The sequence below is a fragment of the Bufo gargarizans genome, chromosome 7, assembly GCF_014858855.1.
Source record: "Bufo gargarizans isolate SCDJY-AF-19 chromosome 7, ASM1485885v1, whole genome shotgun sequence".
Lineage (NCBI taxonomy): Eukaryota > Metazoa > Chordata > Amphibia > Anura > Bufonidae > Bufo > Bufo gargarizans.
Window position 1 is genome coordinate 52,274,623 of NC_058086.1, and position 121,896 is coordinate 52,396,518.

Genomic DNA, 121,896 nt, shown 5'->3' on the forward strand with positions numbered 1-121,896 from the left:
CTGGAGCGTTATAAGAGGAGCGGCTGATATCAGTCACATGTGATGTAATGTCTCTGGAGGTTATATCAGCACTGGAGCGTTATAAGAGGAGCGGCTGATATCAGTCACATGTGATGTAATGTCTGGAGGTTATATCAGCGCTGGAGCGTTATAAGAGGAGCGGCTGATATCAGTCACATATGATGTAATGTCTGGAGGTTATATCAGCGCTGGAGCGTTATAAGAGGAGCGGCTGATATCAGTCACATGATGTAATGTCTCTGGAGGTTATATCAGCGCTGGAGCGTTATAAGAGGAGCGGCTGATATCAGTCACATATGATGTAATGTCTGGAGGTTATATCAGCGCTGGAGCGTTATAAGAGGAGCGGCTGATATCAGTCACATGTGATGTAATGTCTCTGGAGGTTATATCAGCGCTGGAGCATTATAGGAGGAGCGGATGATATCAGTCACATGTGATGTAATGTCTCTGGAGGTTATATCAGCACTGGAGCGTTATAAGAGGAGCGGCTGATATCAGTCACACATAGAAGGCTCTTATCACTGGAGATGTAATCATGGGGGGCCGGGAGGTGTCTACACTTCCTCCCATCGATGGACAATACTTTCAGCCTGACATGGCTGATAACAGAGAACAATAAATGAAATCCACTTGCAATTGACCACCAGTGATTTTCGCATTAACTAATTCATTACCCTGGACCACAGGGATAGTCTCATTGACCCTTTCACTACCCTAGACCACCAGAGATGTGCAAATTAACTTATTTTTTATCCTAGACAACAGGGGTGTTCTCTTTAACTCGTTCACTACCCTAGACCACCAGGTAAGTTCTCATCAGCACTTTCACTATCCAAGATCACAGAGATTTTCTCATTAACTCATTCACTACTTTAGACCACCAGGGATGTCCACGTTATCTTGTCTTCTACACTAAACCACAAGATCTTCTCACTAACCCCTTTACTACCCTACAGCACTACAGATGTCTGTATTAATGCCGTTACTACCCTAGACCACCAGGGAATGTTCTTATTCATTTCTTCACTCTCCAGACCACCAGATTAACTCCTTCACTTTAATAGACCACCAGGGAGGTCTACATTAACCTCTTTACTACCCTACACCACCAGATGTTCTCATTAACTCTTTCTTTATCTAACACCGGGTATTTCTGGATGAAATCGTCCACCAACAGAGACCTTAGGGATTTTCTCATTAACCCATTAACTACTCCAGACCACCAGGGGTGACTGCATTATCTCCTTCACTACCTTAACCAGGCATATCCACATTAACTCCTTCACTATCCTAGACCACTAGGGATTTCCACATTAACTCCTTCACTACCCTAAACTACCAGGGATGTCCAAATTAACCAATTTTCTATCCTAGATCACAGGGATGTTCTTAATAATTTCTTGACTACTGTACACTATCAAAGATGTCTGCATTAACGCCTTTACTACCCCAGACCACCAGGGCTGTATTCGCTCCCCCAGACCACCAGGGCTGTATTCGCTACCCCAGGCCACCAGGGCTGTATTCGCTACCCCAGACCACCAGGGCTGTATTCGCTACACCAGGCCACCAGGGCTGTATTCGCTCCCCCAGACCACCAGGGCTGTATTCGCTACCGCAGGCCACCAGGGCTGTATTCGCTCCCCCAGACCACCAGGGCTGTATTCGCTACCCCAGGCCACCAGGGCTGTATTCGCTACCCCAGGCCACCAGGGCTGTATTCGCTACCCCAGGCCACCAGGGCTGTATTCGCTACCCCAGGCCACCAGGGCTGTATTCGCTACCCGAGGCCACCAGGGCTGTATTCGCTACCCCAGGCCACCAGGGCTGTATTCGCTACCCCAGGCCACCAGGGCTGTATTCGCTACCCGGGGCCACCAGGGCTGTATTCGCTACCCCGGGCCACCAGGGCTGTATTCGCTACCCCAGACCACCAGGGCTGTATTCGCTACCCCAGGCCACCAGGGCTGTATTCGCTACCCCAGGCCACCAGGGCTGTATTCGCTCCCCCAGACCACCAGGGCTGTATTCGCTACCCCAGGCCACCAGGGATTTTTGCATTAACTCCTTCACTACCCTAGACCACCATGGGTGTTCACATTAACTCCTTCACTACCCTAGACCACTCGGATTTCTAAATAACTCTTTTAGCACCCTACACCACCAGGGAGGACCATATTAACTCCTTCTCTACCCTGGACCTCTAGGGATGGTCCCATTAGCCCCTCCCCCCCCCCCCCCATAAAGCAGTAATGGCGTTCCGGTGTTTAGGGCTCATACGTATTCTTTTGTCTGTGTCAGTTCTGTAGTTTTTTTTGCGGCCCGTATGTGGAACCATTCATTTCATAGGGACCAAGAAAAAAAACGGAAATTACTTTGTCTGCATTCTGTATCTGTATGTCCACAAGTCTGTTCCGTAAAAAATAGAACATGTCCTATTCTTGTCCGCCTTGTGTACAAGGACAGGCATTGTTACAATGGATCCGGGGAAAAAACACGGACGTCACCCGTTTTTGTTTTGCGGATCCATGTTTTGTGGACTGCAAAAAAGATGCGGTCGTGTGGATGAGCCCCGATTAGGCGTCTCGTACACATGAAGTGCTCCCACCTGGTCATCTACAGAGGGGTATGAGGGGCAGCGCCAGCTGCAGAAGGGTTTAAAGTGGTACAGACAACAGGTGACATTAAACAGGGCATAGGTGAGATGATCTGCAGACATAAGACAACTGACAAATGTTCTGCTGTGGGGGTGGGGGGTGGAGGGCTTTAATTAATCATTCAGTGAGATGCTCTGCAAGACAAAGAAGGTGAGATGTTCTGTAGCAGGTGGAGGAGGAAGATGAGCTGTACTGCAGGTGGAAGAGGTTGAGATGCTCTGCAAGAAGACAAGGGTGAGATGTTCTGCAGCAGGTGGAGGAGCCTGAGATGCTCTCTGACAGGAGGACTAGAGTGAGATACCCGGAAAGTAAGAGGAGAGGGAGTGATGCTCTGCAAAAGAGGGAGGGGCAGCAGGAGGGGCGTGGCCAGACATCAGCAGGATATAAGGCAGCTCCCGCGGCTTCTCTTCCCGCCTGCTGCACCGACCGAGCGCCCTGAGACCAGCACTGTAAGTGTTAACACTGGGGGGCCCGGCACTGGGGGCCACAGCACAGGGGATGGAGCATGCTGGGGAGGGTTGGCGCCCTTGAACTTGAACCACGTGACTGTGACCTTCTCGCGGCCGGTCCCCCCCGGTCGCAGTCTGCGCCTTATTTGCACCTGTCCTGGCGCAGAGTAAAGTGGGGAGGGGAATAATGTCCACACCAGGCGCTGCTGTCCGGGCCCATCCCCCCGTGTACCGCACAGCGGAGGAGACCAGATTTGTGGCTTCCTCTTTCATAACCTACAGCCCCATATATGGAGGAGGAGGGGGGTCTATAGGGGGAGCACGTGACCCCACCCGTATGTACTAATGCGGTCCTGTATCCTGTGTGCCCCCTCACCCCCCTATACATGGTGGGGTCCTGTACCCTGTGTGCCCCCTCACCCCCCTATACATGGTGGGGTCCTGTACCCTGTGTGCCCCCCATACTCATCTGTCTCCTATGGGGGTCCTGTGTGCTCACCCCTTATACCTAGTACAGGCCTGTCTCTTATGGGATCCTGTATGTGCCCCCTCACCCCTATACATGGTGCAGTCATCTGTCTCCCATGGGGGTCCTGTATTCTGTATGTGCCCCCTCACCCCCTATACATGGTAGCCCTGTCTCCTATGGGGTCCTGTATACTGTGCCCCCTATACATGGCGCAGTCACCTGTCTCCTATGGGGGTCCTGTATACTGTGTGCCTCCCTATACATGGTGCAGTCATCTGTCTCCTATGGGGGTCCTGTATTCTGTATATGCCCCCTCACCCCCCTATACATGGTACAGTCCTGTCTCCTATGGGGGTCCTGTATACTGTGTGCCCCCCCCCCCTCACCCCCTATACATGGTACAGTCCTGTATACTGTATGTGCCCCCTATACATGGTACAGTCCTGTCTCCTATGGGGGTCCTGTATACTGTGTGCCCCCCTACACATGGCGCAGTCATCTGTCTCCTATAAGGGTCCTGTATTCTGTGTGCCCCCCTATACATGGTACAGTCCTGTCTCTTATGGGGGTCCTGTATTGTGTGTGCCCCGTATACATGGCGCAGTCACCTGTCTCCTATGGGGGTCTTGTATACTGTGTGCCCCCCCCCCCCCCTATACATGGCGCAGTCATCTGTCTCCTATGGGGTCCTGTATACTTTGTATCTTGGTTCTATATGTTTTGGCGCTGCGGCTCCCTGTATGTAGCTGTTGGAGCATGCTGGGGGTTGTAGTGCCGGGGGCCTCCAGTAACTTTTGGGCACTTCTAACCAGGAAGACTCTGCAGCCGGATATCTGTCGCTTCCAGAGCAGTGGGGGGTGGGTCGCCTGCAGCCGGGGTCATTGTCAAAGTCCTCACGCCCTGATAAATAATAGATAACAGTATCTGATCACATCATCGGGGTGAATTTATGTGGGATGCTCCTGCAGTCGGGCTGTAATCTGCCTAAATTAGGGGCCCCCTCTGGACAGCAGGGGCCCGGCCGCTCCATCCAGCGAGGATGCTCGAGTATCTGCTCTGGATTTGGTGCTGATGACACTGGATTTGGCAGGAGACGAGGATTGTGGAATTTCTGGCAGCAGCCGGGTCATCGGAGCGTTACAGTGTATCAGGTTATCGCTGGCCGGAGTGTAGACAAGTGTTACATTGTATCTGGTTGTGTACTGGCTGCTGTCGGCCTTGTTACATTGTACCGGTTGTATATTGTCACCTATAGACCGCGGCTCGGGCTGTACGTAGTGTCCGCCTCAGTCATGTGTCCCATTGTATGTAGGATTATGTCTGGCATCAGATCGACTGTTCTTAGCCGTTACGTTGTATCGGGATGTGTGCGGGGCTGTTGCGCTGTGTCTGCGGGGCTGTTGCGCTGTGTCGGGGTGTCTGCGGGGCTGTTGCGCTGTGTCGGGGTGTCTGCGGGGCTGTTGCGCTGTGTCGGGGTGTCTGCGGGGCTGTTGCGCTGTGTCGGGGTGTCTGCGGGGCTGTTGCGCTGTGTCGGGGTGTCTGCGGGGCTGTTGCGCTGTGTCGGGGTGTCTGTTGCGCTGTGTCGGGGTGTCTGTTGCGCTGTGTCGGGGTGTCTTGCGGGCTGTGTCGGGGTGTCTGCGGGGCTGTGTCGGGGTGTCTGCGGGGCTGTGTCGGGGTGTCTGCGGGCTGTGTCGGGGTGTCTGCGGGCTGTGTCGGGGTGTCCTGCGGGGCTGTGTCGGGGTGTCTGCGGGGCTGTGTCGGGGTGTCTGCGGGGCTGTGTCGGGGTGTCTGCGGGGCTGTGTCGGGGTGTCTGCGGGGCTGTGTCGGGGTGTCTGCGGGGCTGTGTCGGGGTGTCTGCGGGCTGTGTCGGGGTGTCTGCGGGGCTGTGTCGGGGTGTCTGCGGGGCTGTGTCGGGGTGTCTGCGGGGCTGTGTCGGGGTGTCTGCGGGGCTGTGTCGGGGTGTCTGCGGGGCTGTGTCGGGGTGTCTGCGGGGCTGTGTCGGGGTGTCTGCGGGGCTGTGTCGGGGTGTCTGCGGGGCTGTGTCGGGGGGTCTGCGGGGCTGTGTCGGGGTGTCTGCGGGGCTGTGTCGGGGTGTCTGCGGGGCTGTGTCGGGGTGTCTGCGGGGCTTGTGTCGGGGTGTCTGCGGGGCTGTGTCGGGGTGTCTGCGGGGCTGTGTCGGGGTGTCTGCGGGGCTGTGTCGGGGTGTCTGCGGGGCTGTGTCGGGGTGTCTGCGGGGCTGTGTCGGGGTGTCTGCGGGGCTGTGTCGGGGTGTCTGCGGGGCTGTGTCGGATTAGATCTAGTATCGGTATCTCCTGCCTCTCTCTCCTGGATTATTTCCTTCTAGTAAACTTTGATTATTTGTAATTGAATCTGGAGCCGGTAACGCTGTGATTCTTGCGCAGGAGGATTATGGGTTTACGCTTTGCCTCAGACGCTGCATTCCTCACGGTATTTTCAGTTTTCGTTGTGCTTGGTGGCTCCTTTCACAGATTACTGTTTGCTTTTGGGGGGGGGGGGGGGGGGATTACATTTGTCGCTCTATAGATTTCTGTTTTAGAGGCTTGTTCCATCCATTAGTTCTGTTTGCACCTCATAGGTGGCATAATACATTGCCTTACATCTGCTTGCTGTCAGGGAATGGGAACACTTGTGGTTTACACTGTAGGGCTCATTCACATGCTGCTTATTTGATACTAGCGCAGGAGATCTTGTGACTTTTAACTTGGTAATACTGATGCAACCTGCAAGGTGTGCACAAGGCCTGAGATTCCGTCCGGACACGGTCCTGCTGACGCAGCTGCAGGGCTCCGAGGACGGTTCTGACTACGGACCTTTTACCTGTGTCCATCAGATGCCTCCTACATGGCTGGGTGACTCCCATACACTTGACTGGAGAGGTGTAATTCACTGCCAGCAATCGGATCTTGAATGTGATAAGGAAGTGAAGCGCACGTTATTAGAAAGTTGCAGAACGTGTCCTGCAAGGAGGATGTGGCCGCATTTACATCCAAGGGGAAACTCCCTTTAAATTCTATCCCATGGTGCTCGTTGGGGTCAATGAGTTTGGTGACTTCACGGAGATTCCTCTGTGCTGCAGTGACCCCCCCCCCCCCCCCCCCCCGCACACTATAGGTCAGGGTCTTTCTTTACATGTTGCCCTTTGGAATCCAGAAAACTACTTGATGCTTGGATGTATAGAGGTGGAAGACGTGAACCTTGACCGAAAGTTAATGAATGACTTCAAGTGCGGCATAAGATGTGTGAGCGGCAGAAACCGCAAACGCTGCCGCTTCCCATCTGCCATCTTGACCTTGGTGGCCTCGGTCTCTGTGGCCCCCACCACTTGTAAAACGCATGGTCTTCTGGAGGGGTCTGCGCCGTGACGCTCGCTGTGCCTTTCCCAGGGGCTGTAAACCTGGGGGCTAAGAGGGGTCCTGGGAAAGTGAGGGCTGACTGTAATCTGGGTACAGACTGGGGGAAGGGAGTCGGTGGGGACCACGTGTGACATCTGTGAGACGCACTGAAGACGTGAGGCTGAGCGCGTATCTGGAGATGTGTGTACGTGAAGGGGGCGCACATGTATACACAAACCATAAACCACTTGCTCTCAGCAGAAACATAAGGAATGAAGGACCATATCCGCACGTTCCAGAACGGCACCGGAGACCCCTGGGTGGTCTGTAATCGCCTCTTTCTTAAAGCGCTGTGCCTTTAAATGCCCCCTGAGACCTGAGCTCTTATGTTGTGGGGATTATTACAGTCTTAGTTATTGTGTTACATTGTTGCAGGGTCTGCGCTGCTTCCTGTGTTTGGCTAACCCACCCATCTAGGGGGGCATTCACACGACCGTAAGTGTTCTGTGGTCCACAAATTGCGGATCTACAAAACACTGATACCGGCCGTGTGCGTTCTGCATTTTGCGGACCGCACATGGCCGGCGCTATATAGATGGTGCCTGTTCTTGTCTGCAACTGCAGACAAGAATAGGACATGCTCCATATTTTTTGCAGGGCCGCACAACATGACAACGGATGCCGACAGCACACCGTGTGCTGTCTGCGTCTTTTGAAATGATTGCGGAACGGATGCGGATCCATTTGTACGGTTGTATGATGCGGTCACGGCGCTCCACATTGTACCTTGGCCCCTTCAGTGCTGGACTGAGAGATCAGGAGACATTAGGGGTCCCTGCTGATTACAGAGCTATTACCCCCCCCCCCCCCAATTCCCCAATCTCCGTAGGTCCATACACTAATCACAAGAGACATCATTTACTTAGTTGCAGCTTTGGCTGTAACTGGAGTATAAGATATGATATAAGATGATCAGCACAAAATAACAAATTATTTGGGTCTTTTTAGGTTCTGAAATGAATCATGTGACCCGGCTGACGCCACCTGCAGGGGGTCACACGCTTGAGTAAAACCTTTGGGTCTCCCTTGGATATGTCCTGGCTGCTCGGATACAATGTATCGCTCCATGCCGGAGGTCTCCAGGGAGGTGCAGCGCTGTATGGCTGAGGTAGAGCCCCCCTTTAAGTCTTGTAACTCCAGGTTCCAATCATTGAGGGCTGCGGCGGTTTCCTCGTGTTCTCGCTGTCGCATGTTCCTTGTCAGTTTATTAAAGTCGCAGCATCTAATTCTGTGCTGATGGAATGAACGGGAATTAATGACGGATGCTTTTCTTATTATTTTTTTAGACTAAATCATCATGTCTGCCGGAAACGCCAAGATTGGTAAACTCGCTCCTGACTTCACCGCGAAGGCCGTGATGCCCGATGGACAGTTCAAGGACCTGAAGCTCTCTGACTATAGAGGTGTGTGGCTCATGAAGTGTTAATGCGGAGGTTTGTGGAGTCGTAGGACCCCCCCGGCCATACATTTGATATAGCAGAGCGTTTTCCCAGCAACTCTCTCCCGGACCCCCATTACACGTGCAGGCTGAACATACATATCTCAATGGGGAGCGGGATCAGACATGATGTGATCGCTCTGCCTGATCCTCATCTTCCCTGATGTCTACAACTGGGGAGGGTTGGTAGTCGCCATATACATTAGACGGCTTTGAGGTCTGTTCACACAAAGCAGCCAGACTGCAGGTTATTGGCACAGACCTTCATCTCAATGAGCTGCAGTGTGAACAGGCGCTAAATCCATCACTTCTCGCCCCCAGTAATGGACCCAGTCTCTGTTATCTGGCGGTACGCAGCACCCATGAAGATCGCTGGCCATCAGGATAGTGCTGTGAGCCATGGCTTCTATCAGGGACGCCTCGCTCCATTATTTACCTGTGAATGGGGGCTGTAGAGCCGGATGGCAAGAGCTGATCTGTCGGCCCATTGTGTCGCCTTCCACCTGCAGGGAAGTACGTCGTCTTCTTCTTCTACCCCTTGGACTTCACCTTTGTTTGCCCCACGGAGATCATCGCCTTCAGTGACCGCGTGGAGGAGTTCAAGAAACTAAACTGTGAGGTCATCGCGGCGTCCGTGGACTCTCACTTCTGCCACTTGGCCTGGTAGGTCCCTTGCTGCAGCGTCAGGTGCTAGAGTCCAGGATTTAGCAATGTCTGAGGCGCTGGAGACATCGGAGCGCAGTAGAGTCTCCACCTTCACCAAGATCTCTGCTTTCTGTCAGTAAATGATCCTTGCCTAGTTTTGGTTACAATGTGTCGGTGCAGGTACAGGCTATCCTGTCTGCACTGTACGACGCTTGGCTGTGTGAGCAGGGCTAGGTCAGGATGGGCTTCCACCCACTGAATAGAAACTACGCTTTCATTCACTGACTGCAGGCAAAGACCGCTACATGTCCGTGGTGGAATATTCAGGGTTTGAGCAGGGGGCTTGAATTTGTTCTTGCTGCAGGTTTGCTTTGCGCTGGATCAGCTCTGCTATGTCCGATTACTGTGTCGTGGATTCCACTCTTAACCCTTCTATGTCTCTGCTCTCAGGACCAGCAGTCCACGGAAAGATGGTGGCTTGGGCTCCATGAACATCCCCCTGGTGGCCGACACTCTGCGCAAAATCTCTACAGACTACGGTGTCCTGAAGGAGGACGAGGGGATCGCCTTCAGGTGAGGTGACCGTCATTTAGTGGGCAGCGATTGTACACAATGGCGGCAGGAGGAGTGTGGCCCCAGGGGATAAGGGGCCCTAGTGTGGTAAATCTTTCACTCGTAAAAAGGGTTAATTTAAAGGGCCCCAGAACAAAGTGTGAGCTCTGTTTCCTATTGCTCCCTCCCTGCTCTGCCGCTTGCTGACGTCTCCATGTTTCCTTGGTTCAGAGGCCTCTTCATCGTGGACGACAAAGGGATCCTGCGTCAGATCACCATTAACGACCTGCCCGTCGGCCGCTCTGTGGACGAGACCCTGCGGCTGGTACAGGCCTTCCAGCACACGGACAAGTATGGTGAAGGTGAGTGGTCTGTGCAGGGGACCGGACGGGTTTCACTTCAGTTTGAGGTTCCATGTACCTCATGCCGGAATGGTTTGGTTAATTTTAAGCCCACTGTTCTTGAGGGGTTTTATTCCAGAACTCGCCATGCTTTACGCTTCTGTTGCTCCCCTTGTCTCTTGGGGTTGTTTGGGTCCGTACAATGATATGGACTGAGTGATGCCGTCCCTCAGAATAAGGGGGTGCAGTCATTGTATCTTCCAATTCCCAGTTGATCAGCTCTTACAAGATCTCGGCTTCTTGACTCGCAGTGTGAGCGGAGCTGTTACAATGTGTCAGCGCTTTTACTTTTGGTACAGACAGTGGTCTCATTGGTTCAATTGCAGACCTCAGAAGCAACACTACCGTGCCGCCACCTGCGCACACTGCAGAATATGTGCGGTTTTCCCACATAGATTCCATGATGAGAACCACAGGGTAGTGCAGTACCAGCAAAGTGTTGGGTGACACAAATCCCGTGTACCTGCCGCGTGGACTTCAATCTGCGGCCTGTAGATTCTGCAGCAGCTCTTTTCCTGGTCCCGGGTGTTGGACAGTCTGAAGGGTAACAACTGCTGATCTAAACTGGAGAGGTGCTAGTAACGCTGCCCCCACCAGACATGCACTGGGGGGGTCAATGGCTGCTGAGCCCCTTGTGAAAAGAACTATATGAACACAACTAATGGCCTTTCAGTTCTTCACTATTTATGATGCTTGCTGTCAGTGAACAAGAACAACATTCAGAGGTCGAAACCTGGACAGAGTCCTGCTCTCACAGCTGAGGGTTTGTTACAGTTGCATCCAGTATGTACAATGCTCTGTGATCTGAACGCAGCAGTTACTTTGCTACAATGTATCACTCTGGAATCCAGGCTGTTTACCTCACACATTGTCTAGACTGGATAAAAGTGTAACAAACCCTCAGCTGAGAGCTGAACTGGACCTGTACAGGTTTACTGCCTCTCGGTGTAAACGGTCAGTCACTCGCAGTAACCAGAGCTCTTGAAAATGTCGACCATTTGAAACCCTCAGGAGACTCTAAGGTTCTTCACACGGAATGTCTCGGTGTTAAACAAGTTCTAGTTGGAGCAAAAAATAAATGTAACTTTACCCTTTTTTTTACCCTACGTTTTGCGTAAGTGGGCGGGACTTGTACAACCCGAGCAGTTTAAAGTAGGACCGGTTTCGGATTCTAGGGCCGGCCGGCGCCTCTCATACATTTGGTGTATTCTGCCTATGAAATTTTGTCACACTTCGTTTGGTGGTAAAAGGTGAATTGTGTTATGGATTCTGTTACCACGGACCATAACGCAATTCTGACGGAATGCCTTTAGAGGAATTCCGTTATTCATTCCGACATGATAGAAGTCTGGGCTGCAAAAAAAATCAGTTTTGCAGCCCATAGACTTCTATCATGACTGAAATCCTCTAAAGGCATTCCGTCAGAATTGCGTTATGGTCCGTGGTAACAGAATCCATTCACCTTCTACCACCAAACGAAGTGTGAGGCTATTTCTCTCTAGCGGTGTTAGAATCCGGCAGGCAGTTTCGCTGTAGGAACTACGTGCCAGATCTGGCAAACTGTATACAAACCGATGCCCTTGTTTTCCGGATCAGTCTCATCCGGTATAAATTTTTCCAAAGATCATAAGTGAAAATAGCTCCTCCTATATCGCAGTGCATGAGCAGCCTGGAACAATCGGATCCGGCGATGCAGGAAGTTCCACAAACCTTGGTACCAGATCCGGCATTAATAAATCTCTATGGAAATTAGTGCCGGATCCGGCAAGTGCGGTATTGTTCCAGGATTTTGGCTGGGAAAAAATGCTGCGTTATTTTCTCTGGTCAAATACCGTAAAAGGGACAGAACTGAAGAGATCCTGATGCATACTGAACGGATTGCTTTGTATTCAGAATGCATTAGGACAAAACTGATGTGTGGTTTTTTTGTTTTTTTTTTTGTTTTTTTCCGGTATTGAGACCCTTTACTGGATTTCAATACCAGAAAAGGATAACACTGGTGTGAATGGGCCCTTATCCAGCCTGAGCACAATAAGTCTACAGAAATGTCCTGATACAGTGTAACAAAGTATCAGTCTAGAATCCAGCTAAGACAACTGCAACAAACCCTCAGCTGTAAAATGTATTAGGTCCGTGCAGGTTTTCAGCCTTTGCAAATGGGATTGTAGGATAACTGACAGCAAGCAGAGGAAGTGAATCACAGCCTGTTAGACAGTTTCTTAACGTTCTGATTGAGCTGTGTAATTCCTGTGCCCTGTCCTCTTGTCTCTTGCAGTCTGCCCGGCGGGATGGAAGCCCGGAAGTGACACCATCAAACCCGACGTCCAGAAGAGCAAGGAGTATTTCTCCAAGCAGAAGTAGGGGCCGGACCCGCTGCGTCGTAGTCGTCTCTGTATAGAAGGTTTAATGTATTTAAGGAGCATTTTCTAATGTAGAACATGGCGCCCGCCGCGGCGTCGCAGTCCTGGTGGCTGACGCTTTTTGTAAAGACCAATTAAAGTTCTTTCAGGAATGACCTGGTGTCTGCGCTCATTAGTGACGTCACGTGACCGGCCTCGTGGGGCTTTCACTATGGCCGCCATCGTTTCCTTCCAATCTGAGATTGAGAAAAGCAATCTCCGAACAGTGCAGCCAAAAATGAGTTCCCCTGTGACGATTGCATGTCCTGCCGCCGGGGACACGGCCAGCGTGAGCACATGGCAGCCCTAGGTCTAACATGTTACAGTATAGTGCAAAGAGGATTTCTACATTGTCCCCATCTCTTCCCCCCCCCCCCCCCCCCCAATTTAGGGCCTGGAGTCTGAAGCCGCTCCTCCCATTTGGTTAAGGGTCTATTCACGCATCTGAAGTGTATTGCGAATCCGCAGTACCCCCATAGAAATGCTTATTGTCCGCAATTGCCGACAAGAATAGGACATGCTTTATTTTTTATTTTTTTTACGGAGCTGCAGACTGAGATCTGCGGCGAGCTCCGTAAATGTGGATAGCGCACTGTGTGCTGTCTGCATCTATTCCGTCCCCATATAGAATAAATGGGTGCGCACAATTGCGGACGTGTGAATGGAGCCTAAGGCCTCGTGCACATGACTGTTGTGTCTTGCAGAACCACAAAACGTGGCTGGTGTCTGTCTGCGTTCTGCAATTTGCGGACCAGCACGGACAGCCATTGAGATAACTGCCTGTTGTCCGCAAAGCGGACAAGAAAAGAACCTTATGGGGCAAGGATGTGGACAGCGCATGGAGTGTTGTCCGCATCTTTTGCAGCCCCATTGAAGTGAATGGGTCTGTAGCCAAGCCGCAAAAACTGTGGCTCGGATGTGGACCAGAGCAACAGCCGTGTGAATGAGGCCTAAGTGTTACTCTTGGCCAGGGATCAGCACTCCAGCTGTTCTAAAACTACAACTCCCAGAATCTTCCTTTTTTTAATTCTTTGGGTGTTTCAAGAACAGCTGAGTAGGTGTGCATGCTGGGAGTTGTAGTTTCACAGCAGCTGGAGTGCTGAGGAGTGCTTATGCCTGCTCCAGTCACAGCCAAAGCTGCATTTATAATTCTACAGGATGGTATTTTGGCCTTTGCTCCCAAACAGCTCAGAATTCACAGCTAGAACAATTACCCGTCAAAAGGTGTAATTAATGAGGGAATCGGAATTCACGGCTTATCCCTCATAAAACATAACATTTATGATGATCTACATTGATATAAACAACCAGTTTATCGCGGTCCACCGTCTTGTAGGTAGGGTGAAGATGATGTATATCCCGGGCACTGTCCCTACAACCGTGCACCCTGCCTATGACGGAATAGCTGCACCGCTGGGGTGATCCTGTATCAGGAACCCCCTAATTTGGTATGGTCCTCTTGTGGAGATGACCTGTCGCTCACATACATAAAACAATAAACAAAAATGTGCAATTGTGAGAAGTCGAAAGTGACCGCACGGTGTATACAAAGAAAACCGCATCTCAAGCTACAGTGATAAAACCGCACAGTCCGAGCCGTCCGTAGTTATGAGGGTTGCTGGGAAGATGATGGGGATAGAATTTATTCAGATACAAAATTCCCCTAATATATGGTCCCAACGTGTTTTGCCCTGTTCAGTGTAGGGCTCCTCCAGGGACCATAAAGCTGTACACCGCAATCCGTGTCACCAACACAGGCCTAGTGGATGGCTACTTTCCCCTGAATATCAAAACTTTGACAATATAAGCTGAAGACATTTCTAGATGAAGTTCATAGTGTAAGTGGTTCAATGGCTGATTACATAGAAAGGGCAAACTGATGCAGGTTACGGCTGCTGTCACACCGGCGTTTCTGGGTCCGCGTGTGCGATCCGGTCAGGGCTCAGTCGCCCAAAATGGATCAGTTCAGCCCTAATGCATCCTGAATGGAAAAGGATCCGCTCAGAATGCGTCAGTTTGGCTCCGCTCTGGAGGCCGCCTGCAGTGTTTTGTGTCCGCCTGACAATATGGTGCGATTGAAACCGGATCTGTCCCCCATTGACTTTCAATGTAAGTCGGAACAGACTTTTACTTGAAAGAATAATGCAAATGGGTCCGTTCTGACCGGACACAAGCGTTTGCATTATCTGTGCGGGTCTGTCTGTGCCGATACAAGATGGATCCGCACCAAACGCACGTGTGAAAGTGGCCTACGGCTAGGTCTACACGACATTTGTCGCGCAACAATTTTTGTAATGGCAGTCTATGGTGTCGCAACGTAACAGTCACAGAAAATCCATTTGAGATGTTGCAGTGCGACACCATAGACTGCCATTATAAAAATGTTGCCGTGTAGACCTGGCCTTAATACAGGACTAGAACGCTGCTCCCGAAGGTATAGAATATATATATGCACGTTGTGACTGTAAGACGATTAACACTGATTAGATCACGTTTGTCACATAAATCTCCTCCAAATGAAGGAATCGAAGCCAATCATCCGCTAAAGACGTGAAGGCGAGTGCTGGATGTAAGGGATGATGCACACAAGTATCGTGGGGTGTTGCCTCAGATACAGCCCCGTATTGGCAGATATACGCTGTAAATAGACGCATGCTGTAATACCAGGCAGATATATTACTGCGCAACATTGAGCGATCAAATACGTGGTCGATATGCTGTGTAATGATGGCCGGTGCCGCACTGTCAGCGATATACAATGCTATGTCTAACGCAGTTAGGTAAAAGATGATACTCATGTCGGCCAAACATGGCAGATTGCTTGCGTGCTGCCAGAGATGAGTCCATGTTATAAAAGCGGGAGACTTTGCAGCGGAAGTCCCTCATGAGGACGCCAGAGTCGTGGTTCTACCCGCACGCAGGATAGACTGGAGGGCGGGTCTAATTAGTGCCAATGCACAAACCAAAATCACATGACCCGCTATTGAGTGGGCCAAGTGCCGCCAGACTTCCTGATCTGGTGACCACGTTTCAGATCACATGACTGGAGAGTTGGCGTCATATAGGATATAAGATATCCAGCTCAAATCATATTATTGGAGGGCGAATCGGAGGAGAGTAAAATCAGCCTGAACAACCTTTATATATTAGAAACATAGAATGTGTCGGCAGATAAGAACCATTTGGCCCATCTAGTCTGCCCAATATACTAAGTACTATGGATAGCCCCTGGCCCTATCTTACATGAAGGATGGCCTTATGCCTATCCCATGCATGCTTAAACTCCTCCACTGTATTTGCAGCTACCACTTCTGCAGGAAGGCTATTCCATGCATCCACTACTCTCTCAGTAAAGTAATACTTCCTGATATTACTGTTAACCCTTTGCCCCTCTAATGTAAAACGATGTCCTCTTGTAGCAGTTTTTCTTCTTTTAAATATTCTCTCCTCTTTTACCTTGTTGATTCCCTTTATGTATTTAGCAGTTTCTCTCATCTCCCCTCTGTCTCGTCTTTCTTCCAAGCTATACATGTTAAGGTCCTTTAATCTTTCCTGGTAAGTTTTATCCTGCAATCCATGTACCAGTTTAGTAGCTCTTCTCTCTCCAGAGTATCAATGTCCTTCTGGAGATATGGTCTCCAGTACTGCGCACAATACTCCAGATGAGGTCTCACTAGTGCTCTGTAGAGCGGCATGAGTGCCCCCTCTGTCTACTGGTAATGCCTCTCCCTATACACCCCAGCATTCTGCTAGCATTTCCTGCTGCTCTATGACATGGTCTGCCTACCTTTAAGTCTTCTGAAATAATGATCCCTAAATCCCTTTCCTCAGATACTGAGGTTAGGACTGTATCACTGGTTGTATATTCTGCTCTTGGGTTTTTACGCCCCGGGTTCATTATCTCGCACTTATCCGCATTACATTTTAGTTGCCAGACTTCTGACCGTTCCTCTAGTTTTCCTATTGATATTATCACATCCATAACGGAAGGTAAAGCGCTCTAATTGTTCGGTTATTTGAAGATGGTGGAAGTTTACAAGAAGTGGAGTTTTTATATTTTAGCCGGACATTAATATTAGTTTCAATATAAAAAGAAAGAGAATAAATCGTCTGGTTCATCACAGGAAGCATGAAAAACCCGTATTCTCATAGAGGCCAGAAGCGGTGACCGTATTAAGGGTAGAGGTCCATTTAGCCACCTATCAGCGTCGCCCCCTCTAATAGATTGTCTGAAGGGCTCAATCTCATGTCTGGATAATGGCTTGTCGCGTTTATTCCGGATATCTCCTATATGTTCCAAAATCCTTTTCTTGAATATTCTGCTAGTTTTGCCTACGTATTTTGGTCCACAGTCGCACTGGGACAGATAGACACCAGCACCCGTGTGGCAGAAGAGCGGCCCCGGAGATCTTTGTTTGCTGTCCGCGCAGGTATCGCCCGCATGGATATATTGGCATTGGCTTTACCTTTACCGCATTTAAATGTAACAAGTTTTCTATCGGTGAACCAAGAACCTTTTGGAGGGGGTTTGAAGGCGACCCTGTAGTATTGTATCCCCTATACTCCGTCCAAGTCTAAAGGTGATCGCCGGGAACTGCCTCGAGATCTGGATCCGTTTTTACAGGGATCAATACCGGCCATGAATTTCCCGGATTTGATGGGATGTCGTATTAAAAGTCGCTATTATTCGAACCACCTCAGCTTGCTTCTTCTTGTCTTTGGGTTGGAGTTGTCAGCCTCTGTCTAGGACGTTAGCGTTTCCGCACGCCTCGCAGCGACACGAGTCCGGACACCCGCTTTGTTTGAATCGGTGGAATCCTTATCATCAGAGCAGTTTCTCTGAATTCTGAGAAACTGCCCTTTCGGGTTTGGGTGAAAACTCTCCCATCTTAGTAGGATGTTCGTCTACGTTTTTTTACGGTATAGGGTGGTTTCGATACAGTTGTCCTCGCCCCTTTGAATCCGTGTGTCAAGAAAATTGATAGAGTCAAAAGTAAGAAATAAAGCTATATGGTTCCATTTAACGCCTCCATAGACAATGTGAATTCTTCCTCCGTTCCGGACCACAATAGCAGAATATCGTCCCTAAACCTTGACCATAACGGAATGTATTTGGTCCAGTGGGTCATAGACTCGGAGAACACGACGGTGTCTTCCCACCAGCAGATTTGCATAAGTGGGCGCGGATGGGCACCCATCGCGGTGCCCCTGAGCTGGTGGTAAAAACAACCGTCAAATACAAAGTATGAGATGTAAAAGTTGGATCACAAAATGATTGTGTTTAATCAATTGGATGGATCTAGTAGAAGAAATACTTCACCGCTGCCAGGCCTTGGCCATGGGGAAGTGTAGAGTGCCTCCTCTACATCAGTTGAGGCTAGCCATGTGTTGGGTTCAATGGTTATATCCTCCAGCTGCTTCAGTAAGTCAGTGGTGTCTCGGCGGTAGGACGGTAGAGTCGGCACACTGGGTTAGGCTCCCTGTACCCGATACTATCGGTCGGCCCTTGAGGGGGTCAGTCGCTGTATGAATCTTGGGAAGACCGTAAAAAGGGCAGCACAAAATCAGACTCCTTACGGTCAATGAGTCTCCCCTCAAGGGCCTCCCGTAGTATCTGGGTCCGTTCTTGTAAATATGTCAGATTTAAGTAATCCATAACTTTTTGAATCCGATAATAATGATAAACACTTTTTTTTATATTGTTGAAGATTTAAAGGAAACCTGTCACTGGGATTTTGTGTATAGAGCTGAGGACATGGGCTGCTAGATCACCGCTAGCACATCCGCAATACCCAGTCCCCATGGCTCTGTGTGCTTTTATTGTGTAAAAAAACCCGATTTGCTCCATATGCAAATGAACCTGAGATGAGTCCAGCACCGCATCCTCAGAAGCTCCTCCCCAACGTCAGAAAGCCAGAGCGCCGTAATCTCGCGATGCACGAGCTAGCGCATGCGCAGTTCCTCCCCTGAGGGTAATGCCAGCACAGGGAAGGAACACTATGAGGACACTGCGCATGCGCTAGCTCACACATCGTGAGATTACGGCGCTCTGGCTTTCTGACATCTAGATCTCAAGTTTCCGACTTCAGGAACAAATCAATATTATCCTCCCCCAATGTTTTGGGGGCATTTTGTTGCTTTTGTTCCTGAGATTAGTGAATGGGCCCCGTCCCCCTGGGCGTTCACTCTCATCCAGTAAGGGTACATTCACACGACCGTATTATTTTTTCCGCATTTCGCGTAATAGAAGCGGACCCATTCATTCCTATGGGTGAATAAAATGTGCGGACAACATTCAGTATGTCGTCCGCATCCGCGTGTCCGCATTTCTATTCCGCAAAAATATGAAGCATGTCCTACTTTTGGCCGTACAAATTGGCCCACAGCACCAGTCAAGTCAATGAATCCGTATTTTTGAAGACCATAATTCATTTTTTTCCCTTCCTTCTGTTTTTTGTGGACCGTAAAAAACGGAACACATACTTGAAGTCATTTGTCTGCAAAATACAGACACACGGTTCTGTTATTTACAGACCGCAAATCGGAAAGGATTACACACGGTCGTGTGAATGTACCCTAATTGTACCAGATCTTCAAAGCCAAGATCACTGGGTTCAAGTCCTAGTTCCTCACATCTCCTTATATCTGAGGACCTAAAAACGCGTTGGGGCCATATATGAAGAGAATTTGTATCTGAATAAATGATATCCCCATCATCTTACCAACAACCCTCATAACTACGGACGGACGACTCGGACGGTGCGGTTATATCATTGTAGCTTGAGTTGCGGTTTTCTTTGTATACACCGTGCGGTCACTTTTGGCTTCTCACAATTGCACGTTCTTGTTTATTGTTTACGTATGTTAGCGACAGGTCATCTCCACAAGAGGACCATCCCGAATTAGGGCCTTTCTAGGGTAATTAAGAGGTTCCTGATACGGGATGACCCCATCGGGGCAGCTATCCTGGCGTAGGCAGGGTGCACGGTTGTAGGGACAGTGCCCGAGATATATATCATCATCACCCTACCTACAAGACAGTGGACAGCACCATAATGGACCGCGATAAACTGGATGTTACTTTTGGGTTGTTTATATCAATGTAGATCATAATAAAGGTTCTGTTTTATGAGGGATAATCTGTGAAATCCCAAACAGCTCAATCCTCTGATAACGGCACCTACAGGCCCGGGGCCGAACAGGGATGCAACCGGAAACCAGCTCTGGATGTAATTATCGGTGTAAGGGCTGAATGTAGCATGGTTACCAGCGAGAGAACCTCCATACTTTACACTGCAGGCTGTAGTCACAGAACTGGACAAGGAAAACTAGAAATAAGGTGTATATTATAAAATGACGACATCTCTCTCAACATTTCTATATAAAAAAAATATCACAAAACGAACCGTAAATTTAGGAATCAGTTCACACTGACAAACATCACTGTGTATGGCCCTTTAAATGAGCACAGTCCTGAGTATGTCGGAGTACATTCAGTGCCCTCCCTCAAAAAAAAAAATCAACATCTGATGAAGACAAATTGTTCTCTAAATTCAAGAAACAGTTAAAAAAATAAAATACAATAAAATCTGAGCAGAGCAGCACAGAGTACTTCAGCCTCCCCTTGTACTGCGGCTTGTGTACAAGTCTTTGGGCTGTAGCATCATGGCGCAGGTGCACAGAACGGCGCTACAATCGTCATCCATGTTCTTTCGCGATTTTCAGAGACTTTAAATTCATAATTGTGATAAGATGGCAGCCCCGCCCCCGCGCAGCAAGATGGCAGCCCGGCCCCTGAGCAGCCGCTGAAATGTTACAAGATAAAAGAAAAAACTCTCCCAGTCGAGCATTTTTCGATGACTCCTCCGGTCCTGATTATTTTGGCCAGTGACCCCCAACATTCATTCAGAGGTCACTGAAATTGAGCTCCGGGGCGCTGTCTGAAAGGTCGTCCAGGTCATGGTTGTGCTGGCTCCTCCCATCGCCGCTTGCGCTGGACTTTTCTCTGGACCCTGCAGGAGTAAAAAATAAATAAAAATGTGTCGACACGCAGGACATCACTGCCAGTGGAAGACACTAATACTGTGCCACCACTAGGGGGAGCTCTACATCCAGCTCCAATGGACCCGTCGTCTTGGTGCTCCCCCTAGTGGGGGTCAGTCCTCTATTGAAGATCTCCTCTTCATGGCTGTAAATGGAAACCGAGAACTCGTCCTGCGCCCAGAGGGGGGAGTTTGTTACAATGTGCCAGTGTATCCTGAGGGGAAGATTGCTTTCTGGCAGTGATCATTGGGGGGGTCAGATACCTCTGGAGACCTCCGCAGCAGCAGCAGCGCTAAGGCTGTACGACGACGAGTCCTCGGAGCTGATGTCGGCCAGACTGATCCACGAGCGCGCGTCCTCCGCGGAGGAAGAGGAGGCCGAGCGGCTGAGCTCCTGTCTGCGCCCAGATCGTCTATGGGCTGTGGAGAGTCAAGAGAGGTATAGCGGTTATACTATACAGGAAGTGACATCACCGCCCTCCAGATATATTATACAGGAGGTGACATCACCGCTATCAGTGATATTATACAGGAGGTGACATCACCGCTATCAGTGATATTATACAGGAGGTGACATCACCGCTATCAGTGATATTATACAGGAGGTGACATCACCGCTCTCCAGATATCAGTTATATACAGGAGGTGACATCACCGCTCTCCAGATATCAGTTATATACAGGAGGTGACATCACCGCTCTCCAGATATCAGTTATATACAGGAGGTGACATCACCGCTCTCCAGATATCAGTTATATACAGGAGGTGACATCACCGCTCTCCAGGATATCGGTTATATAATACAGGAGGTGACATCACCGATCTCCGGACACATGACACGCACCGGGCCGCTCGCTCCGCGCTCTGGGGGCAGACACTTCCCCCTCCAGGATCCGCACGTTCTCTTTCAGGTCTCCAATCGCTGATCTGCGGAGGATTCTCAATAAACGATCACAGAATATAGTAATTGACAGAAAACGATCACAATTTCCATGGGGGGGGGGGGTCACCTGTGCGGACCCCTCATCCGATAACCTGGAAGGTCCGGCACCAGGTTATCAGAGGAGGTTATAGTTAGGGGGACACTATATGGCGGTACAGCTCAGAAGAACGCGGAGCCCGGCGTGTCGGACACATACGGTACCTGATCTGCAGCAGATCTCGCTGCATTCCCTGCCCGTCTGCCCGCACCCGATCCAGCTCCTGGGTCTGCGCCTGGTGGCTGCTGCGTATCCTCTCCAGCTCCTGGGGAGATCGTAGACGTCACACGAGCGGCAGTGATCAGCGGTGCAGCCGGCACCGGATCCTGCCCCTCTCCCACCTACCGTGGCGTTTTTCTCTTGCGCCCGCTTCAGTTCCTGCCCACCTGAGATTTGCCGCAGTAAGTCGTCCTCTTGGCGGCCTATAGGAGAGAGGCAATCATGGTGACGGAGGGGTTCCAGGACATGACCCCCTCCCCAGCAGGAGACACTCACGGAGCCGCTGGTGCATGTAGTCGGTGTCTCGCCGCAGACTCTCGTACTCTTTCCATATTAACCGCTTCCTGCAAGTGACAGAAATATATAAGACACCCTGCGGAGCTGAACTCTCACTACTGCTCTGTGTCATCGGCCGTCTTCTCCAGAGCTGCATTCATAATTCTGTTACTTGGACCAGTCAGAAGCGCAAGCTGAATTGTGCGACATTAACACGGATGGCGGCGAGTCGCCTTTATACTCACGTTTCGTTCACCTCCTGTAAGATGCTGGCGGCAGAGCGCAGCGAGGGGCTGGCGGAATCTCTCACTCTGTCCTCCAGGTGGCGCAGTTCGACGGACAGTTCCTGCCGCAGTCCTTCCATCTTCCTCTCCAGCAGAGACTCTGACGCGTCCAGTCCACGCGAGGCGCCGAGCCGCCGCACCTCATCTGTGCAACATGTGAAACATTACTGGCACCCGCCCCCTGGGGTGCGAACGCACGACCCCCACATCACGCCCCTGCCGGGGTCCAGGCTAATACGGGAACGGGGACCTCGGATTTCTATGGCGGGAAGGTCGTTACCGATCAGATTATCCGGTGATTATAAGCTTATTACCTTCCAGGCTCTGAATGCGCTGGACGTGAAGGTCGCGGTCCCGCTCCAGGCGTCCGATGGCGTGATGCAAGGAGGTTATCATCTGGCGGTAAAGGGGAGACGGGGGATCAGGGGAATGAAAAACAAGGGCCCCCCGGGGTCATCAATGTGGGGCGGGGGGGGGGGGGGGGGGTCCTACCCCCAGGACACCCACTCCAGCAGCTTACAATGGCGCCGCGTGCGAGCCGATGACATCATACCTTGGCCTGTGACAGCAGCTGACTGCTCAGGTTCACCATGTCTTCAGAGGACACCAGCGCGGCGGGCGGCGGGCGCGGTGAGGCGGGTTTAACGGCCGCTGTGTCGACATACAGCGCTCGCCTGACAGGAGGCAAATCAAAGCAGAAATCTGAAAAAATAAATAAATAAATCACCATCATAATATACGGACCATCCGCGTGTCGGAAAACAGCTCTTACAGACTCAGAGTTCTTCAATATCTCTGCTTGCTGTCAAGGAATAGGGACAATGTAATTACTGGAGTCCAGGACAGGAGAGAGATCAGGGAGAAAGGTCCACACTGATACACAGGAACGAACCCTCAGCTACCAGACGTAAAATAAGGAAGTTCTGACTTACTGACAGCAAGCAGAGATCTAAGAAGAAATCAAAGATGTATTAGAGCGTTGCAGAACTTTTCTGCTGTACCCTCCAGGGAGCTGCGATCTTACCTTTGGCGAGGTCTCCCCGGGTGTTCAGCCGCTCCTGCAAAGAACAGAGCGTCAGGCGGGCACAAAACACCAACCGCAATGGGGGCCCCGGGCCCCTGGACGTTACTGCTCTCTGTACATGGCCGACATCAGAATGAAAACATCCTTCTCACAGCGGAGGGTTTGTTACAGTGCAGACAGGAGGCTCTGCACAGAGTTTGTTACAATGTATCAGTCTGAATACAGCTGTAACAAACCCTCAGCTGTGAGAAGTGGTTCTCAGCATATGCAGACTCAGGAATGTTCCCATCCACTGACAGCAAGCAGAGGAACATTAGGCTATTAGGAAGACCCAGAGCTTCCATTACACAAGGCTCTGTCGCAGACTGGCATCCAGGGGCCCGTAGCTCGGGGGCCACATATTGCTCACCTTGATCTTCGCAATGCTGTCGTCGGCCGCCGTGAGGACCTGCTCCAGCTTAGAGTCCCAGTTCATGGCGGCGGCAGATCCTGGAGAACGTACAGATCTATGAGGAGCTGAGGGGTCGTTACAGTGTACCCGGTCCAGATAATCAGAGCACTAGCTGCACTGATACAGTGTAACAAAGCTTCAGCTGGGGTACAGACCACACATAGAGCGGGACCCCGGCTCCTCTCACCTCCGCTGATCATTCAAACCGTCTCCCGGGCACCAGCAGCGTCCAGCGCTCGGTAACGGCAGATGCCGCGGAGGAGGCCGGGATGTGTAGTTCTCTTTGCTTAGTGTGGACTACAGCGCCGGCAGATAGAGACTACAAGTCCCAAGGATCACCGCGCCGTAATGTTTGTACACGTCATCAGCCCCGCCCCCGTACTACAAGTCCCAGGAGGCGCCGCGGCTAGAGGTGACTGTGGCGGTGTCATGGGATCACACGTGCAGATCCTGGAGAAGCTGCGGGGGGCGCTACAGCCGCAGGGGTTCGAGGTGCACCCTTTCCAGGTAACCGGCCCGCTGTGACCCCCGGAACTGATGATGGAGGAGGCTCAGTGAGGAAGAGAGCCCATAGAGCAGGCTGCGGACAAACTACTACTCCCAGGGTGTTCTGACAGGGTGTGTAGTCCTGCAGCATCGGGAGAGTCACCTGGTGGATATGACTGACCCAACAAGATGTTCAGTGTGTAAGAGCCTGAAGGTGGCAAAGTGAGTAAGAGTCTGGGCAGCCTGGATGACAGCTGGAGGCTAATCAGGGCCAGACTGTGGTGCAGTGAGTAAGAGGCTCGGTACAGGGAGCCATCAGCAATTCGGTGGAGATACCAGGGGACTCAGTGGGTTAGAGACCACAGAAGGCGGAGGATCAGTGGGTAAGAGACCACAGGAGGTGGAGGATCAGTGGCTAAGAGACCACAGGAGGCGGAGGATCCGTGGGTAAGAGACCCCATGAGGTGGAGGATCAGTGGCTAAGAGACCACAGGAGGTGGAGGATCAGTGGCTAAGAGACCACAGGAGGCGGAGGATCAGTGGCTAAGAGACCACAGGAGGCGGAGGATCAGTGGCTAAGAGACCACAGGAGGCGGAGGATCAGTGGCTAAGAGACCACAGGAGGCGGAGGATCAGTGGCTAAGAGACCACAGGAGGCGGAGGATCAGTGGCTAAGAGACCACAGGAGGCGGAGGATCAGTGGCTAAGAGACCACAGGAGGCGGAGGATCAGTGGCTAAGAGACCACAGGAGGCGGAGGATCAGTGGCTAAGAGACCACAGGAGGTGAAGGATCAGTGGCTAAGAGACCACAGGAGGTGAAGGATCAGTGGCTAAGAGACCACAGGAGGTGTATAGATGTTGTGAAGGCTGGGACATATATACATGTTTTAAGAGACTGTAGAACAAGCATAACATAAGAGGCTCAGTAATTAAGAGACTTGTAAGCATATATGACAGGTGGATGCAAAGAAGGAATGCACATTCAAAAAGACAAAGGATGAGGCTTAGTAGGTAAGAGACAAACAAAGGTATACGGCTGTTGTGGAGGGCCAGTGGGTAAGAGATTGTAGAGCAAGCATGACGTAAGTTGAGGCTGGAAAGCATTTATCAAAAAGGAATATATTTATGGTATGGTGGCTCACTCCGCATACAGTTGTGGAAATGGGTGCTACTAAGTCTATTTATGACTCACCCAGTCATAGGTAGAATAATATATAGAAAAGTGTAGAAAGACTGAGCACTCGCCAGCTAGACCAATTGGAGAACAAACGAATATGTAGCAAAATATTTTATTTAATATTTAAATAAAGCCCTGAATCTAAAAATGTAGCGGAATCAATAATATAATATACAATAAAAAATTTGATGTTCACATATAATGAATACACCTGTAGTAAAAAATGCGGTTATATATATATAGCTTAAACAATAATAAAAAACATGTTAGGGCAATTGTTCACAGTGCATATGTAGAAAATTGGAATAAATATTTGGTAGACTGCTGATCAGTTCGGGGAATATGCCAAATATAATGTCCAGATCGGGATATTGTAATAAATATGCGATCAGTCACTGGTTAATACAATAGATGCGCCAGATATGGTATCCAATAGTTGTCAGTAATCGAAGAAAAATTGATGTCCCTGTGATAGTTCACTTCTTATATAATACTTTGATGCAATGTAGCTAGGTGGACATGTGTTTAAAAGGGTATAATACACCTGTTAAATGCCGTCTAGTGTGAGCGTAGCCGTGGCGTCCCACGAGGCTCACTAAGTTAGATTCGGCGGTACCTTAGACCAGACTAAGGTACCGCCGAATCTAACTTAGTGAGCCTCGTGGGACGCCCCGGCTACGCTCACACTAGACGGCATTTAACAGGTGTATTATACCCTTTTAAACACATGTCCACCTAGCTACATTGCATCAAAGTATTATATAAGAAGTGAACTATCACAGGGACATCAATTTTTCTTCGATTACTGACAACTATTGGATACCATATCTGGCGCATCTATTGTATTAACCAGTGACTGATCGCATATTTATTACAATATCCCGATCTGGACATTATATTTGGCATATTCCCCGAACTGATCAGCAGTCTACCAAATATTTATTCCAATTTTCTACATATGCACTGTGAACAATTGCCCTAACATGTTTTTTATTATTGTTTAAGCTATATATATATAACCGCATTTTTTACTACAGGTGTATTCATTATATGTGAACATCAAATTTTTTATTGTATATTATATTATTGATTCCGCTACATTTTTAGATTCAGGGCTTTATTTAAATATTAAATAAAATATTTTGCTACATATTCGTTTGTTCTCCAATTGGTCTAGCTGGCGAGTGCTCAGTCTTTCTACACTTTTCTGGAAAGCATTTATTACAGAAGGAATAGACATAAATGATTGAGGATGTGGCTCAGTGGGTAAGAGACCGAGGATGGTGTATGTCTGAGGTTGATACTCAGTGGGTAAGAGACCTCAGAACGCGTATGGCTGTTTTGGTGGATCAGTGAGTAAATGTCTGAGAAAGGTATATGTCAGAGGTGGAGGGTCAGTGAGTAAGAGAACAAATTATAAGCCTGAGGTCTGGGCTCAGTGGAAAAGACCATTTAGAACAAGCATGATATCAGATGCTCAGAAGTTAAGAGACTGGAAAGCAGTTGACAGGTGGATGCACATGAGGGTGTGGCTTATTGGGTAAGAGACTGCAGAGCACTCTGTACTGAGCCATTATAATACAGCTGACCCCACATTCTGGATTTGCACGTCACCCCCTCCCCTATGTTTCGGCTGCAGGTTGGTTGGTACAATGGCGTCCTGGAGCCCGTCTTCCATCTCTCTTACCCTCCTGACACGCTGGCGTTTGTCGTGCTGAGCGCTCCCGCCATGTTTGAGAAGTCCTTTAAGCCTTTCCTTGCTCAGCAAAAGCTGAAGAGTCTCCAGGACCCGATCGACCAGTGCGTGTCACACTATATGGCGCTGGCACAGGAGGTGAGGGGGGCAGGGCTTGGGGGTGGAGAGTTAGGCATGTGCGGAGCCTGGAGGAAGAAGTTGAGCTTGGAGGTAGACAGTTCTGCATGGGTGGGGTCTGGAAGAAGGGGTTGGGCTTGAGGTAGACCGTTCTGCATGGGCGGGTTCTGGAGAAAGGGGTTGGGCTTGGAGGTAGACAGTTGGGCATGAGTGGGGTTTGGAAAAAGGGTTTGGGCTTCAGGTAGACAGTTCTGCAGGGGCGGGTTCTGGAAGAAGAGGTTGGAGGTAGACAGTTGGTCATAGGCGGGGTCTGGAGGAAGGAGTTGGGCTTGGAGGTAGACAGTTCTGCATGGGCAGGGTCTGGAAGAAGGGGTTGACCTTGAGGTAGACCGTTCTGCATGGGCAGGTTCTGGAAGGGGTTGGGCTTGGAGGTAGACAGTTGGTCATGGGCGGGGTCTGGAGGTACAGTTCCACATGGGCGAGGTCTGGAGGAAGGAGTTGAGCTTGGAGGTAGACAGTTCTGCATGGGCGGGGTCTGGAGGAAGAAGTTGAGCTTGGAGGTAGACAGTTCTGCATGGGCGGGGTCTGGAAGAAGGGGTTGGGCTTGAGGTAGACCGTTCTGCATGGGCGGGGTCTGGAAGAAGGGGTTGGGCTTGAGGTAGACCGTTCTGCATGGGCAGGTTCTGAAGGGGTTGGGCTTGGAGATAGACAGTTGGTCATGGGCGGGGTCTGGAGGAAGGGGTTGGGTTTGGAGGTACAGTTCCACATGGGCGAGGTCTGGAGGAAGGAGTTGAGCTTGGAGGTAGACAGTTCTGCATGGGCGGGGTCTGGAAGAAGGGGTTGGGCTTGAGGTAGACCGTTCTGCAGGGGCGGGTTCTGGAAGAAGGGGTTGGAGGTAGACAGTTGGTCATAGGCGGGGTCTGGAGGAAGGAGTTCGGCTTGAGGCAGACAGTTCTGCATGGGCAGGGTCTGAAAGAAGGGGTTGGGCTTGAGGTAGACCGTTCTGCATGGGCGGGGTCTGGAGGAAGGGGTTGGGCTTGAGGTAGACCGTTCTGCATGGGTGGGGTCTGGAGGAAGGGGTTGGGTTTGGAGGTAGACAGTTGGTCATGGGTGGGGTCTGGAGGAAGGGGTTGGGTTTGGAGGTACAGTTCCACATGGGCGGGGTCTGGAAGAAGGGATTGGGCTTGGAGGTAGACAGCTGTGCATGGGTGTATCCTGAATAGGTGGGCGGGCCAGTCTGACAGTGACATCACATGGGACAGCGATCTGATTGGTCTCTGGTTTCTTCCGCAGAGATTTTCCTCGCACAGGATTGACGTCATCTACGACTACGAGCTTCATCCCAATCGGCGGCCAAAGGCTCTGATGCAGACGGCGGCGCACGTGTCCGGAGCGGCGTACTACTACCAGAGGAAAGACGTGGAGAGCGATCCCTGGGGGAAGAAGGTGAGTGCAACACTGGCTGCCAGGAGGAGGCGATGAGGGATCAGCACCAGGCGTGACAGTACAGGGGGCCCCGGGAATTATTAAAGGGGCACTCCACAGGCACGTGGGGGAGGGGCCCCTGCTTGGTGGACTGCATCGTCATATACAGTGTGACTGTTATTACTCAGCTGCTGCAGAACCTCTTTAAATAGGAGGGAAGGGATCACATCAGTCACAGGGAATGGTGGTGGAGGTTCTGCAGCAGCTGAGGGATGAGTTATAAGCTGTGCTGCCCCAGCTGCTGCAGAACCTCTTGGACATGGGAAGTTTATGTCAGGATGGGGGAGGGTCTGCGGTGATGAAGGGGACCCCTGGGTGAGTCTCAGCCGTCTTGTGCAGGTTTATCGGATTACTCCCCCCATCCTCCTCCTGAAGATTAGTGGAGAGGCCGGGGGCAGAGTCCACGGGTTAGAGTTTCTGCTTCTTCATCTGTCAGGGGACTGTGCGTGCCTGGATTCTGTTCATCCTGAGCCACCTGATTCAGGAATAGAATGCTAGAACTACAGTGGATACTGATACCTATAAAAAGCAAAGGAAGGAAAAAAAGGGGAGATCTAAAAACATCCACGGTCATTCAGCTGGGTGACAACTCCTATAGGGGACTGTGTAGCAGTTGTCGCCCACATTGGGGTAACGTTCAGACCTAGTGAATCGCCCCTCTCCCCTTCTTTTCATCCAGTCCTGCAGTTCCTCACCATGGCCACCGGGTGGCAGTATAGTACCAGCACCTATTCCTAATGCTGCTTTCCTGTGTCTCTTGCTCCTGCAGAAGATGTTCGGGGTCTGCATTCACCCGCGCTTCGGGGGCTGGTTCGCCATCCGCGCGGTGCTGGTGTTTGCCGATGTCCAGGCCCCGGGGTTGGAGCAGACCCGGCCCATAGACTGTGTGCCCAGCAGGGAGGACAGGATCAGCCTCCTGGAGAACTTCAACTGTAACTGGAGGGACGGGAGGTACCGGGACGTGCTGCCGGCAGAGGAGAAGTATTCGGCGGAGCAGACTCTGTACTTTGCTACTCCACCTGCAGAGAGACTGAAGCTGCTGGAACTCTGGGGTCAGATACACCCCATCCCCCCCTGCTGAGACTGTGACGGCTCCTCTGCTCTGTATCATCACGAGTTGTCTCTGCTGGAGATTCCGCTGGTCACTGATCTAAGAGGGACCGTCCCCGTCACTTCTGTGCTCCACAAATAATAAGCGCAATTTTTTGTAGCGCACTGAAATTTTTTTTTTTAAATGGCGCCCCCAGGAACATGCGCTGTATTTTACACCCCCCCCCCCCTCTCCTGACATCTTCCCCTCTGTTATAGAAATAACTTCCCTCTGTTATTCCTCCTGGAAATGTATGACTAATTTACCAAATGGGGGTAGGGGTAGGGGTCCCCTGCACAGTCCAATCAGTGCTGACCATGTAGGGTGCACTCCTCATAACATCCGGGTCTCAGATTTCCAGAAGGAATAACAGAGGGATATCACAATAATGAGATACTGTATGCACTTCTGGGATTCCATATTTAAGTGATTTCTGATTTTAAGTTATTTTGTGATTTATTTATTATCTGGAGATTTTATTAAACAATGGAAACTTTTATTTTCATAATGTAGATCCTAACAAAATCTAACCCTGATGTGCAGTTTATAACGTATGCATGGCCCGGGGCCTTACAGAGGTGAATAATAGGGGAGGATGGAAGGATGTGGCCCCTTTAAGGAATTTTCATGTAAATAAATGTAGTTACTTTGTAGATACTTTTTGCTTTACTGTTTACAAACAGGTGTTTTCTCCATTCACATCCAGAGCTGCTTTCAAAATTCTGCAGATAGCAATGAATGGTTTAGCTCCACTCAGAAAAGCTTTAACTATGGCAAACTCATCTGATCTCCCACAAGCCACTGCTCTCTTAACAAGAAGCCAGCAGAACTGTGAATGCAGCTTTGGATGTGACTAGAGTAGATCTCATGGGTTTTATGTGCAGCTACATGACTCTATATGAGACGACTTGCAATCGGCAATTAGATGGATCGGCCGGACGGATGCTACCACCGTATCTGGGACGGCGCAAAAAATAATAATATAAAGACAGGAAAATGGGGAAAATAAAACTTTATTCCTCAATTAATAAAATGAACAAGAAAACTATTTCCGTACAATTCTCACCACGGTTGTATTCGCCGGACAAGCGGGAAACTTCCTGCTCCTTCTGTTCAACAATGGCGCGGTATGGCGGTGACTCCAGCCGGGTCCTGTAGGGCAATACCCTGTGCGATGGCGTCTATCCGGTGAGGCAGGGCCACGCCCCCACCAGACTTGTTACCCTGAGTGCAGACGAGGGGTTAGTAATCTACAACAAGTGCGGCGTCTACGGAAACGACCATGTAATGGTGAACACACCCCGACTGATAACGCAATTTACAATATTTCCGGATTGATTGTCTTAATTGGAGATTTCGCGGGCAAGGCGCTGGATGGGACGTTTTTTAGGAATGTGGCGCCTCTCCAGGTCCGTAATTTTATTGGGGGAGGAAGGGGGGGGCGCCCCCCAGGTTTTAGCATCTCCGGCACCAATCTCAACATAAATAATAATGTCACCGTGCTCTGGCGTTTTTGATGGCGGCGGCGTCATTTGCAGACCGGAGGGCAGCTGACAGACCAGCGCAGACACCGAGGGGGCGCGCCGCGGCGTGGAGGGATCTTCAGTAGTGTCTGGATCGTGTTTGTATCACATAGTATCCGCAAAAGCCCCCCTTCCCCAAAAGTGCATCTGAGCGAAGGCACGGAGGGTGCGCCGCTCTGCCGGCCCCCCTAGTAGCTGTACAGGGAGAGCGGGGTGTCCTCCATCATGTCATCCTGCAAAGGAAAGAGAGAATTCAGCAACAGCTGGTCAGCTCTGCTTGTTGTCAGTGAATAGAAACAATTCCTGATCTAATCCTCACACATCTGAGGTGTAGTTACAATGTATCAGTACAGGGCACAGCGCGCAGGACCCTATACAGTGTGACAACCTGCAGCTGTGCGAGCGGGACGAGGCCAGCAATTCCACTCACTGACAGCAAGCAGAGGTCTGGGAAAAGGTGAATAACTGAAACATAAATTATTATTAGAAAGCTATAGAGACCCGCAAAACTGTGTGGGGGACCCCTACAGATATCATATACTATGAACCCACCACATCAAATCGGAGAATTAAATAATTGCCTCAATGCTCCCTGAGGGTCAGCCAGCAGTGGCGGGAGCGCCTAGGATCGGTCCTAACCTTTTTGCGGTTTTCACTTTTTTTTTTTGCCAACTGGAAACTGTCAACAAGCTGCTGTTGTTGGATCTGTTATTTTTGTTTTTCCATTTAGCACTTTGAGTGTCCCAGGTGTGCAAACAAAAATATAAGATCCATCAACAGCAGCCTACTTGTTGATGGTTTCCAGTCAGATTGGTTTACTGTTGCATGCTGGGACAGTAATGGAGGAGGCCGCGCGCTGTTCTCAGTGTCTCACCATTGGCAGATCCTGCAGGCGTCTGAACTCGGTGCGGCTGTTCCTTTTCTTGTATCGATGGAAACCAACTACAACCACCACCATGACCACCATGATGGTGAAGACGGAGACGATCATCACAAACAGGGGGTTGGAGCTGTTCCCGGAGGGATAACCAGTCAGATCTGCAACAGAAGGGAACATGGCATCAGATCACAGGATCCGTCAACAGTCCCTCGACCGCGGTCACATATACAATATCCATAAAGGAGAAACAGCAGTCGATACATTAGTAGTAATTCTGCAGCTTCAGAGCTGAAATCTTCCAGCATTTCTGCTGGTTCAGGGTCTCTAAAAAGCACCTGGCCACATGCTTGCTGACCGTTTCCAATGCATTCTTCCTCTTTTGAACCCCAGGCTGAACTTTTATCTGCACTGATACATTGTAACAACCCCTTGATATTCCGCTCATACCTTTCTCGTCCCCCACTTCCAGCACTGACGGCTCCCTCTGCACCTCCGCCCGGGATGTGTGCGGCGCGGTGGCGCGCTGTGTGGCTGGGCTGCGCCGTTCTTGGGAGGTCACTGTGGTGCTGACAAAGAGGCTGATGGTGATGGCGGACATCGAGGTGGAGTGGACAGACATGGAGGTCGTCGTGTACGGAGTGGAGTCATCGCTGGGCTGCGTCTCGGCTGCTGCGGAGGCCCTGAGGGTGGCGAGGAGCGAGGGCGTCTGTGTCCCGGTGTCTGCAGGGGAGGAACCAACGTGTAACGGGCTGGTACCTGCACTACTGACTGTCTCCCCTACAGTGGGAGCCTCTCCATGAAATGTCACCCACCTGCTGTCACGTTGTGGGCTGGCGGCTCGGTGACGTCTGCACTGGTGGTCCTGTTGCTGGCGGTCACAGGGGGGGGCCCGGTGGGGTCAGACGCCATCTCATCACTAGCTCTGGTGCCGTCTCCCGATGCGGCGGTAACGCTGCTTCCTGCGCCATCAGATTCCGGCACGCTGGCGGTGGATGAGGGCGGAGCGGACGGGCGCTCGGTATCTGTGATGAGGTCATTACCTGGCGGCTCGGACGTTGTGTCTGGGGGTCCCGAGACACTCACAGGGGGGGGGCTGGCAGCGGGCGGGTGGCTTGTTTCCTCCTGGGCGTCTCCTGGAAGAAAATACAACAGATGACAGGAGGAGGGATAGAGGGACAGGCTGTCTATTGTCCCCCGTTATCAGCGGTTCCAGGGCAGACACTGATGGGCGGGGGTCTGACACATGATCCGCGGCTACTCCATTTAAAGGGGCTGCGCGGTGTCAGGATCCTGATGACCTCTCCTGTTCCTCCACCCCCCCCCCCCATGAAAAGAGGATTATGAGCGGGGGTCTGCAGGAAAGCTCCATGACGCTCAGCTCCGGGGTCACACACACTGCGCCATTCATAAGAGCAGCCGGGTAAACACAGCAATATCCTGCCCCCGACCACAAGACACTGCAGCCGTTCAGCTCTGCCCCGTGCCATGGAGGGCGCCGTGCCAGCCACAACACCACCCCCTTAAGAGAGCGCGGGGCTCACAAGGAGAAGGAGACCAGGAAATAACCAAACACCAGAAACCCCCCATCTCTAAGGAGCAGGGCCCCCAGCAGCACAGAGGATTTCAGGAGAGGAGTGTGCTGATCCTGCGGAGGTCACAGTCTGAGAGTTACATAGTGGAAGAAGCAGGGTCCTCCCAGCAGCACAGAGGGTTTCAGGAGAGGAGTGTGCTGATCTCGTGGCGGTCAGAGGTTTAGAGTTACATAGTGGAGGGGGCAGGGTCCCAGCAGCACAGAGGATTTCAGGAGAGGAGTGTGCTGATCCTGTGGAGGTCACAGTCGGAGAGTTACATAGTAGAAGAACCAGGGTCCTCCCAGCAGCACAGAGGATTTCAGGAGAGGAGTGTGGTGATCTTGTGGAGGTCAGAGGATTAGAGTTACATAGTGGAGGGAGCAGGGTCCCAGCAGCACAGAGGATTTCAGGACAGGAGTGTACTGCACTCCTGTAGCAGAGTGGAGGTGGTGCAGGGATCCAGTGCAAGCCCCATACAGGGCAGCGCTGGGGTTCTAGGTTTGAATTCGACCAAGGACAGAATCTGCAAGGAATTTGTATGCTGTCCCCGTGGGTTTCCTCCAGCACTCCACAGGCGGACTGATCGGGAACTTGGATTGTGAGCTCTTGGGGACAGTGTCAGTAAAGTGCTGTTCAATATGTCAGCGCTACACAAGTGCATCAATAAATGTATCGCGGCCTCTGAAGCTCGGAGGTGCCAGGAAGTCTCTGCGGCGCAGATTTTCACACGTTATACAATTTACACCTCAGCCGTCCTGTGATTGAGGGGAGGAATCTCCGGAGAGATGAGTCAGATTCCAGGAGCGGCTCCAGACCCTATTAGGAAGCACTCGGCTCCGGCACTGACGCAGGCGGGGAAGATGGGGTAAACATTTGCTCAGAGACCAGACAGATGATGAGAGTCATAGTATAAACCCCCATAAACGTTCTAGACCTAGAGCGTTATAAGAAGAGCGGCTGATATCAGTCACATGTGATGGAGGTTATATCAGCGCTGGAGCATTATAAAAGGAGCGGCTGATATCAGTCACATATGATGTAATGTCTCTGGAGGTTATATCAGCGCTGGAGCGTTATAAGAGGAGCGGCTGATATCAGTCACATGTGACGTAATGTCTCTGGAGGTTATATCAGCACTGGAGCGTTATAAGAGGAGCGGCTGATATCAGTCACATATGATGTAATGTCTCTGGAGGTTATATCAGCGCTGGAGCGTTATAAGAGGAGCGGCTGATATCAGTCACATGTGACGTAATGTCTCTGGAGGTTATATCAGCACTGGAGCGTTATAAGAGGAGCGGCTGATATCAGTCACATATGATGTAATGTCTCTGGAGGTTATATCAGCGCTGGAGCGTTATAAGAGGAGCGGCTGATATCAGTCACATGTGACGTAATGTCTCTGGAGGTTATATCAGCACTGGAGCGTTATAAGAGGAGCGGCTGATATCAGTCACATATGATGCAATGTCTGGAGGTTATATCAGCGCTGGAGCGTTATAAGAGGAGCGGCTGATATTGGTTTATCACACGGCAGTATTCCCCTCCCCATCACTGGATGGTTAGTTTTCGTTTTGTACAGTTTGGGGGTCATTCAGGGAGAACGGGGCTGGAGATCAGGCAGAGCAAAAGGTGGAAAAAAAAAGAACTGGCCCTTTAAACGGGTTTATTTTGGATGAAATTTCAGGGAATTACATACATGACGCTTTGTGGTGACCTGGATTTCACACGAATCCCTTGTGCCATGACCCAGTTTTGGAGGCGCGTCGTGGACTGGTGGGAGAAATCGCACCTCCGCAGACTGTGATGTCAACGCCACCGGCCACAGGGAACGAGAGGAACCGCCACCCGATAGAGAATGTATCAGAAACCGGGGAATCGCCGTATCCAGAGTGTACCACGGCACAGCAGACAGTATCACACAGGATAGGATTAGATACACAGCTCAGCAGACAGTATCACACAGGATAGGATTAGATACACAGCTCAGCAGACAGTATCACACAGGACAGGATTAGATACACAGCTCAGCAGACAGTATCACACAGGATAGGATTAGATACACAGCTCAGCAGACAGTATCACACATGATAGGATTAGACACATAGCTCAGCAGACGGTATCACACAGGATAGGATTAGATACACAGCTCAGCAGGCAGTATCACACAGGATTAGATACACAGCTCAGCAGGCAGTATCACACAGGATTAGATACACAGCTCAGAAGACTGTATCACACAGGATAGGATTAGATACACAGCTCAGCAGACAGTATCACGCAGGATAGGATTAGATACACGGCTCAGCAGACAGTATCACACAGGATAGGATTAGATACACGGCTCAGCAGACTGTATCACACAGGATAGGATTAGATACACAGCTTAGCAGATAGTATCACACAGGATAGGATTAGATACACAGCTTAGCAGATAGTATCACACAGGATAGGATTAGATACACAGCTTAGCAGATAGTATCACACAGGATAGGATTAGATACACAGCTTAGCAGACAGTATCACACAGGATAGGATTAGATACACAGCTCGGCAGACTGTATCACACAGGATAGGATTAGATACACGGCTCAGCAGACAGTATCACACAGGATAGGATTAGATACACAGCTCAGCAGGCAGTATCACATAGGATTAGATACACAGGTCAGCAGACAGTATCACACAGGATAGGATTAGATACACAGCTCAGCAGGCAGTATCACACAGGATAGGATTAGATACACAGCTCAGCAGACAGTATCACACAGGACAGGATTAGATACACAGCTTAGCAGACAGTATCACACAGGATAGGATTAGATACACAGCTTAGCAGATAGTATCACACAGGATAGGATTAGATACATAGCTCAGCAGACAGTATCACACAGGATAGGATTAGATACACAGCTCAGCGGACTGTATCACACATCTACAGGGGAGAGGTAAGTGCCCACCTTGCTGCTGACACCTTTCCCCTCGCGATCTCGGAAGAGTCTGTTTTCTTGCAGCTTTAGCAGGGAGTTGTGAACTGTCGCTCCGGGCACCTGGATCTGTCATGGGGGGGGGGGGGGGGAGACGCTGCTTCGCAGGAACTCGCAGATTTCACGCCCGGCAGGCGATTATCCGGCAGGTCGGGGCTTGGAGCAGCAGAAAGCTATGTGTGAGATGTCTCTGGGAAAGCTGGGTGACACCCCCCCCCCCCCCCCCAGTATATAAATAGGAGCCCTATAATCCCTCATCTGATGGTCCAGAAACCCAGTGCAGCCGCTGCAGAACTACAAGTCCCAGAACAGCCATAGTAGTATTAGAGTGCAAAATACTGAGACTTGTAGTTCTACGCCTGATGGAGCTCCTCCCCCTTTTCAAGGCTCCTCCCAGTTCCTCATGTGCTGACTTTCTGCTCAGCTTGTGGTTATACACAGCAGCCAAAGCAGGAAGAGCTGCAGTTTAAAGTATAGGGGGCAGATCAGCAGCCTGAGCCTCTGGTCAGAGCCCCGCAGTCTGCAGAAGACAATGCAGTGTGATGATGATGATCGGCTTCTGTCTCTGGTGATACACTTCAGCCGATCCCTCAGGAGCAGCGCTCACACTGCAGGTTCACACACGCCGGACGCTTCTCTGCGCCCACTAATCTCTGCCGCATTAACCCTCTCATTACTGACAACGTGCACAGAGCAGCCGCCTCGCCGCGTGTCCCTCCCGTTACATCATCCGCCTGAACGACGGCTGCGCGACCGTCTCTGACTCCTATCTGTCTCTGGGAAAGCTAAGTGACAACCAATACTCCCAGCAGCCGCTGTGCGTGCGCAGTGAGCAGTCGATGCGCAGCGGCCATATTGGTGGTCGCCCCGGAGACATCACCCACTTTATGGGGTAAATGTTTTCCTAAAATAAAAAGTTTCCAAAATATGGGCAGGAAGATGTAGGGTTAATGGGACGTGCACTCCCCTGACAACTGCCTGGAGGTGGACTGCCCCTTTAAGTGCAGCCTTCTTTATTCTCCGGCCGCGGTGGGCGGAGCCGGCGGTTTCTATTCCTAAACTTCAGAACTTTGGCGCAGTGTGGCACGCTCGTGTCTGCCCCTCCCCCCAGAGGAGGACTCGCCGGTGGGGGTCATTCTCTGTAAGCTGCATATGAAGAGGTTAATCCTATGTTACCCAGTGTCATCCACCCCGGTGATAACGGGAGCCCTCCGATGTGACAGGCGGGCGTTACCGTGAACCCCCCCAGTACACAGCTGAGATACGGCATACCCCCCCAGTACACAGCTGAGATACGGCGTACCCCCCCAGTACACAGCTGAGATACGGCGAACCCCCCCAGTACACAGCTGAGATACGGCGAACCCCCCCAGTACACAGCTGAGTTACGGCGAACGCCCCCCCCCCCCCAGTACACAGCTGAGATACGGCGAACCCCCCCCCCCCCCCCAGTACACAGCTGAGATATGGCGAACCCCCCCCAGTACACAGCTGAGATACGGAGAACCCCCCCCCCCCCAGTACACAGCTGAGATACGGCGAACCCCCTCAGTACACAGCTGAGATACGGCGAACCCCCTCAGTACACAGCTGAGATACGGCGAACCCCCTCAGTACACAGCTGAGATACGGCGAACCCCCTCAGTACACAGCTGAGATACGGCGAACCCCCTCAGTACACAGCTGAGATACGGCAAACCCCCTCAGTACACAGCTGAGATACGGCAAACCCCCTCAGTACACAGCTGAGATACGGCAAACCCCCTCAGTACACAGCTGAGATACGGCAAACCCCCTCAGTACACAGCTGAGATACGGCAAACCCCCTCAGTACACAGCTGAGATACGGCAAACCCCCTCAGTACACAGCTGAGATACGGCAAACCCCCTCAGTACACAGCTGAGATACGGCAAACCCCCTCAGTACACAGCTGAGATACGGCAAACCCCCTCAGTACACAGCTGAGATACGGCAAACCCCCTCAGTACACAGCTGAGATACGGCAAACCCCCTCAGTACACAGCTGAGATACGGCAAACCCCCTCAGTACACAGCTGAGATACGGCAAACCCCTCAGTACACAGCTGAGATACGGCAAACCCCCTCAGTACACAGCTGAGATACGGCAAACCCCCTCAGTACACAGCTGAGATACGGCAAACCCCCTCAGTACACAGCTGAGATACGGCAAACCCCCTCAGTACACACAGCTGAGATACGGCAAACCCCCTCAGTACACAGCTGAGATACGGCAAACCCCCTCAGTACACAGCTGAGATACGGCAAACCCCCTCAGTACACAGCTGAGATACGGCAAACCCCCTCAGTACACAGCTGAGATACGGCAAACCCCCTCAGTACACAGCTGAGATACGGCAAACCCCCTCAGTACACAGCTGAGATACGGCAAACCCCCTCAGTACACAGCTGAGATACGGCAAACCCCCTCAGTACACAGCTGAGATACGGCAAACCCCCTCAGTACACAGCTGAGATACGGCAAACCCCCTCAGTACACAGCTGAGATACGGCAAACCCCCTCAGTACACAGCTGAGATACGGCAAACCCCTCAGTACACAGCTGAGATACGGCAAACCCCCTCAGTACACAGCTGAGATACGGCAAACCCCCTCAGTACACAGCTGAGATACGGCAAACCCCCTCAGTACACAGCTGAGATACGGCAAACCCCCTCAGTACACAGCTGAGATACGGCAAACCCCCTCAGTACACAGCTGAGATACGGCAAACCCCCTCAGTACACAGCTGAGATACGGCAAACCCCCTCAGTACACAGCTGAGATACGGCAAACCCCCTCAGTACAAGGGCAAACCCACTCAGTACACAGCTGAGATTACGGCAACCCCCTCAGTACACAGCTGAGATACGCAAACCCCTCAGTACACAGCTGAGATACGGCAAACCCCCTCAGTACACAGCTGAGATACGGCAACCCCCTCAGTACACAGCTGAGATACGGCAAACCCCCTCAGTACACAGCTGAGATACGGCAAACCCCCTCAGTACACAGCTGAGATACGGCAAACCCCCTCAGTACACAGCTGAGATACGGCAAACCCCCTCAGTACACAGCTGAGATACGGCACAACCCCCTCAGTACACAGCTGAGATTACGGCAAACCCCCTCAGTACACAGCTGAGATACGGCAACCCCCTCAGTACACAGCTGAGATACGGCAAACCCCCTCAGTACACAGCTGAGATACGGCGAAACCCCCTCAGTACACAGCTGAGATACAGGCAAACCCCCTCAGTACACAGCTGAGATACGGCAAACCCCCTCAGTACACAGCTGAGATACGGCAAACCCCCTCAGTACACAGCTGAGATACAGCGAACCCCCTCAGTACACAGCTGAGATACGACGAACCCCCTCAGTATACAGCTGAGATACAGTGAACCCCCCAGTACACAGCTGAGATACAGTGAACCCCCCAGTACACAGCTGAGAAACAGCAAACCCCCTCAGTACACAGCTGAGATACAGCGAACCCCCAGTACACAGCTGAGATATGGCGAACCCCCTCAGTACACAGCTGAGATACGGTGAACCCCCCGAGCTGTCACCCAATTAACCCCTTGTATGCTGCATGCACAGAATAATGGGGGTGTTGTCAACACCCGATTAACCCTTTGTATCCCAGTTACATGCAAACCCATCCCCTACAATTAACCCCATACACTCCAATCGTGTGCAGAGCGGTGACTGACACTTAACCCTTTGTGTCCTAAGTGTAACCCCTTGTATCCCAGAGAGAGGCACTTACCTGGAGTCAGAGCCCCTGAGAGCAGGCACAGGAGCCCCAGTAGCAGGGCGCTCACCCACCGTCCTCCTCCCATCCCAGCAGACAAGTCTCGGAGTTGCCACGTGTGAACGAAGCCAAGGTCCTAACTCGAGCGTGCGGAGTCCAAGAGTGTTCTGTGACGTCACGGAATCCCCCCTCTACTATGACGTCACTACACGGGGAGCAGTTTGTACTTCAGTCATGTGATACCGGAGGATCAGAAACCCCCAGGTCCTGCTGCTGCCTCCTCCTGACCTGAGAAGCCGAGTGTGACGTCACGATGAAGCAGGACCCCCGCATGTGACGTCACGGCCGCTCTCTCCGCTCAGACACTATTGTTTCTTTATCGGCGGCCAACAAAAGACTGCACTCTACGGCCACGCCCACTGCGCGCTGATAGGGCGAGACGCGACGTCCGCCCCGCCCTCTGCTTCAACCGGCCTTGTGATTGGTGGATTTATTCTAGGGGTTTAGAGGAAATTTAGGAATGTCCCAGCGGAGGGATCCCCTGAGCGCGGAGCCCCGACCCCCTGAGCGTGGAGCCCCGACCCCCTGAGCGCGGAGCCCTGACCCCCTGAGCGCGGAGCCCCATCCCCTGAGCGCGGAGCCCCGACCCCCTGAGCGCGGAGCCCCGACCCCCTGAGCGCGGAGCCCCGACCCCCTGTGCACGGAGCCGCGGAGCCCTGACCCCCTGTGTGCAGAGCCCCGACCCCCTGTGCACGGAGCCCCGACCACGACCTCCTGAGTGCGGAGCCCCGACCCCGACCCCGACCCCCTGAGTGCGGAGCCCGGACCCCCTGTGCACGGAGCCGCGGAGCCCTGACCCCCTGTGTGCAGAGCCCCGACCCCCTGTGCACGGAGCCCCGACCACGACCTCCTGAGTGCGGAGCCCCGACCCCCTGAGTGCGGAGCCCCGACCCCCTGTGTGCGGAGCCCCGACCCCCTGAGTGTGGAGCCCTGACCCCCTGAGTGCAGAGCCCTGACCCCCTGAGCGCGGAGCCCCGACCCCTGTGAGCGCAGAGCCCCGACCCCCGTGAGCGCGGAGCCCCGACCCCCTGTGCACGGAGCCCCGACCCCCTGTGCACAGAGCCCCGACCCCCTGTGCACGGAGCTGCGGAGCCCCGACCCCCTGTGCGCGGAGCTCCGACCCCAACCCCCTGAGTGCGGAGCCCCGACCCTGACCCCCTGAGCGCGGAGCCCCGACCCCCCGAGTGCGGAGCCCCGACCCCCCGAGCGCGGAGCCCCGACCCCCCGAGCGCGGAGCCCCGACCCCCTGCCTGCGAAGCCCCGACCCCCTGAGTGCGGAACCCCGACCCCCTGAGTGCGGAACCCCGACCCCCTGAGTGCGGAGCCCCGACCCCCTGAGTGCGGAACCCCGACCCCCTGAGTGCGGAACCCCGACCCCCTGAGTGCGGAACCCCGACCCCCTGAGTGCGGAGCCCCGACCCCCTGAGTGCGGAGCCCCGACCCCCTGAGTGCGGAGCCCCGACCCCCTGAGTGCAGAGCCCCGACCCCCGAGTGCGGAGCCCCGATCCCCTGCCTGTGGAGCCCGATCCCGACCCCCTGAGCGCGGAGCCCCGACCCCCTGAGCGTGGAGCCCCGACCCCCTGTGCATGGAGCTGCGGAGCCCCGACCCCCTGAGTGAGGAGCCCCGACCCCCTGTGCGCGGAGCCCCGACCCCCTGAGTGCGGAGCCCCGACCCCCTGAGCGCGGAGCCCCGACCCCCTGAGCGCGGAGCCCCGACCCCCTGAGCGCGGAGCCCCGACCCCCTGAGCGCGGAGCCCCGACCCCCTGAGCGCGGAGCCCCGACCCCCTGAGCGCAGAGCCCCGACCCCCTGAGTGCGGAGCCCCGATTCCCTGCCTGTGGAGCCCGATCCCCTGAGTGCAGAGCCCCGACCCCCTGAGTGTGGAGCCCGATCCCCTGAGTGCGGAGCCCAGACCCCCTGAGTGCGGAGCCCCGATCCCCTGCCTGTGGAGCCCGATCCCCTGAGTGCAGAGCCCCGACCCCCTGAGTGTGGAGCCCGATCCCCTGAGTGCGGAGCCCCTTAAGGACTCGGCCATTTTTTGCAAATCTGACCAGTGTCACTTTATGTGGTGATAACTTTACAACGCTTTGACTTATCCAGGCCATTCTGAGAGTATGGTCCATTAACCAGTTCAGGACCAGATCACTGTGTTTTAACATGCTGATTTCCCAGAGGCGGCCATATTCACCCCGGTCACAGGAGGTATACGGGCCTGAAGCCTCACCACAGAGCTGATCGTGGAGTTACCCGGCGACCACATGGTTACCGGGACAGCGATGTCATGGCCACCGCCTGATCTGTATACATGAACGATGCATGCACAAACCATGGAGACGGCAGAAGGCCCCCCCCCCTCATAATGTCGGCCATAGCGTCCCCAATCCGAGCGTCCTCACTGTCCAAAGCGCCGCTCTGTGTCCTCGCTATCCGGGGGAGCGTTGCTCTGTGTCCTCGCTATCCAGGGGCGCAGCGCTCTGTGTCGTCGCTGTCCGGGGGCGCAGCGCTCTGTGTCGTCGCTGTCCAGGGGAGCGGCGCTCTGTGTCCTCGCTGTCCGGGGGGGCGGCGCTCTGTGTCCTCGCTGTCCAGGGGAGCGGCGCTCTGTGTCCTCGCTGTCCGGGGGGCGGCGCTCTGTGTCCTCGCTGTCCGGGGGGGGCGTCGCTCTGTGTCCTCGCCTTCCGGGGGTGCGACGCTCTATGTCCTCGCAGTTCAGGGATGCGACGCTCTGTGTCCTCGCTGTCCGGGGGGGGGCGGCGCTCTGTGTCCTCGCAGTTCGGGGATGCGACACTCTGTGTCCTCGCAGTCCGGGAGTGCAACGCTCTATGTCCTCACAGTCTGGGGGTGCGATGCTCTGTGTCCTTGCTGTCCGGGGGAGTGGCATGCTGTGTCCTCGCTGTCCGGAGAATATATAGTTATAATGGTCCAGGCTGATATATAATAAATTCGGCTCCACTGCCTTGTCTCACAGCGCCACCTGCTGGTCACTGGTAGAATCGGATTCTGTCACCAGGATGTCACTTACTGAGCTGATAACATCACATCAGTCTCCATGATTTATATTACAATCTACTAGTGTCACTGCCGCGTCTTGTAATCTAGTATATAAAGCAAGAGTTTGTGTGTTTGTGTATATGTAAGTCAGCTAAAGGAATTCGCACTGTCACGATATTCGGCACACAGGTACATCAGGTGTCCGGGAAGGTTGTAGACTGGGTTCCAGCTCTCTAGGATGTACCGTTCCTGAGATAGTCCCCAAAAATGCATTAGCCAATAGAAGCTTGGTCACATGACCCTTATCAGCCAATAGAAGCTTGGTCACATGACCCTTATCAGCCAATAGAAGCTTGGTCACATGACCCTTATCAGCCAATAGAAGCTCGCAGGTCCTCCAGCCTCCACATACAGTTTTACTCCAGGTTTCCATAACAACCCAGTCATTTATCTTCACTGCTGTAGGAGAGCTTTAACCAAAATCTGTCACCAGGATAATCGCTATTGCAGTAAAGCCCTGGCCTAATAGCACTTAGTGCCTTATTTCCAGATCTGCCTTTCTTCCAGCAATGGATGTTTTTATCCTCTGAGATTCCAGTTTATGTGAAATGCAGATGAGCCAGTAAGGTGCCCAGACACGCCCCCTGCCACAATGTGTCCACCCCCAAAAGACTTAAAACCCCGCCCCCAGGTCCTGCTCCCCCGATCTAGTTAGACCACGCCACATTGAAAAAATTAAGGTAAAAATCCACTTCTGTCGGCTGCAGGGGTGGGAGGGACGGTGACTTTCTCCCTGCAGCTCACACTCACTCAGGCTCCATTCAGACGTCCATAGTGCATCGCGGATCCGCAATACACGCAGCCGGCACCCCCATAGAACTGCCTATTCTTGTCCACAATTGCGAACAAGAATCGGACATGCTCTATTTTTTCCGAAGCTGAATACCGGAAGATCGGGGCCGCACTCCAGAAATGCAGATGCGAACAGCACACTGTGTGCTGTCCACATCTCTTTCGGCCCCATAGAGAATGAATGGTTCTGCACCCGTTCCACATAATTGCGGAACGGATGCGGACCCATTCTACGGATGTGTGAATGGCCCCTTAGGCCCCTTTCACACAGGTGAGTATTCCGCGCGGGTGCGATGCGTGAGTTGAACACATTGCACCCGCACTGAATCCAGACCCATTTATTTCTATGGGGCTGTGCACACGAGCGGTGATTTTCACGCATCACTTGTGCGTTGCGTGAAAATCGCAGCATGTTCTATATTCAGCGTTTTTCACGTAGCGCAGGCCCCATAGAAATGAATGGGGTTGCGTAAAAATCGCAAGCATCCGCAAGCAAGTGCGGATGCGGTGCGATTTTCACGCATGGTTTCTAGGTAACAGTCTATTCACTGTATTATTTTTCCTTATAACATGGTTATAAGGGAAAATAATAGCATTCTGACTACAGTATGCTTAGTATAATAGTGCTGGAGGGGTTAAAAAATAAATAAAAAATTAACTCACCTTCTCCTCTTGATCGCGTAGTTCCCGGTGTGATTGGAGCATGTGATCTGATGTCACTACAGGTCCTTTAGCCCACAGCTCATCATTAAAGAAGTAAAGAAGAGACCGGGAACTACGCGATCAAGAGGAGAAGGTGAGTTAATTTTTTATTTATTTTTTAACCATGTTATAAGGGAAAATAATACAATCTTCAGAACATCAATCCCAAGCCCGAACTTCTGTGAAGAAGTTCGGATCTGGGTACGAAACATGCGCTATTTTTCTCACGCGAGTGCAAAACGCATATACCATCGGATTGGAGAAAACTCTGATAGGGACTCCTGACTTTACATTGAAAGGGATCTCACAAGCGGAACCCCAAACGCAAGTGTGAAAGTAGCCTAAGGAGTAGAGGGGGCATGGCCTAACCAGATATGGGCGTGGCTTAGCGGGACCTAGAAATAGATTTTTTACTTCATTTTTTCAATCTCAGTCAGCTGAGTGGGAGGGGGCATGGTCTAACCGGATCGGGGGTGTGTCCTTTTGAACAGCTCACTCTAAGGGTCTATTCACACGTCCGTAAAATGGGTCCGCATCTGTTCCACAATTATGCGGAACAGGTGCGGACCCATTCATTCTCTATGAAGCCGGCAGAGATGCGGACAGCCCACAGTGCAGCTCCGGAAAAAAATAGAGCATGTCCTATTCTTGTTCGCAATTGTGGACAAGAATAGGCAGTTCTATGGGGGTGCCGGCTGCGTGTATTGCGGATCCGCAATGCACTATGGACGTCTGAATGGAGCCTAAGTGAGTGTGAGCTGCACGGAGAAAGTCGCCGTCCCTCCCACCCCTGCAGCCGACAGAAGTGGATTTTTACCTTAATTTTTTCAATCCCTGTCATTGAGGAGAGGGAGGGGCGTGGTCTAACTAGATTGGGGCGTGGCTTAGCAGGACCTGGGAGTGGGGTTTTAAGTCTTTTGAGGGTGAACACATTGTGGCAGGGGACGTGTCTGGGCACCTTACTGGCTCATTTGCATATCAAATAAACTGGATTTTTAGAGGATAAAAACATCTATTGCTGGAAATAAGGAACTAAGTGCTATTAGGCCAGGGCTTTACTGCAATAGCGATTATCCTGGTGACAGATTTTGGTTAAAGCTCTCCTACAGCAATGAAGATAAATGGCTGGGTTGTTATGGAAACCTGGAGTAAAACTGTATGTGGAGGCTGGAGGACCTGAGAGCTTCATCGGCTGATAAGGGTCATGTGACCAAGCTTCTATTGGCTGATAAGGGTCATGTGACCAAGCTTCTATTGGCTGATAAGGGTCATGTGACCAAGCTTCTATTGGCTGATAAGGGTCATGTGACCAAGCTTCTATTGGCTGATAAGGGTCATGTGACCAAGCTTCTATTGGCTAATGCATTTTTGGAGGAATATCTCGGGAACGGTACATCCTAGAGAGCTGGGACCTGGTCTAAAACCTTCCCGGACACCTGATGTACCTGTGTGCCGAATATTGTGACTGTAAATGCGACGGTGCTGATTCCTTTAGCTTTATATACTAGATTACAAGACGCGGCAGTGACACTAGTAGATTGTAATATAAATCATGGAGACTGATGTGGTGACCGCTCAGTAATGACATCCTAGGACGCACCCTGCTGATTAACACCTTTCAACATATAGAAGAAATAAATATTTTCTAAAAGTATGCAAATTAGGGCTTAAGTGCACCAGGGGTGGGGCTTAGCAGCTCTGTGCACCCTGGACAACCCCCCTCCAAATGTTTTTTTTATTCTAAAAAAGTGGAAGAACATAAGGAACGATGTGGATCTGGAATCGCCGAGAAGGTCACCGACACCGCTCGGAGAGCATCACCGCGTCCTGTGGCGTCACACCAACAAGATAAAAGGGTTAAAAACAAACATCGCCGTGTCCCGAAGTCCAAAACCTTACGGCCAGTGATGGCCAGTTCGTATTGTTCGCTGGATGAAGGCCCCCAGTGGCTGTTCTCGGAACTGCCTGCTCCCGCTGACCGCACTTGTTTTCAGACCGCTCGCGCACAGGTAAGGGCTTACCTGTGCCTTGCCGGACTTGTGAAAAAAGATGGCAGCCCGCGGGCGAACAATGCGAACTGGCCATCACTGCTTACGGCTACATTCACATTAGCGTTAAAGCAATCCGGCAGAAATACTGGGGTGTGACCGGTTCTCACCGAATCCCATCATAGTCTATTGCTTTAACACACACAGTGTGGCTCAGTGACGAAGTGAGGGCTTCGGACGGCGACCTGGGAACGAATCGCCGTTATAAGATCTGTAATAACTACGAACAGAAAGAGTCTGAACGTCAAGTGTGACGAAGCATCAGCTCAACAACAGCAACAGAGGAAATACCAAGAACGTCCACCAGAGGTCAGCACAACCTCACAGAGCAGTGACCGCTCACCTCCAGCTGTTCTGAAACTACAACTCCCAGAGTGCACCATTCACTTCTGCGGGATGTACAAGAACAGCCAAGCATGTTTGCATGCTGGGAGTTGTAGTTTGACAGCAGCTGGAGTGCCAAAGGTTGCTGAACTCTGTCATAGAGGAACCGCCAAGGTCAGGATACTGCTCAAAGGATGTATCTAATCCTATCCTGTGTGATACTGTCTGCTGAGCTGTGTATCTAATCCTGTCCTGTGTGATACTGTCTGCAAAGCTGTGTATCTAATCCTCTCCTGTGTGATACTGTCTGCTGAGCTGTGTATCTAATCCTCTCCTGTGTGATACTGTCTGCTGAGCTGTGTATCTAATCCTATCCTGTGTGATTTTGACTGCTGAGCTGTGTATCTAATCCTGTACTGTGTGATACTGTCTGCTGAACTGTGTATCTAATCCTATCCTGTGTGATACTGTCTGCTGAGCTGTATATCTAATCCTATCCTGTGTGATACTGACTGCTGAGCTGTGTCTCTAATCCTATCCTGTGTGATACCGTCTGCTGAGCTGTGTATCTAATCCTGTCCTGTGTGATACTGTCTGCTGAGCTGTGTATCTAATCCTATCCTGTGTGATACCGCCTGCTGAGCTGTGTATCTAATCCTATCCTGTGTGATACCGTCTGCTGAGCTATGTGTCTAATCCTGTCCTGTGTGATACCGTCTGCTGAGCTATGTATCTAATCCTATCCTGTGTGATACCGTCTGCTGAGCTGTGTATCTAATCCTATCCTGTGTGATACTGTCTGCTGAGCTGTGTATCTAATCCTATCCTGTGTGATACTGTCTGCTGAGCTGTGTATCTAATCCTATCCTGTGTGATACTGTCTGCTGAGCTGTGTATCTAATCCTATCCTGTGTGATACTGTCTGCTGAGCTGTGTATCTAATCCTATCCTGTGTGATACTGTCTGCTGAGCTGTGTATCTAATCCTATCCTGTGTGATACTGTCTGCTGAGCTGTGTATCTAATCCTGTCCTGTGTGATACTGTCTGCTGAGCTGTGTATCTAATCCTATCCTGTGTGATACAGTCTGCTGAGCTGTGTATCTAATCCTATCCTGTGTGATACAGTCTGCTGAGCTGTGTATCTAATCCTATGCTGTGTGATACTGTCTTCTGAGCTGTGTATCTAATCCTATCCCGTGTGATACTGTCTGCTGAGCCTATCACATGTCTCAGAGACCTGCACAGTACTACTGGCCGCATCATGTAAACCCTGCACGGTACTACTGCCCCCATCATGTAACATTAAATTGGCAGTGTTACAGGTGGCGCCATCTACCGGTTCACTTTCGGTCAAGCAGACTGGACACAGAGCGCCATCTGCCGGCAGCTTCTGGAATCCTTGCGGGGGAGGGGTCGGCCTGTAGCCAAGTATCTTAGTAACTACTACCTCTGTCCACAAGCCTGTATTTATCGGTTGCTTCTAATTTGTCAGGCAATCTGTCAATCATATCTACAACTCAGGTATTGGTGAGATGTTTCTCGTTAAGTCCCACCCTCTTAGTTTGACGGACCAATCCCAAGAGAGAATCATTATGTCCACAAAACTATTTACCAACTTTGAGCTGCGACATGTAACCTCCATTCTCCTATTGGTTGGCCATTAACAAACCCGCCCCAAAACTTCTCGTTTCCCATTCGATAACGCGTCTGTCACTCAGTAGATTGTAGCCAATAGAAAGATGGCTACTGTGAAGCAGACGGGCTCTGAGAAGGTCAGCATTTGTGATTGGGTCAGAGGTTGTGCTGTCAGTCACGCTGTGGCGAGTGGGGATTGGCTAGTGGACGTGAGATGGGCGGGGTACACGAAAGCGTCCAGCCCCCCCTGTTGGAGCTTCGTTGGGTCGCGGCGGATTCTCAGCTGAGAGATCGGGACTGGTGGACATGGCGGCCGGCGGAGAACACTGAGGGCTGTCCCTGCGCCCGTGTGATCTTCACAGCGGGGGCCCCACGTACGGTGAGTGCAATGTCCGCTCCTGCCAGCTGGGGCGGTGTGATCCACCCCCTTCAGAATGTACCTCAGAGGGGCCACAGCCCGGAGCCAGCCCTGCTCTGCCGCCAGCTCAGTGTACGGCCCTGTAGGTGATAATACACAGTGCTACATACCGGGGCCGTGTCTATAGGTGACTATATACAGTGTACCCTGTGTGTACGGCCCTATAGGTGACTATATACAGTGTAATGTACCGGTGCAGGCTCTATGGGTGACTATATACAGTGTACCCTGTGTGTACGGCCATATAGGTGACTATATACAGTGTAATGTACCGGTGCAGGCTCTATGGGTGACTATATACAGTGTACCCTGTGTGTACGGCCCTATAGGTGACTATATACAGTGTAATGTACCGGTGCAGGCTCTATGGGTGACTATATACAGTGTACCCTGTGTGTACGGCCCTATAGGTGACTATATACAGTGTAATGTACCGGTGCAGGCTCTATGGTTGACTATATACAGTGTACCCAGTGTGTACGGCCCTATAGGTGACTATATACAGTGTAATGTACCGGTGCAGGCTCTATGGGTGACTATATACAGTGTACCCTGTGTGTACGGCCCTATAGGTGACTATATACAGTGTAATGTACCGGTGCAGGCTCTATGGGTGACTATATACAGTGTACCCTGTGTGTACGGCCCTATAGGTGACTATATACAGTGTAATGTACCGGTGCAGGCTCTATGGGTGACTATATACAGTGTACCCTGTGTGTACGGCCCTATAGGTGACTATATACAGTGTAATGTACCGGTGCAGGCTCTATGGGTGACTATATACAGTGTACCCTGTGTGTACGGCCCTATAGGTGACTATATACAGTGTAATGTACCGGTGCAGGCTCTATGGGTGACTATATACAGTGTACCCTGTGTGTACGGCCCTATAGGTGACTATATACAGTGTAATGTACCGGTGCAGGCTCTATGGGTGACTATATACAGTGTACCCTGTGTGTACGGCCATATAGGTGACTATATACAGTGTAATGTACCGGTGCAGGCTCTATGGGTGACTATATACAGTGTACCCTGTGTGTACGGCCCTATAGGTGATTATACACAGTGCTATATACCGGTGCAGGGTCCATAGGTGATTATATACAGTGTACCGTGTACGGCCCTATAGGTGACTATATACAGTGTAATATACCGGTGCAGGCTCCATGGGTGACTATATACAGTGTACCCTGTGTGTACGGCCCTATAGGTGACTATATACAGTGTAATGTACCGGTGCAGGCTCCATGGGTGACTATATACAGTGTACCCTGTGTGTACGGCCCTATAGGTGATTATACACAGTGTTATATACCGGGGCCGGCTCTATGGGTGACTATATACAGTGCTATATACCGTGCAGGGGCCATAGGTGACTATATACAGTGTACACTGTGTGTACGACCCTATAGGTGATAATACAGTGCTATATACCGTATGTGGTCTATAGGTGGCTATATACAGTGTAATATACTGGGGCAGGCTCTATGGGTGATTATATACAGTGTACCCCGTGTACGGCCCTATAGGTGATTACATACAGTGGTATATACCGGGGCAGGCTCTATAGCTGACTATATACAGTGTTATATACCGGTGCAGGCTCTATGGGTGATTATATACAGTGTACCCTGTGTGTACGGTCCTATAGGTGATAATACACAGTGTTATATACCGGGGCCGGCTCTATGGGTGACTATATACAGTGTTATATACCGGTGCAGGGTCCACAGGTGATCATATACAGTGCTATATACCGGTGCAGGGGCCATAGGTGACTATATACGGTGTAATATACCGGGGCCATGTCTACAGGTGACTATATGCAGTGTAATATACTGGGGCCGTGTCTATAGGTGCCTATATACAGTGTACCCTGTGTGTACGGCCTTATAGGTGATTACATACTGTGTTATATACCGGGCAGGGCCCATAGGTGACTATATACAGTGTAATATACCGGGGCAGGCTCTATGGGTGATTATATACAGCGTAATATACTGATACAGGGTCCATAGGTGACTATATACGGTGTAATATGCCGATACAGGGTCCATGGGTGACTATATACAGTGTTATATACCGTGCAGGGTCCATAGGTAATTATATACAGTGTTATATACTGTGCAGGGTCCATGGGTGACTATATACGGTGTTATATACCGTGCAGGGGCCATAGGTGATTATATACAGTGTTATATACTGTGCAGGGTCCATGGGTGACTATATACGGTGTTATATACCGTGCAGGGGCCATAGGTGATTATATACAGTGTTATATACCGGTGCAGGGGCCATAGGTGACTATATACAGTGTTATATACCGTGCGGGGTCCATAGGTGACTATATACAGTGTTATATACCGTGCGGGGTCCATAGGTGACTATATACAGTGTAATATACCGGTGCAGGGGCCATAGGTGATTATATGCAGTGTTATATACCGTGCAGGGTCCATAGGTGACTATATACAGTGTTATATATCGCTGCAGGGTCCATAGGTGATTATATACAGTGTTATATATCGCTGCAGGGTCCATAGGTGATTATATACAGTGTTATATATCGCTGCAGGGTCCATAGGTGATTATATACAGTGTTATATACCGGTGCAGGGTCCATAGGTGATTATATACAGTGTTATATACCGGTGCAGGGTCCATAGGTGATTATATACAGTGTTATATGCCGTGCAGGGTCCATAGGTGATTATATACAGTGTTATATGCCGTGCAGGGTCCATAGGTGATTATATACAGTGTTATATACCGTGCAGGGTCCATAGGTGACTATATACAGTGTTATATACCGTGCAGGGTCCATAGGTGACTATATACAGTGTTATATACCGGTGCAGGGGCCATAGGTGACTATATACAGTGTTATATACCGGTGCAGGGGCCATAGGTGACTATATACAGTGTTGCTGTCTCTTTGCTCGTGATCTTCCCGCCAGTCACTGACCGTTACCTGGAGAGCAGTAATTTGGGCCCGATCCTCCTGTCACCAGCACAGCAGAGCCGACCGCCGGCACAGACGTAACAATCGTTCTCAAATACATTAGATCCAGTTATTTAATGTTCCTTAGGCCTCATGCACACGACCGTTGTTTGGGTCCGCATCCGAGCTGCCGTTTTGGCGGCTCGGATGCGGACCCACTCATTTCAATGGAGCCACAAAAGATGCGGACAGCACTCCGTGTGCTGTCCGCATCCATGGCTCAGTTCCGCGGCCCCGCGATTTGCGGACAAGAATAGGCACTTATATTGCCGCCTTCCGTTCCGCAAATTGCGGAAGGCAACACGAGCGCCTTCCGTTTTTTGCGGATCCGCAGTTTGCAGACTGCAAAAAACGGCACAGTCGTGTGCATGAGGCCTTATACAAGGGTTTGTGAAGAGAGCGCACAGCCGGACGATGGGAGTATTCCTGCGGTGAGATCCCAGCAGGAGGTGTTGGTATATCCTGGTGCTATCACTTACTGTGGAGGGGAACACCCGCATGTAGAGCCCTGCAGCTACTATGTGATTTAAGACCTCTGCTTACTGTCAGTGACTGGGAACCTTCTTCTTGACATCCAGAGACTGAAAACCATCAGCAGCACAAAACCTTGTTACAGTGTGTCAGTGCGGTGCCTGGGGTTTTTATCTCGCAGAGGACGCATTGTAACAAACTCTCAGCTGTGAGAAGTATTGAGACAGGGTGGGTTTTATCCTTTGGGTTTAAATAGGAATCATCTTAGTCACTGACAGCAAGCAAGGATCTTGAAAATGATCAGGAATTGAAACGCAAAGTCTGCCAGAAAGCTGCAGAACGTCTCACTATACAGTCAGAACGAGTTCAGGTCCGGCCCTTTAATTACCGAGGTCGTCCTCTCCGCCTCGGCGGCGTACATTGCAAACACTGCGCCCTATGATCCCTCGCACTGATAATCGTGCTGCTTCGTGTAAAGTGACCTATTGTACCGGCTCTGCTGCGTGCGGGCCGCCGCCCCTTTAATCGACGCGATCTGAATAACTGCGCAGTGAGAGCGGGCGCCATACGCCGCTAGTGGCGTCTCCCTGATTTTTGTTGCTGCCTCCAGGGGAACTCGCCTGACAGGTAGGCATCGATGGTTTGGCATGTCCGATAAACCGCTGCTTGTCGTGGTGTACGTAGATCTGGCGTTACGTATTCAGTTATGTTGACTACATTGGGGGTCCCCAGCAGTATGCCACCCTCCTGCGTCTGAAGGACTATAACTCTAAGCATGCCCAGCGGGACCCCAGCAGCCGCACCCCTTGTCTGTACAAACTGGGTTCATATCTCCTAAAGGTTAATGAATGCGGCTGCAGGGGCGCATCGGTCACGGGATGGCGGCGGAGCGCGCTGGCTGCCATCACTCCCATCATCTGTCCCCTGAGGTCGCTACTTGGATGAGACTCTCTTTATGAAGTGATTCGGAGTTGATTAGTTTTCCTGTTTGGCAGCTGGGAAAGCGCTTTTCTTGTGAAACCCCCCTCATCCGTAGATGCGCCGCCGCCTCCATTGAGCTTGTATTATGCTCCAGTCACATCCAAAGCTGCAGTCACTATTCTAGATGGTTTCATCTACTAAAAGCTTTTTGTATAATGAAAAGTTCTGCAACTCTCTCAGGGCTCGTGCATACCGCCGGAGTTTGTCCGCATCCGATCTACGTCTTTTGCGGATTGGAGGCGGACACTTTCATCTCAATGGGGTGGCAAAAAATGCAGTCAGCACACCGTGTGTTGTCCGTATCCGCAAGTCCATTCTGCGGCTCCGAAAAAATAGAACGTCCTCCTGTTCTTGTCCGTTTTGTGGACGAGTAAAGGACATTTCTGCAGAAGAAACAAACGCAGCGGCAGGCTCTCAGCCGGGATCCGTGTTTTGTGGATTCGTGACTTGCAGACTGTAAAAACGGATACAGTCATGTGCAGGATCCCTTAATCTTTGTTTCATATCTTGTCAACATCTCTGCTTTCTGGCAGTGAATTTCAACATTTTTGTTTACATCCAGAGGCTTAAAACTGGTCGTGACCTAAACAGCTGAGGGACAACGCTCTGAGATACACGGACATCAAGTGGAGAGAGGGTCAGCTGCACACTGTAACAAACCCTCAGCTGCGAGCAGTATTTTCAGCCTCTGAATATAAACAAGAGGGACAGCAAGCAGAGATCTTGAAGATGGTAATGAATTGACATGCCAGGCGTAGAATGTAAAGTTCTGCAATTTGCTAATCTAAAAAAATTAGTATTTACATAAAGCGGTGACAGAAACGTCTCCGCGGCTGTGATGTTACTGGCGCCGTTCTTGCTTCGGTTTAGTCGCCGCTCCACTAATAATTTGCACTCTTTTCAGCCATGTTTTTTTTCCATTTCTTTTTTCAGTGCTTCGTAAAACGCCGGACGACCCGACCCCTAAAATGTGTGCGTCGCCTCTTCAGCCAAACTGAACTCGGGAAGCAATGGATCGGAATAAACGGAATTCCATCGCCGGATTCCCGCCGCGGTTGGACCGTATTGAGGACCCTGTTTCGGGGGAGGGCGGGATTGGTCAGCTGGGCAGAGTCTGCTCCTCCTCCTATAACGCGCTCATCAGCGCCTTCTCCAGGCTGACGCGGCTCGATGACTTCACCTGCGAGAAGATCGGATCCGGCTTCTTCTCTGATGTTTTTAAGGTAATTTTTTTTTTTTCATTTTAATAATCAGGTTTGGTTTTTCTTTGCGTTGACTTGGGTCTCAGTTCTTCATTTTTGCTTGCTGTCAGTGAATCAGAACCTTCTTGCATATACCCTGAGGCTAAAAACCCATCCGGATCTTAGGCTTGTTTCACACTTGCTTCTGCTGACTCGGGCGGGAACAGCCTGCCAAATCCAACATCGTCCGGCCCCATTAACGATAATGGGGTCCGGCGGTCATCCAGCCACGGTCCGGCAAACATGCCAAGAAACGGCTGGACAAGTACCATTGTGCGCAGCGGTTCTTCTCTGGCCGATTCCTGGTATTCTGCCGGCAGCGTGAAACAGGCCTTACATGGGATTGTTTGTGGCGGTCACCTCCATCCGTTTAAAAACTTTGTTTACTATATCTCCTCCGTATCGTGCTAAAATGTATGGTCTCCACTGAGGCCTTGAAAATCTTGCAGCAAATATCGCGAGATTTGCTTCGTCTTGCGTCTCGGATGTTGCACTTCGGTTATACAATATCAATTATGTACATTACTGTTTCAAAATCTCATTAATGAAGAATTCAGCTTCGGATTTTGAAGCAGTAATTTATGCGCAAAACCGAAGTGTAACGTCATAGATGCGAGATTTTCAAGGCCTCTGCGGAGCCCATACGTTTTTGCACGCTACGGTGAAGATGGAGCAATCCGAACACTAAATGTAATAAGCTCCCCGTGCTCTAGGGCAGTGGTGGCGAATCTAAGGCACGTGTTCCAAAGGGGGCACTCGGAGACCCCTCTGTGGGCACGCGGCTCTGGGTGGGCCTTGCGTAGTGTCGCCACCTGTGCGCTATTACTAATGAGCGCTCATAAGTGCAGCCTTTGCCCCTCTTCTGCGCCTCCATCTGCTCACGCCGCGGGGAACGCTCACTGCTCCCTGGATGCACCGGACAGGACCTGCGCTCCAGCGGGATGACGTTTCACAGCATTGACTTGAAGCAGCAGGACCTGCAAATCATCATCCCGCTGGAGCGCAGGTCCTGTCCGGTGCATCCAGGGAGCAGCGATCGCTCACCGCAGCGTGAGCAGATGGAGGAGGTGAGGTTTGCACTATAAGAGTAGGCAAGGGGGCATTATTAATACTGTGGCCTCTAATGGGGGTATTATAGACAACCAGGGCTCCTTTAAAGGCAATGCTGTTTAGCTGGATTCGCTAACTGTTACTGTGTTGTAATGGAGCTGTGTTGCAGTGTAAAGCAAAAGGAGTCATAACAACATCGACCCCTCTGATATAGAGGGGGACGGATTTTAGACCACGTCATATGTCAAAAGACAATGTAGTTGAGCGGACGTCGCTCCCATCATGCACTGTAGCAGACTGCTGATTGCAGCTCTGGATGTGACTGGAGCATATGTGATGTAACAGGATCGGGTGAAGTAATTGCTGGTATAATAGCATGTTCTTCGCTGCGGTTCCGTGTGATATCATCTCCCCGCTGTGTGCACCATGACCCGTCATAAAGGAGCCGCAGTTCGTGTCATATAGTGTTGTACCGAGGGGAGAGCGCTGCACGTGTCCAGGCTGCAGTTGTCCGTTTGGGCGTCTGCTCTGGACTTCGTTCTGCTCGGTAATACATTGGTTTTGTCTGAACGCGGCAGGACACGGGATTTTCAGCCATTCGTCTCTTCTTTGATCTTATTTTAAGTCCAAGGCTGATCATTAACCCTAAGTTCACACCTGAGCGTTTTACAGCGCGTTCAAACGCGCTGTAAAACGCTCAACACATGAAAACCAATGCTTCCCTATGGGAATGGTTCTCACCTGGGCGTTTTACAGCGCGTACGATCGCATAATCAAGTCCGACGCATAATCAAGTACTTGAGCTTCTTTGGGGCGTTTTGACGCGCGTTTGTGGCCATAGGACACTGCAGTCAATGACACAAACGCGCGTCAAACGCGCGTTTACTATTACAAAAAACGTGCATAAAACGCGCGTAACGCGTTTGAGAAACGCTCAGGTGTGAAAGCAGGGTAAAGGTCGTCTTTCATTCCCGGGCTGCAACGTGTAATTACCGCGCCCGTCCTGCCGCGGCCTGTCGGGCGGGTTCCATCTTGTCTGTGTGACGAGATGAAACGCTCAGTGAACTGGAAGAGGACTACAAGTCTCAGCGTGGCTTCCACGGTGTGTGTGTACGTACCGAGATCTAACCCTATCATCGGTTTTTCATTTATTTACATTGGTTTTTGCTCCCCATTTTGTCTGGCTGTTCTCAATAAAGCTTGTCACATTCAAACATTCTGCCAGTGCAGGGACCAATCAGGACAGACAGAGCACCTGCTCCCCCTCCGGTGTGGACTAGACTTTGCACATGGCGTCCACTGGCAGCCGTGTTGTGCCGCTAGACGGAGCGGTGAATCCGGTTGGGACGTCTCCGAGGCACTGCGGTAGCTTAGTATTACACCCGGCTCTGTGGCCGCCGCTGCTCATCATCCCACCCGGCTCTGTGGCCGCCGCTGCTCATCATCCCACCCGGCTCTGTGGCCGCCGCTGCTCATCATCCCACCCCGCTCTGTGGCCGCCGCTGCTCATCTCCCCCCCCCCCCCCCCCCCCCCCCCGGAAACATCAGCTTTCTGGATTATCTCCTACTGTATCTAGAACACCCGCTCTGCATTATAACATCCTGCTGTATCCAGAACCTGACCCCCGTGTTCTTATTTTTGATTGCACCCATGAGCGGCAGCAGCGCCCCCTCCTCATGTGCTCTTCTTGTCACATTCAAACATTCTGCCAGTGCAGGGACCAATCAGGACACTGTTCAGACAGAGCACCTGCTCCCCCTCCGGTGTGGACTAGACTTTGCACATGGCGTCCACTGGCAGCCATGTTGTGCCGCTAGATGGAACGGTGAATCCGTTTGGGACGTCTTCGGGGCACTGCGGTAGCTTAGTATTACACCCGGCTCTGTGGCCGCCGCTGCTCATCCTGCCCGGTTCTGTGGTGGCCGCCGCTGCTCATCTTACCCCGCGCTCTGTGGCCGCCGCTGCTCATCTTACCCGCGCTCTGTGGCAGCCGCTGCTCATCTTACCCCGCGCTCTGTGGCCGCCGCTGCTCATCTTACCCCGCGCTCTGTGGCCGCCGCTGCTCATCTTACCCCGCGCTCTGTGGCCGCCGCTGCTCATCTTACCCCGCGCTCTGTGGCCGCCGCTGCTCATCTTACCCCGCGCTCTGTGGCCGCCGCTGCTCATCTTACCCCGCGCTCTGTGGCCGCCGCTGCTCATCTTACCCCGCGCTCTGTGGCCGCCGCTGCTCATCTTACCCCGCGCTCTGTGGCCGCCGCTGCTCATCTTACCCCGCGCTCTGTGGCCGCCGCTGCTCATCTTACCCCGCGCTCTGTGGCCGCCGCTGCTCATCTTACCCCGCGCTCTGTGGCCGCCGCTGCTCATCTTACCCCGCGCTCTGTGGCCGCCGCTGCTCATCTTACCCCGCGCTCTGTGGCCGCCGCTGCTCATCTTACCCCGCGCTCTGTGGCCGCCGCTGCTCATCTTACCCCGCGCTCTGTGGCCGCCGCTGCTCATCTTACCCCGCGCTCTGTGGCCGCCGCTGCTCATCTTACCCCGCGCTCTGTGGCCGCCGCTGCTCATCTTACCCCGCGCTCTGTGGCCGCCGCTGCTCATCTTACCCCGCGCTCTGTGGCCGCCGCTGCTCATCTTACCCCGCGCTCTGTGGCCGCCGCTGCTCATCTTACCCCGCGCTCTGTGGCCGCCGCTGCTCATCTTACCCCGCGCTCTGTGGCCGCCGCTGCTCATCTTACCCCGCGCTCTGTGGCCGCCGCTGCTCATCTTACCCCGCGCTCTGTGGCCGCCGCTGCTCATCTTACCCCGCGCTCTGTGGCCGCCGCTGCTCATCCTACCCCGCGCTCTGTGGCCGCCGCTGCTCATCTTACCCCGCGCTCTGTGGCCGCCGCTGCTCATCCCACCCCGCGCTCTGTGGCCGCCGCTGCTCATCCCACCCCGCGCTCTGTGGACATTTTAGTTTTTTTTCTGTTCCTGTACAAAGTCCCGGCAGAGAGATCATTGATGTGTTTGTTGTTTACAGCTCTGATCATGAGAGAAATCACATGAAGTCGGCCCCCCCCCCCCCCGGAAACATCAGCTCTCTGGATTATCTCCTACTGTATCTAGAACACCCGCTCTGCATTATAACATCCTGTATACAGAACGACCCCCGTGTTCTTATTTTTGGTTGCACCCATGAGCGGCAGCAGCACCCCCTCCTCGTGTGCTCTTCTTGTATTTGGTTGCACCCATGAGCGGCAGCAGCGCCCCCTCCTCGTGTGCTCTTCTTGTATTTGGTTGCAGCCATGAGTGGCAGCAGCGCCCCCTCCTCGTGTGCTCTTCTTGTATTTGGTTGCAGCCATGAGTGGCAGCAGCCCCCCCTCCTCGTGTGCTCTTCTTGTATTTGGTTGCAGCCATGAGCGGCAGCAGCCCCCCCTCCTCGTGTGCTCTTCTTGTATTTGGTTGCAGCCATGAGCGGCAGCAGCCCCCCCTCCTCGTGTGCTCTTCTTGTATTTGGTTGCAGCCATGAGCGGCAGCAGCCCCCCTCCTCGTGTGCTCTTCTTGTATTTGGTTGCACCCATGAGCGGCAGCAGCGCCCCCTCCTCGTGTGCTCTTCTTGTATTTGGTTGCAGCCATGAGCGGCAGCAGCCCCCCTCCTCGTGTGCTCTTCTTGTATTTGGTTGCACCCATGAGCGGCAGCAGCGCCCCCTCCTCGTGTGCTCTTCTTGTATTTGGTTGCAGCCATGAGCGGCAGCAGCCCCCCTCCTCATGTGCTCTTCTTGTATTTGGTTGCACCCATGAGCGGCAGCAGCGCCCCCTCCTCATGTGCTCTTCCTATTTTTGGTAGCACCCATGAGCGGCAGCAGCGCCCCCTCCTCATGTGCTCTCCTTGTATTTGGTTGCACCCATGAGCGGCAGCAGGGCCCCCTCCTCATGTGCTCTCCTTGTATTTGGTTGCACCCATGAGCGGCAGCAGCGCCCCCTCCCCATGTGCTCTTCCTATTTTTGGTTGCAGCCATGAGCGGCAGAAGCGCCCCCTCCTCATGTGCTCTCCTTGTGTTTGGTTGCACCCATGAGCGGCAGCAGCGCCCCCTCCTCATGTGCTCTTCTTGTATTTGGTTGCACCCATGAGCGGCAGCAGCGCCCCCTCCTCATATGCTCTTCTTATTTTCCAGGTTCGTCACCGAACGTCCGACCAAGTCATGGCGCTGAAGATGAACACGCTCAGCAGTAACCGGGCCAACATGCTGAAGGAAGTCCAGCTGATGAACCGCCTGTCACACCCCAATATACTGAGGTATGAGCAGCCAGGCCTATACTCCAGTCACCACTAAAGCTGCACGGAATCCTTCAGATACCCCCTAATCACTGTGGTTCTGTGTTGCGCTGTGCTGGGGCAGATTTTGCATGAATTGGTCTTCTGGGAGTGAACTCTACTCCTACTATGCAGCGCAGCATGCTCGGTATGCGATAACGCGCTGATCCACATTGCCAGATGCAGGGGTTTGTCACCGGCTCTTCTGATGTAGAACTCGTGAGATCACTGCTACATATGATTGAGGGTAGGATCCTGGGATCTACAGATCTATGAGCATCTGGCACCAAAGCCGTGTATCCCAGGTTTAGATCTGCGCACAAGCCACAGAACCGAAGTTCGGTGCTAGACCCGTGGGTTTGAAAATGTAGAGGTCCTATGGCAGTCAGTAAATGGAGAAGTTCTAGACTTGACTGTTGTTCTGTGAGAGATGAGATTCTAGATTAGACTACTGGTCTCCATGTGTGGAGAGGTTCTAGACTGCTGGATGGGATATGGAGAGGTTTTCTAGACCGGGCTGCCGGGCCGTATAAGGAGAGGTTCTAGACCGGGCTGCCGGGCCGTATAAGGAGAGGTTCTAGACCGGGCTGCCGGGCCGTATAAGGAGAGGTTCTAGACCGGGCTGCCGGGCCGTATAAGGAGAGGTTCTAGACCGGGCTGCCGGGCCGTATAAGGAGAGGTTCTAGACCGGGCTGCCGGGCCGTATAAGGAGAGGTTCTAGACCGGGCTGCCGGGCCGTATAAGGAGAGGTTCTAGACCGGGCTGCCGGGCCGTATAAGGAGAGGTTCTAGACCGGGCCGTATAAGGAGAGGTTCTAGACCGGGCTGCCGGGCCGTATAAGGAGAGGTTCTAGACCGGGCCGTATAAGGAGAGGTTCTAGACCGGGCCGTATAAGGAGAGGTTCTAGACCGGGCCGTATAAGGAGAGGTTCTAGACCGCGCTGCCGGGCTGTGCTCTTGGGGTGGCTGGATCTTAGAATCTCGTGTCGACTCAGTGCAAGCAAACAAAAGGCGCAAAACAATTTAGCAACTGTAGCGGGGCGAGCCGCGGCCGCAGGTAAGGCTTTGGGTGTGAGCCACCTCTTAACCCCTTCCAACCCTGCAGGGCTCAGGGCGGACTGTTGTTGCTGGCGTCCTGCCCTTGGCTTGGCCGCGGAAGTTTTTGGCAGCTTTCAGCCATTTCTATTTTTGCTGTGAGATCTCCTCGTATCCGCTGAGTCTCCGGCGTGTGTTGCTGTTACGCCGCGCCGCTCTTTATGAGGTATTTTTAGCAAGTAAAAGGTTTGCCAAGTGAGCTCATGCTCCAGAGATTGGCCGGGGGGCTGCGGGGTGTGCCCAAAAATGTTCATTAAAGTTGAACATTTTTTCCAGGTTCACCCAGAATCATCGAGAGAAATATGAATGGTTCCTGACCGTGCGGAACGTTGTCAGATTTGAGGTTACCAGAGGAGTTGGCTGACAACTGATATGGCTGCCATTCTAGCTTTCTCAAGGTTGTCACCCAGCTTTCCCAGAATCCTGAGTCTGCCTCTTCTGATACGTTCCTGCTTCCCGTGCCACTCCAGCTGACACCCCTGATGAAGCAGCTGTGGCGGGGTTTGTCGGGGGATCTGGGGGTGCTGTTGATTGCATCCCGTATGCCCCGATCGTTGAGGGGGGGGGGGTCAGAGCTCAACTTGACCCTCTGACATGGAGCGGTTTGCGGAGCGTAACGTTAGAATGTCAGCCCTTTTAATGGTTGGCCGCTCTCCAGGCGACGCGCTGCGGAGGATCCGGTTACTGTTCAGTGTGTTTGACTTTTACAGGAGATGAAGGTTTGATTTCCCTGAGATCCTGATGATACGGATGATGGGCTTCCTCCTATTAACCCCCATATGTATAATTTCTTAACTCTTCATTTCCTGGTGGCTTGCTTACAGTTGCTCGTTCTCCTTATGTCATATTTAAAGGGCCGGTGTCCATATAAAACTTCCTCATATCCTTTGTTTTAACTCTTCACCATTTTTTAAGATCTCTGCTTGTCGTTACTGAGTGGGAACATCCAGAGATTTCTTGCAGCTGGCCATGGTTTCACAGCTGAGGGTTTGTTGCAGTGCATCACAATAGGCGATATGAATGTTTCTGTTCACTGACGGCAAGTAGGAAATGTTATTTGTGCTATTGATGCATCCATTCCTGCCAGAAAACAGACGGCACAGGTAAGTGTATGGGTCCAAACTGGATACATTGTAACAATGAATGTTTCAGCAAGCAGAGATCTTACTAATGGGAGGAAATTAAACATAAAGTCTATTAGAAAGTTGTAGAACTTATTATTGTTCGTGATTGAGCTTTATTGACATGAGATTGGACGCCGGCCCTTTAAGACGGGCTCCATGGGGCCGTATTTTCACTGTTTTGTCTGTTTTTGACGATCGCATTGGGAAGCAGACGATACGCTGTGGTCTGCTGTAAACTCGTCTTTTTATCTCTCCCTGCAGGTTTATGGGGGTCTGCGTCCACCAGGGGCAGTTACACGCTCTGACGGAGGTAAGACCCGGGGGCTTCATGTCTGTCTAATGTGGGAAAATAAAATGTCACAGTAATTTCCAGATGTCAGTCGTTTAGAGAAACTGCAGTCGCTTGTGAAATATCCTGCGGGTGCGCTAAGCAGCACTCCTGCTGTTAACCCCTTCATAACTATCAGTGAAACTTGCATTGTACGGTCAGCCGCTGTCCCGTGTCCCTGCGCTAGGGTGTCATCTTGTCCCCGCAACAGTACCCAAGTCTCAGTGTCCCCTTGACTGACGATGGGGTATCCAGGATGGTTAGTGACACAATCGCATTACACAACTCGTCATTACAGGTCCATCCGGCCACAGACCGCATGTGCTCCATCCCTGCCTGCCCTGCGGAGCTTACAATCCGTTTTCCTCTGTTGCGTAGAAGTGTGACTCTGAAGACACCACAAGGTGCAGAGCAGCACAGGAGCTGGGACAGCTGGGTGACAACCCTCCGAATTACATTTATCAGGGTTGTCAGGTGTCTTAGACCTCTGCTACATGCGCACGACAAGTAAAAATGGCGTTTAATGGCGGCCACATGGGCATTTTTAGCACCAATGAAAGTCTATAGGGCTATTCACATGGCCACTGACTATGGGCCGTCAAAATATAGTTTTCATGGCCAGACGGACCCTGTTTATAACGTCCGCTTAGACCAGTGCGCCCTTGTAACGGCCATTAAAACGGGTACACTAGAACAATATGGCCTTTTAGGGGTAAAAAAAAAACACTTACCTAATCCACTTGCACGTGCATCGGCAGTCCCTCCTCCCTAGATTTAAAAGGACCTGCGCTCAGCGTGATGACGTCATCACACACACACATATGCTGGGAGCGCGTGGTGACGTCATCACGCTGAGTGCAGGTCCTTTTCTAAGAGGATAGGACCGACTGCGTGTGTAAGTGGATATGAGGTGAGTACTATGGGGAACATTATTACTGCTGGGGCCACTTATTACAAATTTCAAGAAAAATGGCGGCACTGGTTCAGAAAAACACAAGGTTTGGGTGCACGTCCCAAGGGGAATAGGCTTCTTACCCCAATGAACAAATCCAGAAAACGAGCGGCACTCCAATGGATAAAAGTAAGTGAACCTTTTATTCACCCAGGTGGTGCAACGTTTCGGCTCTAAACTTGAGCCTTTTTCAAGCTCGAAAAAGGCTCAAGTTTAGAGCCGAAACGTTGCACCACCTGGGTGAATAAAAGGTTCACTTTTATCCATTGGAGTGCCGCTCGTTTTTCCGGATTTATATATTAAATTCATTTGTTTTTCATGGTAATTTTTAACCGCCATTAAAAACGGATAGAAAATGGACAGAAATGGTTAAAAAAAAATGCCATTGTGTCTGTTTTTAACGGACCTTTTTTCCATGTTTATGTAGCCTTACTGCAGAACTAGAGTCTGGATTCTGGGAAAGTTGGGTGACTGCCCTTAGATGAGCTCTGCCGGTGCCCAGTGCCTCGACTGTCAGGACCCTCCTCCTGTGTCTGTGATCCCCTTGAATTGCCGGGAGTTATTCCGCCTGTCTGGCTATGAGGGGATGCGGCAGCGCAGGGTGGTGTTGTCTGCCGCGCCGGTAACATTCCTCTGCCGGATGATTGATTTTAAGGGCGAGCCCCCTCCTCCCCGGGTCATTTAGATGGGGTCAGGTGGCTGCTCTGTAAAGTATTAATTTGTAAGACAAGACTCCATCTCAAGAACAAAGGATCCTGCGCTGTTATCGGGTAATGGTATCCGGCCGCCGTCACCGCAACATTTTTACAGTCCACCATCTTTGTATTCAGTTTTTATTTTATTTATTTTTTTGAGGAACATTAGTGCGGGGAGCGATCTGCACGATATGCGGGGATGCAGTGTGTGTATTCCAACCGCTGGAGACATCAGCAGAGGGTATAAAGTCCGATACCTGACCCATCTGGTGTATGGCGGCCCATTTTCAGGCAGTGCCCCATGGGAAGAAATATGCCAATTGGCTCATGTCAGCCCAACCTGAGACCTCCTCTTGGAAGAGTAACTGGTTTGCGCTAATTTGCAAGCTGTAAGAGAACACGTATCCAGGGGCGGCCGTACTGGCAGCGGACACGTGCTGGTGGGCTGGAGTGTTCAGGCCTCTACAGTTTCGGTCGCCTCAAACGGCATAGAGCCCGCCTCTAAAGAAAACAGAGCGTGCGGTGAGCGGTGGCGGCTCGGTCCTGTACAAGCCCGCATTGTTCACGCTCGGTGTAGTTTTCATATACACAGGCGCCGGTCGCTGCCAAATCAAACAGGCTGATCTCATAAAAATTCCAGTGTTGTGATTCCGGAAGCCTGGAGATGAGATGTGTGTTTTATGCTGAGGTGGAGCGTGCGACGGTGACATCACTCATCGGCCCCCACAGCGTTCTGAGACTGTCAGGCCCCATCAGCCTCAATGTGTATTGTACGATTTCCAGGGCCCGCTGCTATATGTACTAATCGCACCCGACCGCCGGAGCGAGCTGGAACTAGCGAATTAACTCTATGCTGATATCAGGACAGCGGTGATGTCACCTCCTGTATAATATAACTGATATCCGGAGAGCGGTGATGTCACCTCCATTTCATGTTGGACTGGTTAGGCTATATCTGCGGCCATGCTCATTGTCTCTGGGACATGTTACTACTTCACGGACAGTGATGTCATACCATGACTAAGGACCAGACTTTCTGAAACATGTCGTCCACTATTGTACCTGAATAGAGAAGATGTTTTATGGAAGAGCTGGAGAAGTGGATGGTTTTTCTGGAATCCTGTTTCCGGTTCTGGATTGTCTCTGCACTCGGGTTTTCTGTTTGAGGACTGATAGGCCGAGGTCAGCTTTACCGTCGGTGTAGTAATGTCTGGAGCATCTGACACAGACGTCGTCCCCTTTTATGTGGAATCGGGGGTTTTCTTTGGCAGCGCAGTCTGTTTTCTAAATGTCTGGCCCTGGACCTCCAGACGTGGCCACCTGCCTCAGAGCAGCAATCATCACCAAGGTCTTCTGCACATGTGTGATAACAGCAGATGGGGGCGTGCACAGCTGATGTAAGAATCGGAGCAGCCGCCACCGCGCACAGCTGGGGTCGGAAGCGGAGCAGCCGCCACCGCGCACAGCTGGGGTCGGAAGCGGAGCAGCCGCCACCGCGCACAGCTGGGGTCGGAAGCGGAGCAGCCGCCACCGCGCACAGCTGGGGTCGGAAGCGGAGCAGCCGCCACCGCGCACAGCTGGGGTCGGAAGCGGAGCAGCCGCCACCGCGCACAGCTGGGGTCGGGAGCGGAGCAGCCGCCACCGCGCACAGCTGGGGTCGGGAGCGGAGCAGCCGCCACCGCGCACAGCTGGGGTCGGGAGCGGAGCAGCCGCCACCGCGCACAGCTGGGGTCGGGAGCGGAGCAGCCGCCACCGCGCACAGCTTGGGTCGGGAGCGGAGCAGCCGCCACCGCGCACAGCTGGGGTCGGGAGCGGAGCAGCCGCCACCGCGCACAGCTGGGGTCGGGAGCGGAGCAGCCGCCACCGCGCACAGCTGGGGTCGGGAGCGGAGCAGCCGCCACCGCGCACAGCTGGGGTCGGGGGAAGGGGCCTGAGTCACCGATACCGTATGTATCTGATATTTTTGACGGGGAGGAGGCGGACTGGTTCCGTATACAGTTTACCATCATTGTTAAATATGTCTTGCATCAAGTTCCTACAGGTGACACTCTGTTACTCCAAGGAGTTGCAGAAGTCCTGACGCCCTGGGTTTTGGGGTTTATTGCAATCATCGGCACCAGCTCAGGGCCCTGTGACCCCCGGTTTTAGTTGCTCTGAGGCCAGACACTGTGTTTCGCCCTCTTAACTTCTCCTTCTTCTCTTGCAGTATATTAATAGCGGGAACCTGGAGCAGCTCCTGGACAGTAACCAGCACCTGTCCTGGGCCGTCCGGGTGAAGCTGGCGCAGGACATCGCTCTGGGTCTGGCATATCTGCACTCCAAGGGGATCTTCCATCGAGACCTCACATCCAAGGTAAGCTCCATACAGTCCTCATCCTGTGCAGAGCAGGTACCTGGGGCCACAGTGGTGGCTGCAGAGGTAACAGTGGCTCCTGGGCCCCGGCCCCTGAGGCGGCAAAAGAAAATCCTGTCTGTGCATACAGAGTCACCAGTGTTACACATGGCAGGTGGGGGCCCTGCTACAGGTTTTACATGGGGGGCTCTAGAGCTTTGGAGAGACTCCTCTGAGGCTGGTGGACATCGAGGTCACATGTTTGTTGTGCATTAATACCTCTCCATTTTCAAGATCTCTGCTTGCTGTTAGTGACTGGAACATTTTAAAATGAAAGGCTAAAACCTTTACACCTGAAGCTTCTCACAGCTGGGGGTTTGGTACAATGTATCACATGTAAACCATACTTGGCAGGTATGAGCTGTTTTAGGGTTCTCTTCTGCTCCTTGACGTGCTGCAGGGACACTTACTCCGGAGTCTGTGATTTACGTTTATTCCTGCGGTCTGTCGGATGCAATAACGCCCCGTTTCAAGCAGATTCTGTGCCCGGGTCCGGACTCCATATTTATATAATGACAAATTGTGCCATTGCCTTAAATACTTTGTACTTCTATTCTTCACTATTTCACGGACCTCTGCTTGCTGTTAGTGAATGGGAACATTCATAGGCCATAAACCCATCCTGACCTAGTTCTGCTCACGTAGCTTAGGGTTTGTTACAGTGTATCAGTGGGGGTACGAGCCATCAGCTTGAAGTCCAGGACAGGAGGGAGATTTGTGCTGATGTTTCGTTCAGAGAATTGTCTACACTGATACATTGTAACAAACCCTCATCTGTAATCAGGACTAGGTCTGGATGGCTTTTTTTGTTTCTGAACAACCTCTGGTGTTCCAGCTGTTGAAATTACAACTCCCAGCATGCACACTTGGCCGAACTCAGAACTGAATGGAGCATGCTGGGATTTGTAGTTTCACAGGAGCTGGAGCGCCAAAGGTTGCTGTCATCTTTCATAGAAGAATGTACTAGTTCAGTGACAGCAAGCAGTGATTGTTTCTGTACTTCAACATTGTCACCAAGTCCATTAGAAATTGCAGAGTTTCCATCTCTCCCTTTATATTCCTCATGGAGCAGGAAGCATCGGGAGTCGCACACTGGTCGTATACACGTGTAGGGGGAGGGGCGCCGAAGGATAAATGGTGAGTTCCCTTTTATTGTCAGGCATCCGATAAAACGAACGGTTTCACAAGGAAGGGGGGGGGGCAGGGAGGTAACCGGGGGGAGGCCGGAGATTATATATGTGAAGTGTGAGATTCCTTTAAAAGGGAGTTGTCCACAGCACCCCCCTAGGAAGTGACATCACCGCTCTCTGGATATCAGTTATATACAGGAGGTGACATCACCGCTCCCTGGATATCAGTTATATTACACGAGGTGACATCACCGCTCCCTGGATATCAGTTATATTACACAGGAGGTGACATCACCGCTCTCCAGATATCAGTTATATTACACAGGAGGTGACATCACCGCTCTCCAGATATCAGTTATATTACACAGGAGGTGACATCACCGCTCTCCAGATATCAGTTATATTACACAGGAGGTGACATCACCGCTCTCCAGATATCAGTTATATTATACAGGAGGTGACATCACCGCTCCCTGGATATCAGTTATATACAGGAGGTGACATCACCGCTCTCTGGATATCAGTTATATTACACAGGAGGTGACATCACCGCTCTCCAGATATCGGTTATATTATACAGGAGGTGACATCACCGCTCTCCAGATATCGGTTATATTATACAGGAGGTGACATCACCGCTCTCCAGATATCGGTTATATTATACAGGAGGTGACATCACCGCTCTCCAGATATCAGTTATTTGATACATCAGAGAATTCTTCAGTGCTGTGTTTTTCTCTGGAGATTCCCAGTGCAAGATTTTCTGGTGAATTCCTGTTTGAGTGTTTACTGCACTGGGATCCGTGGAGGTCGGGTTTATACAGAACACATTTTCTTCTTTCTTGGCAAATATTCAGCCTTAGTTCCTTCTTTTTTTTTTTTTTTTTTTTTTTACTGTTTTTTCCTGAGAAGCACAAACTTCCTCATCGCTGACCACTAACTGTGCACAAGTCACGTTCCCCATCAGACGATGTGATAAATATAACTGGAGCTTTCTTCAGCTATATATAATGTGTACACAGTGACTGCACCAGCAGAATAGTGAGTGCAGCTCTGGAGTATAATACAGGATGTAACTCAGGATCAGTACAGGATAAGTAATGTATGTGCACAGTGACTCCACCAGCAGAATAGTGAGTGCAGCTCTGGAGTATAATACAGGATGTAACGCAGGATCAGTACAGGACAAGTAATGTATGTACATTGATTATCTTTTTCTCTGATTGGATGCCGCCATTTTGTTCTGATGTGGGGGCAGATGGCGCCACCCAGTGGTCAGATTTTTTGCCACTAGTTGCCTTCATTCAAGCACAGACCTTGGAAGGTGTAGAGATTGCCACTTTAAATTTGTATTCGTGAATCAGGTAGCTCTGGATAGACAAAAAGTTTGTCCACATAGAATCATTAACAGTGCTGCGTATGTGGCCAATGTAACCCATTGAGAATCTCTCTCATAGATCTGTTTTACTAATAGAGCGCTCCAAACCCCCCCCCCCCCCCCTGCCCTTCACACAGCCACATAATAGTTACATGATGAAATTTAGACTCCCTTCTACTGCCACTAGGGTGAGCTCTCTGCACAGGTTCCTATGGCCCCCTTTTAAAGCTGTCTAGCGCTCCAGAGCTCCCCCTAGTGGTTCTTACACTCATTGTGATCTGCCATAAACGGTGTCAGCAGGACTAGGATTGTATAGTTTTCAGCTCAAAGTAAATAATGACTGGTTCTGTTCAGTGACAGCAAGCTGTGGTCTTGTAACACACAGTATATTAATTTGCATAAGTCAGAAAACCCGGATGTGCCCCCCCTCCCACCCCGACATGGCAGTGCCGTATCCCCGGGGGCGCCTCGTTCAGGGCAGATCCCTGGTTTTGCAGCCTCAGCTTCTTCTCGGGAACTGTGCGCAGGGAATTAGCCGCGGTTAAGCTGAGGGCCTCTCATTAACCCCTTAGTGGTCAGTCGGTGGGATCACACCCGTGCAGCTCGTGACCCTCTCCTTCTTCTCTTACAGAACTGTCTCATCAAGAGCGACGAGGGCGGATATTCGGCCGTGGTGGCAGATTTTGGGCTAGCAGAGAAAATTCCAGATTACAGGTAAATACCCCGGATGGAGCTGCGATTACTGTAATCAGACGGTCCTGCGTGGCCTGCAGATTACAGCGTGCCCCGCTCACATGATTCTGTGTCACGGCAGGAGGGGCGCTCCACGCTTCAGCCACTCGCTTGCTTCACATATGATACTCCAAATGCACCCAGAGCTGCTTTCACAATTCTGTTGGTTTCTTCTTACCCACAGTTACTCTGGCAGATGAACTACAGGCTGCTACTAACAGAATTGTGAATGCAGCTCTGGACACGTTTGGAGTATAGGATGTGATGTAGCTGCCAGGAAAAGATCTAAACCAGTTACCACCAATGGAGCAAATCCCCATCATCCTCTGTCGCCCTGTGATTAGAGCTGTAATCTCCAGTGGTCGTCTTGTACAGTCGGATCATCAGCGGTTAACGCTTTGTCTCTGGTCGGATTTCTGGAACGCTCAGGGCGGCCTGAAGCCTCATAAAGTGCAGTGCTGGGGAGCTGGCACAGACCACAGCCGGCGTACATGACCACAAAAGCTCCAGACGTGGCGGCCGGAGCTCATACCTGGCGGATCAGTAATGTCTGCTCCACAGGACAGCAATAAACCCACAAAGCAGGAGGAGGCGGCGGCGGTGTAACGAGACCTGTCCTGAAACTGGAGATCTCCCCTCCCCCCCTCCCCCAACTCACTGAACTGCACCGATGTCAGGAGCACGATCGCAGGCCCGAGGTGCAACGCTTCAGCTTTAAGATGTCACAGCCTTAGGCTACTTTCACACTATCTACTTAGCTGTTTTCCAGTATTGAGATCCGTCATACGGTCTCAATACCGGAGAAAAAACGCTTCCGTTTTGTCCCCATTCACTCTCAATGGGACAAAATGTAACTGAACAGAATGGAATTCTCCAAAATGCATTCCGTTCCGTTCTCATACCGGAGAAGCAGCGTGCTGTGGTTTTCTTTCCGTCCTTGGATGCAGAGAAAGACACAATAAAAAATGGATCCGTCCCCCATTGACTTTCAGTGGAGTTCATGACTGATCCGTCTTGGCGATGTTAAAGATATTACAACCGGATCCGTTCATAACGGATGCAGACGGTTGTATCATCAGTAACGGAAGCGTTTTTGCTGAGCCCTGCCGGATCCGGCAAAAACGCTAGTGTGAAAGTAACCTAAGGCCTCTTTCACACTGGCGTGTGCGGCCCGCAGTACAAGAGCACAGGCCATGGGGCAGCCGCAGCGGATCGCAGACCCATGCGGCCATTCCACAAAAAGATAGGACATGTTCTATTTTTTTGCGGAACGGAAGTATGGGACGAAACCCCACGGAAGCACTCTGTAGTGCTTCCGTAGGGTTCCGTTCCGCATCTCCGGATATGCGGACCCATTCATGTGAATGGGTCCGCATCCATGATGCGGAATCCCCACGGAACGCCACCTGTGTATTGTCGATCTGCAAATGCGGTCCATAATACGGCAGCTACCCGCACACGCCAGTGTGAAAGAGGCCTAAGTCTTCACAAGGCTGTGCAGCATTTCTACTACTCCACTCACGGCCAGAGCTGACGTCACAGTTCTATCAGTTGGCTGCACTCTGCTGTCACATATAGGATCAACTCTGCTTGATGGTTATGGTAAAGCAGCAGAATTAAGGATGTAGGTTTGGATGTGACTGGAGTATAAAAATTGGTGGAACTTCCTAAAAAGCCATCATCCTTGAAAGATGCATTTATAATAATGATGGAGCTGATAACAGGGGGCAATAGACTGTATTCTCCTGTCCTACAGTCATCCTCTCCCCTGACATGGCTGATAACAGGGGGCAATAGACTGTATTCTCCTGTTGTAGAAACGGAGAGAACTGTAGAGTGCAGGAGACGTTTTCTTTTTAATGCAGCATTATAAGTTTTATTTGACAGATTGTGGTCTGCAGGAAGCTGCGGTTAATTAAGCAACTGAACTGGAGATATCCGGAGTTTACAGTAAACGTTAGTCCGCAGGAGACACGAGGTCCGGCCTCAACATGGAGACCAGAGACTGGAGGCTCTGTCCTTTACATATACATTACTTATCCTGTACTGATCCTGAGTTACATCGTGTATTATACTCCAGAGCTGCACTCGCTATTCTGCTGGAGGGGGTCACTGTATGTACATGGTCAGTCCTGCAGACTAGTGAGTGCAGCTCTGGAGTATAATACAGGATGTAACTCAGGATCAGTACAGGATAAGTAATGTATGCACACAGTGACTGCACCAGCAGAATAGTGAGTGCAGCTCTGGAGTATAATACAGGATGTAACTCAGGATCAGTACAGGATAAGTAATGTATGTACACAGTGACTGCACCAGCAGAATAGTGAGTGCAGCTCTGGAGTGACTGTTTTTCCTCATGAGTCATTCACTGTTGATTTGTTTTATTCCGTATTCTCTTTGCAGCGTGGGTAGTGAGCAGCTTTCAGTTGTGGGGTCTCCGTATTGGATGGCTCCGGAGGTTTTGCGGTATGAACCTTACAATGAGACGGTAAGTGTGTCCTGTCCGCTGATATCTGCTGTACAGTAAATCACTTTCTGATCATTACCATCACAGCTGATGGTTTGTTACAATGTACCAGTCATGTGGTATTAGCTGCAGCCTCTCTGCAGGCCACTAACTGTTACCATCAGCCGTGTCAAGACATCTAGTTTTCTTTTTACAACAGTTCTGTTCACTGACATGAAGCAGCTATGTGGAAAATGATAAATCTGAACACAAAGTTTATTAGAAAGTAAAAAAAAAAAAACCTTCATTTTGTGATGATGAATCTTCTGTCCTCATGGCGCCGGGGGCGAGGCTGTCCCCTACCTCTCACCTACATGAAAGGTGCGACTAGTGGAAACGTAGCGGTCGCCACGGTAACCAGCATTGATCAGAAATGTCAATATTCCTCCGCACATTGCCCGAGAAATACGTGGAATTCCTCTGGGGTATAATCAGCCCTCGCCCTGCGCTGGACGCGCTGTCACTGGTGGTAGAAGATTAACCAGCCTCTAATCTCGTACACAGGGAGCGACTCCACTGTGCAAACATCGCCCGCTGCTTGCCCCACCACATCCGCCCGCTCATCAAAGGGTTACACACAGGTTGTCCTATGATGGGGGCAGTTAATTAGATGAAATTACACCGCACACCCTCCCTGTCCACGAATTACGGAAGGTCTGAAAAATATTGCGTGGAGGCCGCGGACTGAACCATTATTAAAGGGGAAACGGAAAATGACAATCTGTGTATAATGAAACGTTTAATGCATGTTGTGTTCTCTGCATGCTGTCAGTGAATAGAAACCTCCAGATAATGGTCATTGTAATGAATCCGCCATGTGTGAACAGGGGGTTATGAAGACCCCATGTCTGAATGGAGTCTCCCCGTTCATGTCCAGCTTAGCACAGCTGCAGTGATACATTGTAACGACCATACAGCTGTGTCATATCCTCTACATGAAGCTGTGCATCTCTGTGAGGCATGAGGTAGCCAGCGTCTCCTCCTATATGTGCATTTAATAGAAGTCAGTAGAGCCGCGGCTTGAAACGTACCGCGGTTTGTGCTTCCTCCAGGCTGACGTCTTCTCCTATGGGATCATCCTGTGCGAGATCATCGCCCGGATACAGGCGGACCCGGATTACCTGCCCCGCACAGAGGTAAGTGGGCGTCTGTCATATCCCCAGTACACGGTTCAGCTCTTGAACCCCCACACCCTAAATTCTCCGGTAATGGACTTGTGGGTCGGCGCCGCGCTGCCAGCCTCGTCTTTAGTTTGTGACTAATGTTTTTCCAGCCACCCAGTAAACGTAATGAGGGAAAGGTGCATAATCGTTATCCTTGTATCCATGGCAACAAAATACTGATCAATATACGATCACCCAAAAATACCTGCATCGGGCGGAACGTGACATTAAAGGGACGGCCTCACTTTGTAAATCTATGTACAAGAGTGCCACCTACTGGCCACAAGTGGAAGTACAAGACAAAAGAATTGAACGTGGCCTGTCTTCGTCCACATGGACAGTGAGGGGAGTTCTGCTCCGAGGGTCCCTATAGTGCAGTGCTGGTGCCAGTGGGTTCTGATTTGGACCCAGTTAGGGTTTGTTCGTGCTGCATGATCACATGACAAGGTGACCCGTCCTGTTTCTTTCTTGTGTCTAGAACTTCGGCTTGGACTATGATAGTTTCCAGCACATGGTCGGTGACTGCCCCCCGGACTTCCTCCAGCTGACGTTCAACTGCTGCAATGTGAGTACCCCCAGGTAACGGGAGCCCCCGACAGACCCCCAGTGCGTGGCGCTGCCATTGTGCTGAGACCTGGCCCCTATAATGACAATGAGCCCCAAGTAAGCCAACTAGTCTGCTCTGTCATCCAGCCTCTGACCACTAGAGACGGGGTCAGTAAATCTTCCCGTGGAGTCTGAAAACTGCAACGTTGTTTCAAATCCGTAAAAGCTGAAAGACAATGTAGTGACATCAATGGGGGGGGGGGGGGGGAGACCTGCAACAGAACCGCAGTGAATAGAGCAAGCAGGTGCCCTGAGATCACATTCACTGCAGCTTGATATCTGGCATCTTACTGGGGAGGTGACATGAGGCGCCGCTGATCCCTACCTCCAGGGTGTGATTTATCAGTAATGCGCTTATCTGACTCTTCGGCAGATGGACCCAAAGCTCCGTCCTTCCTTCGTCAACATCGTGAAGCAGCTGGAAGAAATCTTACAACGCTTGCGAAAAGAAGAGGCTGAAAACGAGCGGCTGCAGAACAAGCCCGAGATTAATGAGACCAAGCTCCTTACAAAGGGTGAGTCCGGCCGCGCGCTGAGGGTCTTCTAACGCCAGCGCTAGTGCCAAGGTGTCGCTCCGGAGTCCAGGGTGTTTAGATCCTGTCACCAGTGTCCGGTGACCGCGCTTGGGATTCGGACCTCGCCTGCTCTCCAATCGGGCCCCGCACTGCAGATAGGAGTGGCTCCCGCGCAGATCTGACACCAGCCAGGACGAGCCGACTCCATCTTACAGAATGTGTTTTCTTTCTTTGCTGATTGAAATCTTATGAATCGTATAATTTGAGATTTTTTATTTTAATTTTTTTTTTGTTCTCTCAGTTTCCAGCGAGAAAAGTCAAGGGGTCAAACGTCTCATTACAATCCCGCAAGATGACAAAATCCCACAGAAGTCGCCGCGCCCCCGACGGAACATCACGCTTTCCCGGAGCCAGTCAGATGTTTTTGCCCGGAAACCTGTGCGCAAGATAAATGTTCAGGACCCTTTTTATACCCCCAGCAAGGGGATGATCCGTAAGGTTAACCCTTTCAATGCCAGGGAGGACTTAAAAGGAGGGAAGATTAAATTCTTCGATATGCCCAGCAAGTCGGTCATCTCCCATGTCTTTGACTTGCACTCCCTCGAGCTGCAGGGGAGTCAGGCGGCGGGGCTGCTGCGGCAGCCTTTCACCCAGGACTCTGTGGACTATTGCTACGTACCCAGGAGACGCTGCAGTTCTCTGCCTGTCTCTCCCGAGCTCATGAAAAGAGACTGCTCCCCCGCTGCGGCCCTCTCCTCCACCATGGGCAGGTGTGACTCTGTGCAGCTCAGCAGCGAGGTGAGGGCGAGGCTCCTCTGTAATATCAAATACGGAGTATCTGAAATCCCACTCTATAAACTAAGGTCCCCGGGCCCCGACTGCACGCAGACTGAGGACATGGAATGTATGGATGGGTCTGTGGTCGTGGAAGGAAGCCACAACCAGGACGAGTGCTGCAACAGGAAGCCCGCGCAGTGTACGCAGCCCCCCTGCCTCCCCGAGGATGAGCGCTCACTGGGCTTCAGCTCCGAGGCCATGGAAATAGAGGACGAACTGAACGACAACCAGCGGAGCTGCGACCTGCCCTTACTGCCAGTGGACGGGACAGAGAGCAGGGACGGCCTGTGCGACTCTGTGTCCAGCTGCCGCATCCGCCGGGGCGTAGTGAAGATGTGACGTTGTAGGGTTTACATGACCTCAGGTCGTAGGATGGGATTGATGGAATCTCCTCCCGTAGATTCCACTAGAACTGCTCCGTCCCTGGGATCCGCGCCATTCTATAGAGGGCTTATGTCCCTGGCCCAGGCCATGTCTGCCGCGGTTATGAAGGTGGGGGGGGGGCGCAGGGGGCGGTGCTGTAACCCACGGCAACCAAAAATAAAAAACAACAGAACCATTGACAATGCAAAAAAGGGGATGTTTGGCGTTGGTATGGCGCCTTACACGGCTGTTCTTACCTCACGTGACCTGGAGTAACCCAGTATTAACCCCTTGCCAGCTAAGTCTGGGATGGCGACGTTGCTATAGGTGACAGCACGCTTGGGGGTTAATTATCATCTGGGATCATGTTGCGATAGGTGACGGCACACTCGGGGTTAATAATTAGTCTGGGATAACATTGCTATAGGTGACAGCACACTCAGGGTTAATAATTTAGTCTGGGATGCCCGACCCTGTTCAGCGCTCTGATGCGACGCCCGCCCGGTGTCTGTCCCTGCGACCAGCAGCAGCGTAAGTTACCTGCAAGTGTGAATTTAACTTTAAGATGTTTCCTGAGTTTTTTTCCTTTTTTTTTCTGGGCCGCCCCTCCCCCATCTGTCTGGCTGTTCAGTGTCCACTGGTCGGCCGCAGAAATTTTCTCTGATGTCTCCTGCGGCCGGATCCTAGAGGGGCCGCTACATATGGCGATTGTCACTTTTAAGAGTTATATTTTTTTTTTTTCTGTCTAGCATTTGAGTTGAATATTTTGTATTTTAGAGAAGCAGAAATATATGGGGGACTGGGAGAAAAAATACTGCAACCCCCATTATCCATCTGCACTGTCAGGTACAAGTGAAAAATGCGTTTAAGATGTGACTGGTAGGAGAGCCATCGCTGTGACCCCCGTCCACTGTAATGCTGAATACTGTAGAAATAAGCTGCCCCCTGGTGGTGGAGTGGGCTTCGCACTCCTCTTACTCTGTTGTCATGTTCCATCAGGTTCGGGGAGACCTTTCTATTCCTTGCAGTACCAGTGCTCACCACTGGGGGCGCTGCAGCCAGCTGATATCTACACTAGGCAGTGGGTCTGAAATGTCAGGGGTATTCTGGTTATTTAGACTTGGACCTCATTCCCTGTAGATGCTCCTTACAATAATTGGAGTGACATGTCCGGCATTCGTACGCCCTCTCCATTCATTTCTGTGGGAGTTCTGAAGATAGCAGGGTGTGTGGTCACATAGCAACATGCTATCCTATTGGGGCTGCAGACTATTGCCCCTGCATCCCAACACCCCACCATATTGCTGCCGGCACAGGACCTGGACTGTGCAACACTCATCAGGTGAGCGGCGACTCGCACTTTCGTCTGTGGTGCGGATTTTAAATTCCCAGCCTTTTAGTTCTTGCTACAAGGCCAAAGGTGCAAGCTGTGCTGGTTTTACACCATGACTTCTGCACGGACTGGTCCGTCGTGGGGTGCTGCCCATAGACATACAGACGTGGACAAAATTGTTGGTACCCTTTGGTCAATGAAAGAAAAAGTCACAATGGTCACAGAAATAACTTTAATCTGACAAAAGTAATAATAAATTAAAATTCTATAAATGTTAACCAATGAAAGTCAGACATTGTTTTTCAACCATGCTTCAACAGAATTATGTAAAAAAATAAACTCATGAAACAGGCATGGACAAAAATGATGGTACCCCTAACTTAATATTTTGTTGCGCAACCTTTTGAGGCAATCACTGCAATCAAACGCTTCCTGTAACTGTCAATGAGACATCTGCACCTCTCAGCAGGTATTTTGGCCCACTCCTCATGAGCAAACTGCTCCAGTTGTGTCCGGTTTGAAGGGTGCCTTTTCCAGACTGCATGTTTCAGCTCCTTCCAAAGATGCTCAATAGGATTGAGGTCAGGGCTCATAGAAGGCCACTTTAGAATAGTCCAATTTTTTCCTCTTAGCCATTCTTGGGTGTTTTTAGCGGTGTGTTTTGGGTCATTGTCCTGTTGCAAGACCCATGACCTGCGACTGAGACCAAGCTTTCTGACACTGGCTAGTACATTTCTCTCTAGAATTCCTTGATAGTCTTGAGATTTCATTGTACCCTGCACAGATTCAAGACACCCTGTGCCAGACGCAGCAAAGCAGCCCCAGAACATAACAGAGCCTCCTCCATGTTTCACAGTAGGGACAGTGTTCTTTTCTTGATATGCTTCATTTTTTCGTCTGTGAACATACAGCTGATGTGCCTTGGCAAAAACTTCGATTTTTGTCTCATCTGTCCACAGGACATTCTCCCAGAAGCTTTGTGGCTTGTCAACATGTAGTTTGGCATATTCCAGTCTTGCTTTTTTATGATTCGTTTTCAACAATGGTGTCCTCCTTGGTCGTCTCCCATGTAGTCCACTTTGGCTCAAACAACGACGGATGGTGCGATCTGACACTGATGTTCCTTGAGCATGAAGTTCACCTTGAATCTCTTTAGAAGTCTTTCTAGGCTCTTTTGTTACCATTCGGATTATCCGTCTCTTAGATTTGTCATCAATTTTCCTCCTGCGGCCACGTCCAGGGAGGTTGGCTACAGTCCCATGGATCTTAAACTTATGAATAATATGTGCAACTGTACTCACAGGAACATCTAGTTGCTTGGAGATGGTCTTATAGCCTTTACCTTTAACATGCTTGTCTATAATTTTCTTTCTGATCTCTTGAGACAGCTCTTTCCTTTGCTTCCTCTGGTCCATGTCGAGTGTGGTACACACCATATCACCAAACAACACAGTGATTACCTGGAGCCATATATATAGGCCCAATGGCTGATTACAAGGTTGTAGACACCTGTGATGCTAATTAGTGGACACACCTTGAATTAACATGTCCCTTTGGTCACATTATGTTCTGTGTTTTCTAGGGGTACCATCATTTTTGTCCATGCCTGTTTCATGAGTTTATTTTTTTACATAATTCTGTTGAAGCATGGTTGAAAAACAATGTCTGACTTTCATTGGTTAACATTTATAGAATTTTAATTTATTATTACTTTTGTCAGATTAAAGTTATTTCTGTGACCATTGTGACTTTTTCTTTCATTGACCAAAGGGTACCAACAATTTTGTCCACGTCTGTATATATTTTCTATGTTTCCTTTGGTTCCTGGGGAAATGAGTTGGAGACGGGCAGTTTATAAAGGGAGCAAAGTGTTATCCAACTGGGCAATACAGCGCAGCCGCACGGGGCCCCCATGCGCTCACTGCGTGTGGGGGCGAGAACTCTGCTCCTGTGACCGGACTTATTATAATCTATGATTTATAACGCTGTCTGTCTCTGCCCGACCTCCACTGTGATGATTTGTACTGAACTTATTACAGATGAGGTCGGACAGGGACACACAGCGTTATAATAGGTCCGGTCCCAGGAGCCGAGACTTTCCAACCCTGAATCTGTAGAATAAATGATGGCCACGTCCTTGGACCAATCACTGCACGAGTCTTAACTTGGCGCCGCTGATCTGTATCGACTGCAGCGTAGCTCTCAGTTAGAAGATCCAATCCCTGCAGTCGCCTCTCCCCCTCTCATAGATTATAATGGATGATTCTACCACTGATTATTTACAAATCCGTTAATCCTATCGCCAACCGAGAAAGAGGCGAAAATAAAATGTTTTTACGAGATTTCTGTACTTTTTTTTTTTTACAATTGTATTACTTGTAAAACACTGATCAAATTAAGACCCTGCAGCTGGGACTACAACTCCCAGCATGACCTGGCAGCCTTGGGTCCCTGCTATGGACTGGTTCTGGCTATCATATAAGCTGCACAATCAGATTCTGCTGTCAATAAAGTTCTATGCAATCGTCCTATTTCCTGCTCCGGTTTTTGTTCCTATTTATAAAGTTGTTTTATTGAAGTCTTACGTTTGCGCTGATGACACTGCCGCCGCCCTCCGGCTGTCAATACGATGTCTATAATGAGGAACCAAAGAGGAAATGAAATTCGTCCAATCGCACTTTATTTTTTGTAGCTTTAATTTTCTCATTTACCTCTTGCAGCCGAGCGCCGCCATTTACAGTCTGCTGAGCTGGAGGACCGCACTGTAGCTTTAAATGGATCGGAATGCAAAGTTCTGATAGACTTTGGCAGGAATGTGTGTAGCGGCTACGGGTTGGCATAGGTTTGTGCCATAATTTGTCATGGACTATAAATCCGTCGGCCTGCGGGAGGCTAAGCCCCACCCACAACATGTTCTATCTTTTTGCGATGCGGAGGTGCATCGTAGAGCTTCCGATCCCTGCGCAAAAAAATTGGTTAAGTCCGATCTTCAGTCTTATCTGGCAGGTACTGACTTGTGATACCAGCACGGAGCACGTACGCTCGTGGGCATAAAGCCCTTAGTTCTACTCGTACAGGTGAGGGTTTGTTACAATGAGACGGCACCTATTGTAAAATGCCCATCAACCGGGAGCGCTGGACGAGGATGGGGCAGATGTTCAGCCTCTGGATTTAAACAATAAATATTTCTCATTACTGACAGCAAGCAGAGTTCTTACAAATAGTGAGGAGTTGAAATGTGGTGCATGAGCCCAGTTTTATTTAGAGGTTGAAATCTGGACCGGTCACACAACCTGCGGCCCCCGACCATCTGGTAACAGACAGGAGTACTAGCAGACAGATATATACTGTATGTTCGTTATGCCATAATATCTCAGTTGGTAATAACCTCCTTTAAGTTTTATTTTTCGGCCCTTGGAATTGGTTCAGGCTGACAATGTGGCCCCTGACCTGCGAGCTAACCTCAATCAATGAGCATCAAAGGCCTGGACCTCCCTCCACAGATGCATTGTAACAGGGTCGCAAAACGACAGCTCATTGGCTGTGCAGCTGGGAGTTGGTTGTTGCATGGTGGGAGTTGTAGTTCAGCACAAGCTGGAGACCAATGTTCTAGAATATCTACAGACATAAAACCTTGGTCTTATTTGCAGATTTCCTGTGTCTTGGGGATTTTCTTATAAATTTCCTGCAGTAAAGAAACCCGTCCCTTTAAATCCCACTACATAAAAAAAATAACAGGGCCGGCTTTCTATTAAAGACACATTTGTGTCGACGAGCACCAGGAGGCGGGCGCAGGGGCAGGATCTCCACACTGTCAATCTAAAGGCAGGGGGCGTCATTATGGAGCAGTACTCGAACCACATAAGCCCACCTACTGGCGCTCGGATACTTCATTTCCATATTTTGAAAAGTTTGTTTCCCCTCCCCCAACAGCAGAAAGAAAGGCATAGTTTTTGTCAGCGTCCTCACCCCTAGCAGGCTGTATGCATGGCAGGGGTGATCCGCTGTAAGGGTGTGTATATATATATATATATATATATATATATATATATATTTACGTCACTAAAGAGCAACTGCAGCAATCTTATTAACCCCTCCAAGGCCTTCTAAAAAAGATTGACATTTTCAGCCAGAGAAGACGGACCCCAGCGTCAATCAGTGACATCATTTAAAGGGGCACTAACCTTTAAAAAAAATATATATATATATAAAGAAACCTATTAATTACTTTGTAATATTTTTTTCGATTCTGCAGCAACTTCTGCTTCTCCGATTGCAGCCTGCAGTGTAAATAATGGAGGTTTTCATTCAAAGTTCAGAAAATACATAAATATCCAATTTCTCCTGTAATAGACGTACACAACAGATGTGTGATCTAGAACCAGACGAAAGTCACACGGGCGCGATGCGTGAGGTGAACACATTGCACCCGCACTGAATCCGGACCCATTCATTTCTATGGGGCTGTGGCCATGAGCTGTGATTTTCACGCATCACTTGTGCGTTACGTGAAAATCGCAGCATGCTCTATATGCTGTGTTTTTCATGCAACGCAGGCCCTATAGAAATGAATGGGGATGCGTGAAAATCGCAAGCAAGTGCGGATGCGGTGCGATTTTCAAGCATGGTTCCTAGGAGATGATCGGGATGAGCCCCGGACCCCATTAAAGTAAATTCACTGTATTATTTTCCCTTATAACATGGGAATAGCGTTTTAATACAGAATGCATAGTAAAATGTCAATTGAGGGGTTAAAAAAAATATATATATTTACTTGCCTCATCAACTTGATCGCGCAGCTGGCATAGTCTTCTTTCAGGACCTGCAAAAGGACCTTTGATGACAATCGCGCTCACCACGTGTCGTCATCAAAGGTCCTTTTGCAGGTCCTGATAGAAGACTGTCGGCTGTGCGATCAAGAGGATGAGGAGAGTTAATTAACCCCTCAATGGACATTTTACTAAGCTTTCTGTATTCAGAACGCCATTATAAGGGTAAATAATAAAATATACACAACAACTTCAGCGCAGAAGTTCGGGTACCACATTCAGTTTTTTAGCACACGCGTGCAAGACGCATTGCACCCGCACGATAAAAACTGAACAACGCAACGTAATCAAAACTGACTGAAATTGCGAGCGCACTCACGCGGGTTTTCCCGCAATGCACACGCGACACATCCGGGACGCCCGTGTGAAAGAGGCCTAATGCCATCTATGAAATTTGCCTGGGTGGATTATTCCATGTCAGATTGAAGGAATTTTAATAAAAGAACTCTATAAAAACGATCCAGGATGTATCCATGACAACAAGAATAACAAACCTCCATTCTTTACACTGCAGGCTGCGTCCAGAAAACTGGAAAATGCTACAAAATGGAAGCAATGTAAATCCCTGACTCTTTCTGACCAGTCGTCATCAGTCCAGGGCTCCCTTAGGATCGTCACTTGGCTTTCCCAGATTGCTGGACAGATGGGAGCCCCCCCCATACGTCTGATAAAGCCCGGTGAGGAGTCTGTGGGCGACTGCCCCGATCAGGATCTATCATTGTGGGAAGGATGTACCCCACCCGATTCCCTCGGAGGACAGGGGGCTCTCAGGTCAGGAGCCAACACTCGCCAATAGCCTCATCTTCTGGACATGGGCTCGGGACGACTTGGAGAAGACGCTTTTGACGATCTGCAGGGGGACGTTCTTCCCGCTCAGATAGATCTTATTGAGACAGTCCGAGAGGCAGCAGGAGGCGGACGAGTCCGAGCCCTTTTCCTTCTTCAGCATCCACACGTAGGCCATGATGTACCCCGTCATAAAGGCATCAAACCCGGCTCTGTGGGTTCCTCCCTCGGATGATGAGGGTTTGGGTCCATCTGCTGAGCCCTGTAATAATGGGGTGGCCTCCTCGCTCACCGGTGCAGGGGTTTCCTCCGGCACAGACATTGGGAGTTCTGAGGCACCATCTTGATCTTCACCCACTTGACAGTCCACATCATTGGTCATCATGGATTCTGATGCCTCCGTCTTGCTACTAAGGAGGACCCCGCAGTTTTGTTTACTGGGGGGCTCAGACTCCATCTGCGCAGGAGCTTCAGCCACTTTCTTTCTCTTCCGTCTCCTCCTTTTCTTCTCCTCTTTGCATTTCTCATCCTCCTCGATAATCAGGTCGATATTGTGGGACTGTGTGCACTTAAACCCATTGGGACACCAACCGTACGCCTGTGAGGGTAGGACAAGGAAAGTGTCTGGATCAGGGCCCCAAAAAAATCTCCAGGGGGAGCTCTACACTCGAATAAGAAAACCTTCATTCATCAGCCCTACAGTCTGATAACAGGCGGCAATAGACTGTATTCTCCTGTCCTACAGTCATCCTCCCCCCTGAAATGGCTGATAACAGGGGCAATAGACTGTATTCTCCTGTCCTACAGTCATCCTCTCCCCTGAAATGGCTGATAACAGGGAGCAATAGACTGTATTCTCCTGTCCTACAGTCATCCTCTCCCCTGAAATGGCTGATAACAGGCGGCAATAGATTGTATTCTCCTGTCCTACAGTCATCCTCTCCCCTGACATGGCTGATAACAGGGGGCAATAGACTGTATTCTCCTGTCCTACATTCAGCCTCTCCCCTGAAATGGCTGATAACAGGGGGCAATTAAATCCACGTGGTAGTGACCCTTGTAGCAGACTCTGGGTTCACCAATATACTCACAGAAAACCTCTCGCAGATGTGGGGCGCCTCGGTGGCGGGGTCCGCAGCCACTGGGTCCGGGAAGGTGCACAGGCGATAATCCACATACGCTGACATAGCAGCCGGATAGTGACAGAATTCCATGACCAGGTGGCCGCTGCTGGAGTCCATCAGTTTGTTGTTCTCACGTTTACTGAAAAAGAAATGAACATGGCGTGATAAAGATGGAGGCACGCTGCGAGATCTTTTCCATAGTGAACCCATCATAGCCCAGTGGGTGTATGGGAACATCACCCCGGACCCCAAGAATGAAGGAGCGCTGTCTGACGAGCGCTGTGCCCATAGGGAGAGTCATAATCATAATGCAGACCTCGCAGATGAAGCTTTGTTACAATGTATCAGTGCAGACAAAATACAACAGCAGTGCCAATCTCTCCTGTCCTGGACTCCAGCCTCGTGGCTCTTACCTGCCTGATACATTGCAACAAACCCTCAGATGACTGAGCAGGATGAGCTTATTCCACACGTGTCAAACACAAATTCCGCCACTGAGGTCCATAATGTGTGCGAGTAGTTAGTGGCACTCAGCGCAGTGCCCATACTTGTCTCCCACGGCGCCTCAGAACGCCCTGGTGCTTGCGGTGCCACCGACTCCATATTACCGCACTGCTGCCTCTTCTTCCTTTTTGTAGCCAGAAGAGGACTCAGTAGCGCAGTAACAACAGGGAGGTGGAGGCGCCATCTTAGAGCGGGACTAGAGAGAGTATGCCGCTTCTTCTTGTGTATAGTGATATGGAGCATGCTGGTATAACCCGGGCATCTCCTGTATACAGTTCTATATGGAGCATGCTGGTATAACCCGGGCATCTCCTGTATACAGTTCTATATGGAGCATGCTGGTATAACCCGGGCATCTCCTGTATACAGTTCTATATGGAGCATGCTGGTATAACCCGGGCATCTCCTGTATACAGTTCTATATGGAGCATGCTGGTATAACCCGGGCATCTCCTGTATACAGTTCTATATGTACAGCTGGTATAACCCGGGCATCTCCTGTATATAGTTATAGATGTACAGCTGGTATAACCCGGGCATCTACTGTATTATAAGAGAGATGCCCAGCGTATCGTTGTCCAGATCACTATATACAAGAAGATGTATAACTTATACCAGCTGTACATATATAATTATATACAGGAGATGCCCGGGTTATACCAGCTGTACATATAGAATTATATTATGTTTTGTGTTATTTGACAATGCGTTACCATCGGCTTTATGGTTGCGATAACTGGCAGAGTTACATTCACAGTCGCAGAATTACTAACGGCCCTTTGAAGACAACCATACGGCTGATGTGGCCCTTGGCAATAATGAGTGCGCCCCCCGTGGCTTATTCATTCATAATGAGCGTTACCATTCCCTGACAGTAAGCAGGGATCTGGAAAATAAAGGAAATGACTGTCGAATGGTAATGTAGTGAAATTCTCCTAATGCGATGGGGTCTCCGGACATGAGGACGATCCTCGCACTCACCATTTCTTGTAGGCGTATTCCAGGTAAGAAGCCACGAAGCGAGTCTCGAACTCGGAGGCGTACTTGGTGTCATAGACTCCAGCCGGGAACATATCCGACAGGTCGGCAATGAAGTTCATCATCTTGTCTGGGAGCTGAGCGTAGAAGCATTGATAGAGGAACGCCAGGTCTATGAGGCCGTTGTGCAGGATCAGCGGCTTCCGGGCCCGGAGAAGCTCAAGGAAGAGAGTGCGGACGCTCTGGAGGCGCCGCTCATCCTCCTGAGCAGAGAGGAAACAAGTCAGACGATGAACCTCATACATGACAAATCCCAGAGGAAGACTCCTTATGGGAACTAGATGCTCCCTGCGAGGAGAAATAGGGCCCTCGGGCACCGACAAAGGCCTCTTACCCAGCTAAGCCAGTTCTCTCTGCTCTGCACTGATGAGGGGCAATCACCCCGAAACAGCTGTCTGCAGATGAAGCGCTGGCTCAAGTCAAACAAGGACAACAGCCAACCAGAAACCTTCACTTTTTTGGAAGGAGATAATTAGGAAATGTCACATAGACAGTGACGTGAGAAAGTAACTGCCCCCTTATATATCTCTTTACAGACTCAGAAGATTAACCACTTCAACCCCGCTAGCTAAAACCCCCTTAATGACCAGGCCACTTTTTACACTTCGGCACTACACTACTTTCACCGTTTATTGCTCGGTCATGCAACTTACCACCCAAATTAATTTTACCTCCTTTTCTTCTCACTAATAGAGCTTTCATTTGGTGGCATTTCATTGCTGCTGGCATTTTTACTTTTTTTGTTATTAATCGAAATTTAACGATTTTTTTGCAAAAAAATTACATTTTTCACTTTCAGTTGTAAAATTTTGCAAAAAAAAAACGACATCCATATATACATTTTTCGCTAAATGTATTGTTCTACATGTCTTTGATAAAAAATAAAAAAATGGTTTGGGTAAAAGTTATAGCGTTTACAAACTATGGTACAAAAATGTGAATTTCCGCTTTTTGAAGCAGCTCTGACTTTCTGAGCACCTGTCATGTTTCCTGAAGTTCTACAATGCCCAGACAGTAGAAAACCCCACAAATGACCCCATTTCGGAAAGTAGACACCTTAAGGTTTTCGCTGATGGGCATAGTGAGTTCATAAAACTTTTTATTTTTTGTCACAAGTTAGCGGAAAATGTTTTTTTTTTTTTTTTTTTTTTTAACAAAGTCTCATATTCCACTAACTTGTGACAAAAAATAAAAACTTCCATGAACTCACTATGCCCATCACAAAATACCTTGGGGTGTCTTCTTTCCAAAATGGGGTCACTTGTGGGGTAGTTATACTGCCCTGGCAATTTAGGGGCCCAGATGCGTGAGAAGTAGTTTGAAATCAAAATCTGTAAAAAAAAAAAAAAAAAAAAGACCGGTGAAATCCGAAAAGGTGCTCTTTGGAATGTGTGCCCCTTTGCCCACCTAGGCTGCAAAAAAGTGTCACACATCTGGTATCGCCGTACTCAGGAGAAGTTGGGGAATGTGTTTTGGGGTGTCATTTTACATATACCCATGCTGGGTGAGATAAATATCTTGGCAAAAGACAACTTTTCCCTTTTTTTTTTTTAATACAAAGTTGGCATTTGACCAAGATATTTATCTCACCCAGCATGGGTATATGTAAAATGACACCTCAAAACACATTCCCCAACTTCTCCTGAGTACGGCGATACCACATGTGTGACACTTTTCTGCAGCCTAGATGCGCAAAGCGGCCCAAAATTCCTTTTAGGAGGGCATTTTTAGACATTTGGATCCCAGACTTCTTCTCACGCTTTCGGGCCCCTAAAATGCCAGGGCAGTATAAATACCCCACATGTGACCCCATTTTGGAAAGAAGACACCCCAAGGTATTCCGTGAGGGGCATAGCGAGTTCCTAGAATATTTTTCTTTTTGCACAAGTTAGCGGAAAATGATTTTATTTTTTTTCTCTTACAAAATCATTTTCTGCTAACTTGTGCCCAAAAAATAAATAAAAAAAAATTCGAGAAACTCGCCATTCCCCTCATGGAATACCTTGGGGTGTCTTCTTCCCAAAATGGGGGTCACATGCCGGGTATTTATACTGCCCTGGCATTTTAGGGGCCCTAAAGCGTGAGAAGAAGCCTGGAATATAAATGTCTAAAAAATGTTACGCATTTGGATTCCGTGAGGGGTATGGTGAGTTCATGTGAGATTTTATTTTTTGACACAAGTTAGTGGAATATGAGACTTAGTAAGAAAAAAAAAAAAAAAAAAAATTCCGCTAACTTGGGCCCAAAAAAAAAAATGTCTGAATGGAGCCTTACAGGGGGTGATCAGGGAGTCTATATGGGTGATCACCCCCCTCACCCCGCCTGTCATTGATCAACCCCCTGTCAGGCTCCATTGAGACGTCTGTATGATTTTTACGGATCCATGGATCGGATCCGCAAAACGCATACGGACGTCTGAATGGAGCCTTACAGGGGGGTGATCAATGACAGGGGGGTGATCAGGAAGTCTATATGGGTGATCACCCCCTTGTCATTGATCACCCCTCTGTAAGGCTCCATTCAGACGTCCGTATGTGTTTTGTGGATCCGATCCATGTATCCGTGGATCCGTAAAAATCATATGGATGTCTGAATGGAGCCTTACAGGGGGGGTGATCAATGACAGGGGGGTGATCAGGGAGTCTATATGAAGTGATCAGGGGTTCATAAGGGGTTAATAAGTCACGGGGGAAGGGGGGGGGGGGGGGTGTAGTGTAGGTGGTATTTGGTGCTACTTTACACAGCTACCTGTGTCCTCTGGTGGTCGATCCAAACAAAAGGGACCACCAGAGGACCAGGTATATTAGACGCAGTTATCAAAACAGCGTCTAATATACCTGTTAGGGGTTAAAAAAATAATAATAATACGCATCTACAGTCTGCCAGTTCTACGCTGATATTTATTATATAATAGTCAGGAAACCATTATTCTGATACAGAGAAAATCTCCTGCAAAGACAGAGCACATGATAAAGGAAGAGCTCACTGCATACAGATATACACAGCCACCGCTAGAGGGAGCTCACTGCATACAGATATACACAGCCACCGCTAGAGGGAGCTCACTGCATACAGATATACACAGCCACCGCTAGAGGGAGCTCACTGCATACAGATATACACAGCCACCGCTAGAGGGAGCTCACTGCATACAGATATACACAGCCACCGCTAGAGGGAGCTCACTGCATACAGATATACACAGCCACCGCTAGAGGGAGCTCACTGCATACAGATATACACAGCCACCGCTAGAGGGAGCTCACTGCATACAGATATACACAGCCACCGCTAGAGGGAGCTCACTGCATACAGATATACACAGCCACCGCTAGAGGGAGCTCACTGCATACAGATATACACAGCCACCGCTAGAGGGAGCTCACTGCATACAGATATACACAGCCACCGCTAGAGGGAGCTCACTGCATACAGATTATACAGCCACCGCTAGAGGGAGCTCACTACTGGTACTGGCAGACAGCTATATCAGAGGTCTGTTATTTCTGCTGCGGGTCACATTACCTTGTCATTGCCCTTGTGGTACGGGATCCCTTGGGAATATTGCTTATTGAAGTCAAAGCCGTGCTGGACAAGAAACTGGACGGACTGCGGTTCTATGGTGTAATCCTCCATACACAGCAGGGTCAGGTTATAGATCTGACACAGGTAGGCATCCTCCCCCTGCAGGACGTCACACAGGAAACATGTCAGCATGCATCCCCATGTTACAGAATATCTGCTCTATCCACTATGACTCTCAGCCTGTGACCTGCACACCCCTCTGCTGAAATCCTCTGTGCAGCTGGGGACCCTGCTCCTCCCACTAAGTAACTCTCATCCTGTGCCCTCCACAAGATCAGCACACTCCTCCCCTGAAATCCTCTGTGCAGCTGGGACCCTGCTCCTTCCACTATATAACCCTCACCCTGTGACCTCCACAAGATCAGCACACTCCTCCCCTGAAATCCTCTGCGCTGCTGGGGATCCTGCTCCTTACACTATGTAACTCTCAGCCTGTCACCTCCACAAGATCAGCACACTCTTCTCCTGAAACCCTCTGCGCTGCTGTTACCTTTTCAGGGAGTGCTTTGAAGCAGGCGATCCCCAGGGACAGTATGGAGCGGGTTCGTGCAGCCAGACATATTGCTTTATATCGCTCCTCAACACATCTGCAAGAGATGAGACGCTGGGGGTCATACTCCGGGGGGCGCTGCAGACACATCAGAGCCGGGGTGAATTCAGGGGCCGGAAAGTGACTTCCGTGTAAGGCAGGATGGCCGGCAGAAAGACCATCACAGGTCAGAGCCCGGCCACAACCTCCATTATAATCAGGCCCCTGGGAAAGCTGGGCGACACCCTGCGGGCGCTGTACTTACTGGTTCAGTAAACTCTTCCGGGATCCCAGGCCGCTCAGCTCCTGCAAGAGCCCAAGACAAACCCATCATCACTGATCAGTGGGCTGAAAGTATCTCTGCTTGCTTTCAGTGAAGCACTTACCGTCTGTGTTTATCTGTGTGAGCAGTACTGGCCTGGAGGAGACGCCGCCATCTCCCAGAACGCAGTGCGGCAGAGCATGCTCACTACAGAGGCCGATCCAGCGGCCGATGACAGGACTACAGCATCCGCAGGGGCCGGGCAGTGATTCCCCACCCCCCAATTGCGCGAGCCCAGTGTCACTTACCGTGTCCACCGCGATAAACGTGGACGTCTTCAGCGCCAGTAACATGGACGGCCAGAGCTCAACAAAATTATCGATGTGAACGTCGATCACCGGGATCTTCAGACTCGTCATCGTCACCTGAGCAATACAGAATATTCACCGTCTATAGGAACCCGGCACACTGCCCAGTACACACGGGAACCAGTGCCTGCCCTGTAGCATGAGGCACAAACCACCTCACAATGCCACGAAAGGAAAAATTAAAAAAAAATCTCTGTTACAAAAACCAACCAATCACAGCACAGCTTTTATTGTTCACACAGGCTATAGAAAATGAAAGCTGTTCTGTGATTGGCTGCTATGGGCAAAAAAAACAAAAACACAGCGCTCCTTTGAATGATTTTCATTACTCTCCCTGCAAATATCTAAGTGCAAAATGTATAAAGAAAAAACACAACGCCTACCCAAAAAACACAATAAGCCACATGAAACGGAGCCTACAGTTCCCGGGTGACACGGCTCCACTTCCGGCGCCTGCTGATGACGTTAATCACGTGTCTCATGTTGGGACGCCTGTACGGGTCTTGTTATTGGCAAGCGAAGACGTCCGTCAATCCTAAACCCCGCCTCCTAGCTAGTGGTAACCAATGAGTTTGTAGAAGGGTAATGAGAGGGCGGTGCTTAACCTTAGGGGCAGCGTGGAGATTGGTAGTGTGCTAACGGAGACGGCAGAGCAGTGAGTAAACCTTCATTACAGTGACCGCCGCCCTAATGACGTCATAAGTCATAATATTGATACTTTGTTGCGGGCAGGTGTCACGTGATAAATTTTGATCATATCAGGCTTAGTCACGTGGTCTTGTGTGGTTTTTTTTTATTAGAATTTTTTCTATTTAGGAATAAAGACGATTGAATTATTTGGCGCACTGATTCGTGACCGTTATCCGTTCCGCTTTCTTCCTGTAGAGGAGATCGTGGAGGTTACGTCCGTCATCCAGTAATTTGGGGAATCAAAGGCGTACGGCAACATCGCCGCGACCACAGTGTGAACGAGGTGCTGGCGTCCATGTTGGAATGCTTGTTTTTACCCCATAGGAAACCTTGTGGTTGTGGACGGTGCAGATTTCTGCACCGCAGTGCGGTTTTCTATCAGATGATTGCCCGTATGGCCGCACTGAAGCTCACGTGACGCGTCGCCATAGACCGCAGTGCAGCTCGCACTCTGTCACAGATACTCCCGTCACAGGGCGGCCTCCGTTATCGATTGGTCCAGGCATGCTGGGAGTTGTAGTTTATTTTACCAGTATTAATTCCTCCCTGCAGAATGGGACGCTCCGCCATAAAACGCATCTCAAAGAAAATGCCAAGGAAGGCGACAACGGCCGCGAGCAAACAGCCGCCCGCCGCCCGGAACACAGGTGAGACACGGGATCAGAGCAATGTGCCGCCATATTGTCTACCAGCAGACAGGGATTCACAGGGTGTGTCCTCCCTGCAGAGTCCGGTGCACGCCCTCCTCCACACCATACATTCACCTCAGAGGAGACGGCGACCCTCAGGAAGAACCTCCTCACCTGGTACAACCGACGCAAACGAGACCTGCCATGGCGGACACTGGTAATAACACAGAGCGCTATGTATGACAGTGACTGCACCAGCAGAATAGTGAGTGCAGCTCTGGAGTATAATACAGGATGTAACTCAGGATCAGTACAGGATAAGTAATGTGTGTACACAGTGACTGCATCAGCAGAATAGTGAGTGCAGCTCTGGAGTATAATACAGGATGTAACTCAGGATCAGTACAGGATAAGTAATGTATGTACACAGCGACTGCACCAGCAGAATAGTGAGTGCAGCTCTGGAGTATAATACAGGATGTAACTCAGGATCAGTACAGGATAAGTAATGTATGTACACAGTGACTGCACCAGCAGAATAGTGAGTGCAGCTCTGGAGTATAATACAGGAGGTAACGGGATCAGTACAGGATAAGTAATGTATGTACACAGTGACTGCACCAGCAGAATAGTGAGTGCAGCTCTGGAGTATAATACAGGATGTAACTCAGGATCAGTACAGGATAAGTAATGTATGTACACAGTGACTGCACCAGCAGAATAGTGAGCGCAGCTCTGGAGTATAATGCAGGATGTAACTCAGGATCAGTTCAGGATAAGTAATGTATGTACACAGTGACTGCACCAGCAGAATAGTGAGTGCAGCTCTGGACTATAATACAGGATGTAACTCAGGATCAGTACAGGATAAGTAATGTATGTACACAGTGACTGCACCAGCAGAATAGTGAGCGCAGCTCTGGAGTATAATGCAGGATGTAACTCAGGATCAGTACAGGATAAGTAATGTAATGTATGTACACAGTGACTGCACCAGCAGAATAGTGAGTGCAGCTCTGGAGTGTAATACAGGATTCGGGCTTAGAGTAGCTGTGCTGTTTATTTTGTGATGTTTGGATGAAAATGGAGGAAACCTCTCTGTTTCAGGCGGATACAGAATTGGACTTGGACCGCAGAGCATATGGAGGTGGTTATCCAAGGAGCAACTTTTTATATTGAATGGACAGTACACCTACAGCAATGCTATGCAGCTTCATACAATCTATTGCCTCCTGTTGTCAGCCATTTCAGGGGAGAGGATGACTGTAGGACAGGAGAATACAGTCTATTGCCCCCTGTTATCAGCCATTTCAGGGGAGAGGATGACTGTAGGACAGGAGAATACAATCTATTGCCCCCTGTTATCAGCCATTTCAGGGGAGAGGATGACTGTAGGACAGGAGAATACAGTCTATTGCCCCCTGTTATCAGCCATTTCAGGGGAGAGGATGACTGTAGGACAGGAGAATACAGTCTATTGCCCCCTGTTATCAGCCATTTCAGGGGAGAGGATGACTGTAGGACAGGAGAATACAGTCTATTGCTTCCTGTTATCAGCCATTTCAGGGAGAGGATGACTGTAGGACAGGAGAATACAGTCTATTGCCCCTGTTATCAGCCATTTCAGGGGAGAGGATGACTGTAGGACAGGAGAATACAGTCTATTGCCCCCTGTTATCAGCCATTTCAGGGGAGAGGATGACTGTAGGACAGGAGAATACAGTCTATTGCCCCCTGTTATCAGCCATTTCAGGGGGAGAGGATGACTGTAGGACAGGAGAATACAATCTATTGCTCCCTGTTATCAGCCATTTCAGGGGAGAGGATGACTGTAGGACAGGAGAATACAGTCTATTGCTCCCTGTTATCAGCCATGTCAGGGAAGAGGATGACTGTAGGACAGGAGAATACAATCTATTGCCCCCTGTTATCATCCATTTCAGGGGAGAGGATGACTGTAGGACAGGAGAATACAGTCTATTGCCCCCTGTTATCAGCCATTTCAGGGGAGAGGATGACTGTAGGACAGGAGAATACAATCTATTGCTCCCTGTTATCAGCCATTTCAGGGGAGAGGGTGACTGTAGGACAGGAGAATACAGTCTATTGCTGCCTGTTATCAGCCATTTCAGGGGAGAGGATGACTGTAGGACAGGAGAATACAGTCTATTGCTCCCTGTTATCAGCCATGTCAGGGAAGAGGATGACTGTAGGACAGGAGAATACAATCTATTGCCCCCTGTTATCATCCATTTCAGGGGAGAGGATGACTGTAGGACAGGAGAATACAGTCTATTGCCCCCTGTTATCAGCCATTTCAGGGGAGAGGATGACTGTAGGACAGGAGAATACAATCTATTGCTCCCTGTTATCAGCCATGTCAGGGGAGAGGATGACTGTAGGACAGGTGAATACAGTCTATTGCCCCCCTGTTATCAGCCATTTCAGGGGAGAGGATGACTGTAGGACAGGAGAATACAGTCTATTGCCCCCTGTTATCGACCATTTCAGGGGAGAGGATGACTGTAGGACAGGAGAATACAGTCTATTGCTTCCTGTTATCAGCCATTTCAGGGAGAGGATGACTGTAGGACAGGAGAATACAGTCTATTGCCCCTGTTATCAGCCATTTCAGGGGGGAGGATGACTGTAGGACAGGAGGATACAGTCTATTGCTCCCTGTTATCAGCCATTTCAGGGGAGAGAGGATGACTGTAGGACAGGAGAATACAGTCTATTGCCCCCTGTTATCAGCCATGTCAGAGGAGAGGATGACTGTAGGACAGGAGAATACAGTCTATTGCCCCCTGTTATCAGCCATTTCAGGGGAGAGGATGACTGTAGGACAGGAGAATACAGTCTATTGCCCCCTGTTATCAGCCATTTCAGGGGAGAGAGGATGACTGTAGGACAGGAGAATACAGTCTATTGCTCCCTGTTATCAGCCATTTCAGGGGAGAGGATGACTGTAGGACAGGAGAATACAGTCTACTGCCCCCTGTTATCAGCCATGTATACCAGTCCTGTAATAACTGGGAGTCTTCTTCCGTCTCCGCAGTCTGGGTGTCGGAGGTGATGCTGCAGCAGACTCAGGTGTCGACGGTCATTGACTACTACACCAAGTGGATGAAGGTGAAAGGATGTTTGGGGGAGGGGAGCATTTGCAGTAACCTATGAAGGAATCTCATCCACTAGTGTCTTTGTCCTGCAGACTTGGCCGACCGTTCAGGATCTGGCGATGGCATCACTGGAGGTGGGTGATGATCTGGCCGCCATCATTCCTGGTGTGTTACATTGTATCAGTGCACCATTAGGTGCTGCAGTAACAGTTCTAACCGGCAGTGTTACTATGCGCCCCCAGGAGGTGAACGAGAAGTGGTCCGGTCTCGGGTATTACTCACGGGGTCGGCGGCTGCATGAAGGAGCGCAGAAGGTTTGTACAAGTCATCTTCTTGGCGTTGAGACCTCATGGGAGGTCCTACTGAATGTTCTGGTCCGTTATGCAGGAAGGTTCTAGCGGGAGAATCGAGTTGATAGGCCCATGATGCAGAGTTGTTCCAGCAGAAGTGAATGGTTTGGTCCATGATGCAGGGAGGTTCTAGCAGGAGCAGTGAATGGTTTGGTCCATGATACTTAACATCTTGGCTTCTCCAGGTTGTGCGGGAGTTGGGGGGTCGGATGCCTCGCACTGCGGATGACTTACAGAAACTGCTGCCAGGGGTGGGCAGGTATACAGCCGGGGCGGTGTCCTCTATCTCCTACGGGCAGGTAAGCATGACTTGAGCCCCTTCCACACGGGTCACCCACATATGATCAGCTTGGCCGCCCTGAACTCCCTGTTATTTATACTGTCCCGCAGGTTACGGGCGTAGTAGACGGGAATGTCATCCGTGTTCTCTGCCGCCTGCGATGCATTGGAGCTGATTTTACCTCCCCGACTGTCACTGACGCCTTATGGTGAGTACTGTAGCATTAAAGGGGCGTGCACATTGTGCAAGCTTATAGAAGACATTTGTGTATTAAGCCATTGTTACAGTGTATCAGTGCTGGCAATCCTCTTTGAAGCCAGGCTTATCGCTCTTGTCTGCACAGATATATTTTAACAAACCCTCAGCTAAACTAAAGGATATTTGTGTCTACAGACAGCAAGCAGGGATCTTGAAAATGAAAGTTGCAGAGCTGATGAGGCCCAGGACGTGGAGAAGTGTTGCTAGTAATCACCGTTTTATGCTTTTCAGGAATTTGGCAAATAATCTTGTTGACCCGGATCGACCCGGAGATTTTAACCAGTCGATGATGGAGCTGGGGGCGACGGTCTGCACCCCTAAAAAAGCACTCTGCGGTGAATGTCCTCTGCAGACCCTGTGCCGAGCGTTCAAGAAGGTGAGGTGACAACAGACTCGCTCAGCTGCTGTGACCCCTAAAGAGTGATGTCACCAGGTGATGATGTCATTCATTCTCCGGAGTCACTTGTACAGTTCGGTAAATCTATTAAAGGGGCTCTCCACCTGTGCACAGGAAGTGTTCAGTTCCCCTGCAGTGCTCCCACAGGGGACATGAAGCATTACATGATGAAATTATTAGGTTGGCCATGTAATGCTCATATATGTAGGTTGTCCACAGTGAGGACCCCTCAGCATTCACTAATAGGGTCCATGACAGTAGGATCTCTACCAGGCAGCCCCATTAATGGCCACTGTTATGTGTTGCAGGTGGAGCTGGATTCTGCATCCTCCCCCAGTAAATGTGAGAGCAAAAGAGCTAGCACTCAAATGAGCTCCATGTCTGACATCGAGGATTGTGGTGAGTGCAGAGAAGTTATGTCTAGAAGATTCACAATATGACAACTGAAGGAGCGAGATGGGAATATGCAGACTCGGCATAAAACCTCCGTATCGCTTTGAGGTCTGCACACCCCCTCGGAATGCACTGTGCTGGGTCCATATAGCGCTGAGGTTTGTGCGCCCCCATAGGAATGCACTAGGCAGGGGTCCATTTAGTACTGAGGTCTGCATGCCCCTATAGGAATGCACTGGGCAGGGGTCCATATAGTACTGAGGTCTGCATGCCCCTATAGGAAATGCCGTGGGCTAGGGTCCATATGGTACTGAGGTCTGCATGCCCCTATAGGAATGCACTGGGCAGGGGTCCATATAGTACTGAAGTCTGCGGACCCCCATAGGAATGCACTGGGCTGGGGTCCATATAGTACTGAGGTCTGCATGCCCCTATAGGAATGCACTGGGCAGGGGTCCATACAGCGCTGAGGTTTGTGCACCCCTATAGGAATGCAGTGCGCTGGGGTCCATATATCGCTGGTGCGGTGTAACTGTCATGTGAAGAGCCAGGAATCCCCTATAACCGATGACTATTTTCCTTTATGTGCTGTGACTGATACGCTGTAACGAAGCTGTTCCTCAGCAGCAGCTGCCTCATGTCCACTTTGCATCCAGTCCGGCGACCAGTGGGACCACAGCCTCGGAGTGGCCAACTACCCCCGCAAACCTGCAAAGAAACCCTCCAGAGAGGAGCAGACTGTGACCTGCGTGTGGGAGAGACCCGGGGAGCAGGGGTTCCCGGAGTATTTACTGGTCCAGAGACCCCAGAAAGGTGATACATTGTATGCAGCTCTGTGCCACAATGTACCTGTGCTCACACTGACCCCCATATCCATATACTGTCCTGTATAGGGCTCCTGGCTGGGATGTGGGAATTTCCCAGCATGCTCTTGGAGAAAACGGCCGCCGTGAAGGAGCGGGAAGAAGATTTGTGCAGCCGCCTCCATGAAGTGAGCGGCCGGGAGGTATCGGCGCAGGATCTGCAGTATGTGGGGGAGGTGAGATGTGCAGAGCAAACAAGAAGTATACAGAAAGAGGGGTGCGGGGAGAGGTGCGGAGTGTGCCCTGAACCCCAAAATATCAGACTGTGGAAAAACTGATGTCATGGGGGTGACCTGAAGATCTAGGAGGTGTCAGTTATGGGTCCTTCTTCCGGCAGGTCGTCCACATCTTCTCTCATATCAACCAGACGTACCTGGTCTACTTGTTGCGCAGTGTTCCGGTAAAGGAGGAAGAGGAGCGCTCCGCTCTGCGCTGGGTCACCAGGAGACAATTTATGGAGTCCGCTGTCCCTACCGCCATGAAAAAGGTAAATGAATGGAAATTTCTGCGGCTTCTTATGGTCATCTGGAAGCATGTTCTTCTCTATTCACGTCTGAAGTTCACCAGCAGGATTTTCCGAGTAGCTTTGTATATGAATGGAGGAAAATCATAAAATCTGTGAAAAAGAAAAGATTTACTTAATGAAATGTGAACCGTTAAAGTCATCCTCCCCCTGAAATGGCTGATAACAGGGGGCAATAGACTGTATTCTCCTGTCCTACAGTCATCCTCTCCCCTGAAATGGCTGATAACAGGGGGCAATAGACTGTATTCTCCTGTCCTACAGTCATCCTCCCCCTGAAATGGCTGATAACAGGGGGCAATAGACTGTATTCTCCTGTCCTACAGTCGTCCTCTCACCTGAAATGGCTGATAACGGGGCAATAGACTGTATTCTCCTGTCCTACAGTCATCCTCCCCCTGAAATGGCTGATAACAGGGGGCAATAGACTGTATTCTCCTGTCCTACAGTCACCCTCTCCCCTGAAATGGCTGATAACAGGGAGCAATAGACTGTATTCTCCTGTCCTACAGTCATCCTCTCCCCTGAAATGGCTGATAACAGGGGGCAATAGACTGTATTCTCCTGTCCTACAGTCATCCTCTCCCCTGAAATGGCTGATAACAGGGGGCAATAGACTGTATTCTCCTGTCCTACAGTCATCCTCTCCCCTGAAATGGCTGATAACAGGGGGCAATAGACTGTATTCTCCTGTCCTACAGTCATCCTCTCCCCTGAAATGGCTGATAACAGGGGGCAATAGACTGTATTCTCCTGTCCTACAGTCATCCTCTCCCCTGAAATGGCTGATAACAGGGAGCAATAGACTGTATTCTCCTGTCCTACAGTCATCCTCTCCCCTGAAATGGCTGATAACAGGGGGCAATAGACTGTATTCTCCTGTCCTCCAGTCATCCTCTCCCCTGAAATGGCTGATAACAGGGAGCAATAGACTGTATTCTCCTGTCCTACAGTCATCCTCTCCCCTGAAATGGCTGATAACAGGGGGCAATAGACTGTATTCTCCTGTCCTACAGTCATCCTCTCCCCTGAAATGGCTGATAACAGGGGGCAATAGACTGTATTCTCCTGTCCTACAGTCATCCTCTCCCCTGAAATGGCTGATAACAGGGGGCAATAGACTGTATTCTCCTGTCCTACAGTCATCCTCTCCCCTGATATTGGCTGATAACAGGGGGCAATAGACTGTATTCTCCTGTCCTACAGTCTTCCTCTCCCCTGAAATGGCTGATAACAGGGGCAATAGACTGTTTTCTCCTGTCCTACAGTCATCCTCTCCCCTGAAATGGCTGATAACAGGGAGCAATAGACTGTATTCTCCTGTCCTACAGTCGTCCTCTCCCCTGGTATTGACACACATTGCAGATAGAGAGCAGACAGCGCAGGATTGGTTTCTTTTGGGCCTGTTCATCTGACAACCACTTTTCTGTTTTTCCAGATTCTTAAGCTGTGCGAGAGTCGGGGGTTCCTGGGTGATGCAGCAGAGCCGGTGAGCACGCCTTCTACTTCTGCACCTTCTGGTTTCCCAGGCTTTACACTAGGGTTACATTCACACTGCGTCTATACCATGTGCCCCAGGGACGCTCCCAGGATGCGCGTATCTTTAGCCCCGATCCCTCAATATCTACGTCCGTGCTCCTGTTGCAGCATAGAATTGCACGTCCAGAGGACAATAAAAAAAAGGTTCTGTGCAGTGTAAGGTTTTTACATGGGGGTCTATGGGCGACCTATGGCGGTATGTCTATGGGCGACCTATGGCGGTATGTCTATGGGCGACCTATGGCGGTATGTCTATGGGCGACCTATGGCGGTATGTCTATGGGCGACCTATGGCGGTATGTCTATGGGCGACCTATGGCGGTATGTCTATAGTGACATCTCAGTAAATCGTACACGGTACAGCGCCAGTGTGAACGCAGCTGAAACTGATAGTTATTCCTTGACTTTTAGTCCAAAAAGAGGAAGAAGGACGTAAGTGACATCCAGCCACCCGCCGGAAGAGCCAAGGTGGACAGCAAGCAGAGGTCTATACAGAGCTTCTTCACCGCCACCATCAAGAAAAGAGCCCTGGAGGACGGATCATAAAATGTCCGGCAGCTTTCTGATAAACTTCAGTTCCTTGCTGTTTTCAAGCTTTGTTTGCTTTCAGTGAATGGAAACATTCTTGTTTACATATAAAGGCTTGAAACCTGTCCAGACCCAGTCCTGTTTTTCACAGCTGAAGGTTTGCTACTATTGTATCCAGACTAGAAAATCTTCTCATCTCCTGGTTTGCCACAATGTATCGGCCGATCAGCCTGACCCCTGGGTTTTTCGCCTCACAGAGGATTGTGTGATTGGATATAATTGTAGCAAACCTTCAGCTGTGAGGACAGCAGGACAAGGAATTCACCCAGGACCATTCCTGTTTACTGAAAGCAAACAGAGATCCTGAAAAAGGGGGGGATTTATCATTTGAATTTGTGCCAGTTTTATGGAGTAAGACAGAAGCAGATTTTGTTGCACGCCATTTGAGTGCAAGAATTTGAGATTTTCCTGGGAACTTATCGGTTTGGGAGAGTGGGCGTGGCTTACCGTTAGGGGCGTGGTCAAACCCCGTCCATGAGACGTATCTATTCGAACATCAATCTGCCCCTGCTCATTGGAGACGTGCATTTAATTTTTGCATGCATCGATTTATAAATTTGCAGCAATTTACTCCAATGAAGTTTTGATTAAGAACTTGTTATGAAGTGCGCCAAAGATGAAGCCTTACCCACAGGAGGCCGGGGATGTCTGTGACAATGACATCCGAGACCAGAGCTTAGAAACCAGTGAACTCCAAGAGCAACGGAAAGCAAAACCCCATCTCTACAGCTGAAGAAACACGGACCCCTGACAGCGGTGGACATTTTGTATCATGAGATGTTTGTTTTATACATTGTAACCTTTTCATGGAATATTTTTATACATTTTGTAAAGTAATAAATCTTTTAGTAACAATCTGGCACCTGATTTCATAGTGGGTGATGAAGTTGATTTAGGCGAAAGTTCACTTTAAGAAAAAACACCTGCACCATTTATGAAGTAACGTTTATTAGACATCAGTCTCGCTGCATTGTCTGATGGAGTCAGTAGCAGTTGGAAATCCTGAGGATGCTGCTGCTCTGTACCTCCCTCATGCTTTACACTGCAGCTTTCTTCTATTAGGACACTGCTATGTTGAATAGCCCTAGAGTTAGAAATCCACCACCTTTCTTATCACAGGCTATGGCTTCTGTGTTGCTCACCATGCTTTACAGTGTAGCTCTGCTTGTTGTCATGGGCAGCAGTCCACCAATTACAGGCAGTGAGAAGACGATGAGGGCACGCGTCCAGGTAAGTAGCATCACTGGGTCACTGCCCCCTCCTGCACTTTTTGACTCAGGCCATTAATCATATCTTGCATGGAGCGCCACAGGGCGCGAATATTTCCCTCCCCGAAGCCCTGCGCCCCCCTGCGCTCTATCAGCTCCAGGTAGAGCGAGTCCTTGAAGAACAAGGGTTCAGCGAAAACCTGTAAAAGGAACTTCAGATCGGCATCCTTCTCATCCTGAAGTTCAGGGGAAGAATCCAGCAAAATCCCGAAGGGCGAGAGCCGCTGCGGGGTTAACCCTGCGCGGAGGATCTCTGCCACCTTCTGGGGGTCATTATAATAGGACGGGGGCTGGTGAGCAAAGACAACCCCGCTATCGGTCAGGGCCCTCACAGCCTTTAAGATGTTGGGCGTCAAGAGGCCGATGTGCTGGATCCCACCTTCTGGGTGATGCTGAAGAAACTGGTTGATCTGGTTCATCCCCGTCTGGGGTAACGATTCCGCGAACACAATCTTAGCCACTTCTGCTCGCTCCGGGCATTCTACGGAGGTCAGACGCAGCCCGATCTGGGGGCCACTGATTTCAAATCCCCGGCTCGGGTCTTCTCCTTCTCGGAGAGGGAAGTGTTGGAACCCAAAGCACCGCCTATACCACTCTATCACCTGTGGCACGGTCCCCCGGGGACAGCAGTAAGTCACATGATCCACGCGGGTGACATCAGCCGGAGCACCGTCATCATCTTTCTTGAGGGGATCAAAGCCTGGAAGGAAGGCGGCTGCATACTGAGTGCGGTCAATGAGAGTGTGTCTTACGTTCCCTAGAATGGACTTGACCACACAGTAGGACACTGGGCCGGCGTCGCTCTGAATATGGGTGGGGGGCACTAACATGTGGCAGCCATTGCTGACCAGTCGCTGGCACAGTCTGGACAAATCATCCACCTCATAGCTGACGTTGCAGGCTGTGTCGGGGGATGTCAGGGGAACCGCAGAATCGTACAATAGGTCAGGGCTTTTGGAGATCTCATTGACTATGAACACGACTTCTCCATTTCTCAACGCCACCTGACAAGGCGCCGCTCCGTCCAGACCGCGAGCCGCAAATGGTCTAAATCTGTACTTGGCCACCAGGTCGGCTATGACCTTCTGGGGGTTGGAGACCTGGAGGGTGATGTGACACAGACGGGTGAGCGGCGATCTCATGGTGCAGCTGAAACACAAGAACAGGAGAATTAGACCATCCACCTACAGATGTGACGTGTACACAGACGCCATTATTATATCACTTTATTACAAGACATCCACATTTATTTCAAGCTTTTCTAAATGTATTAAATATTCTGAGCTGATTATTTCCATATTATACATCTTTATAGCAGTCAGATATGGTTTTCTGATCCAAACTACATGAAATAATTCTTCACACATGCAGCCACCACTAGAGGGAGCTCACTACATACAGATTATACAGCCACCACTAGAGGGAGCTCACTACATACAGATTATACAGCCACCACTAGAGGGAGCTCACTACATACAGATTATACAGCCACCACTGGAGGGAGCTCACTACATACAGATTATACAGCCACCACTAGAGGGAGCTCACTACATACAGATTATACAGCCACCACTAGAGGGAGCTCACTACATACAGATTATACAGCCACCACTAGAGGGAGCTCACTACATACAGATTATACAGCCACCACTGGAGGGAGCTCACTACATACAGATTATACAGCCACCACTAGAGGGAGCTCACTACATACAGATTATACAGCCACCACTAGAGGGAGCTCACTACATACAGATTATACAGCCACCACTAGAGGGAGCTCACTACATACAGATCATACAGCCACCTCTAGAGGGAGCGCACTACATACAGATTATACAGCCACCTCTAGAGGGAGCTCACTACATACAGATTATACAGCCACCACTAGAGGGAGCTCACTACATACAGATTATACAGCCACCACTAGAGGGAGCTCACTACATACAGATTATACAGCGACCACCCTACATCAGACCTCAGATGAGACATAAAATAAATGAATTTAGCTCTCCTGCTCCGGACGCCGCCTCGGTTCAGAGATCCAGCATGTTTTTCCTGCACTCGCCACTCCCCCCTCATACACTGAGCACCCCATCCTCCACAGTATCCCCCCTCATACACTGAGCACCCCATCCTCCACAGTATCCCCCCTCATACACTGAGCACCCCCATCCTCCACAGTATCCCCCCTCATACACTGAGCACCCCATCCTCCACAGTATCCCCCCTCATACACTGAGCACCCCCATCCTCCACAGTATCTCCCCTCATACACTGAGCACCCCCATCCTCCACACAGTATCTCCCCTCATACACTGAGCACCCCATCATCCACAGTATCCCCCCTCATACACTGAGCACCCCATCATCCACAGTATTTCCCCTCATACACTGAGCACCCCCATCCTCCACAGTATCTCCCCTCATACACTGAGCACCCCCACTGATGAAGGGAATTTTTCTTATTGGAAATGTATGTCTATCTCCGTATTCTGTTCCTAAGCTATTGTCTTTGTTTCCTATATAACCCGCTTATTCTGTGTTTTATATCCACCCCTCCAGTTCTTCATATACAGTATATCCAGAGTGCACCAATATACCGTCTACTGGAGCTACCCTTCTACCCAACTCACATCCAGTACTGGACCATTAGTACATGTACATATAGAGACTCATGCATAAACAGCATATACAGTGCCTTGCAAAAGTATTCACCCCCCCCCCCCTTGACTTTTCGTGTTTTGTTACATTACAGCCTTAAGTTCAATGTTTTGTTATTCTGAATTTTATGTGATGGATCAGAACACAATCATCTAAGTCGGTGAAGTGAAATGAGAAAAATATATAAATAAAACTATTGTTTAGAAATAGAAAACAGAAAATTGTCCTGTGCGTATGTATTCACCCCCTTTGTTAGGAAGCCCATAAAAAGTTCTGGTGCAACCGATTACCTTCAGAAGTCACATGATTAGTGAGATGATGTCACCTGTGTGCAATCTAAGTGTCACATGATCTGTCATTACATATACACACCAGAGGCTGCAGCACCTGAGCAAGAGGCATCACTAACCAAACACTGCCGTGAAGACCGAGGAACTCTCCAAACAAGTAAGGGGCAATGTTGTGGAGAAGTACAAGTCAGGGTTAGGTTATAAAGAATATCCAAATCTTTGTTGATCCCCAGGAGCACCATCAAATCTATCATAACCAAATGGAAAGAACATAGCACAACAGCAAACCTGCCAAGAGACGGCCGCCCACCAAAACTGACAGACCGGGCAAGGAGGGCATTCATCAGAGGGGCAGCACAGAGACCTAAGGTAACCCTGGAGGAGCTGCAGAGTTCCACAGCAGAGACTGGAGGATCTGTACAGAGGACGACAATAAGCCGTACGCTCCATAGAGTTGGGCTTTATGGCAGAGCGGCCAGAAGAAAGCCATTACTGTCAGCTAAAAACAGAAAGGCAAGAGGCTCCGGTCTGAGGAGACCCAAAATGTATGGAGGAAGAGGCTCTGGTCTGAGGAGACCCAAAATGTATGGAGGAAGAGGCTCTGGTCTGAGGAGACTCCCAAAATGAATGGAGGAAGGTGCTCCGGTCTGAGGAGACCCAAAATGTATAGAGGAAGGGGCTCTGGTCTGAGGAGACTCCCAAAATGTATGGAGGAAAGTGCTCCGGTCTGAGGACACTCCAAAAATGTATGGAGGAAGGTGCTCCGGTCTGAGGAGACTCCCAAAATGTATGGAGGAAGGGGCTCTGGTCTGAGGAGACCCAAAATGTATAGAGGAAGGGGCTCTGGTCTGAGGAAACCCAAAATGTATGGAGGAAGGGGCTCTGGTCTGAGGAGACTCCCAAAATGTATGGAGGAAGGTGCTCCGGTCTGATGAGACTCCCAAAATGTATAGAGGAAGATGCTCCGGTCTGAGGAGACTCCCAAAATGTATGGAGGAAGAGGCTCCGGTCTGAGGAGACCCAAAATGTATGGAGGAAGAGGCTCTGGTCTGAGGAGACTCCCAAAATGTATGGAGGAAGGGGCTCCGGTCTGAGGAGACCCAAAATGTATGGAGGAAGGGGCTCTGGTCTGAGGAGACTCCCAAAATGTATGGAGGAAGGTGCTCCGGTCTGATGAGACTCCCAAAATGTATAGAGGAAGGTGCTCCGGTCTGAGGAGACTCCCAAAATGTATGGAGGAAGAGGCTCCGGTCTGAGGAGACCCAAAATGTATGGAGGAAGAGGCTCTGGTCTGAGGAGACTCCCAAAATGTATGGAGGAAGGGGCTCCGGTCTGAGGAGACTCCCAAAATGTATAGAGGAAGGGGCTCCGGTCTGAGGAGACTCCCAAAATGTATGGAGGAAGGGGCTCCGGTCTGAGGAGACTCCCAAAATGTATGGAGGAAGGGGCTCCGGTCTGAGGAGACTCCCAAAATGTATGGAGGAAGGGGCTCCGGTCTTAGGAGACTCCCAAAATGTATGAAGGAAGGGGCTCTGGTCTGAGGAGACTAACATTGGACTTATCGGCCATCAAAGAAAACGCTATGTCTGGAGCAAACCCAACACATCTCATCACCCAAAGAACACCATCCCACAGTGAGACCTGGTGGTGGCAGCATCATACTGGGGGGACTGGGAAACTGGTCAGAGCTGAGGGAAAGATGGATGGTGCTAAATACAGGGATATCCTTCAGCAGAACCTGCCCCACTCTGTGCGTGATCTGATCAGCAGGACAATGGCCCCAAACACACGGCTAAAACAACACTTGAGGGGTTTAAGGGGAGACATGTAAATGTGATGTAATGGCGGAGTTACAGCCTAGATCTCAGTCCAATAGAAGATCTGTGGTCAGACGTAAAGATCGCTGTTCAAGTGCAAACATCCGACCTGAAGGAGCCGGAGCAGTTCTGCAAGGAGGAACGGGCAACAATCCCAGCGGTAAGATGTGGCGACTGCTCCTAGAGACTTATCCAAAGCGACTTGGAGCCGTGATTGTAGCAAAAGGGGCTCTACAGAGTACTGACTGTAGGGGGTGAATAGTTCTGCACATTGACTGTAGGGGGTGAATAGTTCTGCACATTGACTGTAGGGGGTGAATAGTTCTGCACATTGACTGTAGGGGGTGAATAGTTCTGCACATTGACTGTAGGGGGTGAATAGTTCTGCACATTGACTGTAGGGGGTGAATAGTTCTGCACATTCACTGTAGGGGGTGAATAGTTCTGCACATTGACCTTTTCTGTTACTTTGTCCTATTTGTTGTTTGCTTCACAATAAAAATAAAATAAAATAAATAAAGTTGTCGGCAGGTTCTGTAAATTACATGATGCAAATCCTCAAATAATCAAGGGGGTGAATACTTTTGCAAGGCACTGTATATAATCTACTGGTAATACAATCGCAGACGACACATATCTATATGCACACATATAAAGTCTACTGGGATATTATACTTATATACATACACACATAAGCTTACCTATAACTTAGCTTGCTCCTGAAGTGATGTTGGTCCAGGGGGTCGCAGGAAGAGATAGAGGGACTCCCAGGTTTCATATCACTTATATGTTCCTGTGTCCCAGCCCCCACCATGGACTCCACCCTGTGACCACCCAAATATCTACCCAATCTGTTGGCCAAGAGAATGTTGTCCAACTGCTTTGACAATGTGCCCTTCCTGCCTTTGATATGCTAAGAAGCAGGGACGGTGCAAGGATTTTTGCCAACACAAGCAAAGCTACATTTTGGCGCCCCCCACCCCCGCAGCTCACCTGGCCCTGGTCCCGTCTGCAGCAGCGGGCTTCTCTTCTGTGTGGTCCTGGTATCTTCACTCTGCTTCAGACAATCGCTGGTTTGAGGACCGTATTTTTTGCCCTAGGTTTTAGAGAAGGATAATAAGAAAAAAATATTTTCCATTGCACCTCAGGTCAGACCAGCAATCAGACCCCCTAGTCATAGACGTGCGCACGGGGTGTGCCGGGTGTGCCTGGGCACACCCTAATCAAGCCGACTCAAGGTTCTGTCAGGGCCGGGAAGCGCTAAAAGCGCTATACTCACCTCTACCTTCCCGATCCTCAGCGCTCCACTGTGAAGGCTACGCACAGTGTGAGGCCGCGCTGTGACCTCACACTGTGCGCGCCCACACAGCAGACTGTACAAGAGGATCACCGAGTGGGGGCGGTGAGGAGCGGCAGCATCGGGAGCACCCCCATCTGTTATGGACTATTGATACAAAATGGATACTTGCTTGTTGAGAATTATACTGTAGTTAAAATGGCGGCCAGGTACCCAGCCAACGCCTAGAACAAGAATCTTGCTTTCTGCTTTATTATGTGCCTCAAGACGGTTTCTGTTCAGCTCAAGCAAGCAGCCTCAAAGAGACAGAAAGTAACAGCTTTCCCCATCTGGAAGGGGGAGGGAGTATCTTCTGTCACATGCCCATTGATGTGACAGAAGATACAGAGTTTATAGACAACAGAAAAGATATACGCCACCTTACACCCCCACTCCTTCCTGTCCTATATACTGTCTGCTGTTCAGCAATAAACTAGAGATATGCTTTGACTCCCACCTGCGTGTGTCAGTGTCATTTCTCTCCAGGCCTGTAAACCTACTTCTATAATTTGGACCAGCACATCAACTTTACTGACCATTGATCAGATCCAAAACAGTTGGCGCCCAACATGGGGCTCGAGGATAGGATCCTCTGATCCAGGACCCCCAGAGACCAGATGAGGAGGACCTAACTAACGGACACCAGGACTGCAGGCCCGTGATAAGAGGTAAGAAAACTGCTTTATCTTACCTCCATGTGTCCTTTGGTATAGTCCATCCGTGCATGTCTGAGGGAGGTGTGCCGTGTCAGCTTGGGACGTCCTCGAGGGCATAAAAGTAAGAACCCCATGTATATGATAATAATTTGATGTGTTATCTCGTTATGTGGAAACGGAGAACCTTGAGTATCTGTGTTGAACGTTAGATATCCAAGGTCTACCTCAATTGACTGTATCGCGGAGGCGTCTGCCTGGATCACAGATGGGGAGGAGGCGGTCAGGCTTAGCCAGTGAGTGGAAGGTCTGACTAGAGAGATATCTAAGCACTGGATACAAGTATAGGTTACGAAGGCCTCCTCAGAGAGATGCAGGATGCTGTAGAGTCTTGACGTACTTGTGTTATGTTTACAAGTTGTGAAGACTCTGTTGACAAGTACCACTGAGACACGGAGTTCTCCTATTAGCCTGTATCGGAGAGCAGCCCGGCGTCTGACTCAAATCTCCAAAAAGGGGACGATCACAGAAGGGGAGAGCGGTCTGCGGTAGCCCTGAGTGTGCTGACCGGGACTCAGAGGTCATCAAGTCCAGTGATTACTCGATACAGAGGTCTTTAGACGGGTTCAGTAGGTGCGAGAGGCGAGATGGGAAACAATGAAAGTGTCCCGAAGGGTTACTGTTCCCCGGTCAGTACGTGGCCTACGAACAAGGAAAACGGTTTGTTAAATGTTTAAGCAAGTGAGAAAAAATGTATAACATACCAAAAGGTGGCACACTGCCCTGTCACGTGGCATACGTTGAATGAGAAGAGAGGGAAGTTGGAGGATGAAAAGTTAGTAGATACGGTCCGCGTGTGGTCGGACTGTAGTAAGGAATTTGAAAAGACGGGGGGAGAACTAAATTATGATGAAAGAGATACTACTGTAAACCCGGTATATTACCTGGGCGCGAGCAGCCACCACCCTATAAAATGGCGCCGTCAGACAGGAAAAAGGCTGGACTTGTAAAGTGTGCGGTCAACAGAATTCCGCCTCCAGTAATACGTGCCTAGCCCACATAACCACACCTCTGTAGTTCCACAGCACGTCTCATCAGTCCCCGCTATGGCGCCATCTTTTCCACAGCCAACGCCCATGGCTGGACCTTTTAATCTCCTTTGGCCCGGATCCCCCCGTCACCCCTAGTGTCCCGGTGGTCTCTACGCTGTACCCAATGATAAACCCGGATGGCACTTTTATGACTCCCCGTCAGATCATGACCCCCACACCTATAATGGTGGGAGGTCAGACAGAAGAGCCCAATCAAACGCAGTCTGATGAGGAGGTAGAATCTGTTTCGGGCACAAGGACTCCCACCCCTCCCCAGTTGGCACCATGGAACGAGGGTAGTCCTGCTGCACAGAACCCAAACACCGCCCTCCAGTCTCAGATTACTGCATTGCAAAGAAACATGCAAGATCTAGAGAGGGGCAATTACGAAAACCCTTAGGGAAGCCCTGGCACAAACACGTCCTCAGAGCCTGCCCAAATAGGTGTCCTTCACCCCACAGCAGTTGTTCCCCATAGTGAATCTCTTGCCAGATCCCGATACTCACCCAATGCCATTTTACATGAAACTATCTTAGGTGCACCAACCCTATGGATGCACATGGTCAGACCTGCAAAGCATCGTGGAGAACAAGACCGGTGACTACTCCTCACTGATAATGGACCACATTCCCATCCCTGAGCTGAGGGGTCAGAACTTTGACCCCTGGGATCATGAGTCTGGGGAATACTTTATAGAGCAACTACAGAAATGAGCAGATCATTCCACCGCATTGCAGGCCATCTACGTGCAGCCACGAGGGAGCTGTTGACCTCCACCTTGTCTTTTCTCACAAATGCTGGCTTCTTATAAGACACTGTCTCGCTTCTTTGTGGCTTTCGCTCAAGTTATGTGGCTCTCACGACTGCCGGGTGTCTGACAATAAAATTCTGCACTGATTCATATGAGCAAGGGGATTCACTGCAAACCATTTAGCCCCTCATCCCCGATGCTCTCTGGGCCAAAGGACCCCAGGATATCGGATGCCTCAATGCCCCACCGGTCACTATGACCCTGAAGGACCTCAAAGTCCTACCATACAAAGAGAATGGACCCAGTACCCTTCCTGTGTCAGAGCTGTACATGCAGCCAGTGCCCTGCGGGACACCACGTCTGATATGGTACTTGGCCACACCCTCACTATCCTAGCACCAAAGGACATTTCTGCCATTCTCCAACGAACACAACCAAGGCATCTGACTAATCAACATCACCTATGGTTGCAAGGAAGTCTGCTCCTACCTGTCACTATTCAAAGATGTCACATCCTTAATCTTGCTGCTCTTCTTCCTCTTCCAAGGGGAGAATATACTGGAGAATCTGAAGGTTTGATTGATCTACAGGCCGAAGAGGATCTTCAAGAAGAAGAGCAATGGGGTTCCTCTGACTCAATTTATGCTGAACTGGAACATGGAGGCTAAAGTAGGAAAGCCACCATCAATTCAGGACACTTCATTACTGAATCCACACTGGACTCTCTTTGTGGACGGCTCAAGGTACGCCGATGACAAGGAGAAGTTCCATACAGGCATTCCATTCACTGGTGAGCATGGGGTGCTATGTGCAAGACAATTGGGCCCAGACCAGTCAGCACAGGAGGCTGAACTCATTGCCGTCACTGAAGCCTGCCTCTTGGCAAAAGACTCTACTGCCAACCTTTACACTGACTCTAGATATGCCTTTGGAGTAGTTAATGACTTTAGTATAATATGGAAGACTGCGGATGACATCACTGCCGCAGGTACCCCGATCAAGAATGCTTCAGCAGTAGCGGCTCTAATGGCAGCAGTACTCGTGCCCACCCAAGTGGCAGTGATTAAGGTAGAGGCTCACACTCGAGCCGAGTCCATAACAGACCCAACAGAGAAACCAAAAGAGGTCTCCTGGGACCTGCTAGTCCAGTTACAGAAGCAGGCCACGCCACCAGAAAGAGACAGAATCTGGACTGTGGACCCAAGGATAGAGTATGTCTGTCCAAAGCTCTCTATCCTCTGATAGCTTCAATAGCTCATGGGCCCAGCCACCAATCTAAGACCATCATGAAAGAACTAATTGTCAAAACATGGGTGGCCCCAGGGATAACCCCTGTCCTGGTGTGGCATACTAAGTCTTGCCTCATCTGTGCGCAGTGCAACCCGGGAAGAACTGAGCCTACACCAACCAAATGTCTCTCCAAAGCCCAGTAGCCGTTCCAATGGATTCAAATTGACCACATCCAGATGCCAATGTGCCAAGGGTTTCAATATGTGCTAGTAGTGATAGACTTGTTCTCTGGGTGGCCAGAAGCCTACCCCGTGCTAGTAGTGGTAGACTTGTTCTCTGGGTGGCCAGAAGCCTACCCCGTGCTAGTAGTGGTAGACTTGTTCTCTAGGTGGCCAGAAGCCTACCCCGTGCTAGTAGTGGTAGACTTGTTCTCTGGGTGGCCAGAAGCCTACCCCGTGCTAGTAGTGGTAGACTTGTTCTCTGGGTGGCCAGAAGCCTACCCCGTGCTAGTAGTGGTAGACTTGTTCTCTGGGTGGCCAGAAGCCTACCCCGTGCTAGTAGTGGTAGACTTGTTCCCTGGGTGGCCAGAAGCCTACCCCGTGCTAGTAGTGATAGACTTGTTCTCTGGGTGGCCAGAAGCCTACCCCGTGCTAGTAGTGGTAGACTTGTTCCCTGGGTGGCCAGAAGCCTTCCCTGTGCTAGTAGTGATAGACTTGTTCTCTGGGTGGCCAGAAGCCTACCCCGTGCTAGTAGTGGTAGACTTGTTCTCTGCGTGGCCAGAAGCCTACCCCGTGCTAGTAGTGATAGACTTGTTCTCTGGGTGGCCAGAAGCCTACCCCGTGCTAGTAGTGGTAGACTTGTTCTCTGGGTGGCCAGAAGCCTACCCCGTGCTAGTAGTGGTAGACTTGTTCTCTGGGTGGCCAGAAGCCTACCCCGTCTGAAATCAGACAGCCACAACAACTGCTAAGAAACTAATGCAGGAAACTGTTTGTAGGTTGGGAGTACCTGGGGTCATTGAGAGTGATCAGGGCCCAGCATTCACTCCTAGCCTAAACCAAGAAGTCTGGAAGATGGTAGGGTCACACTTAGCCTATCACACGCCCTACAGACCCCAAAGCAGCAGCAAAGTCGAACGACTGAACGGAGTACTGAAGTCCAAGATGCTGAAGATGACCATGGAGACAGGGCTCAGTTGGGTACAATGCCTGCCAGTACCACTATTTTCAGTTAGACATACCCCTAGGCCTCCACACAAACTGACTCCATATGAGATCTTGTTTGGGACAGGGCCTAGGATGGGGCAGTACTTCCCACAGCAATTACTAATGCATTATGAATCTGTTACAAAATATGTGATTGCCCTGAGTAAACAATTGTCTAACATACGTGCACAAGTTCTCTCTTCCATTTCAGATCCTGATTACCTTGAAGGGACCCACTCGTTGAAACCTGGAGAGTGGGGTGGTGGTCAAGAAACACCCTCGAACCACGATACGAGGGGCCGTACAAGGCGTTGCTGACTACCCCGACCTCTGTGAAACTCGAAGGGAGACCTACCTGGATCCACGCCTCACATTGTAAGGCTGTCCCGATGACCCAGGAACAATAAGCCATGAGGGTCCACCTACTTATCATGACTTTGACTGTAGGCATATCCGCAGTGTTCACGCCACTGGGTGATGAATGGGGCAATTCACTGACACGGCACCATCACATTCTAGTCCAGGGGTTGAATGAGACTGAAACTCTGAGAGATGGTTGGATCTGTACCCACAGTCCCGTGAGCTCGGCCAGTATGCCACATGTTGGGACACCCCTGGACCTTTCTGGACTGATTGACCTGTCTAACGCTACCATCTTTCTCACTGGCATATACTGAGTTAAATCCAGAAAAGATAAGGACAGGGAAGTGTCCTTACCTGTCGCAAGGTGGGCAGCTGCTCCATGGCTCATGATAAACAGACCAGGACCCTCGATAGATCATAGCTCTACCTCCTGGCAAGAGGGACACTGGGCTAATGTCACACGTTTTCCTAGCTGGACACAATGTTACTGTCTGCAAGTACAAACCAAAGGGATGACATTTAGTCTGCACATACACTCAAGGTTACAATGACTCAAAAACAGCCACGAGCAGTGTATTGGTGTAGAAGCCGTGAACGGAAAAGACCTACCCGGTAACCACCGTACTGCACAGGACCTTATCACAGGTATATTAGCTAACAACACCAAAGGTCAGTTAAAAGGATATGAGCGGGTGAAAGGGATACAATTAGCCAAATTAATTACCCAATTATTCAATAGCACTGCAGTGGCAGTTCCAGAAGACATATACTTAGTTTGTGGACACAAAGCGTACAAATGGTTATCCCACAATGTCACAGGCCTGTGCACCATCGCCAGGCTTACTCCTGCCACCTTCATAGGACCACACTCTGAGATTGACATAAATGCTATTCCTAAACACACCTTGTAGCGCCCGGCCAAAGATAACACACCCAGACCAAACGGCAAGCCACATGTAGAAATGAGCATTCCCAGTAAGTGGCCTTGTCATATATCCCATACATATATCCTATACAGTATCTCCCCTCATACACTGAGCACCCCCATCCTCCCCAGTATCTCCCCTCATACACTGAGCACCCCCATCCTCCCCAGTATCTCCCCTCATACACTGAGCACCCCCATCCTCCACAGCATCTCCCCTCATACACTGAGCACCCCCATCCTCCACAGTATCCCCTCTCATACACTGAGCAAGAGATGTGAGCGCCTCGAGCTTCACATGGCATTTATGTCTTGTGTCTAATCCCCCGCCAGGGACTCCACCACTCAAATACCTTCCAATCAGCTGATCAAGAGAATGCTGTCCATCCACTTTTCCACCAGTTTTAGTGTCCTTCCTGTTTTTGACATGTAATAATAAACACAATTATCAAATGTCCTCTGGTCACCCTGACAGCCCAAACAGCGCTGAATATTATCACAATATACTATATCCAATAACTAGGTATATTCTGTGTGGTCTTAGGACTGAGAGTCTGGCTGGGAGCTGTAACCACAGCCACCACTAAAGGGAGCTCACTACATGCAGATTATACAGTCACCACTAGAGGGAGCTCACTACATACAGATTATACAGCCACCACTAGAGGGAGCTCACTACATACAGAATATACAGCCACCACTAGGGGGAGCTCACTACATACAGATTATACAGCCACCACTAGAGGGAGCTCACTACATACAGATTATACAGCCACCACTAGGGGGAGCTCACTACATACAGATTATACAGCCACCACTAGAGGGAGCTCACTACATACAGATTATACAGTCACCACTAGAGGGAGCTCACTACATACAGATTATACAGCCACCACTAGAGGGAGCTCACTACATACAGATTATACAGTCACCACTAGAGGGAGCTCACTACATGCAGATTATACAGCCACCACTACATACAGATTATACAGCCACCACTAGAGGGAGCTCACTACATACAGATTATACAGCCACCACTAGAGGGAGCTCACTACATACAGATTATACAGCCACCACTAGAGGGAGCTCACTACATGCAGATTATACAGCCACCACTAGAGGGAGCTCACTACATACAGATTATACAGTCACCACTAGGAGGAGCTCACTACATACAGATTATACAGCCACCACTAGAGGGAGCTCACTACATACAGATTATACAGCCACCACTAGAGGGAGCTCACTACATACAGATTATACAGCCACCACTAGAGGGAGCTCACTACATGCAGATTATACAGCCACCACTACATACAGATTATACAGCCACCACTAGAGGGAGCTCACTACATACAGATTATACAGCCACCACTAGAGGGAGCTCACTACATACAGATTATACAGCCACCACTAGAGGGAGCTCACTACATGCAGATTATACAGCCACCACTAGAGGGAGCTCACTACATACAGATTATACAGTCACCACTAGGAGGAGCTCACTACATACAGATTATACAGCCACAACTAGAGGGTACATATCTGACTATAACTACTGTGAGGGAGCATATAATTGGACATAACTACTGTGAGGGGGAACATATCTGGGCATAACCATAGAGAGCAGCGAGACGGTTCGCGCCTCATACAGCCGATCTGAGATCCCGAGGATAGGTCATCAATATTAAAACTAGAGATGAGCGAATTTCATATTTTGAATTTCTTGTGCAGGCTCGTTTTGTGGTATTTACTGAATTGTGTTATGGATTCTGTTACCACGGACCATAACGCAATTCCATGATGGAATGTCTCTAGAGACTTTCCGTTATTCATTCCGTCATAATAGAAGTCTATGGGCTGCAACACGGATCCGTCCGGATTACATTATGCTGGAGTCCTCTAAAGGCATTCTGTCATGGTCCGTGGTAACGTAATCCATAAAGCAGCGACGGAGGCGCATCCACCCTCGTGCTGGATCAGATATAAGGTTTTGGGTGCAATAAATAAAATATAAGGAGAGAGCGGGAGATTCCTTATAATCAGCAATAACCTCTGACCCTTGCAGTACAGTCAGTGATGTCCTCGTGGACACTCCGCACCCTCAGCTCTACCGCCAGTACGTGCCCCCACTACCTCCTGGCGAAGTGTTTGGCCTGTTTCACACAGGCGTCATATTTTTGGCCCGGATAAGAGGCGGGTGCGTTGCGGGAAAATGCGCGATTTTTCCGCGCGAGTGCAAAACATTGTAATGCGTTTTGCACTCGCGTGAGAAAAATCGCGCATGTTTGGGATTGATGTTCTGAAGATTGTATTATTTTCCCTTATAACATGGTTATAGGGGAAAATAATAGCATTCTGAATACAGAATGCTTAGTAGGTGCTCAATTGAGGGTTAAAAAAAACGTTAACTTACCTTCTCCTCTTGATCGCGTAGTTCCCGGTCTCTTTACTTCTTGAATGATGAGCTGTGGGCTAAATGACCTGTGGTGACGTCAGATCACATGCTCCATCACCACAGTGATGGACCATGTGATTGGAGCATGTGATCTGACGTCACCACAGGTCCTTTAGCCGACAGCTCATCATTCAAGAAGTAAAGAGACCGGGAACTACGCGATCAAGAGGAGAAGGTAAGTTAACGTTTTTTTTATTTTTTTTAACCCTCAATTGAGCACCTACTAAGCATTCTGTATTCAGAATGCTATTATTTTCCCCTATAACCATGTTATAAGGGAAAATAATACAGTGACTAGACTGTCTCCTAGCAACCATGCGTGAAAATCGCACCGCATCCGCACTTGCTTGCGGATGCTTGCGATTTTCACACAACCCCATTCATTTCTATGGGGCCTGCGTTACGTGAAAAACGCAGAATATAGAACATGCTGCGATTTTCATGCAATGCACAAGTGATGCGTGAAAATCACTGCTCATGCGAACAGACCCATAGAAATGAATGGGTCGGTATTCAGCACACCCGCGCAGAATACTCGCCCGTGTGAAAGGGGCCTTATACCGCTACGGTTATCTGCCCCTCCCCCTAAGTTTCACTTTCCTAAAGAAACTTTTGACCATCAAAACTGCCTCCCACCTTACAACATACAAAGCATGAACAATGGCGCCCCCTCTGCTCCCGCCCAGTCACCACCCTTCATGAGACACATATTTAGCATCTGTAAGGGACAAGGGATGGATATCATGTCACCGATACACATGCAGGAGAGACATGGGACTCTGCATTATTAACCCTTTCCAGACCTCCGCTGTACAAGTCTGGTCTTTAAAGATGGCACCCGCTCGCAAGCACAGCGGGTGCCATAACTGCCGGGTTTCTGCTGTTTTACACAATGTCGATGCCGATCGTGGACATTTAATCCTCCAGATGACGTGGTCAAATGTGGCCATGCATCTGGAAGTGGCTGAGACCAGGGGATGCATCCTGGACTAGTAACACGGACCTAAGGGCTTGTTCACACGAGCCAACGTTGCCCCTCCGTTGCAATATCACGGATGCGGACCCATTCACTTGAAAGGGTCTGCAAATCCGGAGATGTGGTGCGGAACGGTACCCCCACCGAAGCACTACGGAGTCCTTCCTGGGGTTCCGTTCCGTGCCTCCGCACCACAAAAAGATAGAACTTGCTCTATCTTTTTGCGGAATGGACGGATTGAAGACCCCATTCAAGTGAATGGGTCCGCAATCTGCATGCGGCTGGCCCGTGGTCGGTGCCCGTGCATTGTGGACCGCAATTATTTGGTCCCCAGCACGGGCACTGAGTGTGAACGAGCCCTAATCTTGTACAAGGCTTACAGGCCGATGACTAGTATTAACCAACGCAGGCCTGTAGGTGGCAGCACTGCAGGGGAATAGCCTGAATTCAGTATTCTATCATGCATAGATATATATGAGGGAATACAAGATGGGATCTAATGACGGCACGTTAGTCAACCAGTAAATATATATATATATATATATAAATAGTAGATAGAGTCCGGCTCACCTGCTTAATGCATCCTGGAGCGCGGAGAAGGTAAGACCTTGGGAAACTTGGCTAATAGAACGGATCCAGCACCAAGGCAATGTACCGCGTTCCTTATGTGACAAGTGACGATTGAGAACAGCTTTGTTTGAAACGCGTTGACGTAACAGACGGACGTCACTGGATGTCGTTGATTTGCTGCATGAATTTTACGTCTGTAATAAAGGAACGCGCGGCTTTCCATTTCCTCGCTGCTGGATCTTTTCTATTAGCCGTATATAAAAGTACAATTCACCCTCCTTTCCCTAGGACTAAAAAAATACATAAACAATAAAAATAAAAAACCTTATGGGCATCGCTTGGTCCAAAAACGCTCGTACTACCAAAACATAAAAATATTTACCCCATACGGCGGTTCGCCATTTTTTGTCACTTCACCTTCCCCAAATTTTTTTAAAATAAAAACTGAAAATAAAAACTGATCAAAAAGTCGTACACCCTCCAATACAGTATCAATAAAAACTACAGATCGTCCAGAAAAAAAAAATGAGCCCCCACATCCGTGTGCATTCTGTAATTTGCGGGACGGAACAGCCGGCCCTAATAGGACAGCCCTATCCTTGTCCATATTGTGGACAATAATAGGACACAGTCTATTTTTCTGTGGAATGTAGATACAGAAACTGACTGCGCACAGAGTAACTTCCATTTTTTTTTTTTTGCGGACCCCAAAAAATCGGAACGGCCACAGAAAGAAAATACGTGTGCATGAGGCATAAAGGATCTCTTTCTTTCTTAGGCCTTTTTCACACGACCGTATGGCTTTTTCAGTGTTTTGCGGTCCGTTTTAAAAGGATCTGTTGTTCCGTTTTTTGTTTCCGTTGTGTTTCCATTTCCGTTCCGTTTTTCCATATGGCATATACAGTATACAGTAATTTCATGGAAAAGTTTGGGCTGGGCATAACATTTTCAATAGATGGCCCCGCAAGAAACGGAACAGATACGGTAGACATGCGAATGCATTTCCGTATGTGTTCCTTTTTTTGCGGACCCGTTGACTTGAATGGAGACACGGAAGGTAATTTGCAGGCAATAATAGGATATGTTCTAGCTTTTAACGGAACGGAAAAACGGAAATACGGAAACGGAATGCATACGGAGTACATTCCGTTTTTTTACGGAACCATTGAAATGAATGGTTCCGTATATGGACCGTATACGGAACGCAAAAAAAGTCCTCAAAACGGAAAAAAAAACGGTTGTGTGAAAGAGGCCTTAGGGCTCATGCACACGACAGTATTGCTTTTTCAGTGTTTTGCGGTCCGTTTTTAACGGATCCGTTGTTCCGTTTTTTGTTTCCGTTGTGTTTCCATTTCCTTTCCGTTTTTCCGTATGCCACATACAGTAATTACATAGAAAAAATTGGGCTGGGCATAACATTTTCAATAGATGGTTCAGCAAAAACGGAACGGAAACGGAAGACATACGGATGCATTTCCGTTTGTGTTCAGGTTTTTTTTGCGGACCCATTGACTTGAATAGAGCCAAGCACCATGATTTGCGGACAAGAATAGGACATGTTCTATCTTTTTACGGCACGGAAATACTGAAACGGAATGCACACGGAGACACTTCAGTATTTTTTGTTGAACCATTGAAATGAATCAGGGGCCGGCTGTTCAGTTCCACAAATAACGGAACGCACACGGATGTCATCCGTATTTTTTGCAGATCCATTTTTTGCAGACTGCAAAATACATCCGGTCGTGTGCATGAGGCCTAACTCTGTGACGTGGGGCGGCCGCACATTGTAACTCTTTACTGTGATCTCTTATTTATAGTCACTTCTGGGTCCACACGACGACGTTTGTCACGTGACACTTTGTCGCACCAATGTCGCACCACACTTTTTATAATGAAAGTCTATGGTGTCGCACTACAACATGCGACACCTCAGACTATCGTTATAAAAACGTGCGACATTGGTGCGACAAAGTGTCGCGTGACAAACGTCGTTGTGTGGACCCAGCCTGATGCCGAGTACATCTTACTGCTGAAGAACCAATTAACCCTTTGCGCTTCTGTGGATAATCTGAAAATCAAAACAGATCGTGGCCGCAGCGCCTGAGAGCCAAACGGATGATATTCCGCACACGGTAACGGTCGTGTGTTTCCCGGACGTACAGGACAGATGAGGCGACGTTCACATCCACAGATCCAGCACCGGAATAAAACGCTTCCGTTTCGTTTAACACATACGGACGGCTCCGTCTCGTCCCGATCCGTTTATATCATATAGATGGGCGCCGGATCCGGTTTGTTCAGTTTCGCAGACGGGACACAAAATGCTTCCGGATCAGGTTTGTCCCCATTGACAATGAATAGGAACAAAACTGAAGCGTTTTCCTCCGGTACTGAGATCCTCTGGCGCGGCCCCCCAGCTGTTGTAAAACTACAACTCCCACCATGCCCTGCTGTAGGCTGATACCTGTAGGCTGTTCGCAAATGATAGGAGTTGTAGTTTTGCAACAGCTGGAGGGCCGCAGGTTGAGCATGGCTGCTCTGGCACATCTGATGTGAAAGTAGCCCAATGTAGTAGATGTCACCTGCAGTCCTATGTAACACCACAGATAACACAGTGATATCTCTGAGTACAGATAATGTAGTAGATGTCACCTGCAGTCCTATGTAACACCACAGATAACACAGTGATATCTCTGAGTACAGATAATGTAGTAGATGTCACCTGCAGTCCTATGTAACACCACAGATAACACAGTGATAACTGTGAGTACAGATAATGTAGTACATGTCACCTGCAGTCCTATGTAACACCACAGATAACACAGTGATATCTCTGAGTACAGATAATGTAGTAGATGTCACCTGCAGTCCTATGTAACACCACAGATAACACAGTGATAACTGTGAGTACAGATAATGTAGTAGATGTCACCTGCAGTCCTATGTAACACCACAGAGAACACAGTGATAACTCTCTGAGTACAGATAATGTAGTAGATGTCACCTGCAGTCCTATGTAACACCACAGATAACACAGTGATAACTGTGAGTACAGATAATGTAGTAGATGTCACCTGCAGTCCTATGTAACACCACAGATAACACAGTGATAGCTCTCTGAGTACAGATAATGTAGTAGATGTCACCTGCAGTCCTATGTAACACCACAGATAACACAGTGATAACTCTCTGAGTACATATAATGTAGTAGATGTCACCTGCAGTCCTATGTAACACCACAGATGACACAGTGATAACTCTCTGAGTACAGATAATGTAGTAGACGTCGCCTGCAGTCCTATGTAACACCACAGATAACACCGTGATATCTCTGAGTACAGATAATGTAGTAGATGTCACCTGCAGTCCTATGTAACACCACAGATGACACAGTGATAGCCCCTTTCCTTCTATATAGCGGTGGTCAGTAGTAATATCAGCACAAGTTGTGCCATATGACAGACTCAGCTCTGCTACACCCGCGTCCGGTCCCTTTCTCACCTCACTACGGGCACATGGTTCCTCCATTCATTCGCTCTTATGTCACCCTTGAGTTCTCCCAGCAGCGCCTTGAAGGTGGACTGTACCATTTCACTGACAGGAAGGGGGGGAGCAGAATGTGCCATGAGGGTCAGAGTTCTAGGGAGCACTCAGTCTGGTTGTACAGAATAGCAGGAGACATTTCCTGTACCCCCCCGCCTGGCTCGGGAATGGACTCTCCCATCAATGGCCCTTAAGGCTCCTTTCTCACGAGTGTGATGGATCGGCTCCGGATGCGATCAGTGAAACTCGCACCGTATTGCAATCAAGTTCCGTCAGTTTTGCCTGCGATTGCGTTCAGTTCTTCAGTTTTTTCCGCGCGGGTGCAATGCGTTTAGATGCGTTTTCCACGCGCGTGATAACAAACTGAATGTTT

At 50.1% G+C, this 121,896-nt stretch overlaps 8 protein-coding genes across 14 annotated transcripts; 4 read left to right on the top strand and 4 right to left on the bottom strand.

Annotated features, from left to right (window-relative positions):
- Positions 1–3,028: 3,028 nt before the first annotated feature.
- PRDX1 (peroxiredoxin 1) lies at positions 3,029–12,563 on the top strand. Its single transcript, XM_044302100.1, has 6 exons — positions 3,029–3,130; positions 8,299–8,415; positions 8,960–9,113; positions 9,546–9,668; positions 9,879–10,009; positions 12,324–12,563. Exons 2-6 carry the CDS (start codon positions 8,310–8,312, stop codon positions 12,407–12,409), a joined length of 600 nt encoding a protein of 199 aa, XP_044158035.1. The 5' UTR covers positions 3,029–3,130; positions 8,299–8,309; the 3' UTR covers positions 12,410–12,563.
- A 7,238-nt stretch (positions 12,564–19,801) lies between these two features.
- LOC122943116 lies at positions 19,802–24,093 on the bottom strand. Its single transcript, XM_044300581.1, has 11 exons — positions 23,682–24,093; positions 23,273–23,306; positions 22,802–22,950; positions 22,563–22,644; positions 22,210–22,393; positions 21,965–22,032; positions 21,815–21,891; positions 21,634–21,734; positions 21,334–21,416; positions 20,754–20,909; positions 19,802–20,459 (listed from the first exon to the last, which is right to left on the bottom strand). Exons 1-11 carry the CDS (start codon positions 23,745–23,747, stop codon positions 20,353–20,355), a joined length of 1,107 nt encoding a protein of 368 aa, XP_044156516.1. The 5' UTR covers positions 23,748–24,093; the 3' UTR covers positions 19,802–20,352.
- An 18-nt stretch (positions 24,094–24,111) lies between these two features.
- MMACHC (metabolism of cobalamin associated C) lies at positions 24,112–30,280 on the top strand. The gene is made up of 4 exons (XM_044300584.1): positions 24,112–24,230; positions 27,027–27,221; positions 28,494–28,646; positions 29,455–30,280. Exons 1-4 carry the CDS (start codon positions 24,153–24,155, stop codon positions 29,764–29,766), a joined length of 738 nt encoding a protein of 245 aa, XP_044156519.1. The 5' UTR covers positions 24,112–24,152; the 3' UTR covers positions 29,767–30,280.
- A 490-nt stretch (positions 30,281–30,770) lies between these two features.
- Positions 30,771–40,918, bottom strand: LOC122943118 (mucin-7-like). Of its 2 annotated transcripts, none has more exons than XM_044300583.1 (5): positions 40,528–40,918; positions 32,991–33,311; positions 32,626–32,898; positions 32,173–32,336; positions 30,771–31,531 (listed from the first exon to the last, which is right to left on the bottom strand). In XM_044300583.1, the coding sequence occupies exons 1-5, from the start codon at positions 40,598–40,600 to the stop codon at positions 31,487–31,489; spliced, it is 876 nt and encodes a 291-aa protein (XP_044156518.1). In that variant the 5' UTR covers positions 40,601–40,918; the 3' UTR covers positions 30,771–31,486. The 2 variants fall into 2 exon arrangements, with proteins under 2 accessions (XP_044156518.1, XP_044156517.1); XM_044300582.1 differs by lacking the exon at positions 40,528–40,918 and adding an exon at positions 36,710–36,856.
- An 8,416-nt stretch (positions 40,919–49,334) lies between these two features.
- TESK2 (testis associated actin remodelling kinase 2) lies at positions 49,335–77,891 on the top strand. Its single transcript, XM_044302051.1, has 11 exons — positions 49,335–49,500; positions 54,932–55,221; positions 60,442–60,563; positions 63,061–63,109; positions 66,981–67,127; positions 70,306–70,388; positions 72,813–72,897; positions 73,968–74,051; positions 74,557–74,643; positions 75,058–75,199; positions 75,501–77,891. The coding sequence occupies exons 2-11, from the start codon at positions 55,009–55,011 to the stop codon at positions 76,373–76,375; spliced, it is 1,887 nt and encodes a 628-aa protein (XP_044157986.1). The 5' UTR covers positions 49,335–49,500; positions 54,932–55,008; the 3' UTR covers positions 76,376–77,891.
- A 4,925-nt stretch (positions 77,892–82,816) lies between these two features.
- On the bottom strand, positions 82,817–91,211 carry TOE1 (target of EGR1, exonuclease). Its single transcript, XM_044301393.1, has 8 exons — positions 91,141–91,211; positions 90,698–90,814; positions 90,393–90,433; positions 90,089–90,185; positions 89,539–89,697; positions 85,957–86,216; positions 84,439–84,610; positions 82,817–83,945 (listed from the first exon to the last, which is right to left on the bottom strand). Exons 2-8 carry the CDS (start codon positions 90,806–90,808, stop codon positions 83,334–83,336), a joined length of 1,452 nt encoding a protein of 483 aa, XP_044157328.1. The 5' UTR covers positions 90,809–90,814; positions 91,141–91,211; the 3' UTR covers positions 82,817–83,333.
- A 144-nt stretch (positions 91,212–91,355) lies between these two features.
- On the top strand, positions 91,356–101,177 carry MUTYH (mutY DNA glycosylase). Of its 4 annotated transcripts, none has more exons than XM_044301719.1 (16): positions 91,356–91,412; positions 91,574–92,094; positions 92,175–92,293; positions 93,184–93,223; positions 95,135–95,208; positions 95,288–95,329; positions 95,438–95,509; positions 95,731–95,844; positions 95,936–96,033; positions 96,315–96,459; positions 96,789–96,879; positions 97,498–97,686; positions 97,767–97,912; positions 98,074–98,223; positions 99,698–99,748; positions 100,210–101,176. In XM_044301719.1, exons 2-16 carry the CDS (start codon positions 92,001–92,003, stop codon positions 100,342–100,344), a joined length of 1,560 nt encoding a protein of 519 aa, XP_044157654.1. In that variant the 5' UTR covers positions 91,356–91,412; positions 91,574–92,000; the 3' UTR covers positions 100,345–101,176. The 4 variants fall into 4 exon arrangements, with proteins under 4 accessions (XP_044157654.1, XP_044157652.1, XP_044157656.1 ...); XM_044301717.1 differs by having other exon boundaries at positions 91,360–91,412; positions 92,000–92,094; positions 100,210–101,177; XM_044301721.1 differs by having other exon boundaries at positions 91,360–91,412; positions 92,000–92,094; positions 97,501–97,686; positions 100,210–101,174.
- Positions 101,178–101,322: 145 nt separating this feature from the next.
- HPDL (4-hydroxyphenylpyruvate dioxygenase like) lies at positions 101,323–121,552 on the bottom strand. 3 transcript variants are annotated; one of them, XM_044301724.1, is made up of 3 exons: positions 121,482–121,527; positions 114,327–114,389; positions 101,323–102,803 (listed from the first exon to the last, which is right to left on the bottom strand). In XM_044301724.1, exon 3 carries the CDS (start codon positions 102,794–102,796, stop codon positions 101,627–101,629), a length of 1,170 nt encoding a protein of 389 aa, XP_044157659.1. In that variant the 5' UTR covers positions 102,797–102,803; positions 114,327–114,389; positions 121,482–121,527; the 3' UTR covers positions 101,323–101,626. The 3 variants fall into 3 exon arrangements, with proteins under 3 accessions (XP_044157659.1, XP_044157657.1, XP_044157658.1); XM_044301722.1 differs by lacking the exon at positions 114,327–114,389 and having other exon boundaries at positions 101,324–102,803; positions 121,482–121,552; XM_044301723.1 differs by lacking the exons at positions 114,327–114,389; positions 121,482–121,527 and adding an exon at positions 107,416–107,478 and having other exon boundaries at positions 101,324–102,803.
- Between the last annotated feature and the right edge of the window lie 344 nt (positions 121,553–121,896).

What these genes read in the sequence shown, in the direction of transcription:
- PRDX1 (XM_044302100.1), top strand. Translation starts at nt 8,310, where the DNA reads ATGTCTGCCGGAAACGCCAAGATTGGTAAACTCGCTCCTGACTTCACC. An exon ending in GAAGCTCTCTGACTATAGAG is followed by an intron (nt 8,416 to 8,959) that starts GTGTGTGGCTCA and finishes TTCCACCTGCAG; the next exon opens with GGAAGTACGTCGTCTTCTTC. An exon ending in CACGGACAAGTATGGTGAAG is followed by an intron (nt 10,010 to 12,323) that starts GTGAGTGGTCTG and finishes TGTCTCTTGCAG; the next exon opens with TCTGCCCGGCGGGATGGAAG.
- LOC122943116 (XM_044300581.1), bottom strand. Translation starts at nt 23,747, where the DNA reads ATGAACTGGGACTCTAAGCTGGAGCAGGTCCTCACGGCGGCCGACGAC. An exon ending in GCGCATTCAGAGCCTGGAAG is followed by an intron (nt 22,394 to 22,562) that starts GTAATAAGCTTA and finishes CATGTTGCACAG; the next exon opens with ATGAGGTGCGGCGGCTCGGC. An exon ending in TTACAGGAGGTGAACGAAAC is followed by an intron (nt 22,033 to 22,209) that starts GTGAGTATAAAG and finishes TGTCACTTGCAG; the next exon opens with GAAGCGGTTAATATGGAAAG.
- MMACHC (XM_044300584.1), top strand. Translation starts at nt 24,153, where the DNA reads ATGGGATCACACGTGCAGATCCTGGAGAAGCTGCGGGGGGCGCTACAG. An exon ending in TCGAGGTGCACCCTTTCCAG is followed by an intron (nt 24,231 to 27,026) that starts GTAACCGGCCCG and finishes TTTCGGCTGCAG; the next exon opens with GTTGGTTGGTACAATGGCGT. An exon ending in GCGATCCCTGGGGGAAGAAG is followed by an intron (nt 28,647 to 29,454) that starts GTGAGTGCAACA and finishes TTGCTCCTGCAG; the next exon opens with AAGATGTTCGGGGTCTGCAT.
- LOC122943118 (XM_044300582.1), bottom strand. Translation starts at nt 36,812, where the DNA reads ATGACAGATCCAGGTGCCCGGAGCGACAGTTCACAACTCCCTGCTAAA. An exon ending in GGAAAGGTGTCAGCAGCAAG is followed by an intron (nt 33,312 to 36,709) that starts GTGGGCACTTAC and finishes ATTTTCTTCCAG; the next exon opens with GAGACGCCCAGGAGGAAACA. An exon ending in GCCTGCAGGATCTGCCAATG is followed by an intron (nt 31,532 to 32,172) that starts GTGAGACACTGA and finishes TTTCCTTTGCAG; the next exon opens with GATGACATGATGGAGGACAC.
- TESK2 (XM_044302051.1), top strand. Translation starts at nt 55,009, where the DNA reads ATGGATCGGAATAAACGGAATTCCATCGCCGGATTCCCGCCGCGGTTG. An exon ending in ATCGAGACCTCACATCCAAG is followed by an intron (nt 67,128 to 70,305) that starts GTAAGCTCCATA and finishes CTTCTCTTACAG; the next exon opens with AACTGTCTCATCAAGAGCGA. An exon ending in GAGAAAATTCCAGATTACAG is followed by an intron (nt 70,389 to 72,812) that starts GTAAATACCCCG and finishes TTCTCTTTGCAG; the next exon opens with CGTGGGTAGTGAGCAGCTTT.
- TOE1 (XM_044301393.1), bottom strand. Translation starts at nt 90,808, where the DNA reads ATGACGAGTCTGAAGATCCCGGTGATCGACGTTCACATCGATAATTTT. An exon ending in CGGAAGAGTTTACTGAACCA is followed by an intron (nt 90,186 to 90,392) that starts GTAAGTACAGCG and finishes CATCTCTTGCAG; the next exon opens with ATGTGTTGAGGAGCGATATA. An exon ending in TCAAAGCACTCCCTGAAAAG is followed by an intron (nt 89,698 to 90,088) that starts GTAACAGCAGCG and finishes GACGTCCTGCAG; the next exon opens with GGGGAGGATGCCTACCTGTG.
- MUTYH (XM_044301719.1), top strand. Translation starts at nt 92,001, where the DNA reads ATGGGACGCTCCGCCATAAAACGCATCTCAAAGAAAATGCCAAGGAAG. An exon ending in ACCTGCCATGGCGGACACTG is followed by an intron (nt 92,294 to 93,183) that starts GTAATAACACAG and finishes TCTCTGTTTCAG; the next exon opens with GCGGATACAGAATTGGACTT. An exon ending in TGGGTGATGCAGCAGAGCCG is followed by an intron (nt 99,749 to 100,209) that starts GTGAGCACGCCT and finishes CTTGACTTTTAG; the next exon opens with TCCAAAAAGAGGAAGAAGGA.
- HPDL (XM_044301724.1), bottom strand. Translation starts at nt 102,796, where the DNA reads ATGAGATCGCCGCTCACCCGTCTGTGTCACATCACCCTCCAGGTCTCC.